This window comes from Syngnathus floridae, chromosome 14, assembly GCF_059516105.1.
Source record: "Syngnathus floridae isolate MCC-2025c chromosome 14, RoL_Sflo_1.0, whole genome shotgun sequence".
Taxonomy (NCBI): Eukaryota; Metazoa; Chordata; class Actinopteri; order Syngnathiformes; family Syngnathidae; genus Syngnathus; species Syngnathus floridae.
The window spans coordinates 1255907-1400085 of NC_142426.1; the positions used below are offsets into that span (position 1 = coordinate 1255907).

At 45.4% G+C, this 144179-nt stretch overlaps 1 protein-coding gene, 3 long non-coding RNA genes, 6 other non-coding genes and 2 pseudogenes across 20 annotated transcripts in view; 6 read left to right on the forward strand and 6 right to left on the reverse strand.

The window, feature by feature from the left end:
- The first annotated feature begins 575 nt into the window (after positions 1-575).
- On the forward strand, positions 576-56329 carry LOC148386900 (uncharacterized). The gene is made up of 3 exons (XR_015862585.1): positions 576-1961; positions 2685-2769; positions 55214-56329. It is a non-coding gene; the product is annotated as an uncharacterized LOC148386900 (long non-coding RNA).
- LOC148386901 (U2 spliceosomal RNA) lies at positions 16476-16631 on the forward strand (annotated as a pseudogene).
- trnam-cau (transfer RNA methionine (anticodon CAU)) lies at positions 19030-19102 on the reverse strand. Its single transcript has one exon. It is a non-coding gene; the product is annotated as a tRNA-Met (tRNA).
- trnat-agu (transfer RNA threonine (anticodon AGU)) lies at positions 19530-19602 on the reverse strand. The gene has a single exon. It is a non-coding gene; the product is annotated as a tRNA-Thr (tRNA).
- LOC148386904 (uncharacterized) lies at positions 33192-50635 on the forward strand. Its single transcript, XR_015862584.1, has 2 exons — positions 33192-33760; positions 38363-50635. It is a non-coding gene; the product is annotated as an uncharacterized LOC148386904 (long non-coding RNA).
- Positions 40393-40474, forward strand: trnas-aga (transfer RNA serine (anticodon AGA)). Its single transcript has one exon. It is a non-coding gene; the product is annotated as a tRNA-Ser (tRNA).
- Positions 56330-76067: 19738 nt separating the features above from the next.
- LOC148386906 (U5 spliceosomal RNA) lies at positions 76068-76179 on the reverse strand. The gene has a single exon (XR_015862886.1). It is a non-coding gene; the product is annotated as a U5 spliceosomal RNA (small nuclear RNA).
- Positions 76180-89901: 13722 nt separating this feature from the next.
- trnas-gcu (transfer RNA serine (anticodon GCU)) lies at positions 89902-89983 on the forward strand. Its single transcript has one exon. It is a non-coding gene; the product is annotated as a tRNA-Ser (tRNA).
- Positions 89984-116818: 26835 nt separating this feature from the next.
- On the forward strand, positions 116819-116890 carry trnai-uau (transfer RNA isoleucine (anticodon UAU)). Its single transcript has one exon. It is a non-coding gene; the product is annotated as a tRNA-Ile (tRNA).
- Positions 116891-116924: 34 nt separating this feature from the next.
- LOC148386909 (uncharacterized) lies at positions 116925-122364 on the reverse strand. The gene is made up of 3 exons (XR_015862547.1): positions 122108-122364; positions 119166-119251; positions 116925-119060 (listed from the first exon to the last, which is right to left on the reverse strand). It is a non-coding gene; the product is annotated as an uncharacterized LOC148386909 (long non-coding RNA).
- A 2750-nt stretch (positions 122365-125114) lies between these two features.
- On the reverse strand, positions 125115-126955 carry LOC148386910 (18S ribosomal RNA; annotated as a pseudogene).
- A 14914-nt stretch (positions 126956-141869) lies between these two features.
- Positions 141870-144179, reverse strand: part of LOC148386911 (uncharacterized) — a 7488-nt gene continuing 5178 nt past the window's right edge. For 5 of the 11 annotated variants that reach the window (XM_088396118.1, XM_088396126.1, XM_088396127.1 and 2 more), the window contains 2 exons: positions 143996-144064; positions 141870-143503 (listed from right to left, as the gene is read on the reverse strand). In XM_088396118.1, the coding sequence (XP_088252244.1) occupies positions 141925-143503; positions 143996-144064 (1648 nt within the window). In that variant the 3' untranslated portion in view covers positions 141870-141924. The remainder of the gene's footprint in view (positions 143504-143995; positions 144065-144179) is intronic. The other 6 variants (XM_088396122.1, XM_088396124.1, XM_088396123.1 and 3 more) reach the window with 3 other exon arrangements.

The following is a 144179-nucleotide window of genomic DNA, read 5'->3' on the forward strand; positions in this document are numbered from 1 at the left end:
GGCGGCGACTAGGGGAACCGAACCGCACTCGGGCGGCGACTTCGGGAACCGAACCGCACTCGGGCGGCGACTTGGGGAACTGAACCGCACTCGGGCGGCGACTTGGGGAACCGAACCGCACTCGGGCGGCGACTTGGGGAACCGAACCGCACTCGGGCGGCGACTTGGGGGACAGTACCGCACTCGGGCGGCGACTTGGGGGACAGAACCGCACTCGGGCGGCGACTTGGGAGACAGAACCGCACTCGGGCGGCGACTTGGGGTACCGAACCGTACTCGGGCGGCGACTTGGGGGACAGAACCGCACTCGGGCGGCGACTTGGGGAACCGAACCGCACTCGGGCGGCGACTTGGGGAACCGAACCGCACTCGGGCGGCGACTTGGGGAACCGAACCGCACTCGGGCGGCGACTAGGGGAACCGAACCGCGCTCGGGCGGCGACTTGGGGAACCGAACCGCGCTCGGGCGGCGACTTGGGGAACCGAACCGCGCTCGGGCGGCGACTTGGGGAACCGAACCGCGCTCAGGCGGCTACTTGGGGGACAGAACCGCACTCGGGCGGCGACTTGGGGAACCGAACCGCACTCGGGCGGCGACTTGGGGGAGAGAACCGCACTCGGGCGGCGACTTGGCGAACCGAACCGCACTCGGGCGGCGACTTGGGGAACCGAACCGCACTCGGGCGGCGACTTGGGGAACCGAACCGCACTCGGGCGGCAACTTTGGGGACAGAACCGCACTCGGGCGGTGACTTGGGAGACAGAACCGCACTCGGACGGCGACTTGGGGGACAGAACCGCACTCAGGCGGCAACTTGGGGGACAGAACCGCACTCGGGCGGCAACTTGGGGGACAGAACTGCACTCGGGCAGCGACTTGGGGGACAGAACTGCACTCGGGCGGCGACTTGGGGAACCGAACCGCACTCGGGCGGCGACTTGGGGAACCGAACCGCACTCGGGTGGCGACTTGGGAGACAGAACCGCACTCGGGCGGCAACTAGGGAGACAGAACCGCACTCGTGCGGCGACCCTAACCTGAACCGCACTCGGGCGTCAACCCTAACATGAACCGCAATCTGCGGCAACCCAAACATAAAATGCACTCGGATGGCGACTCTGGAAGTCCATACAGCAATTGGCGGCGACTCTGGAAGTCTGTGCCGCGATCGGCGGCAACTCTGAAAGTCCGTACCGTGATCGGCGGCATTTCAGAAGGCGTGGAGCCAGGTGCAGCTGGCTCAAAGTGCGGCGACAACCGCGGGTCCGGCGTTGCTGGCAAGAAGTCCGACGACGGCCGTGGGTCCAGTGACGCCGGGGTGAGGCACGATGGTGGCTGCGAGTCTCATGGCGGCCGCGGGTCCGGCGTTGCTGGCAAGAAGTCCGACGACGGCCGTGGGTCCAGTGACGCCGGGGTGAGGCCCGATGGTGGCCACGAGTCTCATGGCGGCTGCGGGTCCGGCGTCGCTGGAGCAAGTTAGACGGAACCTGCGCAGGCGTGGATCGTGCATCGCAGCGGGAGCTGGTGGTGGAGGGGGATCCAAGCGCTTGTCGTTTTGGTGGTCGGATCATTCTGTAACGGTCGGGTGGAGCATGGAGCAGGACGACCAAGTGCAGCTTGGACCAGGGTTTATTGGTGAACTCAAAAAAGGCAAACTAACAGACTCGGCAACTGACATGGAACCAAAAAGACATCATGACGTTGACACATAACAATGATCCGACAGGGAGTGAGGGGCAGACAGGACTTATATACATGACAGGTAACGAGAGGCAGGTGGGAATAATCACACTGATCATGCGCACACAGGAGGGGAGGGGCGAGCACACAGACAGAAACCAAGACAACAGACACATAGTGGAGCAGTTGGGGACGAGACGTGACATTAGTGCTGTGTTACTTCCGTGTTGCTGCGGAATTACTGCCGCGTCACAGGCAGTGTTTGGAAAGAAATGTTAAGGTATGTTATTACAACTTTAAAAAAGCTTTCTGTGTCCACTATTTCTTTGTTAATAACTCACGTGCACACTTCCGTGTTGCTGCGGTACTACTGCTGCGTCAAAGGCAATGTTTAGAAAGACATGTTAAAGCATGTTATTCAAACTTCAAAAAGGCTTTCTGTGTACTGTCTTTCTTCGGAAAAAACTCGTGTGCACGTGCAGCTTATAGTCCGGTGCGGCTTATGTAAGAAAAAAACGAAAATATCCCCGAATTTAAACGGGTGCGGCTTATACACCGGTGCGGCCTATACACCGGAAATTACGGTATTCAACATGGGCTCGGCAAATCGGGCTTCAATTCCCCGACGCGGAGTTTATTTCTTTTTATGAAAAAATAGCTTTTGCTGGCAAAGCAAATCAAAAAGTTCATAAGTGCCTGCTTTCTTCTTCACTCACTTCTGTTGAACTTTTGCGGGGCTTCTCAAAATGCTTTGGACGTCACAGCAGTTTCCATAGCGTAATGGTCATCGTGTTTTTCTAAGGTGCGAAACACCCCCTGTTTGAGACTGGGTGGAAACAACATTTTCTAAATATATTTGTCAGTGTTTGCTGCTTTGCAAAGTGTGCCAGCAACAGCCAGGTGTGCGACACTCCGCTACAATGCTCCCCTGACCACGTGTAGGACAAAACCAGCCTCTAATCTGTGTTTCCATTTTTATTTTTATTTTCCTTCAACTGTCAAGCCAACTCTTTACTTCTTAGCTTGGCCAGCTGATTGCAGACCCACTCCAGAGCTGCCTCCAGTTCATCCATCCAAGAAGACATTCGGTGAGTGCAACTTATCAGAGCCTCATGCAGTTCTTTAGCACAATCCTAGCTGCTCCCTGGAGCTCTTGCAAAAATGCATGAAAATGGAAAAAGATGTTTTTTTTGTTTTTTGTGTTTTTTAAATATGGTTTTTAGATGGTAATCATGACACAAACATTGTTATTCTGTAGAAAATGTATGTAGTTGTGAATATATTAAAAATACTGAATTTCAGAATGGCGCAGAATTGCGTCATAGCAAGCGACACAGCACAGACGAGTTGTCAACAAACAGGCGTTTGAGTGACGGGCCATGGATTCTAAAGGCAAAAAGAGAAAGATTGCTGATAAGAAGGGTTTAAGAAAGAATGGACTCAACCATTTGCTTTCATTGCCAATGCTGGATTGCCTGAATGTTTGATTTGCAATGAGAAGTTGTCAAATATAACAAAAAGAGCAATTTGGAGTGACATTTTCAGCTAAAGCATGCTAAATTTGCTGCCGATCACCCAGTTCGAGCTGAAAAGGAAAGGTGCAATTTGAGGAACGAAAAAACTGTTTCAAGAAGTGGATTGCATCTCCAAACTCTACTACTGCTGCAAGTTTTGTTGCAGCCCAGGAGATAATTAAGCGCGGAAAACCATTCACCGATGGCGAGTACATGAAGGATTCATTCGTTAAAATATCAGAGTGCCTTTTTTCGGACTTCAAAAACAAAACCGAAATCGTTCCGAAAATTAAAGACATGCCTCTCTCTGCAAAATCAGTGAATGAAATGGTAATTTGAATGGTAAACAATATTACCAATCAGCAAATCAAGATTCAAGATTCAAGAGTTTTTTATTCGCCATGTTTGAGCGTGCCAAACAAGGAATTTGACTTGGGTAAATCACAGCCTCTGTTCAACATTTAGGTGACTAACAACAACACTCAGGACATGTGAAGAACGAAAGATATTCTCAAACACCCCCTGATCTTAAACTGATCTTAAACTCCCAAGAGGGCAAGGAAAAACTCAAAACTCCAGCTAGGGGAAATGAGAAACCTTGAGAAGAGACCACAGATGGGAGGGTCCCTCTTCTAGGATGACCAGGCTGCAATGGATGCAGAGAGGACACATAGTACAAACAGTGTAGACAAAAAAGGTGTGGAAAGCAGGATGTTATTGCACAGTAATGACTCTGAGACTCTAAGAGTGGTGTGAGTTCATCAGAGCGACAGCCTGGGGGAAGAAGCTGTCTCTGTGTCTGCTGGTTTTAGTGTACAGAGCTCTATAACGGCGTCCGGAGGGGAGTAGTTCAAACAGGCTGCAACCTGGGTGCGAAGGGTCTGTTGAGATGTTACTTGCACGTTTCCTGGTCCTGGACAGGTACAAGTCTTGGATAGATGGGAGGTTGATTCCCATTATCTTTTCTGCAGTCCTTATTGTCCGTTGCAGTCTGTGCTTGTCTTGTTTGGAGGCCGATCCAAACAAGACAGTGATGGAGGTGCAGAGGACAGACTGGATGATGGCAGTGTAGAAGGTCTTCAGCAGCTCCTGCGGCAGGTTGAACTTCTTGAGCTGTCTCAGGAAGTACAGCCTCTGCTGGGCCTTCTTCCGGACAGAGTCTATGTGGCCGGTCCATTTCAGGTCCCGAGAGATTGTGGTTCCCAGGAACTTGAAGGTGTCTGATGAGAGAATAGTATTACTGCGGATAGTGAGGGGTGAAAGTGGTGAAGGGCCTCGCCTGAAGTCCACTGTCATCTCCACGGTCTTGAGCGGGTTCAGGTCCAGGTGGTTTTGGCTGCACCAGTGGACCAGCCGCTCCACCTCCTGTCTGTACGCAGTCTCATCACCGTTCTGGATCAGTCCGATGAGAGTGGTGTCGTCTGCATACTTCAGGAGCTTCACAGAAGAGTCACTTGTGGAGAAATCGTTGGTGTAGAGGGAGAAGAGCAGTGGGGAGAGGACGCACCCCTGAGGGGCTCCAGTGTTGGTGGTCAGGGTGTCAGATGTGATGCTCCCCAGCCTCACACGCTGTCTCCTGTTGGTCAGGAAGCTGGTGATCCACTGACAGGTGGAGGCAGGCACCGCGAGCTGGATGAGCTTCTGTTGGAGGATGTCAGGAGCGATGGTGTTGAACGCCGAGCTGAAGTCCACAAACAGGATCCTGGCGTACTTTCCTGGGGTGTCCAGGTGTTGCAGGATGTAGTGCAGTCCCATGTTGACCGCATCATCCACCGACCTGTTTGCCCGGTAGGCAAACTGGAGGGGGTCCAGCAGGGGGCCCGTGACATCCTTCAGGTGGTTCAGCACTAACCTCTCGAAAGATTTCATGACCACAGATGTCAGTGCAACAGGTCTATAGTCATTCAGACCCGTGATGGCGGGCTTCTTGGCCACTGGAACGATGGTGGAGCTCTTGAAGCACGCGGGCACCTCACACAGCTCCAGGGAACGATTGAAGATCCGTGCAAAGGTGGGCGCCAGCTGCTCAGCGCAGACTTTCAAGCAGGAAGGTGACACGCCGTCTGGGCCCGGTGCCTTCCTGATCTTTTGTCTCCGGAACATCTGGCGCACTTCCTCCTCGCGAATCTGGAGTGCGGGCGCGGCCTCTGCAAGAGAGAGAGTCGGTGACCACGGTGATGGAGGTGTGGACAGAGCAGTTGTGGGGGGAGGTTAGTATGTGGATTGTGCTGCAGGAAGTCCCGTTGTGTGGGAGGACCGATCAAACCTGCAGTAGAACCTGTTTAGCTGGTTAGCGAGCCTTGGGCTCTCCACAGGACGGGGGGTTCGTTTCTTGAAGCCCGTGATGCTCTGCAGGCCTTTCCACACTGTTGAGGGATCAGGATTGGCAGAGAGGTGTCTCTCCAGGCTCTCCCCGTAACACCTCCTGGCTTTCCTGACCTCTCGGTTCAGTGTGTTTCTGGTCTGCTTGAACAGGTCCCGGTCGCCGCTCCTGTAGGCCTCCTCCTTGACTTTGCGCAGCCTCCTAAGGTTCGGTGTAAACCAAGGTTTGTCGTTGTTGTACGTGCAGAAGGTCTTAGTCTGCACACACGGATCCTCACAAAAACCGATGTATGATGTGACAGTGTCAGTGAGTTCATGCAAGTCTGAATCTGCAGCTTCGAAAACTCTCCAATCGGTGCAGTCAAAGCAGGCTTGGAGGTTCTGCCTTGAATCCACTGTCCACTTCCTGACAGTCCTCACCACAGGCTTAGAAGTTTTTAGTTTCTGTCTGTAGGCAGGGATCAGATGAACTAGACAGTGGTCCGAGAGTCCTAAAGCTGCACGAGCCACAGAGTGGTATGCATCCTTAATTACGGTGTAGTAGTGGTCCAGCGTCTGTGCCCCTCTGGTGGGACACGTTATGTGCTGTCTGTATCTGGGGAGTTCGTGTGCGAGGTTCGCCCTGTTAAGATCACCCAGAACAATGATTAGTGAATTTGGTAGAAGTTTCTCCATGTCTGTCACCTGGTCAGCCAGCATCTGCCTGGCTTCACTCGCACGTGCGTGTGGTGGGATGTAAACAGCCGCCATGACGATCGAGGAGAACTCCCGTGGTGAATAGAACGGCCGGCAGTTTATGAAAAGTGTTTCTAGGAGAGGGCTGCAAAACTCTTTCAACACCATGACATCGGTACACCAACGTTCATTAATGTAGAAACAGAGACCACCTCCCTTTGATTTTCCGGAAAGCTCCGCGCTGCGATCTGCACGCGTTAGCCGAAACCCAGCTAACTCCATGGCGTGGTGGGGGGTTCGTTCGCTAAGCCACGTTTCAACAAAACACAGCGCGGCGGATCTGCTGAAGTCCGTGTTCCTTGAAGTGAGGAGCAGCAGTTCGTCCATCTTGTTCCCCAGGGAGCGGACATTCGCCAGATGAATTGACGATAGGGCAGAACAGAACCCTCTCTGCCTCAGCTTTACGAGTGCTCCGGCTCGTTTTCCGCGTCGCCGCCGTCGCGCTAGACAAACAGTCTGAATCAGAGAGAACAGGAGAGAAAATACCAGAAGAAGACTGACCGATGTTTAACAGTGCTTCTCTAGTAAAAGTGATCCGGGATGGACAGCAGAAGACACAGAAAACACACAAAATAAGACAAAGAAACAGAGAGCGACTCACCGTGGCAGCCATCCGCGGCGGCATCAGATATTCAGGCGATGTGTTGCTACCAAATTGTGCTCTCCACTCATCATTTCATATCACATCCTCGCCGGATTTTCAATATCTTCACATCAAAAGTATCTTGGCACAACATACATAATGTGATGTGTCAACACAAGTGGTCCAAGACGAGGCGGCTGAGAGTTTAAGGTGATGGTCCCCTTAACCCTTGTCGAAGGGTGGTTTTAAATCTGGAATCTGGCTTGTATTTGACTCTACATAGTAATATTTATACTCTTTGGCGGCTCGGTGGTACACTGGGTAGCACGTCCGCTTCACAGTCAGGAAAGTGCGGGTTCGATTCCGCCAACACCTGTTGCATGTTGTTGATGATGTCTGTTGTTGGGTCAGGAAAACTAAGAAGTGGAGTAATGGTTTGTTCTTTATTGGCAAGATCTTGGAATTGTTTAATGGCGGTCAATGCACACGGCACCTCAGCAGATGTAACAACACCCCCCATCTCCAGGTCAGAAGGTTTTATACTGTCCGGAAAAGGCGGGAAAGCGTCACCTGACTATTTGGTATCTATGTGTATTGGAGAGTCACTGCCCTGTGTGTGTGTGTGTGTGTGTGTGTGTGTGTGTGTGTGTGTGTGTGTGTGTGTGTGTGTGTGTGTGTGTGTGTGTGTGTGTGTGTGTGTGTGTGTGTGTGTGTGTGTGTGCGCGCGTGTGTGTGTGTGCGCGCGCGTGTGTGTGTGTGCGCGCGCGTGCGCGTGTGTGTGCGCGCGCGTGCGCGTGTGTGTAAGTGCGTGTGTGTAAGTGCGAGTACGTGTGTGTGTGTCTATTCCATGGTGTAATGGTTAGCACTCTGGACTCTGAATCCAGTGATCCGAGTTTTAAGTTTCAGTGGGACCTCAAATATTTGGTCAAATAGTATTTGATGAAGTAAGCACATGTTCTCCGAGTTACAATGTCAACTGGTGGAACTTACTTTAGATCTTGGATGGTTTGAAAGCAAATGCTCTTCTAGATTACCGTGTAATGTTGGCATGGTGTGATTGTGAGCACTCTGAATCTAGCAATACAAGCTCAGGTCTTGGTGGAACTTACAATTTGTAGTCATTTATCTGGAACAAAAATTTGAAAATTCCAATCCAGTACATAGTTCGATTCCACCTCCGGCCCTCCCTGTGTGGAGTTTGCATGTTCTCCACGGGCCCGCGTGGGTTTTCTCCGGGCATTCCGGTTTGTCTCTGTGTGCCCTGCGATTGGCTGGCAACCGGTTCTGGGTGTCCCCCGCCTACTGCCCCTTGACGGCTGGGATAGGCTCCAGCACGCCCGCGACCCCCGTGGGGATGAAGCGGTTCAGAAAATGGATGGATGGATAGTAAAATGAGCGAAAAATAATGCCCCTCCTTCTATCACTGCCAGGGTTCCATGGTGTAATGGTGAGTACTCTGGACACTGAATCCAGCAATCTGAGTTCAAGTCTTGGTGTGACCTCAAATATATTGTCATATAGCTGGGTAGAAATTGTGAAATGGTTCCTTGTGTGCTGCCCCATGAAAGCCTATGCTTCTATACACCTGAGGGTTTCTTGAACACTCCGGACTCAGAAACCAGTGATCCCAGCTCAAGTCTCGGTTGGACCTCAAACCTTTGGTCATATACGGTCATATGCAAAAATTTCATTCGTATGCAAAATCAATTTCAAGATTTTCCTTTATAAATCATTGGCTGTTCAGATCAGCAATATCAGTTAAATATATCAGTTAAATATATCATATAGCGGACAGAGACAATGATATTTAAAAAGTGAAATGAAGTTCATGGGATTTTCAGATTTGTCAAGAAGAATGGTGAAATATACCTTCAACCAGAATCCACACTCATTGGAAGCTATAGGAAGTATCTAGAGCAGTGGTTCAAAGAATAAAACCAACACAATGCATGAATTCACAACAAATGACATACCAGCAAATCAGTGTGACTTCTGCTTTTGCCTTTGCGAGACCAGTTCAGATACGTGGATATATAAATCAGGTGTGTTTGGACCTCTGCAGTGGAGGCTCTGCCGAACCCCTGAAACAGACTCACCGAACCCCCAGGGTTTGACCGAACCCAGGTTAAGAACCACTGGTCTATAGGCTGTTATTTCTGCAAAAGGAGGATCTACTAAATTTATGCACCTGCCTACTTTTGTTGAAATAATGATTGCACACTGTCTGCAAATCCAATAAACTTCTTTTCTCTTCTCAAATATCACTGTCGCCATCCACCGTGTATGGATTTGGGCTAGCGACCAAGATTAAATTGGGCTAGTTGATCAACAGCAATGTTTTAAAGAAGAGTTCGTCTGGGAGTTGAACCCAGGACCTCCCACACCCAAAGTGAGAATCATACCCCTAGACCAACGAGCCACAACGAGAACTTGCAGACCATGTTACATTCCGTGTAACGTTGGCCTGTCAAACGCTCCACATAATGATAGACAACAGTGTTTGCAAGAAGAGCTTGTCCGGGAGCTAAACCCAGGCAATCATGCACCCTAAGCAAGAATCATGCAAGAATCATTCCCCTGTACCAATGAGCCCCATAGTCGACCAGCTGACCCCGTTACATTCCGATTGGTAGCCCATGTGACATGGACCTGAAGACTGAATGTCAGTGATTAATGGAATAAATGGAATCTGGTTGGCCTAATGCTCCTAATTCCCTAACTTCAAGCCCTAATGCTAACCCTAAAACTTTAACAATTACCAAACCCTAATAATTTAACCTTAACCTGCTAACCCGCCTACCTACCTTCATGTGAGGTGAGTGTCACATGGGCTGTCAATTGAAACATAAGTTGTTTTAATTTACCTTGGGTCTCTTAAATCTGTTGTTTTGATTCTCATCACTTGCCGTCATGTGTCATCCGTTGCGCCACTCACCCTACAAGACTGTATCGACTGTAAACTTTTGTGGAAAACTGTCATTGTCCAAAGGAAGGCTGTTTAGCCCCAGTGACCAGCAGACAAATTCATCAAGGTAATTTGATTATACCATAACCCCGATTCGAATCGAACACCAGTAACCACTACATGATCATGACCTGTATGCAGTAGCGTTAAATAAGTTGCACATATTGGCCATAATCGTATAGTGGCTAGTACTCTGCGTGTTGGCAGCAGCAACCCCGATTTGAATCCGGGTCATGGCATACTCGAATTACTGTGGAATTTGTCCCTTGCTCACTATTGCTGAACAGCCATCTTTTGGACAATGACGATTTTCCACACGTTTGCGGTCGATAGCCTTAACTTGTAGGGCAAGTGGCGCAATGGATAAAGCATCATGGCATATTCAAATAATGTCACCCATTATTTTTTTTTTCATTTTTGTAAAAGTGTTACACACAAGCTTATAAGCCACATACTCCTGTGGGGCTCGTGGAGCAATGGATAACGCATCTGTCTACAGATCAGAAGATTCCAGGACTCCTGGCCAGCTCACATGCCATTTTGTGGTCAACATTAGCTATGTGTAATTTATGTGAACTTTTGGGCTGAAGTAACTCACAGACACTGTCGACAAATAGTCTTTCCAATTTTGTCTCATCTCAAGTCTGAGGGATCATCGGATCTGCGTAGTTATTGGATACTTCAACCAACATTTTAACATCAACATTCTTTCATGGTCTGCCTGGGTGTCGTGGCTGAAGATCCTAGAGAAAAGACCCTAAACATGCAACTGCATATTGGCGATAATATAGCAATAAGGCGGCTGCAACCCCAGTTTGAATCTGGTTAATAGCAGAATAAACTTGTTGCAGTTATTTTTTATTCACCCTAAACAGTCTTACGTTGGACCATGACAAATGTACATACACACAAGCTTACAGAAAATGACAACTTCGCGTGGGGCTAGTGGCTCGTTTCTTGCTCTGAACGGACAGCCAAAACGATTCCTAACACTTACTAATCAAGTCCTAACCAATTCCTGTGTGTGTATTGGGGGGGGCAAAGGAACCAATCAGATGGCCTGAATCCATGCATGGCGGATGATGGCAGTGATCAACACAGATATTTGAGAAGTGAAATTAAGTTTATAGGATTTGCAGACAGTGTGCAATCATTATTTAAACAAAAGTAGGCAGGTGCATACATTTGGAAACCCCAACAGAAAAATGACATCAATATTTAGTAGATCCTCCTTTTGCAGAAATAACAGCCTCTAAACCAGTGGTTCTTAACCTGGATTCGGTCAAACTCTAGGGGTTTGGTCAGTCGGTCTCAGGGGTTCAGCAGAGCCTCCACTGCAGAGGTCCGAACACACCTGATTTATAAATTCGTGATAACGCATATCTGAACTGGTCTCGCAAAGGCAACAGCAGAAGTCACACTGATTAGCTGGTACGTCATTTGTCGTGAATTCATGCATTGTGTTGGTTTTAATCTTCGAACAAGGTGGTGTTCATGCACGCCTCATGTGGTACGCCAGTAAAAAACATCTATGTCTTGAATTTAAAAAAAGAAAAAAACATTCAGTAAAGAGGGGTTTGGTTATTGGACATAAGAAACTGGTGGGATTCGGTACCTCCAACAAAGTTAAGAACCACTGCTCTAGACACTTCCTATAGCTTCCAATGGGAGTCTGGATTCTGGTTGAAGGTATATTTGACCATTCTTTCTGACAAATCTGTAAATCCTATAAACTTAATTTCACTTCTTAAATATCACTGTCTGTTTGCTATATGATATACGTATTTAACTGAAATTGCTGATGCGATCAGCCAATGATTTATAAATGAAAATCTTGAAAATGGTGAGGGGTGACCAAACTTTTGCATACGACTTGTCAAACGCACCTCTTTTATCAAGGTGCCCCCGGCTTCCCGGTAACGGGTTTGTCTTGGCCGGAGTTAGGGGATTCGTCCGTAATCTAACCACCCGAGTTAAATTAACTCTACCAGAATCAATCTAATTTCTTTACGACGCCAATCCCTCTCAAGTCACCCGAAGCTCAAGCCGAGTAACTCAATTCGAGGCAAGACTTCGAAATGACCGCGCCGTATTGATGGCCCCCCCTTTTTTGTTTTTGTTTGATGCTTTTGTTATGTTACGGATATTTTTAGATGTCTTTGTTAAGACCTCAGGGATTTTTTTGTATAGCGCACCCTACCCTACCTTTTGCCGAAGTAACTGTTGATATGGGTCTCGTTCTACTTGGTCGCTCAAGTAGCGAGCCTACTATTTTTTATTTGGAAGAGAATCGAATTAATAAAAGTGTGACAGTAGTAGTATTTGAGAAGAAAGTTAATGCTCTTTACATTATTAATTCTAACTTCTTATACGTATATCCAACACTTAACTGTCGGAGTGATTCAACCCACTCGATTGCTTCAAAAGAAATAATAACTCTCTTGAAACGAATCAAAATGTCCTACTATAATTAGATTTACCCTGTAATTAATTTTGAAGGCAAGTCTATCCTTCGATATTGTCCTATTTAACTTTTGACGCGGCCCGACAAAATTAGGAACGGGCCTGCGCCCGACGGACAATCAAAGTACTTCTATTCTTCATCAAACCAAATAATCTGATTTAACCACCTTCGTTATTTTATTCAGATGAAGTAAATTTTCAAACGGATTAACATTTAACGAAATTCACTTGTCCCTCAAATAATTACGAAGGCTATTTAATTCTCTAAAATTGTCCGATGTTGCTTTTGACGCGGCCCGACAGAAATGGGAACGGGCTTGCGCCCTCCAAAGAATTAAATTACTTTCAATTCTACACCAATACAATAATTTGATTTAAACACCTTCGTTACTTTTATTGAGATAAAGTAAATTTTCAAACGGATTAACATTTAATGAAATTCACTCGTCCCTCAAATAATTACGAAGGCTATTTAATTCTCTAAAATTGTCCGATGTTGCTTTTGACGCGGCCCGACAGAAATGGGAACGGGCCTGCGTCCTTCAAAGAATTAAATTACTTTCAATTCTACACCAATACAATAATTTGATTTAAACACCTTCGTTACTTTTATTTATTACAGTCCTATTTTATACCATAATAACCACCCGTCCATCAATCAAATTGTCAAATCAACCCCAAGCAATCGATTGCACATTCCGTACAGATTGGCGCACAACGAAGTAGATGAATATACAAGACACATTTAATGAAGAAACATGAAATAGAATTACAAATCGCAATTACTCCAAAAACTGAACAACTTCACTCACTGATACCTGTGCGAATGAAATCATTCAATCCCAGAGCAATTCGATTGCAAGACACAGATCATGAAAGAGGGAAAAGGTAGCTACCAGTCAGGTGCTATTTTTTGGTGGAAGCAAAGTCGAGTGATCAGTTCGATCTTACTTCTAAAATCCAAATTAGGGAAATAGGTTGGCCTCGAGAGGACCGACGACCCGATGACTGTTCCCCCCTCGCATGAATACAGAAAAGTCGTTCCCCTCACCTAGTTCCTCATGCAAAGTTGTCCAGTCCAATTCTTTTGAGTAAATCCAAGTTAATCCAAGCAAACGATCCTGCGTCTCACACAAAGATCCCGGGACTTGGAAAAATCTTGAAACTCCTTCGGGCTTCTTCACGTATGAGCGCTCTTTGGGGGAAAAAGCCCCCTAGCTGCCCCTGCAGGTCTTTTTATAGACTTCTCTGCCCCCCCCCCCCTTTCTTCTGGTACCAATACCCTGCTCATAGTGTAAGATTGCCCAGTTTCCCACGCTCGTACACCTGTTGCTCTACAGCAGCTGTTTCCGCCCTTATTATGTCCACGCATTACTTTCCACCAAATGTACAGCTAGCCCTTGGTAAAACCTTCCACTTCCTCTTTTCTTCACTTCCCTTTTCATGAAAATAACTCTTTAAAATTACACTTCAACTCACCCATGAAATTAAAAATCCACACCTTTGATCTATTTCTTTAAACAATTTATAACACGCCACTATTCTCACAGTAGCGGGCACCTTGATCGAATTGATTGATAATATTGCTTAAGGTGTTACAGAATACATTTTAGCCAAGCAAAGAAATCAAAATAAAAATCACATTTGTGCTTCCATGCGTGACATACAATCCGACCCCGTGTTCCTGTTTATCCCTATTTCTACTAGTTCAGCTCATTTTGGCCCTTTTTGGTCTCATGTATCGGTTTGGCGCCATCTCTTGGACAAATTTGGAATTTCAGCTCTGCCAATTTATTCAGTAATCCTTAATTAAAATTTTGTACCATCTGCTACTAAAATTTGGAATTTCAGCTCTGCCAATTTATTCCTGTGAGCAATCCATATTCACTATTTGCACCATCTCTTCTCCCCCTCCCCCATGTTACATGACAGACTGTATATGACCAAAGATTTGAGGTCCACCTGAGACTTGAACTGAGATCACTGGATTCAGAGCCCTAGCTGAGCTCGAGATAACTACTTCGAACCAGATCTGACAAATCCTGATGTTATGGATTAAAGCTGTCTTCACGTTAAGAAGAATTGAACGGATTTAAAGAATGACTACGATAGGGAAATAAAGAAAATTTAAAGTTCTAATTACTGCACATAAAACCATGCTCAACATAGTTAATAGGAAATAATCGATAACCGAATTAAGGATTAAGAAGACATTTGATGAATAGGCAAGAAAAAGAATTACAAGTCTCAATAGTTCGAACGACAACAATTCCATTCGCCAAACTCAGAGCAAAACAGGAGACAAAGGGTCTAAAATGCTATTTGGTTGGAGTGAGCATTTCTCCTTTGTTCCAAAATCCGAATTCTGTTTGAATAGATAGGCGGCCTTCTGGAGGAGGACCACGCCTTGAAAATGGCATACCCCTTTCCTGCTGGCCCAAAGTCCTCTCTGCTAGCCTATCTATCATCTTAAAATTTGACAAAGTCCAATTCGAAGACTGTAGAAATTCATTTTAGTAGATTTTCGTCCAATCTCAAAAAGAATGAAAAACCCATCTTCATTTTAAGGCGTTCTTGGCTCCGGGCACGCAGTGCCAGCGTACTGGCGAGGGAGAACACTTTCCCTGTCCTCATTGATATGGAATGCCTAGTATGTACTAATTTTCACAGTTAACACGGCGTTAACGTGATAATAAAGGAATTCAATTCAATCTCGACTGCGTAATTTGTGAGAGTGCGGAACTGCGTCCGTGCTCTCCCTGATTTGATTGAACTTCAGCTGTCGGAAAACTGCCTCGTCGGCTGGTGTCTCAACTGCTCTCCCTTGCCCTCACAAACCTGCTGTATGGCTGCAGACTGGTTGTTGACCTCTTTTCTGCTGGTCTCGAGAACTTCAGCTTTGTCAGGACTGGGTCGTGGCACCATCTGTAGCGTGCCTGTGTCAGTGCAGCCTGACAGTAGGTGCTGTAGGCTGGTGTAAGGTGCGCTGCACAGGGGTTCCCCTCTTTGTGGCCTTGGACCAGAATCATGGAGGCTCTTCCCAGCCAAGCCCTGCTCTCCCTTTTTTCACCTTGCCAATTATTTCCTGATGTTGAAGCCTGCCGATAGCGCCACAAGTGCATTTCTCACGGTAGGATCCAAGGATCCTTTTAGCTCAAGAACAAACCTGGCCTTCTCCTGCTCATAGTCCAAGGTATGGACTGGATTGGCAGTTGCAGCGCGGTTGCCCCAAACAAGCCTGTGTCAGAGAAACCTTTCAGTAGACCTAGCCATTTCCGAATGTAGGAGTTGGCTTCGTCTGTCCAGCCTGTTCGCTGTTGATGTTGCTCATCTTCAGTGGCCACATGGCCCTTTGGTACAATGTGAAGTTGTAGCACCACGATTTTTGCTTCACGGGTAGCTGGCTCTTGTCGATGACTTCCAGGCTTTCTGCGAGTTGTTTCTTCTTTGTTACATTATAAACAAGGCGGTGTCGGACAGCACTAACCTGGTTGCTGGTGGGGGACCCAGCTATCCTCCGATTCCAAAGTTTTAATATAATTGTCAAGAAAATTCGATATAGTAGCCCAGGAATTAGGTAGTGTGGCCGAGCTTTCTAAGCTGCTCAGCGCTAGCAATTCATCAAGTCCTCTAATCGGCTAACAAGCATTCGGTTCCAACTCGTAACTGGATTCTGACTGTCACTCATATTGTTCATTACATTATGAACAAAGCTCAGTCAGGCAGCACTAACCTGGATGCTGGTGGAGAAACCAACTTTTTATCCACTTTCACGTTTTAATAGAATTGTCAACAAAATTTGATGCTGAAACTGCAGTTGGTAGATATTGTGGCTGAGGCGCTGGATTTAGGCTCCCGTCTCAACTAAGGCGTGGGTTCAAATCCTGTGTCAGTTCTGCTCTATTCTTCTGGCCTGACTGGTTCCTGCTCTTATACTACTCTGGGCGGCCTTCCTGAGAGGAGGCGACTCTGCCGAGCCTGTGTGATAATGTGTGACCTTGTAGTCCTAACTGAGAGCGACTTCTACATATGTGCAAAGGGTGTCACAGAGAAGAGAAAGCTAATAAAGCAAGAGAAGGGTTACAGCGATATAACAGCATAGCTCAAACTACCTAGGTAATCACATGTGCCAAAGAGGCCTATTATAACAAACCGTTGGTGAGAATGGGTAGACGGGGAAGCCTGTAAGCGAGTCCGTCACTCGCATACTCCATTGCTTCTCGGCCTTTTGGCTAAGATCAACTGTAGTTTCTTGGGTTTGAGGGATTAAGAGAGCTGATCATATAAGATAGAATTTTAACCATAAAAGTGGTGATTTTACCCTTGCTTTTACTAATCTGTTTTCATCCCAACAAGTAAGGTGCTTTTAGAATTGGACCGAGACATTTTTTACTTCACCTGGAAATCCAAGTTGGAGAGACTGAAGAGGGACACCATGAAGAAAAAAAACGGAGGAAAAGGAGTGCCGGACTTAAAGCTCTTCCTCGGAAGCAGATATGTTGCCCTGCACCTGCGAAGCGCGCTCGTTACACAAAATGCACCGAAAAGCCAAGCAATGACACGATTCTGGACGGGCTCATACCTCCAGAAACTGAAGCTAATACCCACCGACCAAAGAATTCCTATGTCTTTTAACCCGCCACCTTCTTATTCCTTCACCAAGAAGTTTTTGAAGAACTTTAAATTAGAGCAACAAAATAGTGAAATTTTAACAAATCACAGATCTATGATCTCTGTCATACAGCGGGAAGTGGTTTGTCCAGTGCGCGGCCTTGCATTCAGCGAGCCCACAACAGTTTGGCACAACGTCAACCACCCCGCCCTCTCAAAACAAACTTCGGGACCTGTCATGGATGGTGGCCCATGATGGCCTCCCAGTCAGGTCCGTTATGCACTCCAGGGGCATGTCAGCGCTCTCAACGTGCCCCCGACCTGGCTGTGGTGCCCAGGAGTCAGTGTGGCACCTGCTCAGGTAGTGCAGGGCTGCCGTATACCTGTGGGCAACCTGCAGTTCCCGAAAAGGGAAGCGTTGAATGCCGACCTTGTACTCTATGGGGTGAGACCGTTGAAAATCAAGCAAGAAGACATTACAAAGCAGTGGCTCACATTTGCTGCCATCAAAGACGCCATGTGGACTTCCAGAAATTTGCTGGTAAGGAGGCACAGACAAGGAAATGATGGAATTGGGCTAAAATGGTGCACAAAAACGGTGTGTATTCACCTTTATATTTTGCTTCATGTAGCCTGATCAAAATGAATAAAATTTCTCTCTGTATGTGCATTCACGTGTAACATTGAAGGAGGTGGATATTGTGTTTCAATATTTAAATAAATACCATCATTGTCTATTAAGACACTAAAAGTTGATGGAACATTTTTTTTGTAGGGCTGCTGTGTTTTAACAAGGAACGACTGATGTGCTTATGGATGAAGATGACTTGTACTTGTGATTGTGCTTGTGAACAGTAAAGAGGAGTGCTTGTGCAATTGACAGGGGTGGTTATTGGTTTTTATTCAAAAACAATATTTTTTGCCAAATTACAATATACTGACGTGTCCATTCAAATGGATACCACCAGAAATTAAACTGCGCTGATAAACGAGGCCCCTTCATTTGTCGTCACCTTACCGTGGAGGAGGGGTTTGCACGCCCCAATGATCCTAGGAGCCATGTTGTCTGGGGCTTCATGCCCCTGGTAGGGTCATCCATGGCAAACGGATCCTAGGTGAAGGGCCAGACAAAGCAAGGCTCTCACAAGCCCCTTATGAAGAAAAACATAAATGGATTTCGTTTTCCCTCGCCCAGACGCGGGTCACCGGGTCCCCCCTCTGGAGCCAGGCGTGGAGGTGGGGCTCGAAGGCGAGCGTCTGGTGGCCAGGCACAGCTCGAAAAGGAAACATGGGTCCCCGTTCCGATGGGCTCACCACCTGTGGGAGGGGTCAAAGGGGCGGGTGCAGTGTAAGCTGGGCGGCGGCAAAAGGCAGGGACCTTGGCGGACCGATCCCTGGCTGCAGAAGCTGGCTTTTGGGACATGGAATATCACCTCTCTGACTGAAAAGGAGCCCGATCTGGTGTGCGAGGCAGAAAAGTTCTGACTAGACATAGTCGGACTTGCCTCCACACACAGTTTGGGTTCCGGTACAAGCCCTCTCGAGAGGGGGTGGACTCTCTTCCACTCCAAAAGAAAGAGGCAAATTTTTCATCTGATGTATAATTTTTAATTTGTTTCTCTTGACTCCAGTCGAGCAACCTGTGCTTGCTGATATTCACAATCCCTGCTTACTTTGCTGCCCTACCCCTTAAAAGAAGAAAAAGTTATTTTAGTTTGAGCAACCTGCTCCCTACTGAAAATAGGGTTTCCAACTAAGGTTTCCAACTAGGACGAGGGTTTCCAACTAGGGCTAGAGTTAGGGTTAGCGCTAGTTTGGACTAGGTATATAAAAAGTCTGCCCCACCTGAGGACCGAAATCTTGACCTTCAGATTGTGAGACTGACATGCTAGCACCTGCACTAATGAGGCTGTGCATTTGCGCTTTTACAATTCTTTTTTACTGTAAAATTGATCCAACCACCGGCCATTTCAATCAAACTGAACTTCACAGAAAGAAAAAGTGACTTTCAGTCTGAGCATTCTGAAACTAGGATTTCCAACTCGGTTTAGGGAAGCCAACTAAGGTTTCAAACTGTGTCCAGGGTTTCCAACTGGGGTTTCCAATGAGGATGAGGGTTTCCAACTAGGGCTAGAGTTAGGACTATATAAAAGTGCACCCCGTGTGAGGGTTGAACTCACGACCTTCAGATTATGAGACTGACACGCTACCACCTGCGCCAACGAGGCTATGCATTTGCAATTTGTGCAATTGTTTTTTACTGTAAAATTGATTCAACCACCGCCCATTTTGATCAAACTTAACTAGGCTAGGGTTAGGATTTCCAACGAGGACTAGGGTTTCCAGGTAGGGCTAGAGTAAGGGTTGGACTATATATAAATCATGCGGCGTGTGAGGATCAAACTCTCGACTTTCAGATTACGACACTGACGCGCTACCGCTTGCACCAACAAGACTTTGTGGCACCTGTCTTAAAATTCTATTTTACTGTAAAATTGATTCAACCACCGGCCATTTCCATCAAACTGAACTTCATCAAAAGAAAAAGTTACTTTTGTCTGAGCATTCTCAAAGTTGGGTTTCCAACTACGGTTTCCAACTTGGGCTAGGGTTTCCAACAAGGGCTCAACTTAGGGTTAGGACTAAATAAAACAGAGCCCTGTGTGAGGGTTGAACTCACAACCTTCAGTTTACTAGACTGACGCGCTAGCACCTGCGCTAACAAGGCCAAGTCTCGGTTTTACAAAGCTATTTTACTGAAAAATTGATTCAACCACCGGTCATTTCAAACTCAACTTCACAGAGAAAAACTTATTCTATTTATTATTTATTATTCTCTTCTATACTGTCAGAAAGGTTTTGGTTTCTGATTTCTTTTTTTGTTGTGCTGACTGTTAGGGTTTTCCAGGTTATCTTTATCATAGGATTGTGTTGGAATGCAACAGGTAATAAATACCCTACCTTGTCCTCCTTATCACAAGGTCGTAAAACATCCCCTGAGATGTTTAGACTAGAGGACAAGGGCTTTCTACTCAGCCTACTCATCCCCCCACTCTGTTTCTCTTAATAAATATCCTCTTGCAGGAAGGAGGGTTCAGACCTCCATTCGAACATCGCTGCACGCACAGCGACGAATGGACTCTCCACCTGCAGGTGTCTAAAAGGACTTACTTGTCTCCCGTGTGGTTCTTGCAAAATAAGTTGAAGTGAGCAAATCTCTAACACTGACTCCCCCCCAATCTGCGTTTTCAGTGCAACAAAGTGACAAAAACCAAAAGAAAAAATGCTTTTCTCTATTGCACACTCGGGCCAGCTTTTCCAACTAGGGCTAGGGTTTCCAACTAGGGTTCCAACTCCGGGTAGGGTTTCAAACTAGGAATTCTAACTGGGGCAAGGGTTTCCAATTAGGGTTTCCAACTCGGGCTGGGGTTTCCAACTAGAGACAACATTGGACAGCTGCCACTTGTTGGGAACCTTTAAATATTTAGTCTTATCAATGAATGTGTTTCAGAGGCCAGATTTAAAACGTGGCTTCTGGTTTTTGTGAACCAAACCCATTAAAAAAAAGTGAAAGAATGAAACAATTCTTAATAAGAGAAACCTGGTTAGCTCAGGTGGTAGAGCATGATAGTCTTGATCTCAGGGTCGTGGGTTCGATCCCCATATTGGGCAGCCCATACTTGTCGGTGACCCTTAGATTTTTTTAGTCTTATCAATAGATGTGTTTCAGAGGCCACACTTAAAACATTGCTCTATTTGCCTTAACCCATTAAAAAAACTGAAAAAATGAAACAATTCCAAGGTCAAAAAGCCTGGCTAGCTCAGTCGGTAGCGCATGAGATTCTTAATCTCAGGGTCGTGGGTTCAATTCCCACATTGGGCGTCCTTGTTTGTTTGGAACCGTTGAACAGTCTTATCAAGGCCACACTTAAAACATGGAGTCTTTCAAATGGCGATGTGGCTTAATGGATAAGGCGTCTGACTTCGGATCAGACGATTGAGCGTTCGAGTTCTTTCGTAGTCAATTTAATGTGTCATGCTTTGAAATGAAAAACTTTACTTCAGTCTGAACCAACTCTTGATTGATTGATTGAACTTTATTCATCCCACAGCGGGGAAATTCACTTGTCACAGCAGCGCATGAGTGCAATAATACCGTAATTTCCGGACTATAAGTCGCGTTTTTTTTCATAGTTTGGGTGGGGGGGGCGACTTATACTCAGGAGCGACTTATATATGTTTTTTTTCACAAATTTTTACTTGATCATTAAGACATCACTTACTTACAAGTATAGTTGACCACTTCCCATGTTATTTTTAGTATAGTTGATCACTTCACATGCTTTTATATCTTTATCTTGAACATATTCAAAACATAAAAAATAGAGAAAACATCAAATAAAGCAATTAACACTTTAAAGCACCATATCCAAGTCCACTGTCTGCTGTATGTACACTTGCTCCATTTTTGCTCCTCTTATATTTATTATTATTATTTATTATTATTTGTTTATTTATCATTTATTCAACACTCTTATTTATTGATTGTTTGTGCCTTCTTGGGTTTTTTGTGTTGCTTGTATGCATATGTGTACGATCTCGCCAAGGGATAGTGGGAACGTAATTTCAATCTCTTTGTGTGTCTTAGTATATGAAAAAAAATCGACGATAAAGCAGACTTTGACTTTGATAAAACAACCAAAAAAATTATATTTTCAGACGAAACTGGATGAGGGCGCTCTAAATTTCACCGTTGGCCGTGACTCATCAACTGGGTGGGCTTAAGAAAAATGGCACCAAAAAGAAACTCATAGGTTTGGAAACTTGCAGGTTACAAACTTCAAGTTGTAAAATATGCAGCTGAAAACAGTAATCGAGCAGAAGAAAGAAAGTTTGGAGAACCGTGATGTACCAATGGATTACTATTTCAAGTGACGTCAGTGGCACGGCACGGCGCGTAGCCACATAAGGACTACCGGCATCATTCGCGGTGATCATTTCTAAGTGACACGGAGGACAAAGAGTTTGAAGGAAATAAGGATTTGGAGTGACATAGAAGGTTTGAAAAACTATTATGGCTTTTACGCACGCCCGGTCTTACTCTACTGAGTCGGGGGCCGGCGCTCGGCCGAGTGGCTGTCCGCAAACGGTGCGTGGGGCTCGGACATGGCCAGTACGCACGCCCGGTCCTATGCCATGGAGCTCTCGTGTCTGGAAGTCCACGCCGCCACACGCTTGGAAGTTTGTTTTGTTTAATAAAGAGCCGTTTACCAAACCCACGTCTATCCTTGTACTTTGTTAACGCTACAATATAGTTATATAGTAGATCTGTGGAATAAAGACGAGGCTGACGTCAGGGCGCTCGCGCGGTGATGTTGACAAAGGACGAGGAATTTGATCGATGGATTTAATGGATTTAAAGTGCACGGGTGGTTTGATAATATGATTAGCTTGTATTATAGTTATTTGAAATATAGTTTATCTATCATTATATGAGCCTGTGGAATATTTTGAAGTGCAAGCGCCCTCAGCCGTGCGCACCCATTGTTGACAAAGAACGATCGATGGATTTAATGAATTGGAGTGACACCGATGGTTTTATAAACATGTTATTCATGTAATAGTTTCCTTAATCACGCTATATGTTACATCAGGCCCGTTCTCAGCTCTTTGTTTGTGTTTGTCACGTTAGCATACTTATCGTTTAGCCTGTTGTTGCTATCGTTTAGCCTGTTGATGCTCGTTCATAACTGTTTTTGGTGTGGGATTTTGTCGAATAAATTGCCCCCAAAATACGACTTATACTCCGGAGCGACTTATATATGTTTTTCTTCACTTTTTGGGGCGTTTTATGGCTGGTGCGACTTATACTCCGGAGCGACTTATAGTCCGGAAAATACAGGAATACGAGTGCAAGAATAAAACAAGTGCCAGAATTACTAAAAAGGGTAAATAACAGACAAGGATAAACACAAGTGCTGCTAGTAGAGACGAAACACATTCATTTTATCAGGTGGCATGCATGTTGTAAAGTCTGACAGCAGAGGGAATGAAGGACCTGCGGAACCGTTCCTTCCTACACCGAGGGTGCAAATGTCTGCCGCTAAAGGAGCTGCTCAGGAACCGCACAATCTCATGGAGGGGGTGAGAGGTGTTGTCCATGATGGATTTAACCTTAATCAACGTCCTCCTCTCACCCACAACCTCAATGGAGTCCAGGGGACAGCCCAGAACAGAGCTCACTCTTCTGACCATCTTATTCAGTCTCCCCCTGTCCCGGTCAGTACTGCCCCTACCCCAGCAGATCACAGCGTAGATGATGGCCGAGGCCACCACAGAGTCATAGAAGGTCCGGAGGAGAGCCCTGCACACACCGAAGGACCTCAGTCTCCTCAGAAGGTGGAGGCGACTCTGGCCCTTTTTGTACAGGATATGGGTGTGATCAGTCCAGTCCAGTCCAGTTTGTTGTTAAGGCGAACACCCAGGAATTTGTAGTTCTCCACTACCTCAATGTCCGATCCCTGGATGTTCATTGGAGTGAAGATGGATGCTGTCCTCCCGAAGTTCACAATCAACTCCTTCGTCTTGCTGGTGTTCAGCTCAAGCTGGTTGAGCTCACACCAGCTGACAAAGTCCTTGATGACCAACCTATATTCCAGATGGTTCCCATCCGCGACATTTCAAACAATGGCCATGTCGTCGGAGAACTTCTGGATGTGGCAGTGAGCGGTGTCGTGGGTAAAGACTGAAGTGAACAGGGTGAAAAGGAAAGGAGAGAGCACTGTACCCTGGGGGACACCAGTGCTGCAGCGCACCACGTCGGACTCACAGCGATGTAACCTCACCCAGTCAGGCGCTGGTCCACACCCGCCTTCTCCATCTTCACCCTAAGCAGTGACGGCTGGATGGTGTAAAAAGTGCTGGAGAAATCGAAGAACATGATCTTCCCAGTGCTCCTGTTGTCCTCCAGGTGAAGCAGTGTTCTGTGCAGTAAATAAATCATTGCATTGTCCACCCCAACACCAGGCCGGTAAGCAAACTGCAGGGGGTCCAGCTGCGCTCCCACTAGTGAACGCAGGTGACCCAGGATGATCCTCTTCATAGTCTTCATCAGGTGGGAAGTCAAGGCAATAGGCCTGAAGTGGTTAGGCTCCTTGGGGCACGGCAACTTTGGTACAGGGACCACGCAGGAGGTCTTCCACAGTACTGGGACCTTGTTCAGGCTCAGGCTCAGGTTGAACAGGTACCTGACCACACCACTCAGCTGGTCCACACAATCCCTGAGCAGTCTCGGCCAGATGCGGTCTGGGCCCGGGGTCTTCCCTGCTTTGATCTTTCTGAGGTGACTCCTCACCTGAAGATCTGTAAAGGAGAGGGGTTTTGTCGGAAGACCGGGGTGATGGAGTGGAGACAGAAGACAGAAGAGTGACTTCGGGGGAGGGGGTTGTGAGCTGGCGAGGGGGCTGGAGTGTCGAAGGTGGCAGAATGAGATGCGGAGCGAGGTGAAGGGGTGGGGGGGAGGCGGAATCAAATCTATTGAAGAACAGATTGAGTTCATGCACCCGGTCCTTGTCCTGATAAGCTGGTTTCCGATCAGCCCCTTTACGATGGCTTGAGATGGACTGCAGACCCCTCAAATGTCAGTTTACCGTTTAACAAAAACCAAAAGAAAAAATGCCAAGTTTTCTCTGATGCAGATGTTTTGGTGTGTTGATCACGAAAACAATGTTAAACTGAGGAGGCCTGAAAGCACTGCTTTAACAATTGAGGAATATAGGTACGTTTTGTGTGCCAAATCTTCATTACAGCCAATAGCAGAATCCTGATTAAAGGTACAAAAAGAAAAGCAATGACTATGTGTGTCCGCTGGTTCTTCTCTGCAACACAGGAAGTTTGCATTCGCACGGACACTTCAGTTGTGCCCATCAGCAAAAGGCAGCCCCCAACTACCACATGAGTAGCCGACGGGCCTGTTCTACAACAACTCACTGATGAGGACGTATTATTTTCAAGGAATGTTCTAGAAGTAATCGTTGTTAAAAAAAACAAAAAAAACATGATGGTGGTTCTTGGAGATCACTGTTTATATATACACACACAAATATATATGTTGGGTGTAGGGAGACAAATACATCGCAAACTGTGGGTAGGTGTCAGGTGATGAGCCACAGAAGAAATCACAGTTACCACAGAAAGATGACAAGCCTCATTTTGAAGCAGAGCTAAGCATCAGGGATGAGAACGGCAAATGAAAAAAAACACTGAAAAGTAGCCGGGGTATAGGGGCCGCATGCCCGACTTGCTGCAGGGGGCCAGGGCCGCAGGCCGAGGGCCACTTGCCCCAATTGGGGGCTGCAGGGGCCACAGGCCCCTATTGGGGGCCACAGGGCCCACAGGCCCCCATTGGGGGCCGCAGGGGGCCAGGGGCAACGCCCTAGAGGGGGCTCAGGGAGAAATGCTCCCTGGAAACTACTGCATTTTGGCAGTAGAGCAACCCCAAAACCATTAATTTCATCGCTCGATTTCAACAGTTTTGTTAAAAAAGTATTCCTCCTTGGTGGGCTACCAAGGTGAATATAGTACAGTCAAGCCTCGGTTTACGACCACAATCTGTTCCACAAGGCGGTTTGTAAAGCGAATCGGTCGAAATCTGACTCTATTTTTCCCATTACAAATAATGGAACATTTTTAATCCGTTCCAAGACTTTTTTTAAGCATTTTTTCATTCGCGCATTTTTGTCAGATTGCGCAACTGCAGCGCACCGCCGAACGCGCAACTGTAGCGCGTGCCGACCGCGCAACTGCACCGCGCTGGTTGCATTATTGTGACAGAACCGTCACTGAAATTTAGAAAATATTTTTAAACTCCTGATGTACTTTCCAATATTCAAGTGGACCTAAGTGCGCAGGGAGCTTAATATAGTCCGATTGCGCAACCGCAGCGCGCCGGGCGCTCACTGTCGCATTGCTTTAAGAGCGTCTTTGTGTTCTGAGTTGTAAAATGACATTGCTCTCGAGCCATGCCCATCTTAAGCAGTTCCTGATCCCGTTCGACTTGTCTATTTCCCTGGCACGATCCTTGTCTTTTTTTTCTAAAACCTTTGCCATGCTGGCTAAAACGTTTGCTAATCAGGCAAATGAGTAGGCAAATGATGTGACGAAAGTAGCGCCAAAATGCTGCCGAAAATAATTCAGTTGTTGTCGCAATACTGCTGCCAGCCCCACCCCGCCACCCCCATATAAAAATTCGCGGATCCGTGGAAGATTCTCATCCCTGCTGTGGTATTATCGTATGTTGAAACTATATTATATAGTGTGTCATTGGAGGTCTCGCATAACGTTGACAGTTGGGGGCGCTGTGGTGCGCCAGGGTATTGTACTGCTATGTGAGACACGAGTGGGGAGGGAATAAAAAGTTGCTGAATGAAGAAATTGCATTAGTGTTCATCTCTACTCCGTATAAACAGAACGTGGTGTCAGAAGTGCTGTGAAACAGTAACCCACATGGAGAAACGTCCACCGCGGAGGGAAAGGACGAGACGGGTGAGGAAGACAAATGAGTGACGGAGAAGACGAGCGGAGTGCGGAAGGGGCTAGCATGATGGCTAACACAGCCAGCGCTACGTTTTATATTCAACCACCGGCGGCCTTTGATTTTTCCAAGCCGCACGAGTGGACAAAATGGATAAAGAGATATGAGAGATTCCGTCAGGCAAGCAACTTAACAGCAAGCTCCGAAGAACATCAGGTGACTACCTTGATATACTGTATGGGAAACGAAGCAGATGGCGTTTTGAGAGGCTTGAAGGTCGTGGAAGCAGACCAGCGTGACTACATTAAAGTAAGAGATGGTTTCCACTCGTTCTTTATAGTGAAAAAGAACATAGTTTATGAACGAGCACGCTTTAATATGCGAAAACAGGAAACAAATGAGACTGTTGATGCATTTATCACCACTCTGTATGCATTAGCTGAACACTGTAATTATGGGACATTGCATGATGAGCTAATCAGGGACAGGATAGTGGTTGGACTGGCTGACACACGGCTCTCAGAACGCATGCAAATGGAGAAAGATTTGAATCTTGAAAAGGCTATTAACATGGCTAGACAATCTGAGGGGATTAAAAAGCAGCAAAACACACTGAGAAGTGACACCAGTGGTGTAAAGCAAATGGATGTTTGCTCTGTAGACAAAGTATGCAAAGGCCGAAAGCAAAAAGAAAAGCCAAGATTCAATCAGTTCAAAAGTAATGGAGCTAAGCCACTCAGCAACATAAACCAAAAAGGCTCCCAGTGCTACAAATGTGGTGGCGCACCTCACCCTAAGCACGAGTGCCCTGTCAACAATGCCAAGTGCCACACGTGTGGAAAAAAAAGGTCACTACCAGCGTGTGTGTGGTGCAGGTAAAGCTGTGCACGGTATAGAGGAAGAGGAGGAAAGCTTCTTTCTGGGCTCAGTGACATCAGATAGCCATACATGGACTGCTGATATAACCATATTAGATAAAAATGTCACCTTCAAACTCGATGGTGGTGCGGCTGTTACTGCTGTATCACAGACTGAGTTTAGAGACATATGTTCCAACACAAAGCAGCCTGTTCTCAAAAAGCCAGAAAAACCCTTGTTGGGTCCAGGACGGATTCCACTGGACGTGTCAGGGTTCACCCGACTGCAGCTGAGGAAATGAGCTAAGCAGACCATGGAGAAGGTTTATGTTGTTCAAAACCTGAGCACGCCATTTCTTGGGTTGCCAGCATTAAAGCCCTTGGCTTGCTTATCCGAGTCGACAGCATAGACATGGAGACCTTCAAGGCAAGTTACCCCAAGTTGCGCAGCGGTCTGGGTAAGCTACAACAACCATACACCATAAAGGTCAAGCCAGGTGCCGTGCCATATTCAGTAAAAAACCCCAGGAGGATTCCAGTACCTCTGGTGAGTGAAGTCAAGAGAGAGCTCCAGCGCATGGAAGCTCTGGGCGTCATCAGTCAGGTGAAGGGGCTAACTGATTGGTGTGCCGGCATGGTGGTCGTGCCCAAAAAGGACAAAAGACAGGTGCGATTGTGTGTGGATTTAACCGGCGTATATGTGCCGAGGAAAATACATTTTCCCATCTGTGGAACAAAGCCTGGGAACGCTTACTGGAGCAAAACTGTTCAGCAAGTTGGATGCCAACTTCGGCTTTTGGCAGATTCCATTAACGGAGGAGTAAGTACACTACATTCATAACGCCCTTCGGACGGTTCCACTTTAACCGCCTTCCATTTGGCATCGCTTCTGCGCCCAAACATTTCCAGTGCAGGATGGCGGCGATCACAGAGGGGCTCAACGGTGTGGTTTGTCACATCGATGATCTGTTGGTGTGGGGGCAGGACCAGGAAGAGCATGACACTCGATTTAATGCCGTGCTACAAAGACTGGAAAAAGCAGGCATCACACTGAATGTGGACAAGTGTGAAATCTCCAAGAGCGAAGTAGTCTTCCTGGGCCATATTATCACAGCCGCAGGCATCCGCCCTGACCCAAGAAAGACAGAGGCCATCACAGACATGACAGAGACCACAAATGTGAGTGAATTAATGAGTTTTCTCGGCGTGGTCAACCAGCTGGGAAGGTTTATTCCCCAGATAGCTGAAAAAGATTAACCGCTCCGTGACCTCCTCTCAAAGAAATACTGCTGGGTCTGGGACGCGGACCAGGCAGCAGCGTTTGAAGACCTAAAGAAAGCTCTGTCCTCTCCTCTGGTGCTGGCTATGTATGACACGGGCAGAGACACCAAAGTATCTGCTGATGCATCATTGTATGGGTTGGGGGGCGTAATTCTCCAGAAATGGGGGGAAGGATGTAAGCCTGTGGCTTACGCATCACGGTCACTCACTCCAACTGAGAAACGATACACACAGGTGGAGAAGGAGGCTCTGGGCCTCACATGGACCTCACGTGGGCCTCACATGGGCCTAACGGTTTCGGGATTTCCTCATCGGAAAGGAGTTTTGCCTGGAGACCGACCATAAACCCCTTGTCAGCCTGCTTGGAGCCCAAGCACTGGATCTTTTGCCATAGAGAATCCAGGGTTTCAGGATGAGGCTGATGCGCTACTCATACTCCATCGTGCACGTACCAGGAAAGTCGCTTTGGACAGCAGACACATTTTCACGTGCACCTATAAAATCACGCATGTCCACTGATGACCAGGAGCTGATGGAGAGCACAAACATATTTGTGGACTGTGTCACTGAGAGTCTACCTGTCAGCTCATCATATACAGAAAACCTGAAAGAGCAGTTGAAAGCCGACAGTGTCTGCTCACGTGTCATGACCATGTGCATGAAAGGATGGCCAGCACATGCAAAACAGGAACCAGCGCTGAACCAACTCACTGGCTGGAGCGAGCTGCATCAACAGTGAAAGACTGCTAAAAGACACACACCTGGTAATACCTTCCGCAATGAGGAACGACGTGCTATTCAAATTACACGAAGGAGACTTAGGTGTCATGAAATGTAAAGCACGTGCACGTCAATCTGTGTGGTTGCCGGGACTCAGCCAGCAAGTGAATGAAATGGTACTGAACCGCAGGACATGCAAGAGCGACACAACCCAAAAGAGGCACTCATGCCATCAGTTTCATGTGCGCATTCACCGAACCCCTCTATACAGGGGGATGACATACCAGCAAATCAGTGTGACTTGTGCTGTTGCCTTTGCAAGACCAGTTCAGATATGCGTTATCGCGAATTTACAATTTACAATGACATACCAGCTCTGCCGAACCCCTGAAGCCGACTCACCGAACCCCTAGGGTTCGATCGAACCCAGGTTAAAACCACTGCTCTAATGTCTGACGAGACAAAGGCAGTCTACCCTATGATCCCTGGAAAAAGGGAGATGTGGTATTATCATATGTTGAAACTATAATGTTATATAGTGTGTTATTAGAGGTCTCACTTAATGTTGACATTTGGGGGCTCTGTGGTGCACCAGGGGCATTGTACTGCTATGTAAGACATGAGTGGGGAGAAAATAAAAAGTTGCTGAATAAAGAAGTTGCATTAGCGCTCATCTCTACTCCGTATAAACACAACAGTGGTGGACTGCGTTCACGCTCTCCCCTGGTCTTTCTGATTAAAACAAAAATCACACGCAATAGTACGCACATGGAGTTTAGGTCTGCAGTGCTGTGACACACTGAACGCTTTTGAGCATGTTATTAACTGTACTCTGGAACTGTGCATTTGCTTGCTAAACTGTATTAACCAAATTAGTCAATGCAAAATAATATGTAATTACCACGTTCCTGACTCGTCATATGATATGAATCAATGGGATCCATTAAACACATCAGGTGTGTTTAACGAGGGAAACTTGGAAAACATGGAGGAATGCGGCCCTCGAGGACTGGACTTGGACACCCCTGCCCTAGAGTTTGATCGAATCCAGGTTAAGAACCACTGGTTTAGAGGCTGTTATTTCTGCAAAAGGAGGATCTACTAAATATTGATGTCATTTTTCTGTTGGGGTTTCCAAATGTATGCACCTGCCTACTTTTGTTTAAATAATGATTGCACACTGTCTGCAAATCCTATAAACTTAATTTCACTTCTCAAATATCTGTGTTGATCACTGCCATTATCCGCCATGCATGGATTCAGGCCATCTGATTGGTTCCTTTGCCCCCCCCCATACACACACAGGAATTGGTTAGGACTTGATTAGTAAGTGTTAGGAATCGTTTTGGCTGTCCGTTCAGAGCAAAAAAACTAGCCACTAGCCCCACAGGAAGTTGTCATTTTCTGTAAGCTTGTGTGTATGTACATTTGTCATGGTTCAACGTAAGACTGTTTAGGGTGAATAAAAAATAACTGCAACAAGTTTATTCTGCTGTTAACCAGATTCAAACTGGGGTTGCAGCCGCCTCATTGCTATATTATGGCCAATATGCAGTTGCGAGTTTAGGGTCTTTTCTCTAGGATCTTCAGCCACGACACCCAGGCAGACCCTGAAAGAATGTTGATGTCAAATTGTTGGTTGAACTATCCAATAACTACGCAGATCCAATGATCCCTAAGACTTGAGATGAGACAAAATTGGAAAGACTATTTGTTGCCCGTGTCTGTGAGTTACTTCAACCCAAAAGTTCACATAAATTACACATAGCTAGTGTTGACCACAAAATGGCATGTGAGCTGGCCAGGAGTCCTGGAATCTTCTGATCTGTAGACAGATGCGTTATCCATTGCTCCACGAGCCCAATATGTGGCTATATGTGGCTTATAAGTGTCAGGTAAATTCTCTGACTGAATATCTGTATAAAAGGAAAGGATCAGCAGACAAAACAAGTGAGGCAGAATATTGAGTTTTTTCTTGGGAGGAGTGCATTCAGATTTACAGCAATCTGACTACACTAAAAATCTGTTTGAACTCTTCGCTCTTTTTATTTGAAATGCCCTACCCACAATGTGAGACTAGCCCCTTAGAGGAGGGGAGAAGGCGTGGGCTTTGTCTCATAAGAAAAGAAACGAGATTGCAAGGACAAGATGTTATGTGAACCAAGAAGTCACAGACAAGATGTCATGAGAAACAAAAAGAATGCCAGGACAAAATGCTATGTGAAACAAGAAGTCACAGACAAGATGCCATCAGTAAAGAATGCAAGGACAAAATGCCATGTGCAGACATCAACAAAATAGTTTGAGCTATCAACAACTTTCTTGGATTCCCAGAGGTATAGAAGGTCAGGAAGTTCAAGACAGCATCGTTTGACGTGTTGTTTTTCACAATCCGTCTGGTGAACGTCTGCAAGGCGAAACAGCAAGCATTCTGTGCAATAATCTTATTAATAAGTACTCATTAGAGAACGGATGCTAACATATATATACAATTTATCTAACAATAAGCTTGTGTGTAACACTTTTGCAAAAATGAAAAAAAAAATGGGTGACATTATTTGAATATGCCATGATGCTTTATCCATTGCGCCACTCGCCCTACAAGTTAAGGCTATCGACCGCAAACGTGTGGAAAATCGTCATTGTCCAAAAGATGGCTGTTCAGCAATAGTGAACAAGGGACAAATTCCACACAGTAATTTGAGCATGCCATGACCCAGATTCGAACCAGGGTTGCTGCAGTCACAATGCAGAGTACCAACCACTATACGATCATGGCCAATACGTGCAACTTATTTAAAGCTACTGCATACAGGCCATGATCGTGTAGTGTTTAATGGTGTTCGATTCGAATCCGGGGGATGGTATAATCAAAGTAAAGTCAAGTCAAGTTTATTTGTATAGCCCTAAATCACAAACAGTCTCAAAGGGTTTCACATAGACACAAATTGACAATTATTCTCAAAGCATCCCCTGATCTTAAGCTCCCAAAAGGGCAAGGAAAAAATCAAAAATCCCTACCAGGGGAAAATGAGAAACCTTGAGAAGGGACCACAGATGGAAGGATCCCCCTTTCAGGATCACCAGGTATAATCAAATTACCTTGATGAATTTGTCTGCTGGTCACTGTTGCTAAACAGCCTTCCTTTGGACAATGACAGTTTTCCACACAAGTTTACAGTCAATACAGTCTTGTAGGGTGAGTGGCGCAATGGATGACACATGACGGCAAGTGATGAGAATCAAAACAACAGATTTAGGAGACCCAAGGTAAATTAACTCAACTTTCATTTCAATTGACAGCCCATGTGACACTCACCTCAGATGAAATGGGGCTAGTTGATCAACAGCAATGTTTTAACGAAGGGATCATCTGGGAGTTGAACCTCTCACACCCAAAGCAAGATTCATACCCCGAGACCAGCGATGTCAAACTCGGGGGCCAGTTATAGCCCACCGTATCATTTTCTATGGGCCGCAACGACAAATTGTGCATTAAATATATTAACGTACTAACATTGCAAATTGTCGGAACTTTTAAGAATCTTCTTAAAATTATTTTTGAAATATTTGAAAAGTTTCCACGAGTCTGATTTGAAAAAACAATTATTTGTCAGTTTGTTTTGTCGCTTATACTGTATATAATGTGAGGCATTTATTTATTTGGGTTGACAGTCATAACATTGCAAATTGTCGGAACTTTTAAGAATCTTCTTAAAATTATTTTTGAAATATTTGAAAAGTTTCCACGAGTCTGATTTGAAAAAACAATTATTTGTCAGTTTGTTTTGTCGCTTATACTGTATATAATATGAGGCATTTATTTATTTGGGTTGACAGTCATAATGGCCCGTCGAGGGAAACTTTGACTACAATGTGGCCCGCAACAAAAATGAGTTTGACACCCCTGCCCTAGACCAACGAGCCTCAAAGAAAACTTGAAGACCATGTTAAATTCTGTGTAACATTGGCCTGTCAAACACTCCACACAACAATAGACAACAGTGTTTCAAAGTATCTCCGCCTGTCACGTGGAAGACCTGGGTTTGATTCCCTGACGGGGAGTTTATTTCTTTGCGCGAACTAGAATTCAATAAGAATTTCGACCCATGTGCGTTAACCTGTGTTTGCAGCAGAGTTATTAGATAGCTGCATTGGTTGATATCATTACATCATAAGATGGCACCGCGGATGGCCACCTCGGTGACTCGCTCTCTCCTACTTTGTGTTATTTTCTATCTTTTTAACCTCACTTAGAATCATACTTCTAGTTTGCCACGTAGAGCGCCGCAGCGTCACTAGAGAGACGATCTACATTCCAACATTTCTATATGTTTTTCTAGTTCTTCCTTGCTTTTTACATTTTTTACTCCACTTTTGGGAGTTTACTATTGTTGAACGTCGCCGACCGTCAATCCCTGCCATTTCAACCACGTCACTGTTTGGCACTGAGCGGAGGCTTCATGGGTTTTTGTCTACCGTCGATCATCAGACACGTAAGTATGGCTGCGGATCAAGAGGTTTGTACGGCTTTGTGCACCAATTGCACCCTTCTCTTAGAGAGGTTGTCCCTGCTCGAGGGACAGATGCGGACTGTAGTCAGCCCGCTAGCCCCGTTAGCATTAGCCCCAAGCGGCTTGCTAACCGCGATGAGCCAGTCAAGACGCATAGCCGTCCCAAGCCATCTCGGTCTCCTGGCTCTCGCGCCTTGGTGATGCGGAAACTATTATACATGTGCTTATTATGTCGCGACTGGACTACTGTAACGCATTATCAAAGTCAAAGTCTGCTTTATTGTCAATTTCTTCACATGTCAAGACATACAAAGAGATCGAAATTGTGTTTCCTACTATCCCACGGTGGAGACATATTACACCCAATTGGTCCACAGACAAACAAAACATTCAAGTAAACAATACACAAAGTAAAAATAAGAAGGCATATACCATATTTTTCAGACTAAACATATCCGGAATATACGTCGCATCAGACATAAAATGCACAATAAAGTGAAAAAAATCCCTATATAGTAAGTCGCTCCGGAGTATTCGTTGTATTTTGGGGGAAATTTATTCAACAAAACCCAACACCAAGAACAGACATGAACGAGCAACAACAGGCTAAACAATACGGTATGCTAATGCGACATAAACACAAACGAGAAGCTGAGAACGGGCCTGATGTAACAATAACAGTTATTCAAATAACTATAACATAAATAACACCTTTATCAAACCATCTGTGTCACTCCAAATCATTAAACCCATCGATCGGGTTGGTTCTCCTTTATGTAAACAAGTCCGATGTCAGCGGCGCGATGCAGTTCAAATTTTGCTACAGACCCATATAACAATATATAAACTATGTATGAAATAACAATAACATAACAATTTTATTGAACCATCCGTGTCACTCCAAATCAAAAATCCATCAGAATCGTCGTCTTCCGTGTCAATTGAATAAAATAAATAAAAATAAAATAAAAAACAGCTGTTGATGCTGGAAAGACACTCCAAGAAACTAGAAGTTGGCTTTTGTCTGACATTTGAAAATCAGCCAAACAGGCCATGATAGCTTGAATGAAAATAGTTGGACTATCAGCAAATCCCTGTGGCAATCTGGTGTCCGTATAACTTTGTCCTTTAAAGGTAAACGCAAACCAAAACTGTGAGTCTGGGTGGATTGGCACTGAGAAAAATGCATTTCTAAGATCAATTACTGTGAAAAACCTCGGCTTTAGTTTCAAAGTGTTTAGAGGTGTGTGTGGGTCAGGCACAGTCTATTCTGCTTCATTTACTGCTCGTAAATCTTGTATCATTCGCCAATCAATTTTGTTGGCTTTTTGGACTGGAAAAATAGGAGTGTTGCAAGGAGAATCCGAACACTTCCTAATGATTCCTCTTGTCAAAAGATCATTTATAACAGGGGCAATCCCATTTATTGCCTCATGTCTTAAAGGATATTGGTTAACTCTTGGACACCACTCTGATCTTGGTTTGATCTGTACTGGGGGAATGGACGTTCAAAGTCCTACATCAGATGGGCCCTTTGTACAGAGATTTTCAGGAAGCTCAGCCAATTCCCTCTCCTCCATCTCAGTCAAACAAATGTTGATTAGCCAGGGAAGTGCATAAGTGCGTGCCCTTAACACCTACACCACTTTCTTATAGCTTATTTAGTCACTTTACAACCATCTTTCGATTGCTTCAAGCAAAAGTTTGAAAAGTTTGAGAAAATTTTAACGTAATGGTATGACGCATGTATTAGAGCAGGGGTCTCTAACTCCAGTCCTCGGGGGCCGCATTCCTACATGTTTTCCAAGTTTCCCTCGTTAAACACACCTGATTCAAATGATCAGTTTATCCTCACGTTCTGCAGGAGCCTGATAATTGAATCAGGTGTGTTTAACAAGGGAAACTTGGAAAACATGTAGGAATGCTACCCCCGAGGACTGGAGTTTGAGACCCCTGTATTAGAGAATCCATATGTCTTAAAGTGTTGTATTATCTATCTTTCACTATCTGTCCTACTCCCAGTTCACACATCTTCTGCATGTGTTACTGGTTCTCCAGTTCTAGTTAATTATCAATACAAAAGAAACTTTCTTTTGTTTTTTTAGCATTCAACTTACTCAAAATCACTCTTTCTTCAAAGTCGCACTACTAATTTTCCATAGTAGTCTCCAACAACTTCAACCATTCAACCTGTATTTTCCTTTCATTCAGACAATAATTCATCAATGCTCATTTGCATCTCACACACAGGCTCCAAAAAGGAGTCTTTCTATCACATTGGTCCCAATTTATCCAAGCTTTCCACACAAAATTCATATACCATTTTCAACTCAAGGTTCCTGATAGAACAATCCACCAATCCAAAAAAAAACTCAACATAAAAAACCTGCTGGCAAATTAATCAGAATTTTTTTCTTTGTTTTTAAATTTAAAGAACTCAATCCCTCAGATTTAGCTCACTTAAATTCACAATTTTGCTTTTTCCAATTCCTGAAAGCATGTTCTGTCGTTTTTTTCTCTCGAATTTTTCATGAGGGCTCGACACTAACATGCATTAGTGTGGATCAGTTTCTGCCCGGAAACAGATTTCTCTCTTTTCCGCTCATTTTTATTTTTCAAAATTGTTTCTGTTTTGCGGTGCAATTTGGATAGACATTTAGCAATTTCTTTACACTAAAGGTTTAGCCAATTTCATCATTTAACACATACCCACACACATGCACAGCCCTCGCGCGCGAAAGGTAGGTCCCAGCATCAATGATTCGTCACAGGCTGGCCATTTCCTCCAGTCAATCATGAGCTGGTCCCACCCATGCACGCGAGGACAGCACATTCTAATTTTGTGTTTATCTTTTCGAAGCAATTTGCATTTCTTTACCACTTGATTTGCAAATTTTAACTTTAGTTAAACTTTGATCTCTGGTCATTTGTCATTGGGCATACAAACAGCATTGTCATACTTCTTGTATGGACAGGAGCTCTCATAATCTAAAAAACATTCTAATAATCTGACAATGACATGTTTTGCTGTATGCACATCTATTATTTCTCTGTCTGTATGAGCATGAGCGGTCAAAGGAGAGGAAGCTTGTCATGCTGAAAATGTGACTGTTCCTCTGCCTCTTACTCCGCCCTTTGATGGGTTTTGTTTTTTATGACGATACTCTCTTGACCAGTGTCCATGTTTCCCACAGTTCCAACAGCTGTTTGAATCTGATGGGGGTTTTGATGTGAATGGTGGCTTGCAACCTTGTTGGTCTCTAACGCTTCCTCTGCCCCTTTGGGAAATTTGGAAGAAGACCGTTGTATCTTCATCTAGATCATTACCATCATCATCTAGATGAAATACATCAGAACTTTCGCTTTTTTTTTAATCACTTTGTCAGCGTCTCTGGCTCACTGCATGGTTGTTGTAACACAACCAGTGTCCGCTTCCACCAAGTGTTTCCTCACCCAGTTAACTAATTCAGGGGGGACACCAGTGAGGTGCACATTTTTAAGATGTTGCTGATAAGCACTCTCAGTTGCATCATTGAATGGGATGCCACTGTGCAACCTGAATTATTTTTCAAATCTTAATTGAATGGCGGCCTCATCACTTTTTATCTTTCTATTTTTTGTCTTTTAAATGTGTTCTCTTCTCTCTTGTGAAGCTTTCAACCACACTCTAGCACAATGCACTTCTCTCTCTTTTCTTTCCTTTCTCAATGTCTTTGGCTTCCTCTCCACACTCTCCTCCAAAAAGTCTACCACAACATTTCACATTTCAACTTTACACTTTCCTTGTACTCCATACTTGTTTCTTCCACTTCGGCATGTATTGCATACAATTCAGAAATCTACTCGCCATGCTCTTCTCATCTCCTTCAAGAGCTAGAGATTTACCGTTCTTATTTCCCATCTTAATTTGAGTAGTTTTAGGTTTTCCAATTCAATTTTTTTTTCTTTGAGGATCCTCAATGCAGGTTTAAGTTGACCTTTCAACAAATTCCCAACCTATGTTATTACCGTGGATTAATGCTAGAACTGATTTTAGTCAATTTATCCTACCAGTCACTCTCTCAACCACACAAGATTTTTATCCCTGCCTACGCGAAGTCCTCTTTTAAAAAAAGAGCTGCTTCATCCGGAGGGGGGACTCTACAACACGCCCTCCTTCCCTGGGAACTAAAGACAACAGTCCTGTTACCCAGCCCTGCCAACGCAAAGTAGTACTCTTTAGAACAGTGGTTGTCAAATGAGGGTACACCGAGGTACTCTACGTGAGATTTTACAAAAATATATAAAACAATTTGAGAACCACCACTCCATAAAAGCCACTTCATCCGGAGGGGGACTCTACAACACCCCCTCCTTCCACAAAACTTAAGATCTTCTGTCCTGCCTATTTACTTGTACTATTACCTGTGCACTTTTACTTGTACGCGTTTCACAACAGCACAATCACACAACTTTAGGGCTTTAACTTACTTGTCCCCTGGTTCGTTGCACTGCCGGACCCCGTCACTCCACCTCTGTCAGACGAAGGCAGACCTAAGATGTTGGCCCAGCGAAGAATTTTCTTCCGAGGTCTTTCTTTTCCAGGTCCTCCGAATTGACGCTGGCTTGTCGACAATGGAGCACGTCGTCCTCCGTCGGCCAGATGACGGGTATGACAGCATTCGGGTCACGGCACCAAAATGGGCACATGTCAGTCTATTGTAATTTGGCATATTGTTTTTGAATAAAAACCAATAACCACCCCCCCCCAATTGCACAAGCACTCCTGCTCCTCACTTCAAGGAACACGGACTTGGGCAGATCCGCCGCGCTGTGCTTTGTTGAAACGTGGCTTGACGGGCGCACCCCCACCACGCCGTGGAGTTAGCTGGGTTTCGGCTGATGCGTGCAGATCGCAGCGCGGAGCTCACCGGAAAATAAAATGGAGGTTGTTAAACAGGTGCTCACTCTAACTTATTTTTGCAACAACCACACGGGAGACAGTATGCCCTTTTTAAGCACTTGCAAGTGGAGAGTCATTCATCGCTGTGCATACAGCGATGATCGAATGAGGTCTGACTTTCTTGCAAGAGAGTATTTATTGAGAGAAAGCAGGGTGGGGGTGACATTGGACATGTTTGGTGGTCACCTCAGCAACTGGTTAATCAGTGCGGAGGGTCCCAGCTCATTGTTTTACAAGGTCGTGGAAACAGAAACTGGTGGAACATTTTAGATGAGCAAGAATGTTTCCACACCATTTGGAAAGTTTCAGCAACTGAATGGTTAAACTTTTCAGAGTCAAGGAAAGGTAGAAGGTTTAAACAAATTTAATAATTCTAGTCTACATTCCAACATAATCATACGATCAAAATAATCTGTAAACCCTAAAAAGGCTTTCCCACCAAACGGTTTGCAAATAGGTTCATTTCTCAAGGCTTCATGTGCACACAAACCCCCCTGCTGGTCAAAAGGAGTAATTTATTCCATTAATAAGAATTACATTCACCTTTATATTTTGCTTCATGTAGCCTGATCAAAATGAATAAAACTTCTCTCTGTATGTGCATTCACGTGTAACATTGAAGGAGGTGGATGTGTGCTTCAATCTGTAAATAAATACCATCATTGTCTGTTAAGAAACTAATAGTTGATGGAACACATTTAGTTTTAGTTGTGAACAGTAAAGATTCAAGAATTTGTATTCGCCATGTTTGAGTGTGCCAAACAAAGAATTTGACTTCGGTACATCACAGCCTCTGTTCAACATTTAGGTGACTAACAACAAACATGATAAATATTCTCCCAGGAGGGCAAGGAAGAACTCAAAACTTCAACTAGGGGAAATGAGAAACCTTGAGAAGAGACCACAGATGGGAGGGTTCCTCTTACAGGATGACCAGGCTGCAATGGATGCAGAAAGGACATATAGTACAAATAGTGTAGACCGTTCAAAAAAAGATGTAGAGAGCAGGATGTTGTTGCACAGCAATGACTCTGAGACTCTAAGAGTGGTGTGAGTTCATCAGAGAAACAGCCTGGTGGAAGAAGCTGTCTCTGTGTCTGCTGGTTTGGGCGTACAGAGCTCTATAACACCGTCCGGAGGGGAGTAGTTCAAACAGACTGCAACCTGGGTGAGAAGGGTCTGTAGAGATGTTACTTGCACGTTTCCCTGTCCTGGACAGGTACAAGTTTTGGATAGATGGGAGGTTGATTCCAATTATCTTTTCCGCAGTCCTGATTGTCCGTTGCAGTCTTGTCTTGTTTGGAAGCGGATCCGAACCAGACAGTGATGGAGGTGCAAAGGACAGACTGGATGATGGCAGTGTAGAAGGTCTTCAGCAGCTCCCACAGCAGGTTGAACTTCTTGAGCTGTCTCAGGAAGTACAGTCGCTGCTGGGCCTTCTTTCGGACAGAGTCTATGTGGCTGGTCCGGGAATATAATACAAAAGGTGTCATGATTCGAACCTGCAAGGGGAAATCACCATGGATTTCTAGTCCATCTCCTGGAGATGGACTAGAAATCCATTGGGGTCTCACCTCGGAGGTCCGGGTCCTGCTGACAACGATCCAAATGTATTACTCGTGGTGTAATATGAGATACTTACCACATTTGTACGGTGTGCATTACACAGTGTGTTGTTGTGGCCGAGTGGTTAAGGCGATGGACTAGAAATCCATTGGGGTCTCCCCTCGCAGGTTGGAATCCTGCTGACAACGATTCAGATCTTGAATTAGAATCTTGCTAGATCCTTGCAATACGCATTTTGACAAAGTGAAGCCTACCCCAGTGTGTGTTGTGGCCGAGTGGTTCAGGCGATGGACTTGAAATCAATTGGGGCCTCCCCTCGCAGAGTGGCCGAGTGGCTAAGGCAGACCTGGGCAAAATACGGCCCGCGGGCCACATCCGGCCCTTTGTGCTTCCCTGTCCGGCCCGCATGAGGCCACTCGTAAATTATATTTGATTACAACTTAATTTAAAAAAAAAAAATCTGTGTCGTGCGTGCAATACAACTGTTTTGCTTTTATTTTGAAAGGTGTCGCACTTCCGTGTAGCGTACGTGTATGTGAGCTGTGCGTGAAGGTGAACAATGCGAAGTAATGCTGCCCGAGAAATAAATGTGTGCTGACCCTCAGAAAAGAAAAGTGTGCCTGATTTGTGGTACACAGGTCGCTGTGTTTAAAGAATATAATTTGAGTCGCCACTACACGACCAAGCATGAGAAAAAAAACATCTGTCTGATAAACAGCGCGCATGCATTGCTAGCAAAACTGCAAGCCCAACAAGAACTTTTTATCAAACTTCACACCCAGAGATGCAGCGGCTTTGTCATTTGAGAAAAAGTTAAAGAAGTTAAGAATAAATTGTACTGATTAATGATTGTGCTTTTATTTGACCTATACACCACAATTTCACACATCTTAATATAAATATAAACAGAATAATTGTATTCTTGTAATTACCAGTACCAGCTATTTAAAATAAACAATTTAGTGCATTTTACAATGGAAGAAAATTGAGCAGGTTTAAGTTATCGTAGGTGAGGCCCTCTGAAACAACAAGGTTTTTCATGTGGCCCCTTGTAAAAATTAATTGCCCAGCCCTGCTCTACACAAACAATAATATGATAATCAGGGGGTTAAAAATAAATCAAAGTGTGGAAAAAAAGAGCAATTTTATAAATTTAATTTAAAGTTGATTGTTAAATGGTGACAAATTCAATATTTGTGTTTCGTACACAGTAATTTTACAATATAATTGATATGAATGTTTTTTATTTTCCCATTAGCCCTTTTTTAATGTTCAAACTATTCTATGGCACACACTAAGAATAAAATACATTTTAATTCCAACAAAAGGAGGAGGAAGACTCATGGATAAAACTGATTTTTTAGGGAGGACGCGATGAGTCAACGGTGGTTCGTAACTACAAACTGAGCGATCAAACAGGAAAACGAGAGGGAAGTCTGTCCACCGCCCATCTATCTCCTGCACATAGTATGAGATTTGAGACATGATGTGCCATTGACATTTTTTTCATGCGAGAAGTTCTATCAATCAATCAATCAATCAATCAATCAATCAATCAATCAATCAATCTGTTAGAGATTTGCTCACTCCAACTTATTTTGCAAGAACCACACGGGAGACAAGTAAGTCCTTTTAGACACCTGCAGGTGGAGAGTCCATTCGTCGCTGTGCGTGCAGCGATGTTTGAATGGAGGTCTGAACTCTCCACCCTGCAAGGGCATATTTATTAAGAGAAACAGAGTGGGGGTTGAGAGTTGACAGGTTTGGTGAACCCCCGGCCTCTGGTAAGATCAGAGCAGGGGGTGTTTTACGATGTTGTGGGAAACAGAACAACTTTGATTGCTTCCTCTGCAGCTGGTCAATCAAGCAGAGAATGCAACCACTTTATTTTACTGCGTTGTGAGAGCAAGACAAGATTGGTTAATCATTATAGTCTACATTCCAACATAATCCTATGATAAAGATAACCTGGAAAACCCTAACACAATCACTATGCCAGTGCCTCTTGAATTTCTTACAAGTCACGAAACATTCAGTATTATTCTAAGCCACATTGAACTTTGACACTAGGATGATAACGACAACTGAAAAAAATGTCAGAAAAAATGAACTGTTGAACCAATATGAGGCACATTCAAATTAAGCATATGTATCAGCATACAGTTACTTTCAATAGTTATTTATATCAAGCACATTCAATTGATCATTTAATATTAACAAAACAAATCTCATACTATATTTAACAAATCACCAGCAATATATATTGATAACATCACTAACGTGTGTTATACACGACTCCTTGGCATTACGATTGATGGATCATTGTCCTAGAAATCTCATATCATGACTATTTCCACAAAACATGGCCAAGAGCATTGGTATTGTACGTAAAACCCGTCATCTAATCAGCCCCGAGGTAGCCACTATGCTATACTATTCAATGATTTATCCGTATATTTACTATTGTAATATTGCTTGGGCTAGTACTCACCAGACCAAACTTGAGCCTATATATCGTCTGCAGAAACGAGCTCTATGAGTAATATGTTGTGTACATCCGAAATATTCATCTCAGCCTCTTTTTACTCGGCTAGGTATCCTCACTGTTTTTCAAGTCAATCATCTTCAAATTGGTGTCTTTTGTTCATGCCTCATTGGGGAGAACCCTTCCCCTATTTTTTCGAAAGGATCTGGACTCTCTTCCACTCTAGAGTTGCCCGCGGTGAGAGGTGTCGAGCAGGTGTGGGTATACTTATTGCCCCCCGGCTGGGCGCCTGCACATTGGGGTTCACCCCGGTGAACGAGAGGGTAGCCTCCCTCCGCCTTCGGGTGGGGGGACGGGTCCTGACTGTTGTTTGTGTCTATGCACCAAACGGCAGCTCAGAGTACCCACCCTTCTTGGGGTCCCTGGAGGAAGTGCTGGAGAGCGCTCCTTCCGGGGGCTCCATCGTTCTACTGGGTGACTTCAATGCTCACGTGGGCAATGACAGTGAGACCTGGAAGGGAGTGAGTGGGAGGAACGGCCCCCCTGATCTGAACCCGAGCGGTGTTCTATTGTTGGACTTCTGCGCTCGACACGGATTTTCTATAATCAAAGTCAAAGTCAAAGTCAGCTTTATTGTCAATTTCTCCACATGCCAAAGACACACAAAGAAACCGAAATTTCGTTCCCCGCTATCCCACGATGACAAGACACGGCTCACAATAGACAATCAAGTAACAAGTAAACAACAGCGTGCTGAATAAATACCGTATTTGCCGGTGTATTGGTCGACCTTATACACCGAGTCATAAAATTTAACTTCGTATTCATCGCTTCAAATGTGATGGTAACCAAGGCCGTTTCTAATGCAACTCATTGTGCGTGGGTGTGCGTCCGTCAGGCTCATCAAACAGCGAGAAACTGAATCATTATAAAGCGTTCGTCGCATTAACACGCATCCTCAGGAACAATTTCAAATATTCTCACCTCAATAACGGACATCGAAAGCCAGGCAGCGACGATGACTGCTAGGGGGAAGTACTGGGTATTGAGCGAATGTGCGAGTCATCGCGCGTCAAGCAACGACAATAACTACCGGTACGTAAACATTCAATCGCCATGTCTAAATGAATGTCGTTGGCACTTAGAAAATATTCGCCAAACTTGGCCAGACTTCCAGGGGAAGCGGCCGAATTTTCACTTGTTCTGGCCGACCGGAGGAACCAGCCGAGGCGGACACTTTACGGCGGTTGAGTCGTTGGCACTTAGAAAATATTCGCCAAACTTGGCCGGACTTCCAGGGGAAGAGGCCGAATTTTCACTTGTGGTGGCTGACACGGGGAACCAGCCGAGGCGGACACTTTACAGCGGTTGAGTCGTTGGCACTTAGAAAATATTCGCCAAACTTGGCCGGACTTCCAGGGGAAGAGGCCGAATTTTCTCTTGTTCTGGCCGACATGGGGAACCAGCCGAGGCGGACTCTTTATGGCGCAAGAGCCGTTGGCACTTAGAAAATTTGATCCGGGCGGCGTGCGCGAGTGCACGGCCCGCTGGAAGTCGAATGAGGCTCCGCAATTTCATCCGCGGTGCTTATAAAGTGCCGATCCGCTCGGCCGGAGCTATTTTCGGCCACTTGAAGCGTGTGCACGGCCTCCCGGATGTGCTGGGCGGCGTGCGCGAGCTCGCCGGCTGCTGGAAGTCGAATGAGGCTCTGCGATCTCCTCCGCGGTGCTTATAAAGAGCCGATCCGCTCGGCGGGAGCTATTTCCGGCCACTTGGCGCGTGTGCACTGCCTCCCGGTGGTGCCGGGCGGCGTGCGCGATTGCGCTGGCCGCTGGAAGTCGAATGAGGCTCCGCGATCTCCTCCGCGGTGCTTATAAAGTGCCGATCCGCTCGGCTTGGAGCTATTTCCGGCCTCCTGGTGGTGCCGGGCGGCGTGCGCGAGCTCGCCGGCCGCTGGAAGTCGAATGAGGCTCCGCGATCTCCTCCGCAGTGCTTATAAACAGCCGATCCACTCGGCTGGAGCTATTTCCGGCCACTGCCTCCCGGAATTTGAACACATTTCGTCAATAAATTTCGCATATTTCTGATTGAATTTTGAAGTTTAATATAATGCAACAATTGAGCTCGACTTATACAAAGGATATATCATAAAATCGTAAATTTCCGTCGAATTTTAGGGGGTCGACTTATACACCGGCAAATATGGTAATGAATAAATAACACAACAAATAAATAAATAAGAGGAGCAAAAAAGGAGCAAGTGAGCGTACAGCAGACATTCCAGAAAATAGCGCAACAGTGCCGCACGCTACACAGAAGGGGGTTGCGAGTTCAGGGTCCTAACAGCCTGGAGAAAGAAGCTGTTGGCGAGTCTGGTGGTGCGGGAGCACAGGCTCCTGTACTTCTTCCCAGAGGGCAGAAGGTCAAACAAAGAGTGAGCTGGGTGACTCACATCACTCGCAATCGTGGTTGCCTTGCGGGCGAGATGGGAGGTGTAAATGTCCTTCAGGGAGGGGAGCGAAGCACCGATAATCTTACCAGCCGTATTCACTATGCGCTGCAGGGCCTTCAAGTTCTGTTCAGTGCAGCTACCACCCCAGACAGTGATGCAACTGGTGAAGACGCGCTCAATGGTGCCATGGTAGAAGGTAGACAGGACTGCCTGAGGAGCACGTGCACGCCTGAGCTTCCGCAGGAAGTACAGGCGGCGCTGAGCTTTCTTTGACGCGGTGTTTGCGGACCAGGAGAGGTCCTCATTGATGTGCACCCCCAGGAACTTGGTGCAGCTCACCCTCTCTACCACAGCACCGTCGATGATCAGCGGCAGGTGTTTTGTGTGACCCTTCCGGAAATCAACAACGATTTCCTTTGTCTTGTCTACGTTCAGCAGGAGGTTGTTGTCCCTGCACCACGTGGTCAGAAGGTCAACTTCCGACCTGTACCGAGTCTCGTCGCCCTTCGTGATGAGACCCACCAGAGTCGTGTCGTCAGCAAACTTTACTATGCGGTTGTCGCTGTAGGTCACAATGCAGTCATGCGTCAGCAGGGTAAAGAGCAATGGACTGAGCACGCAGCCCTGGGGGGCCCCTGTGCTCAGCGTGATGCTAGCGGAGATTTTGTCGCCAACCCGCACCACCTGAGGCCTCTGACAGAGGAAGTCCAGTAGCATATAATGAACACCATGTTCAAACATAAGGGTGTCCATGTGTGCACATGGTCCAGGACACCCTAAGCCGCAGTTCGATGATTGACTTTGTAGTCGTGTCATTGAATTTGCGGCCGCATGTTTTGGATACTCGGGTGAAGAGAGGGGCGGAGCTTTAAACTGATCACTACCTGGTGGTGGGTTGGCTCCAATGGTGGGGGAAGATGGCTTTTTCAGCCTTTTGGGTTGCCGACCCCTGGCTTAACACGTGAAAGGTCCCCAGTTCGAGACTGAGTGGAAACAGCTTCTTCTACTATTTCTTGCCATTGCTGGTTCCTTTGCAAAGTCCATGACACGTTTAAACGATTTTGCGCTGCAATTATGTTGTGGTACCTGATTTGAGACTGGGTGAAAACTGGCTTCTTTCACTCACTTTAGATGGAACCATGCTGACTGTTAGATTCCATTTGGTAGTTCTTAGCTGTGTCTAAATTTGCGTCACGTGTCACACAAATGCAGCCTGTAAATGATGCGCATGTGACATCGGCCTGTCAAAAATGGCAGAGCACAGGAGACAGCTGTGTTTCAAAGTAGGCCTCATTCAATAGTTGAAACCGAGGCCTCTCGCGCCCTAAGCAAGAATTATGCCCCTCGACCAACGAGCCCCGTATCAAATTAGCTGACTTCGATACATTCCTATTGGTAGCAAATATGACATGGACCTGAGCACTGCATTTCGGTGATTAATGAATTTTGATAAATATCATGGCCAGTTTGCGCGTATCCTTTCAGGGTCATAATCGTATGTCTACCGCTGCCTTGTGGCAGCCAGGCCTAAAAAAAGATAGGAATGCCTGAGGGAGTTTCACCAAGATGAATTAGGAGAAACTTTATGAAATAAAGTTGATATTAAAACATAGGTGGCAACAGTGAACAATGGACAAATTCAGCAAGTTAATTTAATTAGCAGTGACCCAGATTTGTTCCGGCGATGCTGTGGCCACGCTATACGATCATACAATGAGTTTAGGGTCTTTTCTTTAGGATCTTCAACTAGGACACCCAGGCATACCATGCAAGATTGTTGATGTTAAAATGTTGGTGGAACTATCAGACTGCGCAGATCCAATGATCCCAAAGACTTGAGATGAGGCAACATTGGAAAAACTTTTTTGTTGATAGTGTCTGTAAGTCACCAACACAAAAGTTTGAAGTGCACATAGCTAATGTTGGCAGAAAAATGGCATATAAGCTAGCCAGGAATTGGAACTAGAATCTTCTGTTCCGTAGTCAGATGCATTTGTAAGGGATCAGCAGTATAGCCAAGTGCGTAGCGATAGAGACTTTATTGTGGGGGGGAAAGATGGGAATAGCTGGCGCTGGAGCGGCGATCTGGCTGGGGTGGACAAGAAATTCTGCGGGTTTTCCGAATTGTTAAGCGAGTCAGTTTCTCAGGGACTGATGAGCGAAGCAGCATCACGGGACAGACTGACACTCGGGTCTGTGCTGGCAGCGCTGATATAGCGCTGTCAACGAGCGCGTGGCAGGTGGCGGCGATTCCGCTGACAGGGGGGCGTGGTCGTGTCGCAGGTGGCGCCAGCACGTGACAGAACCCCCCCCCCACACACACACACACACACACAAGGAATGGCTCCCGACGTCACCAGGAACCAAAACAAAAAAAACAAAAAAAGGAAGGCAAACCCCCCGACGACCAGGTCAGCACTCCGCCGAAACGTCCGACTCTTCGCCGGAAGCAGGATCGACGTATCCGAGAGCAGAAGACCCCGGTGCCGGCGGACAAGGCCTCCCCGGACCCTCATCCCTGGTCCCCTCGTCCCTCCTCGGGCGCCCTCGCCGAGGACCCGGTTGGTCCGGATGACAGCGATGGAACTCCGTGATGAGCGAACAGTCGAGTATCCAACGGCTCGGAACCTAGGAGTGTTGCGCGACGTCATAACCCTCCCAATTCACGAGGTATTGGAGGCCACGACCGCGCCGCCGCGATCGGAGCAAGGAGCGGGCAGCATAAGCCGGACCCCCATCGACGAGCTGGGGCGGCAATGCGCTCTCAAATATGGGCCGCACACGGGACACGTGGAACATGGGGTGAACCTTCATGGACTCTGGAAGGACAAGACGGACGGCGGACGGGCCAATCACCTTTTGGATAGGGAACGGTCCAACAAAGCGGGGCGCCAGCTTGTGGGATCCCGCTCGCAGCGGCAAATCCCGCGTCGAGAGCCACACACGCTGCCCCACTCTGTACTCCGGAGCCGGCTTCCGGCGCTTGTTCGCTTGGCGGGCGTAGCCTGAAACAGAGCGGAGAAGAGTGATCCGGGCCCTCGCCCAGGCTCGATGACAACGGCGGACACAAGCCTGAGCTGACGGGCACGCCGCACCACGCTCCTGGTGGGCGAACAAGGGTGGCTGCTACCCGAAAACCCAGTGGAAAGCTGAAAGTCCCATGGCCGAGCTGGGGAGGGAATTGTGAGCATACTCTACCCAGGGAAGCTGTTGGACCCACCCGCGCTGGTCCCCGGCGGCTATACATCGGCGGGACCTGCCCAGTTCCTGGTTCAGGCGCTCCGTTTGACCATTGGACTGAGGGTGAAACCCCGAAAAGAGGCTGGCCGTAGCGCCAAGGAGTCGGCAGAACTCCACCCAGAAGGTGGAAGCGAATTGTGGACCTCAGTCTGATACAATGTCTTGTGGGAGACCGTGGTGACGAAACACAACAACATGATGGACGCAGTCTGCTTTGCAGATGGGAGCTTAGGCAGAGGGATGAAATGTGTCATCTTGCTGAAACGGTCCACCACCGTGGGGACCACCATGTTTCCTTCCGAGGGTGGAAGGCCCGTGACAAAGTCGATCGACAGGTGAGACCAGGGACGCCGGGGAAACAGCAAGGGTTGAAGCAGCCCGGCCGGAGGACGAGTAGACGTCTTACAGCGGTTACAAATCGAGCAGGCTCTGACGTAATCGCTGGTGTCCACTTGCCAGGTGGACCACCAGAAACGCTGTGCCACCACGTACCTCGTGCGTGCAGCTCTGGGATCACAGGCCAGGCGTGAGTCATGCGCCCATTGCAGGATGGACGACTGCAGGCCTTCAGGAACAAACAGGTGACCCTCCGAGCACAGGTGGAGACGATCGTCTTGGCGGCTACGTTGGGACAACACCGCCCCGACACCCACGTTCGAGGCGTCCACCTCGACCACGAACTTTGTCGGGATCGGGGACTCAGAGGATGGGAGCGGATGTGAACCTCCTCTTAAGCTCCTGAAATGCCTGTTCTGCCCCTTCCGTCCATTTGTACGGGGAGGCGGGGCTGGTAAGGGCGGTGAGGGGCGCGGCCACCGTGCTGTATCCACCGATAAAACGGCGATCAAAGTTCGCGAATCCTAAGAACTGTTGCCGCCGCCTGCGTGTTTCGGGAACAGGCCATGACGTGACCGCTTGCACCTTCCCAGGGTCCATTTCGATGGATCCCTCACGCACCATGTAGCCGAGGAATTTGACAGTGGGGGCGTGGAACTCGGACTTCTCTGCCTTCACGTAGAGCGAATTCTCCAGGAGGCGGCGCAGCACCGCCCGAACATGCCTGATGTGGTCAGGGGGCGAGCGGGAGAAGATGAGGATGTCGTCCAAATAAACGAACACGAATTTGTCCAGCATGTCTCGTAAAACGTCATTTATCAAGGACTGGAAAATCGCTGGGGCGTTGGTGAACCCAAACGGAACCACCAAGTACTCGTAGTGTCCGCTCGGGGTGTTGAAAGCCGTCTTCCACTCATCTCCCTCCCGGATGTGGATCAGGTGGTAGGCGTTGCGAAGATCCAGCTTTGTGAAGATGGTGGCACCCTGAAGGCTCTCGAAGGGGGAAGAAAGAACAAGCAGAGAGTATCGGTTCATTACAGTGATCTTGTTTATTCCCCGTTAGTCGACGCATGGGCGGAGCATGCCCTCCTTCTTCTTCACGAAGAAGAAACCCGCTCCAGTAGGTGAAGAGGACGGCCGTATGATACCAGCCGCCAGGGACTCCCGGATGTATTCCTCCATAGCCCAGTGCTCAGGAGCGGACAGGGAGTAGACGCGTCCCTTGGGAGGGAAGGTGCCGGGCAACAGATCGATGGCGCAATCGTAGGACCGGTGTGGGGGAAGAGAAGTGGCCTTGGCTTTACTAAAAACCTCTTTGAGTTCGTGATACAATGCTGGTACATTGGAGATGTCGGGACTGTGCCTGGGCGGGGCTCTCCCGAGTGGGCTGATGGCCGTGTTCAGGCACACCCGATGGCAGCGTTCACTCCACTGCCAAACAACCCCCACTTCCCAGTCCAGCACCAGGTTGTGCTGCCGCAACCAAGGGTGCCCCAGTATGATCCGCTGTCCTGGGAGGGAAAGAAGAAAAAACTGGATGGTTTTGTGGTGATTGCCGGAGAGCAATAACTTAACTGGTTCCGTCACGAAAGCCACTTTGCCGATCAGACGGCCATCAATGGCACGAGCGGGAATGGACAGGCTCAGAGGCAAGAAGTCGATACCCCACTGACATGCCAGGCTGCTGATGGCAGTCTCGGCTCGCTCCAGTCGGCTCAATGCCGTCTCGTCGTTCGCTGGCTGCATAGCGTGGTCAGTGTTAGGGTTTTCCAGGTGATCTTTATCATAGGATTATGTTGGAATGCAACAGGTAATAAATACCTTACCTTGTCCTCCTTATCACAAGGTCATAAAACATCCCCTGACATGTTTAGACTAGAGGACAAGGGCTTTAGCCAGTTTACCCAAACCCCCACTCTGTTTCTCTTAATAAATATCCCCTCGCAGGAACAAGGGTTCAGACTTCATTCTGGAGCGAGTGAACTCTCCACCTGCAGGTGTCCAAAAGGACTTACTTGTCTCCCGTGTGGTTCTTGCAAAATAAGTTGGAGTGAACAAATCTCTAACATTTTGGTGCCGAAACCCGGGATCCCTCATACCCGCTATCTGGCTGACGAAGGAGGACGTGCTGCATTGTCGACAAGCCAGCGTCCATTTGGAGGACCTGGAAAAGAAAGTCCTGGGAAGAGAATTCTTCGCTGGGCCAGCATCTTAGGTCTGCCTTCGTCTGACAGAGGTGGATTGACGGGACCCGGCAGTGCAACGAACCAAGGGGACAAGTAAGTTAAAGGCCTGAAGTTGTGTGATTGTGTTGTTGTTTGTGAAACGCGTAAAAAGGTAGAAGTGCACAGGAAAAAGTAAATTTTGTGGAAGGAGGGGGTGTTGTAGAGTCCCCCTCTGGATGAGATGTCTCTTTTGGAGCAGTGGTTCTCAAACTGTTTTAAAATCTCAGTCATTATTTGACGACCACTGTTCTAAAGAGTACAACCTCGCGTTGGCAGGGCTGGGGACAAGGACTTTTGTCTTTAGTTCCCAGGGAAGGTGGGGGGTGTTGTAGAGTCCCCTCACTGGATGAAGCAGCTCCTTTTTTTTAAAAAAAAAAAAAAAAAAAAAGGAGGACTTCGCGTTGGCAGGGCTGGGGACAAGGACTGTTGTCTTTAGTTCCCAGGGAAGGTGGGGGGTGTTGTAGAGTCCCCTCACTGGATGAAGCAGCTCCTTTTTTTTAAAAGGAGGACTTCGCGTAGGCAGGGATAACTTGTGTGATTGAGTGTGTGACTGGTAGGATAAATTGACTAAATAGCAGTTCTAGCATTGATCCACGGCATTAATACAGGCTAGTAATTTGTTGAAAGGTCAATTTAAACCTGCATTGAGGATCCTCAAAAAAAAAAAAAAATTGAAAAAAAAAAAAATTGTAAAACCTTAAACTACTAAAATTAAGATGGGAAATAAGAACAGTAAATCTCTTGCTCTGCTCTTCTTTGAGATGAGAAGTTCATGGCAAGTAGATTTCTTAATTGTATGCAATACATGCTGAAGTGGAAGAAAATGTATGGAGTACAAGAAAATTTGAAATGTGGAAGAAGTAGTAGAAGTGCTAGAGTGTGGTTGAAATCTTCACAAAGAGATGAGAACAAATTCAAGAGACAAAAGCTAGAAAGATGAAAACTGATGAGGTCATAAGTGTTCGTCAGACCAGGACACAATAAGGCCCCTGTGAGCGGGTGCAAGAGGAGTTTAATAATAATAACAATAATAATAAGGTGGCAAATTACAAATGACTAGAGATCAATTTGTGTTACACTAAAGTTAAAATATCCAAATCAAGTGGTAAAGAAATGCAACTTGCTTCTAGAAGATAAATAAATAAAATTAGAATGTGCTGTCCTCGTGTGCATGGGAGGGACCAGCTCATGATCGACCACAGGAAATGGCCAGCCTGTGACGAATCATTGTTGCTGAGACCTACCTTCCGCACGCGAGAGCTGTGCATGTGTGTGCGTATGTGTTAAAGTTAAAGTCCCAAATTGATGAAGATTGGCTACTTTTAATATAAAGAAATTTGCTAGACTGTTGTCTATTCAATTTACACCGCAGAACAGAAACAATTTTGACAGATAAAAATGAGAGGAAAAGAGAGAAATCTGTTTGCGAGCAGAAACTAATCCACACTAGTGCATGTTAAGTGTCGAGCTCACATGAGAAATTCGATGAAGAAAGAAAAAAAAAAAAAAAAACGACAGAACATGCTTTCAGGAATTGGAAGAAGCTAAATTGTGAATTTAAGATTTTGCAATGCTACATTTAATAGGAATAATTGATTGGTTGATTATACAAAATTCTAAATGCAAGCTAAATCTGAGAGATTGAGTTCTTCAAATTTAAAAACAAAGAAAAAAATTCAGATTAATTTGCCAGTTGTTTGTTTTAGTTAAGTTTTTTTTGGACTGGTGGATTGTTCTACCAGGAAACCTGAGTTGAAAATGATATATGAATGTTGTGTGGTGAGCTTGGATGAATTGGGACCAATGTGATAGTATGACTCCTTTTTGGAGACTGTGTGAGATGCATATGATGAGCATTGATGAATGATTGCCTGAATGAGAGGTTGAATGGTTGAAGTCGTTGGCGACTACTATAGAAAATTAGTAGAGCGACTTTGATGAAAGAGTGATTTTGAGCAGGTTGAACGTTAGAAAGAAACACGTAGCTTTTGGATTGATAATTAACTAGAGAAAAAACTGGAGAACCAGTAACACATGTTGAAGGTGTGAACTGAGAAATTGAGAAGCGTTTTGAAAAGGAAGTCAAATTAAATGATGATGGAATCGTATGTAGTACAGAACGCATTCTCCCAAAAAGTTTGTCAAGGTGTGAGGCATGGGCGTTGCCAAGCCTCAAAAGGAGGGAGTGAGTAGGACAGATAGTGGAAGATAGTAGTAATACAACACTTTATGACAATGAATTTTCGAATACATTTGGTGTTATACTGTGGTAAATTTTTTGTTCTGGTGTAGATAGGTTAGCAACACGAGAGATTTAGAGGTTCAAAAGAAAGACAGTTAAAAGAAAACATTTTTGATTTGGACAATTGCAGGCTAACAGGAACATGAGAACGATAAGAACTACGAGGTGGGATCCAATTTCATTGGGGAGATTGAGAATTCACAGCACCATACTCGAAGTCACATTTTTGAGCAAGCATGACAATAACATGTGAGAGGTCAAGACATACAGATCAGGGCTTGATGTGGAAAGCAGACCTCGATGAGTTGATTTTCAATAATGATACTGAAGACAACATACTGTCCGATTAAATTGGAACTATAGATAAAATGTAGCTCAAAAAATAGGATGAGTTGCAGGATTTACAATATAAAAACGAGACCGCTGTAATTTGAAGTTTGGTAAATAAATGTTACCAGCAAATTGATGGCAGCAGCTACATTTGGAGATATTCTTACAAGTTTGACGTCCCAGCCTGTCATTCTCAGTGTCAGGGTCCCTGAAACCCAATCCGAGTCTTCGCCTGCAGCCTTGAACAACTACAAAATGGTGCCTGGCTCTGAAGCACCTTTGACCTTTGGCGAAGGACAAGAAAAGACTGCTGTTGTGCTTGGAGGGCGACAAGTACACTCCGGAGGACAGACAACATCCTCGGGGACGGAAAAGACAGTGAAAAGCGGAGGAACTCACAATGATGAAAATTGACTCATTTGAACAATGGACTCATTCAAGAGTGATGGATGGGGTCGCTCTGAAGCAACAACAAAAGAACACCAACTTGAGAGGGTGACGTGCGGCAAAAAGATCTGGACTTGGAGTGTCCGACAACCAAATCGCACTCCTTGGTACGGCGTTACCAAATTTGGTGAAGCTTGGTTCAAAGTGGAAGGGAGATTCATTGTGCACTGAGTTTGACAGAACTGAGGAGATTTGATAAATAAATAAATAAAAATTTGACAAATACGTAGGGCTACAGAGAAAAGCATTATAATCAGAGATTGAACGGATTTGGATAAAACAAATAGGCTAAAACGGTAGGAAACAAGAGCAAGATCTGATATTTTGGCTCATCAAGCTTAAAACGTAGAGGTCGAGTTATATAAATTTTAGAACAGGACATTTGGCAGTCAGGAGGAAGCTAGGTTGCTCAATGTACCTACTCAATACAATAGTAAGGTTTTTTGTACCACAGTGGAGGTTGGATGGTCAGAAAGTTAGGTACGTTCAATTTTTGACATTCACACAATCATGCATAGGAGTCACAAGGCGACAGTTAACAAGTCGATGACTGCAATAGGGGCCACCTACGACTGCACCGACATGAAAAAGTAGAAGCGAGAGGGCAGAGTATGGGATTATATGCTAAAACGTCTGCTATACAGTTACCGATAGGAGATTCTATCAAAAGAAGCTACACGAGAGATGTGTGTGTGTGTGTGTGAGTGTGTGTGTGAGTGAGTGTGTGTGTGTGTGTGTGTGTGTGTGTGTGTGTGTGTGTGTGTGTGTGTGTGTGTGTGTGTGTGTGTGTGTGTGTGTGTGTGTGTGTGTGTGTGTGTGTGTGTGTGTGTGTGTGTGTGTGTGTGTGTGTGTGTGTGTGTGCGTGCGCACACCCTGTGTGGGTGCGAGCTTGTGAGGAGAAAGAAGGCATGGGTAAGACAATCTCTTTCAAACCAGGAGGCAATAAATGGGAACGCCCCTGTCATAAATAGTTTTTGGTTAAAGGGAATCATTAGGAGGTGTTCAAACTCTTCCCGCAAACACTCCTATTTACCAGTTAAATGGGCACTACAATTGACTACGAGAGTTGCAAGCAACAGATAAAGAGCAGTCCTTGGCAGATTATATGATCAGGACGCTCAAACTGTGTCAAAGACAAATTTACTGCCGCTTGATCTTTCCTCCTCACAGGTCGACAACCCCATCAATCCAGGAGACTGGGTCTACATCGAGGTCATCAAAAGAAGGAACTGGGCCAGCCACGACGGGAGGGACCATTCCAAGTCTTGCTGACTACACATGTTGCATCCAAGGTTGCAGCACCCACAAATGCATTAACGACGACTGCTCTCCAGGAGGAAACTGGATGGGAGCTTTGGACATCACCGCTGTGTGCCAGGATGGGAGAGCCGTTTTCAAGGTGTAAGGGCTCTACTACCAACATGGCTGCACCATCGGACGGGACCTACTTCATCCAGAAGTTCAGAGGCACTGCCTCACCTGCATCCTATGAGTGCACGTGCCTGTTCAGTACGGATCATGGTTTTGTGGTCACAAGAGTTGTCCGATGCTGCCTGCCAACTGGACACGAGTGTGTGCGCCAGTGTGTGTGACAGACCTCACCTACAGACTAGAACATCATCAGCTGACGCGAGCACATATACAACTTCTTAGACGTGACAGATGTGATGATGATAATGAGACGTGGATTGCGTAGATGCTGTTCTGTTGAGCATGTATTACGGAAACTTGTTGATTTGACCATCGAAAATGCTTCGCAAGTGATGGATACAATGATGTACTGTTTCTGTGTTTTTCTTTTTATTTTTTTTATTATTGATAGCATTCTGGTCGCCTGTGGCAAAGGGGCCGTGTAAGAATTTTCCTGCTAATGACATCTGGCCAGCAGGTTTTTCGCTTACACAATAAGTTTGATCTGGGGTGTTGAGGTAATGCCTCATCTTCATTGGAAAGTGTTGCTATCATTGTTTGTTGTTTTTTATTTTTCCTGTTCTTCTTTCTTCATTATGCATATATATGTGTTTTTTTTTCTTACTTGTCTTTGTTATTTGGGGTAGCATAATCATATGATAAAACAGGAGGGAGATGTTAGGGTTTTCCAGGTTATCTTTATCATAGGATTATGTTGGAATGCAACAGGTAATAAATACCTTACCTTGTCCTCCTTATCACAAGGTCATAAAACATCCCCTGACATGTTTAGACTAGAGGACAAGGGCTTTAGCCAGTTTACCCAAACCCCCACTCTGTTTCTCTTAATAAATATCCCCTCGCAGGAACAAGGGTTCAGACTTCATTCTGGAGCGAGTGAACTCTCCACCTGCAGGTGTCCAAAAGGACTTACTTGTCTCCCGTGTGGTTCTTGCAAAATAAGTTGGAGTGAACAAATCTCTAACAGTCAGCCTGTACTGTAAGGGATCAGACAGTACAGCCGAGTGCGTAGCGACAGAGACTTTATTGTGGGAGGCAAGATGGGAATAGCTGGCGCTGGAGCGGCAATCTGGCTGGGGTAGACAAGCAATTCTGCGGGTTTTCCGAATTGTTAGGCGAGTCAGTTTCTCGGACTGATGAGCGAAGCAGCATCATGGGACAGGTGTCTTGCCTGGAACAGGCATTGACGGCCATGGCCCTCCATTCTTCTCTGTCATCCGAAGCTTTCATGAACTGGTTGTTTGTTAGCTCTGTATGAGTTGCCCATTCATTGAGGCTGTCCACATACATTTGTCGTTTGCGTCCTCTGCTTCTCTTTCCCTCAATCTTTGCTGTTGCGCTGAGATGTTCTATTCCCTTTGTTCTGTAGGTGTGCCCAAAGAATTTCATCTGTCTTTTTCGTACTGTATTGAGGAGTGATCTTTTCATATTCATCTTTTCGAGGACCTCCTGATTTGTCTGTTTTTTTTCAGAATTCTTCTGAGGAACTACATATCTGTTGCCTCTAGTTTTTTCTTTATGCTGCTGTCGATTGTCCAGCATTCGCATCCATACAAGAGAACCGACCATACATATTCCTTTAGTATTCTGAATTTGGTTGTAGTTTTGGTGTTTCTGTTGGTCATGACTGGGGACAGCTGTTTAAATGTGACTTTCGCTATGGCAATGCGTTTTTGTACTTCTGATATGCATTTCCCATCTGATGTAATGGAATAGCCCAGATATTTGAACGTGTTGACTTGTTTTACCTGTGCGCCATCACTTTGTAGTTTGCATGTTGGTGCTATAGGCTGTTTTGAGATTGTCATGCTTTCCGTTTTTGATATATTTAGAACCAGTCCTTTGCTTTCACTTGCTTCCACAACAGTATTCAGTATCTCTTGGAGGGTCTGTTCTGACTCTGCCATTAGAACAATATCGCCAGCGTATCTTAGATTGTTGATATTGTGTCCGCCCAGACATATTCCTCTCATGTCTTCGATGTTCCTTAGAATCATTTCACTATATAAATTGAAGAGGTCTGGGGATAGGACACATCCCTGTCTCACTCCCCGCCTAATTGGAGTTTCTTCACTGTGCACGCCATCTATTCTCACTGTGGCTGTCTGTTTCCAGTAGAGGTTGCTCAATATTCTAAGGTCCTTACCATCAATTTTAAGTTTCAGTGGGACCTCAAATATTTAGTCAAATAGTATTTGATAAAGTAATCAATCACATGTTCTCCGAGTTACATATACGGTCATAGGCAAAAGTATCATTCGTATGCAAAATCAAATTCAAGATTTTCCTTTATAAATCATTGCCTGTTCAGATCAGCAATATCGGTAAAATATATCATATAGCGGACAGACACAATGATATTTGAGAAGTGAAATGAACTTTATGGGATTTTCAGATTTGTCAAGAAGAATAGTGAAATAGACCTTCAACCAGAATCAACACTCTCATTGGAAGCTATGGGAAGTGTCTAGAGCAGTGATCCTTAACCTTGTTGGAGGCACTGAACCCCACCAGTTTCATATGCGCATTCACCGAACCCCTCTTTTGTGAATTTTTATTTATTTTTTTCAAATTCAAGACAGAGATGTTTTTACCGGTGCACAAAATGAGCCGTGCATAAACATCACCTTGTTCAAAGAATAAAACCAACACAATGCATGAATTCACAACAAATGACATACGAGCAAATCAGTGTGACTTTTGCTGTTGCCTTTGCGAGACCAGCTCAGATATGCAAATTTATAAATCAGGTGTGTTTGGACCCCCGCAGTGGAGGCCCTGCCGAACCCCTGAAACCGACTCACCGAACCCCTAGGGTTCGACCAAACCCAGGTTAAGAACCACTGATCGAGAGGCTGTTATTTCTGCAAAAGGAGGATCTACTAGATATTGATATTGAAATATTGTCATTTTTCTCTTGGGCTACTTTTGTTGAAATAATGATTGCACACTGTCTGCAAACCCAATAAACTTCTTTTCACTTCTCAAATATCACTGCCGCCATCCACCGTGTATGGATTTGGGCTAGCGCCCAAGATTAAATTGGACTAGTTGATCAACAGCAACGTCTTAAAGAAGGGCTATTCTTGGAGTTGAACCCAGGACCTCCTACACCCAAAGCGAGAATCATACCCCGAGACCAACGAGCCACGGCGAAAACTTGCACACCATTTTACATTCCGTGTAACGTTGGCCTGTCAAACACCACAATGATAGACAACAGTGATTCTAAGAAGAGCTCGTCCGGGAGTTAAACCCGGAAAATCATGCAACCTAAGGTAGAATGAAACCCCTGCACCAATGAGCCCCATAGTAGACCAGCTGACCCCATTACATTCCGATTGGTAACCCATGTGACATGGACCTGAAGACTGTATGTCAGTGATTAATGGAATAAATGGAATCTGGTTGTCCTAAGGCTGCTAATTCCCTAACTTCAAGCTCTAACGGCAACTCTAAAACCCTAACAATAACCAAACCCTAATAATTAACCCCATCCATCCATCCATCTTCTTCCGCTTGTCCGGGGTTGAGTCGCGGGGGCAGCAGCTTCAGAAGGGACTCCCAGACTTCCCTCTCCCCAGCCACTTCATTCAGCTCATCCCGGGTTTCCCAAGGTTTTCCCAGGCCAGCTGAGAGACATATTCTCTCCAGCGCATCCTGGGTCGTCCCCAGGGTCTCCTACCGGTGGGACATGCCCGCAACACATCCCCAGGGAGGTGTCCAGGAGGCATCCTGATGAGATGCACGAGCCACCTCATCTGGCTCCTCTCAACGTGGAGGAGTAGCGACTATACTCCGAGTCTCTCTCGGATGACCGAGCTTCTCACCCTATCTCTAAGGGAGAGCCCGGACATCCTGCGGAGAAAACACATTTCGGCCGCTTGTATCCGGGATCTCATTCTTTCGATCACGACCCATAGCTCGTGACCATAGGTGAGGGTAGGAGCGTAAATCGACCGGTAAATCGAGAGCTTTGCCTTTTGGCTCAGCTTTTTCTTTACCACGACGGACCGGTACAGAGTCCGCATTACTGCTGATGCTGCACTGATCCGCCTGTCGATCTCGCGCTCTATCCTCCCCTCACGCGTGAACAAGACCCCAAGATACTTAAACTCCTCCACTTGGGGCAGGATCTCATCCCCGATCCGGAGAAGGTATGGCACCCTTTTCCGACCGAGGACCATGGACTCGGATTTGGAGGTGCTGACCCTCATCCCGTCCGCTTCACGCTCGGCTGCGAACCGCTCCAGTGAGAGCTGGAGATCACGGCCTGAAGAAGCCAACAGCACCACGTCGTCTGCAAAAAGCAGAGACGCAATGATGAGGTCCCCAAACCGGACCCCCTTAAGACCTCGGCTGCGCCTAGAAATTGTGTCCATAAAAATTATTAACAGAATCGGTGAAAAAGGGCAGCCTTGGTGGAGTCCAACCCTCACTGGGAATGAATCCGACTGACTGCCGGAAATGCGGACCAAACTCTGGCATCGGTGATACAGGGACCGAACCGCCCTTATCAGGTGTCTCGGCACCCCGTACTCCCAAAGCACCCTCCACAGAACCTCCCGAGGGACACGGTCGAACGCCTTCTCCAAGTCCACAAAACACATGTGGACTGGTTGGGTGAACTCCCATGCACCCTCGAGGATCCTGCTGAGGGTGTAGAGCTGGTCCACTGTTCCATGGCCAGGACGAAAGCCACACTGCTCCTCCTGAATCCGAAGTTCGACCTCCCGACGGACCCTCCTCTCCAGCACCCCTGAATAGACCTTACCAGGGAGGTTGAGGAGTGTGATTCCCCTGTAATTGGAACACACCAAGAACTCCGGGCGGATCTCATCCACTCCCGGGGCCTTGCCACCGAGGAGTTTTTTAACTACCTCAGTGACTATGACCCCAGAGATTGGAGAGTCCGCCTCAGAGTCCCCAGGCCCTGCTTCCACAATGGAAGGCATGTCAGTGGAATTGAGGTCTGGGTATTCTCCCCACTGACTCACGACGTCCCGAGTCGATGTCAGCAACACGCCATCCCCACTGTAAACAGAGTTGACGTTGCACAGCTTCCCCTCCTTATACGCCGGATGGTGGGCCAGATTTCCTCGAAGCCGTCCGGAAGTCATTCTCCGTGGCCTCGCCAAACTCCTCCCACGCCCGTGTTTTTGCCTCAGCAACCGTCGAAGCCACGTTCCGCTTGGCCATCTGGTACTTGTCAGCTGCCACTGAAGTCCCACAGTCCAAAACGGCCCGATAGGACTCCTTCTTCAGCTTGACGGCATCCCTTACTGCCGGTGTCCACCAGCGGGTTCGGGGATTGCCGCCACGACAGGCACCAACTACCTTACGGCCACAGCTCCGGTCGGCCGCCTCAACAATGGAGGCGCGGAACATGGTCCACTCGGACTCAATGTCCCCCGCCACCCCCGGGACGTGGGAAAAGCTCTGCTGGAGGTGGGAGTTGAAGTTCTTCCTGACAAGGGATTCTGCCAGACGTTCCCAGCAGACCCTCACAGAGCGTTTGGGTCTTCCAGGTCATTTTCCCCTACGATCAGAGCCAACCCACCACCAGGTGGTGATCAGTTGACAGCTCCGCCCCTCTCTTCGCCCGAGTGTCCAAAACATGTGGCCGCAAATCCGATGACACAACTACAAAGTCGATCATCAAACTGCGGCCTAGGGTGTCCTGGTGCCAAGTGTACACATGGTCACCCTTATGTTTGAACATGGTGTTCATTATAGAAAATCGGTGTTGAGCACAGAAGTCCAATAATAGAACACCGCTCGGGTTCAGGTCGGGGGGTCTGTTTCTCCCAATCACGCCCTTCCAGGTCTCACTGTCATTGCCCACGTGAGCATTGAAGTCACCCAGTAGAACGATGGAGTCCCCAGAAGGAGCGCTCTCCAGCACTTCCTCCAGGGACTCCAAGAAGGGTGGGTACTCTGAGCTGCCGTTTGGTGCATAGACAAACAACAGTCAGGACCCGTCCCCCCCACCCGAAGGCGGAGGGAGGCTACCCAATGTGCAGGCGCCCAGCCGGGGGGCAATAAGTATACCCACACCTGCTAGACGCCTCTCACTGTGGACAACTCCAGAGTGGAAGAGAGTCCAGCCCCTCTCGAGAGGGCTTGTACCGGAACCCAAACTGTACGTGGAGGCAAGTCCGACTATGTCTAGTTGGAACTTTTCTGCCTCGCACACCAGCTCGGGCTCCTTTCCAGCCAGAGAGGTGACATTCCATGTCCCAAGAGCCAGCTTCTGCAGTTCAGACCGCCAAGGTCCCTGCCTTTTGCCGCCGCCCAGTTTACACTGCACCCGACCCCTTTGGCCCCTCCAACAGGTGGTGAGCCCATGGGAAGGGGGACCAACGTTTCCTTTTCGGGCTGTGCCCGGCCGGGCCCCAAAGGTGAAGGCCCGGCCACCAAACGCTCGCCTTCGAGCCCCGCCTCCAGGCCTGGCTCCAGAGGGGAGCCCCGGTGACCCGCGTCCGGGCGAGGGAAAACGCAATCTATTTATGTTATTCGTCGTAAGGGAATTGTGAGCCGTGCTTTTTCTAGCCCCTCACCTAGGACCCGTTTGCCATGGGTGACCCTACCAGGGGCATGAAGCCCCAGACAACATGGCTCCTAGGATCATAGGGGCACGCAAACCCCTCCACCACGATAAGGTGACGACTCACGGAGGGGTAATGATTAACCCCTAACCTGCTAACTCGCTAACGGTAACCCCCTCAGCTTTAACCCTAACCTCTAATGCGCTCCCTCAAGGTAGTGCCCTCTAAACTTGAAGGCAGGCATATACGAACGGGACTAGCAGATTGCCCCATTTCACTACTGTTTTAATAACGTTTACAGATGGTTAAAATCCACATAATAGCTATAAGTGCATGTGTTCTGTGAGCGTTCCCCTTTCTGCCTCCTCCCTTTCCTTTCTCCCGCCAAGCAGTCCATCTTGCCCCAACACAGGGCATGTTCCTCGTTAGTATCATGGATAGTATCTCTGCTTGTCACGTGATTGACTGGGGTTTGGTTTTCAACCCAAGTGCGTTAACCTATGTTTGCAGCAGAGTTATTACATAGCTGCACTGGTTGTGCGTGCATCTGAACTTAAGTGAGTGACCTGTTAGTTTTTCAAAATGAACTCAAACTTTTATCTGTAGCCGCCTTCTACTAAATCAGTGGTCCCCAACCTTTTTTGCGCCACGGTTACGTGTCAGAAATATTTGTGTGGACCGGCCTTTATATAAATACGTAAATAATACATTTATATACTATGTGCCTTTTTATTTTTACTTTGTGTATTGTTTACTTGAATGTTTTGTTTGACTGTGGACCAATTGGGTGTAATATGTCTTGTCTCCACCGTGGGATAGTAGGAAACGCAGTTTCAATCTCTTTTTATGTCTTGACGTAAAGAAATTGACAATAAAGCAGACTTTGACTTTGATAATGCGTTACAGTGGTCCAGGCGCGACATAATAAACACATGTATAATAGTTCCCGCATCACCGGTCAAGAGAATCGGACTAATCTTACCAATATTACGGAGGTGAAAAAGCGCAATTTTAGTTATGTTCTTAATGTGCTTTTGAAAGGAGAGCGTTTGGTCAAATATTACCCTGAGATTAGTTACAGTATCGCTCTGAGTGATAGTACAGTTATCCATAGTTGGAGTGGTTTCCTTAAATAAGTGTTGATAACAAGCTGGACCAATTATCAACATCTCAGTTTTATCTGGGATAAGACAAAGGAAATTGAGAGACATCCATTGCTTGATCACCGCAAGGCACGCCTCAAGATTACAACAGTCCCGCGGATTTGTCATCAATAACGGCATATATAATTGAGTGTCATCCATGTAACATTGAAAACTAATGTTATATTTACGTATTATGTCCCCAAGCGGAATCATATACATATTAAATAGAACTGGTCCGAGTACCGATCCCTGCGGGACACCACAAGTAACGTTATAGAGCTCAGAGGTCGCATTACCATGGACTACTCGTTGTTTTGCTATGAATGAGAGATTTGAAACCAGCCTATAATTACTGAGACAGTCCGGGTCGAGATTTGGTCGCTTAAGCAGCAGTTTAATGATAGTTGTTTTAAAGGCTGTTGGCACTATACCAGACAGATTAATTATATTTAAGACGGACGGTCCTAAAATTTGAAATAATTCTTTAAATAGTTTTGCTGGAAGCGGGTCGAGTGAACATGTCGTTTGTTTAGCCGCACTAACCAATTGCGTAAGCCTTTCAAGGGACACACTTTTAAAATTTGATAGGATTATTGCATGTTCGTCAGCGCCGGTAATGGGCATTCTCGACTGAGCGATTGGAACTGTCATCTTGATCTCATCCCTAATGGATTCAATCTTTCAAGCGAAAAATGAACCCGTCAGCTGAGTGCAAGGAGCTATCGGAGGTCGGATGGCACCATGTCAGTTTTGCCACTGTATCAATTAAGTATTTAGGATTGTTTTAATTGAGATTAATAATTTGTGAGAAATAATTAGTTTTTGCTCAACTAAGTGCATCTTTGTATTTCAGGAGGCTGTCGCGCCCTGCCTGATTGAAAACCTCAAGTTTGGTTCATCGCCATTTTCGTTCATGCTTTTTAGATAATTGCTTAAGCGTCCCTGTTTCATCTGAGAACGGTGTAGTAGGCTTTCTACGGCGAGTTTTCAGACTTAGTGGCACTATCGAGTCGATGGCATTTAACAAAGTCGCATTTAATTCATTTGTAAGATTATCAGTAGAGCCGATATATGCTTGAAATATATCATTGGAGCCACCGTGTATCACTATATCTGAGTGGCTGGTGTTGTTGAACCCATGCTGTTGACGAGACCTATTGTGAGCTAGCGCCCTTAGATTAGCTTCTATGTCGGGTGCTCTGCCTCCATGGATACACATTACCGTGGCTGGATTTTTAAGTGTGATGTTTTTCGGGTAATGGAGTCACCTATGACCAAGGTGCGAGAGCCAGTAGGCCGAGCTGGCTTGGGACGGCTATGCGTCTTAACTGGCTCATCGCGGTTAGCAAGCCAATTGGGGCTAATGCTAACTGGGCTAGCGGGCTGACTACAGTCCGCATCTGTGTCTGCCACATCTACTGTTATCACACTATGCTGCTCTAGCTGGCGGACACGTCCCTCTAGCATGGACAACCTCTCTATGAGAAGGGTGCAGTTGGTGCACAAAGCCATACAAACCTCTTGATCTGCAGCCACACTTACGTGTCCGATGATCGACGGTAGACAAACAGCCACGACAAACAGCCTCCGCTGAGAGCCAAACGGTGACATTGTTGAAATGGCAGGGATTGACGGTCCATGACTTTCAACAATAGTAAACTGCCAAAAGTGGAGTAAAAAACATAAAAAGCAAGGAAAAACTAGAAAAGCATATAGAAATGTCGGAATGTAGATCGTCTCTCTAGTGACGCTACGGCGCTCTACGTGGCAAACCGGAAGTATGATACAAAATGAGGTTAAAAAGATGTAAAATAACACAAAGTAATAGAGAGCGAGTCACCGAGGTGGCCATCCGCGGCGCCAACTTACGATGTAATGATATCAACCAATGCAGCTATTTAATAACTCTGCTGCAAACACTGGTTAACGCACATGGGTCGAAAACCTGCTTAGATGCTATTTCCCACAAAGAAATAAACTCGCCGTCGGGGAATCAAACCTCGGTCTTCCGTGTGACAGGCGGAGATACTATCCACTATACTAACGAGGAATGTGCCCCATCAGGGGCAAATTGCTACTTGGCGGGAGAAAGGAAGGGGGGGGAGGCGAGAACGCTCACGGAACACATACGCGCATAACTGTTATGTGGATTTTAACCGTCTGTAAAGGTTGCTAAAACAGTTCTGAAATGGGGCAATCTGCTGGTCCGGTTCGCATTTGCCTGCCTTCAAGTTTAGAGAGCACTACCTTTAGGGGGAGCATTAGAGATTAAAGGTGAGGGGGTTACGGTAGGCGGGTGAGGGTTTACAGATTATTTTGATCGTATGATTATGTTGGAAAGTAGACTAGAATTATTAACTTTGCTTAAACATTTTACCTTTTGTTGGATTCTGTCCACAATTTAGGGAGCGCGTTATCTGCGCCTCACGGCAAAAGCCTTTGCCAATCACCTGTTATTCAATTTACTCACTGCGTGCTCGTTTGATTTCTTCAGATTTAGGAAAATGCAAAGACACTGAAGCAGAAATTAGACTTAGACAGCTTGGTTGAGTTCAATCACAATTCTTGTTCAAAAAGCTCTGTTTTCAGGAAAGTGCAATACAGCGCTGGGCCCTTCAAGAGCGGAAAGTCTCCATTCATAAAAGGCAAAGTCCAAGGTTGTTAGATCAGTTTTATATTCAGTAGCACATTGTGGGCTGGGATTGATGGGCGATGAGTCTTCGGGGTGGGGCAAGTTCGAAGGAGAGTCTGCTTCCATGGGAGTGGTGCTGGTTATGGGCGATTCGGTGTGTTGGTGGGGGGCTGTTGGTGTGTGTGTGTGGAGGGGGCTGTTGTCTTCCATCCCGTCTCTCGGCCTTGGCGACCATCTTTGGCCGAGTTCTCGGGTGGCTCCTTCTGGCACCCACTGGTTTTATCTCCACGTGACCTTCCTGTGAACATTCTTCTCCAATCTTGGACATACACTGTCGTACCGCATTCAACCGTATCTTTGCTTTGCGAGGCAAACTATTTCCCTCTGTGCAGAGCGTTCAGTAGTAATCAAAAACTGGCGTCTAGCATTAGTCAAAACATAAGATACAATCAAGTACTGAACGGTCAAGACGACTCTGGCCGTGTCCATGATTCAGAGAAAAAACATCAGGCATGCATTCCACAGTTCCTTAAGGGTCATTAAGGTATTTAGGCAATATATCAAAAGTCATTTGTTATTTCAAAGTCCTCAGAAATATATATATCAGATCATAAAGTTATAAAAACCTTTCTCATCACCACTTATCAAAAATGTCTAGTTATGTCTTCTTTATTGATTTGGTGTGTAGGTATAATTATATGCTTCAAATGTTTCTTTTATTTATTTAATATGTGAATATACTTGTCTGCTTATGTACTTTATTCAATGAGGTTTGAGCATATCTGTTTTTGTAGCGAGGCAGGACTTTTTGTATTTCGACCTCATTCCTTCACTTTCCTTGACTCTGAAAAGTTTAACCATTCAGTTGTTGAAACTTTCCAAATGAGTCTCCACTCCGGATGAAGCAGCTCTTTTTTTAAAGAGGACTTCACGTAGGGCAGGGACAAAAAACTTGGGTGGTTGAGAGTGTGACTGGTAGGATAAATTGACTAAAAACAGTTCTAGCATTAATCCACGGTAATAACATAGGTTGGAAATTTGTTGAAAGGTCAATTTAAGCCTGCATTGAGGATCCTCAAAGAAAAAAAAAATTGTTAAAACTAAAATACCAAATTAAGATGAAAAATAAAAACGGTAAATCTCTAGCTCTTGAAGGAGATGAGAAGTACATGGCGAGTAGATTTCTTAATTGTATGCAATACATGCCGAAGTGGAAGAAAAAGTATGGAATACAAGGAAAGTTGAAAGTTGAAATGTCGAACGTAGTGGTAGACATTTTGGAGGAGAGTGTGGAGAGGAAACCAAAGACATTGAGAAAGGAAAGAAAAGAGAGAGAAGTGCATTGTGCTAGAGTGTGGTTGAAAGCTTCACAAGAGAGAAGAGAACACATTTAAACGACAAAAATTAGAAAGATAAAAAGTGATGAGGCCGCCATTCAATTAAGATTTGAAAAATAATTCAGGTTGCACAGTGGCATCCCATTCAATGATGCAGCTGAGAGTGCTTATCAGCAACATCTTAAAAATGTGCACCTCACTGGTGTCCCCCCTGAATTAGGCAACTGGGTGAGGAAACACTTGGTGGAAGCGGACACTGGTTGTGTTACAACAACCATGCAGTGGGCCAGAGACGCTGACAAAGTGATTAAAAAAAAGCGAAAGTTCTGATGTATTTCATCTAGATGATGATGGTAATGATCTAGATGAAGATACAACGGTCTTCTTCCAAAGTTCCCAAAGGGGCAGAGGAAGCGTTAGAGACCAACAAGGTTGCAAGCCACCATTCACATCAAAACCCCCATCAGATTCAAACAGCTGTTGGAACTGTGGGAAACATGGACACTGGTCAAGAGAGTATCGTCATAAAAAACAAAACCCATCAAAGGGCGGAGTAAGAGGCAGAGGAACAGTCACATTTTCAGCATGACAAGCTTCCTCTCCTTTGACCGCTCATGCTCATACAGACAGAGAAATAATAGATGTGCATACAGCAAAACATGTCATTGTCAGATTATTAGAATGTTTTTTAGATTATTAGAGCTCCTGTTCATACAAGAAGTATGACAATGCTGTTTGTATGCCCAATGACAAATGACCAGAGATCAAAGTTTAACTAAAGTTAAAATTTGCAAATCAAGTGGTAAAGAAATGCAAATTGCTTCGAAAAGATAAACACAAAATTAGAATGTGCTGTCTTCGCGTGCATGGGTGGGACCAGCTCATGATTGACTGGAGGAAATGGCCAGCCTGTGACGAATCATTGATGCTGGGACCTACCTTTCGCGCGCGAGGGCTGTGCATGTGTGTGGGTATGTGTTAAATGATGAAATTGGCTAAACCTTTAGTGTAAAGAAATTGCTAAATGTCTATCCAAATTGCACCGCAAAACAGAAACAATTTTGAAAAATAAAAATGAGTGGAAAAGAGAGAAATCAGTTTGCGGGCAGAAACCGATCCACACTAGTGCATCACTTCACTTAATACCCACAGCAAACATCATCCCCAGAATCTATGGCACACCAAAAATCCATAAACCAGATACACCTCTCCGCCCCAGCGTAGACAGCATGGGGTCAGTCACATACAACCTTTCAAAGGCACTCACAGAAATAATAAAACCACTACTAGAACTCACGGATCGACACTGCAAAAACTCGAAACAACTCACCACAGAACTCACACACATAAAGGTACAGAAAGATGAAATGTTCATATCACACGACGTCATTTCACTCTTCACAAAAACTACCACACAGGCCACCATACACATGGTACATGACAGACTATCAGCAGACAGGACACTCAAGAAATGCACAAATCTAACAGCACAGGACATCACCCAACTACTCCATTTCATCGCCACCTCCACATACTTCCAATACAGAAACACAATCTACAGGCAAAAAGAGGGATCATGTGCAATTTTTTTATGGAAGGTCTAGAACAAAAGGCACTCTTAACAGCTCCGGACACATACAAACCCTCGCTATGGAGACGCTACGTCAATGAAATTCTAGAAAAAACAAAAACAGGACATACACAACACCTCACAGACCATTTCAACTCCATAGACACCACTGGTAACATCAAATTCACCCACAAAGAAGAAACAGATCGATCCATAGCCTTTCTAGACATCAACATACACCACACAGACAACGGAGACATAAAAATAAAAGTACACAGAAAACCCACACACACCGACCAATACCTCCTCTGGACATCAGAACATCCCACTACACATTAACTGTCAGTAGTCAGAACAGTATACGAACGCACAACAATAATCACGGATCCGGAGGACATAACACAGGAAGAACAATACATACAACACGCACTCAAAAAATGTCAGTATCCACAATGGGCAATAACCAAAGGTGCAGAACAGGTAAAAAACAAAGAATACAAAACACGGGGGGAAAGAAAGAAACAAACACGGAAACAAGAACCCAGCGGAATGGTGACGTTGCCGTATGTGAGAGGAATTATGGAACCCATCAAAAGAGCCATGAAAAAATACAACATAAACACACCTATCACACCACATACAACACTCCGTCAAATACTGGTCCACCCAAAAGACAAAGTTAACCCGGAAAATTAATGCAATTCTATATACTATATACATGCAAATCATGCAATAAATCGTACATCGGAGAGACAGGGAGGAACTTCATCACAAGAAAAATAGAACACATGAAGGAGTGTGAGAAGGAGACAGCAACAAGACAAACAAGCAATAAACCTACGAGTAGAACAGAAACACTACAAGTCAGCCATTACCGATCCGATCACTGTAAAAGAGAAAACCACATCATGGACTGGGAAAAGGCCAGAGTCATCCGCACTGAAGAAAACAAACATCAGCGTTGGATCAGGGAGGCCAATGAGATCCGCAAGCGGGGCCCGAGGACCATCAACAGGGATGAGGGAGCCTACATGCTCTCTACAACCTGGAACAGCATTCTGGAGAAGTGAATGGACAGCAGAGGACGTGACTCACCTGTCAAATCTGACAGGTGAGCCACGCCTTCATCCATCAGCTGATAATGACCGGAGGATGGACGAACTGCTGCTCCTCACTTCAAGGAACACGGACTTCAGCAGATCCGCCGCGCTGTGTTTTGTTGAAACGTGGCTTAGCGAACGAACCCCCCACCACGCCATGGAGTTAGCTGGGTTTCCGCTAACGCGTGCAGATCGCAGCGCGGAGCTCTCCGGAAAATCAAAGGGAGGTGGTCTCTGTTTCTACATTAATGAACGTTGGTGTACTGATGTCATGGTGTTGAAAGAGTTTTGCAGCCTTCTCCTAGAAACACTTTTCATAAACTGCCGGTCGTTCTATTCACCACGGGAGTTCTCCTCGATCGTCATGGCGGCTGTTTACATCCCACCACACGCACGTGCGAGTGAAGCCACGCAGATGCTGGCTGACCAGGTGACAGACATGGAGAAACTTCTACCAAATTCACTAATCATTGTTCTGGGTGATCTTAACAGGGCGAACCTCGCACACGAACTCCCCAGATACAGACAGCACATAACGTGTCCCACCAGAGGGGCACAGACACTGGACCACTGCTACACCGTAATTAAGGATGCATACCACTCTGTGGCTCGTGCAGCTTTAGGACTCTCGGACCACTGTCTAGTTCATCTGATCCCTGCCTACAGACAGAAACTAAAAACTTCTAAGCCTGTGGTGAGGACTGTCAGGAAGTGGACAGTGGAGTCAAGGCAGAACCTCCAAGCCTGCTTTGACTGCACCGATTGGAGAGTTTTCGAAGCTGCAGATTCAGACTTGCATGAACTCACTGACACTGTCACATCATACATCAGTTTTTGTGAGGATCTGTGTGTGCAGACTAAGACCTTCTGCACGTACAACAACGACAAACCTTGGTTTACACCGAACCTTAGGAGGCTGCGCAAAGTCAAGGAGGAGGCCTACAGGAGCGGCGACCGGGACCTGTTCAAGCAGACCAGAAACACACTGAACCGAGAGGTCAGGAAAGCCAGGAGGTGTTACGGGGAGAGCCTGGAGAGACACCTCTCTGCCAATCCTGATCCCTCAACAGTGTGAAAAGGCCTGCAGAGCATCACGGGCTTCAAGAAACGAACCCCCCGTCCTGTGGAGAGCCCAAGGCTCGCTAACCAGCTAAACAGGTTCTACTGCAGGTTTGATCGGTCCTCCCACACAACGGGACTTCCTGCAGCACAATCCACATACTCACCAACCCCCACAACTGCTCTGTCCACACCTCCATCACTGTGGTCACCGACTCTCTCTCTTGCAGAGGCCGCGCCCGCACTCCAGATTCGCGAGGAGGAAGTGCGCCAGATGTTCCGAAGACAAAAGATCAGGAAGGCACCGGGCCCAGACAGCGTGTCACTTTCCTGCTTGAAAGTTTGCGCTGAGCAGCTGGCGCCCACCTTTGCACGGATCTTCAATCGTTCCCTGGAGCTGTGTGAGGTGCCCGCGTGCTTCAAGAGCTCCACCATCGTTCCAGTGGCCAAGAAGCCCGCCATCACAGGTCTAAATGACTATAGACCTGTTGCACTGACATCTGTGGTCATGAAATCTTTCGAGAGGTTAGTGCTGAACCACCTGAAGGATGTCACGGGCCCCCTGCTGGACCCCCTCCAGTTTGCCTACCGGGCAAACAGGTCGGTGGATGATGCGGTCAACATGGGACTGCACTACATCCTGCAACACCTGGACACCCCAGGAAAGTACGCCAGGATCCTGTTTGTGGACTTCAGCTCGGCGTTCAACGCCATCGCTCCTGACATCCTCCAACAGAAGCTCATCCAGCTCGCGGTGCCTGCCTCCACCTGTCAGTGGATCACCAGCTTCCTGACCAACAGGAGACAGCGTGTGAGGCTGGGGAGCATCACATCTGACACTCTGACTACCAACACTGGAGCCCCTCAGGGGTGCGTCCTCTCCCCACTGCTCTTCTCCCTCTACACCAACGATTTCTCCGCAAGTGACTCTTCTGTGAAGCTCCTGAAGTATGCAGACGACACCACTCTCATTGGACTGATCCAGAACGGTGATGAGACTGCGTACAGACAGGAGGTGGAGCGGCTGGTCCACTGGTGCAGCCAAAACCACCTGGACCTGAACCCGCTCAAGACCGTGGAGATGACAGTGGACTTCAGGCGAGGCCCTTCACCACTTTCACCCCTCACTATCCGCAGTAATACTATTCTCTCATCAGACACCTTCAAGTTCCTGGGAACCACAATCTCTCGGGACCTGAAATGGACCGGCCACATAGACTCTGTCCGGAAGAAGGCCCAGCAGAGGCTGTACTTCCTGAGACAGCTCAAGAAGTTCAACCTGCCGCGGGAGCTGCTGAAGACCTTCTACACTGCCATCATCCAGTCTGTCCTCTGCACCTCCATCACTGTCTGGTTTGGATCGGCCTCCAAACAAGACAAGCACAGACTGCAACGGACAATAAGGACTGCAGAAAAGATAATTGGAATCAACCTCCCATCTATTCAAGACTTGTACCTGACCAGGACCAGGAAACGTGCAAGTAACATCTCAACAGACCCTTCGCACCCAGGTTGCAGCCTGTTTGAACTACTCCCCTCCGGACGCCGTTATAGAGCTCTGTACACTAAAACCAGCAGACACAGAGACAGCTTCTTCCCCCAGGCTGTCGCTCTGATGAACTCACACCACTCTTAGAGTCTCAGAGTCATTACTGTGCAATAACATCCTGCTTTCCACACCTTTTTTGTTTACACTGTTTGTACTATGTGTCCTCTCTGCATCCATTGCAGCCTGGTCATCCTAGAAGAGGGACCCTCCCATCTGTGGACTTTTCTCAAGGTTTCTCATTTCCCATAACTCCTCTTGGGAGTTTAAGATCTGGGGATGTTTGAGAATATCTTTCGTTCTTCACATGTGCTGAGTGTTGTTGTTAGTCACCTAAATGTTGAACAGAGGCTGTGATTTACCGAAGTCAAATTCCTTGTTTGGCACGCTCAAACATGGCGAATAAAAAACTCTTGAATCTTGAATCTTGAATCTTGAATAGCCTGATCAGAGCACTCAAACTGAAAGATGTGTCAAATGCAAATTTACTGCCGCCTGACCTTTCTTTCCCACAGGTCAACAACCGCTCCAAGCCAGGAGACTGCGACAACATAAAGGTCGTCAAAAAGGACAAACTGGGTGGGACCATTCCAAGTCTTGCTGACTACCCCCACCGCAGTAAAGATTGCTGAACGACCCAGCTGGATTCACCTCAACCACTGGACGTTACAGAGAGTTCTGTACCCCATTTATGGAGTGGGGGGAAGTCTGACTACAAAGGGGCCTTGTCGTTTAGAGCGGGGCGTCTCAATGTTGGTGAAGAATGGAATCCATAAGATCCCCACTCTGACTAGGCAATGGGAAATATTGGTGTCTCTGCCAGCCTAGTAGCAACGGGGCTCCGCATGCCACGTGGATCCTCTGCTGCGTTGTGGTTGGAGCGTGCTATGATCTATGGGCTTGTTTGAATAGACCAAGTGACAATGTCAACTGAGGAAAAAGATGATGAGAACATGATGAGAACTTTGAGGACTTGTCATGGGACCCCAGAAACCCACACGAAACCAACACTTGATACTGGTGTGTGACGTTCACTGTGCGATCCCACACACAGGAGGGATGCTGTGTGTTCCAACCCCCCCCCCCCCCCCCCCCTTCCTCCATGCAAGTTCACCTGGAGCCCAGAACAATGACTGTCACCGAAGCGAAATGCGCGACCTCTATAGGTGGAGTTGGATTTCAACACTGTGCTGTCACAGTCAGTGACGCTACCCCTACTGCCCTGGACTCGCAGAAAAGAACCTGTGATCGAATTCTTTTGGATTAGTCCCAATGTGACTGTTGAAGGACGATAGATGCCACAAGTGGCCTAAATAAAAAGGCTACCTGGAATGGACTACACATGTTTCATCCAAGAAAATGAAACCCACGAATGCATTAACGGCTGCTCTACAGGAGGAAACTGGATGGGAGCTTTGGACATCACCGCTGAGTGTCAGGATGGGAGAGCCATTTCAAGGCGTCAGGGCTCTCCTACCAACACGGCTGCACCATCGGACGGGACCTGCTTCATAAAGAATGGCTCATGGCTTTGTGGTCACAAGAGTTGTTCGATGCTGCCCACCAACTGGACATGAGTCGAGTTGCACGAGTGTGGGTGACCGACCACATCTACAGGATACAACATCATCAGCTGACGACAGCACACAACTCTTTTGGACGTCGACGCAGGGCTGTTGCAGCCTTTGAACCACATTACCCCGTCTGGGGTGCGAATGTCCCTGACAGCCACAAAGTGTGGTCCGTCGAAGACAAAGTCACTTTTTCCTTGGATCGGAGTAGGAAAACAATCACTCTTCATCAAGACACTGAACTATCGGTTTCAATCCTTTGTGAATCTCTCACGGCAAGTCAACGATGGACAAAACAGAGAGATCCAGGCTATTGGACTAATGGTCTTGCAAAACAAGATGGTTCTGGACTTGATGACTGCAGAGCAAGGTGGCGTGTGCCACATCATTGGGACTTCCTGTTGCACATACATTCCAGGAGTTAATGACACTCACATCAACGACGCCGTTAACTCACTGAAGAATTTACAGCAGGCCATGTCAAAAGACAAAGTCCCATATCAATGGGATTTCTTTTCATGGCTATTCTCTGGCAACTGGTGGCAACTGCTGTTGAAATTTGTGACTCCTGTGCTTGCTGTGCTGGTGTTATTGTGCTTATTTTCAACCTGTGTTGTCCCGTGTTTGAAGTCTGTTGTATCAAGATCTTTATCTTCTACCATAGCACAGTTGCAAATACAAGATATCAGACATGTCAAACGTGATGACTATGACGCGCTGCAGAAAGATGATTGCAATGATGCTGTTTAGCCGTTCATGTTTTACAGAAACTTGATGATTTGACCATCGAAAATGCCTCGCAAGTGATGGATACAATGATGTACTGTTTCTGTGTTTTTCTTTTTCTTTTTAATTTTTTATTGATAGCATTCTGGTCGCCTAAGGTAGAGGGAACGTGTGAGACCTTTCCTGCATTAAAACATCTTGCCGCAGGTTTTTCACTCACACACTAAAATTGGACTGGAGTATTGAGGAAAAACCTCACCTTCACTGGAAATTATTGCTGTCATTGTTTGTTGTTTTTATCATGTATCACCCTTCACCATCCCCAACCCGTCGCCTGTCATCTGTTTTTTATTGATCTTTTTTATTGCTGTTTTTACTATTCTTCTTTCTTCATTATATTTTCTTACTTATGTTTGATTGATTGGGGTTGGCATGATCATATTTTAAACAGGAGGGATATGTTAGGGTTTACAGATTATCTTGAACGTATGATTATGTTGGAATGTAGACTAGAATTATTAACTTTGTTTAAACTGTTTACCTTTCCTTGATTCTGAAAAATTTAACCATTCAGTTGTTGAAACTTTCCAAATGGTGTGGAAACATTCTTGCTTAGTTAGTCATCTAAAATGCTCCACTAGTTTCTGTTTCCACGACCTTGTAAAGCAATGAGCTGGGACCCTCTGCACTGATTAACCAGTTGCTGAGGTGACCACCAAACATGTCCAATGTCACCCCACCCTGCTTTCTCTCAATAAATACTCTCTTGCAAGAATCCAAAGTCAGACTTCATTCGATCATCGCTGTACGCACCGCGACAAATGACTCTCCACTTGTAAGTGCTTAAAAAGGGCATACTGTCTCCCGTGTGGTTCTTACAAAAATAAGTTAGAGTGAGCACCTGTTTAACAACCTCCATTGTATTTTCCGGTGAGCTCCGCGCTGCGATCTGCACGCATCAGCCGAAACCCAGCTAACTCCACGGCGTGGTGGGGGTGCGCCCGTCAAGCCACGTTTCAACAAAGCACAGCGCGGCGGATCTGCCCAAGTCCGTGTTCCTTGAAGTGAGGAGCAGGAGTGCTTGTGCAATTGGGGGGGGTGGTTATTGGTTTTTATTCAAAAACAATATGCCAAATTACAATAGACTGACATGTGCCCATTCAAATGGGTACCACCAGAAATTAAACTGCATTGTTAAACTAGGTCTTAAATGTGATTGTCTGTCTGCACTCGACATAATTTCTCTGTTTATGTGAACATGTTCACATATGTGTCGATATGAATTATGTGAACGTATGACTGTTGAGTATGATATAGGCGGCTATCCGTTGCAATATTGAAATTTTAACAGAGAAAGAACGCTCTGCTTTCGCAGAGCATCAACAAATTGAGATATACTCTTATTGTTCCTCTCCACGGAAATCTTTAGTAAAAGGCGAAAGATTTATTCCATCTGAAGAGAAACGAGTGATCTGAAAATCTGAGTCAAAACGGGCCACCCCACTGCTGGTCTCACCAAATTCACAGGCGGTCTCACACTCAAATTGCAGCAACCATTCCTTCTAATACAAACAATAGAAGTTGATGGATTTGCTATACTTGCAAGGTGTTAGGGTTGATAGATTAGTTTGATCCTATGCTTATGTTGGAATGTAACCTGTAATAATTAAACTCGCTTGTCCTGTCTTCACAAAAGTAGTAGAACAAAGTGCTAAGATCTTTTGAACTGATGCAGAGGAAGCAATCAAAGTTGTTTTGTTTACATAACATCGTGAAAGACCCCCTGCTGTGCTTTGATCAGCAGGCAAGGGGCTTTCGCCCCATCCTGTCTACTCTCACCCCCACTCTCAACCCCCACTCTGTTTCTCTCAATAAAATGCTCCTGCTAGAGGCCTGAGTCAGACTTCATTCGATCATCCCTGTCCACACAGCGACAAATGGACTCTCCACCTGCAGGTGCTTAAAAGGACTTACTTGTCTCTTGTTTGATTCTTGCAAAATAAGTTGGAGTGTGCACAACTCTAACACAAGGACTCAACCAAAATAGAATGTTTAAAGGAGTATTTTGTGTTCATTAATGTCTCACTTACTTTAAACATAGTAGTTGGCGCACAGGATTGTAGGTGTCTGATCGAACACTGACGGCGCTCGTTCTTTGAAACAGCGTCACCTATCGATTGGGCGTCTATTTTGAGTATTGAAGGTAAAAACAGTTGTATGTCTTGGTACGTGTACTTTTGGTATAAAAGAATGGGAAATGATCCCATCTCTGTGTTTTATTTGAAAACGTGTGATTTCATAACTTTATTCAACACATAAAAGGAAACAAAATACGATCATTGGCTCCCGGTCCATTTAAGATGTGACTTCAAGGTTCTTCTACTAACCTATAAATCACTGCATGGCTTAGCGCCTTCATATCTTGTCGACCTAGTCGTTCCTTATGTTCCGTCTCGTAACCTTCGTTCGCAAAACGCTAGTCTTTTAGTTACACCGAGGGCCAAGAAAATGTCTGCAGGTTCTAGAGCATTCTCTATTCGGGCTCCAGAGCTTTGGAATGCCCTACCAATGGATATTAGAACTACTACCTCAGTAGAAACATTTAAGACACGTTTAAAGACACATTTCTATGAGATGGCCTTTAACTAATTTGTAGTGGCCGATTTGGCCGGAGTTTGTTTTGTTCTCTCTGCCCACCCCATCCCTGGCTGGGGAGGGTAACTGCAGCTCAACCTCCTTGAAGACACTGCCAGGACAATCGAGGGCACCTCCGACATCCATTTTTTCATTGATTTTCATATTAGGTATTACTTGTGCCCTCTCTGCATCCATTACAACCTGGTGATCCTGAAAGGGGGATCCTTCCATCTGTGGTCCCTCCTCAAGGTTTCTCATTTTCCCCTGGCAGGGTTTTTTTGAGTTTTTCCTTGCCCTTTTGGGAGCTTAAGATCAGGGGATGCTTTGAGAATAATTGTCAATTTTGGCTATGTGAAGCCCTTTGAGACTGTTTGTGATTTAGGGCTATACAAATAAACTTGACTTGACTTGACTTGACTTGACTTGACTTGACTTGACTTGACTTGACTTGACTTGATCGTAATTTCTCAAATGATTTCTCAAATTTCAGAAGTGCTCTATATCTCTCGTGTCACAAATAATTGAGGCTTTTGTCGTTGCTGGTATGGTTTGGCGTGTAATTCACCTCCACTGCGATGGTGGCATTCGATATTTGACATTTGAATATAAATCTGTCATTTTACTTTAGGAAGTAAAAGTTGTTTTCTAGAAATCCATACTTGTGATGTATGAGGAACAAAAATTAAGCGCATTCTTCAAAAAGACAGACCAACAGCCGACAAAAAGGTTTTGATACGTTCAGGTCATGTAACGAGTCAGGAACGTGGTAATTACATATTATTTTGCATTGACTAATTTGGTTAATACAGTTTAGCAAGCAAATGCACAGTTCTAGAGTACAGTTAATAACATGCTCAAAAGCGTTCAGTGTGTCACAGCATCGCACACCTAAACTCCATGTGCGTACGACTGCGCGTGATTTTTGTTTTAATCAGAAAGACCAGGGGAGAGCGCGAACGCAGTCCACCACTGTTGTGTTTTTACGGAGTAGAGATGAACGTTAATGCAACTTCTTTATTCAGCAACTTGTTATTTTTCCCCACTTGTGTCTCACATAGCAGTACAATGCCCCTGGCGCACCACAGATCCCCCAACTGTCAACAATATGCGAGACCTTCAATAACACACTATATATATACTATTATAGTTTCAATATATGATAATACCACATCTCCCTTTTTCCAGAGATCATAGGGTAAACTGCCTTTGTCTTGTCAGACCTTAGAGGATTATTCTGCCTCTTGTGTAGAAAGGTCTGTTCCTAACTTTTGCCAAGGTTTTTCAGGGCACCCTGATGGCATGAGTGCCTCTTTTGGGTTGTGTTGCTCTTGTATGCATGTCCTGCATTTCAGTACCAGTTCGTTCACTTGCTGGCTGAGTCCCGGCCACCACACAGATTGACGTGCACGTGCTTTACATTTCACGACACCTAAGTCTTCTTTGTGTAATTTGAATAGCACGTCGTTCCTCATTGCGGAAGGTATTACCAGGTGTGTGTCTTCTAGCAGTTTTTCACTGTTGATGCAGCTCGCTCCGGCCAGTGAGTTGGTTCAGCGCTGGTTCCTGTTTTGCATGTGCTGGCCATCCTTCCATGCACATGGTCGTGACACGCGAGCAGACACTGTCGGCTTTCAACTGCTCATTCAGGTTTTCTGTATATGATGAGCTGACAGGTAGACTCTCAGTGACACAGTCCACAAATATGTTTGTGCTCTCCATCAGCTTCTGGTCATCAGTGGACATGCGTGATTTTACAGGTGCACGTGAAAGTGTGTCTGCTGTCCAAAGCGACTTTCCTGGTACGTGCACGATGGAGTATGAGTAGCGCATCAGCCTCATCCTGAAACACTGGATTCTCTGTGGCAAAAGATCCAGTGCTTGGGCTACAAGCAGGCTGACAAGGGGTTTATGGTCTGTCTCCAGGCAAAACTTCTTTCGATGAGGAATTCCCAAAACCGTTCACAGGCCCATTTGAGACCAGAGCCTCCTTCTCCACCTGTGCGTATCATTGCTAAGTTGGAGTGAGTGACCATGATGCGTAAGCCAAAGGCTTTCATCCTTCCCCCCATTTCTGGAGAATTATGCCCCCCAACCCATACGATGATGCATCAGCATATACTTTAGTGTCTCTGCCCGTGTCATACATAGCCAGCACCAGAGGAGAGGACAGAGCTTTCTTTAGGTCTTCCAACGCTGCTGCCTGGTCCGCGTCCCAGACCCAGCAGTTTTTCTTTTTTTTTTAGGGGATTCGTCCGTAATCTAACCACCCGAGTTAAATTGACTCTACCAGAATCAATCTAATTTCTTTACGACGGCAATCCCTCTCAAGTCACCCGAAGCTCGAGCCGAGTAGCTCAATTTGAGGCAAGACTTCGAAGTGACCGCATCGTATTGATGGCTCCCCTTTTTTCTGTTTGAAGCTGTTGTTATGTTACGGATATTTTTAGATGTCTTTGTTAAGACCTCAAGGATTCGTTAATTTACTAGAGCGCCCTCGCCCTAGCTGAGCTCAAGATAACTACTTCGAACCAGATATGACAATTCCTGATGTTAAGGATTAAAGCTGTCTTCACTTTAAAAAGAATTGAACGGCTTTAAAGAATGACTACGATAGGGGAATAAAGACATTTTAAAGTTGTAATTACTGCATATAAAACCATGCTCAACATAGTTACTACGAAATAATCGATAACCGAATTAAGGCTTAAGAAGAGATTTAATGAATAAGCAAGCAAAAGAATTACAAGTTGAAAAAACAAAGAAAACAAGACTCGCCCACTCAAAGCAGAAGAGGAGACTAAAGGTCTAAAAACCTATTTGGTTGAACAAGTCGAGTGATCAGCTCTCCTTTGTTCCAAAATCCGAATTATGTTTAAAAAATAGGAAAGGTTCCGGCCGTGAGGAGCATAGCCTAAAAAGTAAAATTGGCGACTTCCCCTTTCTGCCCGGAGCGGCTGTCTCCTCTGCCCTTCCTCGAAGCTTAAAATTTGACCAAGTCCAATTTGAAGACTCTGGAAATTCATCTTTTTTAACAAAACTGTTGAAATCGAGCGATGAAATTAATGGTTTTGGAGTTGCTCTGCTGCCAAAATGCAGTAGTTTCCAGGGAGCATTTCTCCCTGAGCCCCCTCTAGGGCGTTGCCCCTGGCCCCCTGCGGCCCCCAATGGGGGCCTGTGGGCCCTGTGGCCCCCAATAGGGGCCTGTGGCCCCTGCAGCCCCCAATTGGGGCAAGTGGCCCTCGGCCTGCGGCCCTGGCCCCCTGCAGCAAGTCGGGCATGCGGCCCCTATACCCCGGCTACTTTTCAGTGTTTTTTTTTTTCATTTTCCGTTCTCATCCCTGATGTTTAGCTCTGCTTCAAAATGAGGCTCGTTATCTATCTGTGGTAACTGTGATTTCTTCTGTGGCTCATCACCTGACACCTACCCACAATTTGCGGTGTATTTGTCTCCCTAGACTCAATATATATATATATGTGTGTGTGTATATAAACAGTGATCTCCAAGAACCACCATCATGTTTTTTTTTTAACAACGATTACTTCTCGAACATTCCTTGAAAATAATACGTCCTCATCAGTGAGCTGTTTTAGAACAGGCCTGTTGGCTACTCATGTGGTAGTTGGGGGCTGCCTTTTGCCGATGGGCACAACTGTAGTGTCCCTGCGAATGCAAACTTCCTGTGTTGCAGAGAAGAACCAGCGGAAACACATAGTCATTTGCTTTTCTTTTTGTACCTTTAATCAGGATTCTGCTATTGGCTGTAATGAAGATTTGGCACACAAAACGTACGTATATTCCTCAATTGTTAAAGCAGTGCTTTCAGGCCTCCTCAGTTTAACATTGTTTTCGTGATCAACACACCAAAACATCTGCAACAGCGAAAACTTGGCATTTTTTCTTTTGGTTTTTGTTGAACTGTAAACTGACATTGGAGGGGTCTGCAGTCCATCTCCAGCCATCGTAAAGGGGCTGATCAGAAACCAGCTTATGGGGACAAGGACCGGGTGCATGAACTCAATCTATTCTTCAACAGATTTGATTCCGCCTCCCCCCTACCCATTCACCTCGCTCCGCATCTCATTCTGCCACCTTCGACACGCCAGCCCCCCCCCCCCCCCCGCCAGCTCACCAACCCCCTCTCACCCCCCCCCCGAGTCACTCTTCTGTCTCCACTCCATCACCCCTGTCTTCCGACATCCCCCTCTCCTTTACAGATCTTCAGGTGAGGAGTCACCTCAGAACGATCAAAGCAGGGAAGACCCCGGGCCCAGAAGGCATCTGGCCGAGACTGCTCAGGGATATTGCGGACCAGCTGAGTGGTGTGGTCAGGTACCTGTTCAACCTGAGCCTGAGCCTGAACAAGGTCCCAGTACTGTGGAAGACCTCCTGCGTGGTCCCTGTACCAAAGGTGCCGTGCCCCAAGGTGCCTAACCATTTCAGGCCTATTGCCTTTACTTCCCACCTGATGAAGACTATGAAGAGGATCATCCTGGGTCACCTGCGCTCACTAGTGGGAGCAGTGGACCCCCTGCAGTTTGCTTACCGGCCTGGTGTTGGGGTGGACAATGCAGTGATTTATTTACCGCATAGAACACTGCTTCACCTGGAGGACAACAGGAGCACTGGGAGGATCATGTTCTTCGATTTCTCCAGCGCTTTTAACACCTTCCAGCCACCACTGCTTAGGGTGAAGATGGAGAAGGCGGGTGTGGACCAGCGCCTGGCTGCATGGACAAGAGACTTCCTCACCGACCAGCCGCAGTATGTGAGGTTACATCGCTGTGAGTCCGACGTGGTGCGCTGCAGCACTGGTGTCCCTCAGGGTACGGTGCTCTCTCCTTTCCTTTTCACCCTGTTCACTTCAGACTTTACCCACGACACCGCTCACTGCCACATCCAGAAGTTCTCCGACGACACGGCCATTGTTGGAAATGTCTCGGAGGGGAATGATCTGGAATATAGGTTGGTCATCAAGGACTTTGTCAGCTGGTGTGAGCTCAACCAGCTTCAGCTGAACACCAGCAAGACGAAGGGGTTGATTGTGAGCTTTGGGAGGACAGCACCCATCTTCACTCCGGTGAACATCCAGGGATCGGAAATTGAGGTAGTGGAGAACTACTAATTCCCGGGTGTTCGCCTTAACAACAAACTGGACTGGACTGATCACACCCACGCCCTGTACTAAAAGAGCCAGAGTCGCCTCCGCCTGCTGAGGAGACTGAGGTCCGTCGGTGTGTGCAGGGCTCTCCTCCGGACGTTCTATGACTCGGCCATCATCTACGCTGTGGTCTGCTGGGGTGGGGGCAGTACTGACCGGGACAGGGGGAGACTGAATAAGATGGTCAGAAGAGCGAGCTCTGTTCTGGGCTGTCCACTGGACTCCATTGAGGTTGTGGGTGAGAGAAGGACGTTGATTAAGCTAAAATCCATCATGGACAACACCTCTCACCCCCTCCATGAGATTGTGCGGTCCCTGAGCAGCTCCTTTAGCAGCAGACTTTTGCACCCTCAGTGTAGGAAGGAACGGTTCTGCAGGTCCTTCATTCCCTCTGCTGTCAGACTTTACAACATGCATGCCACCTGATAAAATGAATGTGTTTCGTCTCTACTAGCAGCATTTGTGTTTATCCTTGTCTGTTATTTACCCGTTTTTGTAATTCTAACACTTGTTTTATTCTTGCACTCGTATAATTCTTGCAGTCATATGCGTTGCTGTGACAAGTGAATTTCCCCGCTGTGGGATGAATAAAGTTCAATCAATCAATCAAGAGTTGGTTCAGACTGAAGTAAAGTTTTTGATTTCTAAAGCATGACACATGTTAGGCTACGGATTTTAGTTATTGATCTGACTCCAAATTGCGATCAACACTTAACACATGAGTTGCTATGTCCCAATCCACACACTGGCGCACCTAACAATTTTGCGAGTTCGTTCTGTCAAAGAGAAGACCAGTAGATAAATCAGACCAAATTTACCAATTGTTTATTCCTGACAAAGCGCACTAATACAGGCCTGGGTCCCGGGTCCCTCACACTAAAACTCGTGCGTTTTTGTGACCACCAAAAGACGACAAATTCTTCCGGGTTGCCCAGTTTTGAAGAAACACAATATAAATATTAAAGCATGCAAAACATTGTGTGATGATTGGTCGATGGCCATCTCCTCCCTGTCTAGGTGTTATTGCTGAGGTCAGGCGGGTTTTTTTAATGGGTTAGGGCAGGGGTGGGCAAACTTTTTGACTTGCGGGCCGAAGTGGGTTCTAAATTTGGACCGGAGGGCCGAACCAGGAGTAGATGGATTTAGTGTTTGTGTGAAGTAATATAAACGACCTGTAAAGGTCATTGCAAAAAAGGTTTTGGCCTTTAGTAGGTAGTAAAGCATGGATATTCAAAAAAGGTTCTTTGAAAACAAATGCATTTATTAACAGCATTAAAAAAAAGAAAATTCACGAAAAAACTGCTATCAGTGATTCTCATAAAATACGACACTGTTATTATGAATAATCCATCACTTCAGTGCCTGCAGGTCAGATTAATGAAAGATGTTTATCTTATGAGATCACATCAAACGGCAAACATTACGACCAAATATATCATCTTGAAGAATCGGTGAAAGCATACATCCAAATAAAGTAATCAAAACGGCAACATGGTGAGGGGTATCTGAAAATCAGACCAGAATTTTAACTCACAAACACCTGGTAACAGAGGTGATGAAATGGGAAACACTTCCTCAAAGTAAGCCTTAAGAATTTAAGATTAATCGCAAACAGGTGGTGCATCAATGTCCTTGAGCATCCTGCATTGTTTGAAAATGAGAATGGTCACTAGTTTCAATCCCTGCTATTTGTACAAATCATATTCAAAATGCATTTTTTTACAACAAACTTGAGAGCCTCCCCTTCATTTTCAGTGGGAACAGTGTTGTTGGTCTCCGTTTTTTTGCTAGTGCGTCATAGTCTGGAGTAAAATTTGTTGTGGCAATTCTTAGGAGATATCCGAGGTGTTGGTCCATTTACCTAGATCTGTGACGGGTTGATGTTGATGTTCATGTGGCTGAACGTCACGTCGCATACGTCAAGCCAAATTGTCCACTCTTTTTTAAACACTCGGCACTCAGTGTCCACCTTGCTTTTCCTTGGGCGATTCATTTTAATGGAAGGATTCCAGGGGAAGGTTTGTGGGTGGCTTTAGCGTAAAACTGTATCTGAAAGCTCAGTGCGCGAATTACAAGAATGCTGTCGTCACAGCCCACGCTCTAAATTCGGCACTGATACAAATAGAGCGCGAGTGCGCCGTGTTCGTACTACTGAGTACGTACACGCACTTGTGAGTGTGCACCGAGCTTTCTGACACAGCTTCCGGTAGTAAATGCGTAGGCGAGCGGTTCCCCATCTACTGGGGAAACGCAGTCATTGCAGGCAAAACGACCCAAAAAAATGTTTAATAATACAATTTATTCTGGGTTGGCGGGCTGTAGTTTGCCCATACCTGGGTTAGGGCAAACAGGAATGTTTTAAGTGTGGCCTGTGAAACGCATCTATTGATAAGACTAAAGAATTAAAGGTTCCCTACAAGTGTGGCCTGCCCAATCTGGGGATCAAACCCATGACCTTCAGATTAAGACGCTCATGCTTTACCACCTGAGCTAACCAGGATTCTCCTATTAAGAATTGTTTCCTTCTTTCACTTTTTATTAATGGGTTTGGTTCACGAAAACCAGCAGCCATGTTTTAAATCTGGCCTCTGAAACACATTTGTTGATAAGTCTAAACATTTAAAGGTTCCCAACAAGTGGCAGCTGTCCAATGTTGTCTCTAGTTGGAAACCCCAGCCCAAATTGGAAACCCTAATTGGAAACCTTTGCCCCAGTAGGAATTCCTAGTTTGAAACCCCACCCGGAGTTGGAACCCTAGTTGGAAACCCTAGCCCTAGTTGGAAACGCTGGCCCTAGTGTGCAATAGAGAAAGCATTTTTTCTTTTGTTTTTTGTCGCTTTGTTGCACTGAAAACGGAGATGGGGGGGAGTCAGCACAACAAAAAAGTAATCAGAACCCAAAAAGCATTCCTATAAAATTTCCATTGCATGAAACACTAAACTGACGACGAAGGGACTCGAACCATTAATCTTCTGATCCGAAGTCAGACACCTGATTAGTGATGTACATTCCAGTTCTTTTAGGTGAACTGAATCTTTAGAATTAGTTCACTCAAAAGATTCGTTCAAACGAATCATTCAATGAATACCCCCCCACACACACACACACGTGCACACACACACACTGATACGGCTTTTTTTATAACATCCAGTGGCAACAACCAACACACATCAAACAATACAACTGCACAACCCCCCCCCCCCCCGCCCCAAATTATTATATATAATAATTAGCTCAGGTAATTGACACATTTCTTTCTATAATACAACACCTACACACTCTCACCCGGTCGTGAGCGAGATGTTGCGTCACTGATTCGTTCGTGAACGGGAAATTACGTCACTGACTCGTAAAGTCCCTCCTCCATCTAACACTCGCTGGCGCTGCTGATTGGTCGTTCGCAAAGATTCACGAGTGAGTGACAGACAGCATTGCCGCTGTGCCATTGCCAGCCGACACACTTTATGCTGACATTGACGTTTTAATTTTGTATTTCTTGACTTGTAGTCGTGCGGTTCACTGGAGCGGTTCGCAGCCGAGTGTGAAGCGGTCGGGATGAGGGTCAGCACCTCCAAATCCGAGTCAATGGTCCTCGATCGGAAAAGGGTGGAATGCTCTCTCCGGATCGGGGATGAGATCCTGCCCCAAGTGGAGGAGTTCAAGTATCTTAGAGTCTTGTTCACGAGTGAAGGGAGGATGGAGCGCGAGATCGACAGGCGGATCGGTGCAGCGTCGGCAGTAATGCGGACCCTGTACCGGTCCGTTGTGGTGAAGAGACAGCTGAGCCAAAAGGCAAAGACCTCAATTTACCGGTCGATTTACGCTCCTACCCTCACCTATGGTCACGAGCTATGGGTCGTGACTGAAAGAACGAGATCCCGGATACAAGCGGCCGAAATGAGTTTTCTCCGCAGGATGTCCGGGCTCTCCCTTAGAGATAGGGTGAGAAGCTCGGTCATCCAGGAGAGACTCGGAGTAGAGTCGCTACTCCTCCACGTTGAGAGGAGCCAGATGAGGTGGCTCGGGCATCTCATCAGGATGCCTCCTGGACGCCTCCCTGGGGAGGTATTCCGCGCATGTCCCACCGGTAGGAGACCCCGGGACGACCCAGGACGCGCTGGAGAGACTCTGTCTCTCAGCTGGCCTGGGAATGCCTTGGGATCCCCCGGGATGAGCTGGATGAAGTGGCTGGGGAGAGGGAAGTCTGGGAGTTCCTCCTAAAGCTGCTGCCCCCGCGACCTGACCCCGGATAAGCGGAAGAAGATCGATGGATAGGTTAGGGTTAGGGTTGAAAACTGAACCCCGGTCTTTCACGCGACAAGCAGTGATACTATCCACGATACCAGCTCAGTGGCCTAGTAGTAGAGTGTCCGCCCTGAGACTGGAAGGTTGTGGGTTCAAACCCCGGCCGGGTCATACCAAAGACTATAAAAATGGGACCCATTGCCTCCCTGCTTGGCACTCAGCATTTAAGGGTCGGAACTGGGGGGTTAGATCACCAAATGATTCCCGAGCGCGGCACCGCTGCTGCTCACTGCTCCCCTCTCCCCCAGGGGATGGATCAAAATCACATGGGGATGGGTTAAATGCAGAGGACAAATTTCACCACACCCAGATGTGTGTGTGACGATGATCATTGGGACTTTGACTTTGATACTAAAGAGGAACATGCCCTGTGTTGGGGCAAGATGGACTGCTTGGCGGGAGAAAGGAAAGGAAGGGGGCAAAAAGGGGAACGTTCACGGAACACATGTGCATATAACTATTATGTGGATTTTAACCATCTGAAAAGGTTTCTAAAACAGTACTGAAAGGGGGCAATCTGCTGGTCTGGTTCGTATATGCCTGCCTTCAAGTTTAGAGGGCACTACCTTTAAGGGGAGCATTAGCGGTTAGGGTTAAACATGAGGGGGTTACCGTTAGCGAGTTAGCAGGTTAGGGCTTAATTATAAGGGTTTGGTTATTGTTAGTGTTTTAGAATTGCCGTTAGAGCTTGAAGTTAGGGACTTAGGAGCCTTAGGCCAACTAAATTCCATTTATTCCATTAATCACTGTCATTGAGTTTTCAGGTCCCAGTCACATGGACTACCAATCGGAATGTAACGGGGTCAGCTGGTCTACTATGGGGCTCATTGGTGCAGGGGAATGATTCTCGCTTAGGGTGCATGATTACCTGGGCTTAACTCCCGGACGAGCTCTACTTGGAAACACTGTTGTCTATCATTGTGGAGCGTTTGACAGACCAACGTTACACGGAATGTAACATGGTCTACAAGCTTTTGTCGTGGGTTGTTGGTCTAGTGGTATGATTCTTGCTTTGGGTGTGGGAGGTCCTGGGTTCAACTCCCAGAGAAGCCCTTCTTTAAAACATTGCTGTTGATCAACTAGCCCAATTTAATCCTGGGCGCTAGCCCGAATCCATACATACTGAAATTCAGGCCCGAGCAGAATCCATACCACAGTGCGGGTATACAAAAGACAAACAGATGGCATGAGCGCAACTCAATAGGCTGCCACACAACGGCGCCACAAAGAAAGCCAGTAAGTGTGAAAGATAAAAGACATCAAACCAAAGCAAAGCAAAACGACAAAGGGAAAAAAGTAACTGCGGCCAACCAGCACCCCTCAATATCAGAGAGTTTGGTTTAGGAGGGTGGTAAATAAGTAAAACTGTGATAGGATATGGAGGTTTACATTTGAATGCAAGTGATTTGAATGAGGAGTGATCAGGTAGAGGGAGGGGCAACAGCTCTAGATCAAGACGGTGGAGTACAGCCAGGCCACTGCCACGGCCATTGCTGCGAGATTTAGTTATGTATTTATAACCAGAGGGACAGGCTTCATTGAGGGATTGATAGACATCCGGTGGTTGCCAGGTCTCAGTCAGGCACATTATGTCTAAGCCTTTGTCCAGGATGAGATTGTGAATAAATGATGATTTACGGATGAGTGCTTGGATGTTGAGGAGATCCATTTTGATTGTGGCTGTGGGGCTGTGTTTAGGTAGGGGGCAAAGTAGAGAGAAATCCACTCCACGTTTTCTGTGCCACATGAAGTGCGGTCCACTCTGTGTTGGGGTGAAATCCAATTCATTTTGTCCTGGCCACCCGGGGGCCGCTCCGTGTTGGTCTCCGTTCCGTGCTGGAGAAATATCCACTCCGTGTTTTCCCAGCAACCCGGTCGGTGTCCGTCTTGTGTCGGAGTCTGCTCCGTGTAGGAGTGAAGTCCACACCATGTTTTCCAAGCCACCTGGAGTACTGCAGCCCCGCATGGTTGCTACAATAAGATCCAAGTGCGCCAGGTCTCTGATGACGTGTTGGACATGCGACAGGGTGTCGGGCGGCGGAGGAGCAGATGGATGGTACAGTGTTATGGACGGGTTGGGAGAAAACAAAGTTACGACGGGTGCTTCTGTGGCTGTAACGTGGTCTGCGTAGAAGTCCGAGTTGTTTGATGACTGAGACACACCCTGGAATGGATTACTCAGCTCCAGCAAGCGGGGGAAGGAGTAAATTAACAAAGTGCCAGTTGGAGAACACTGAACTTGAGTTAGGCTAGGCTAGCCAGGATGCCTTGGCGGAGGGTGGGTGGGGTGCGCCGTAGTAGGCAGCCGGGTGATTGTGGAGGTTTGTTGCGGTCCAGGCGACTGTGGGCCGATCGCGCCACACCGTCCTCTTGTTCCTTGCCAGCTCCGCCCGACAGGGCCTCTCCGCTCAACTTGCGGCCCGTTGCGGTCCTGGTAACTGCGGCCCGACCGCTTTAGCTTGCACACTAAAACTAGATGCCAAAAACTAAGCTTTAATAATGGCTAAAAAATGAATAAATAAAAACACTAAAACTAAACTAATTCTGGTGGAGAAGCCGCGAACAATCAACGTAATTTAATTACGCCATGACCCAAATTCGTTCCAGGGATGCTACGGCCACAACGGTAAACGATCATGACAAATATGCAATCGCATACAATAAGTTTAGGGTCTTTTCTTTAAGATCTTCAGCCAGGACACCCAGGCAAACCATGAAATAATGTTGATGTTATAATGTTGGTGGAACTATCCAACTGCGCAGATCCGATGATCCCAAAGATTCGGGGTGAGACAACATTGAAAAGAATGTTTTTCTTTGTCGACAGTGTCGCTTCTTTTGTGGCTTAGCTCTTCGTTTCACATCTAAAGTATCATATAATTTTACCTTGCGGCTTTAAACTACACCGTGCATACCATATCATCTCGCCCATACAACTCATGCATGAGATGCGATTGCTGAGATATTTAGGCGATGGGTTGCTACTCCATTGCACTCCACTCATCATTTCATATCACATCTTCGTCGGATTTTCACGAGCTTCACATCCAAAGTGTCTTGGCAAAACATACATAACATGACCGTCAACACAAAACGGTGTGGCCGAGAGGTTAAGGCGATGGATTGCTAATCCGTTGTGCTCTGTACGCATGGGTTCAAATCCCATCCTCGTCGAAGGGTTGTTTTATATTGTTGTACAGTGGAGCCTTGTTTTTTTTAATATCCCGGTTCTCAAACAAATCAGTATTTGAACAAAAAATTGGAGATTTTTTTGCTTCGGATGTCGGACGAAATTCGGTTGTCGAACCTCGCGAGATGAACCGAGAGGTCCCGCATGCCAACTGACTCCGTTCGTTGTTACATTCTCGTTACTCTGAGGATTGTATCAACTTTAATCATGCCTTCAAAGGAAGCAAGTGGGAGCAGTAAAAACATCCTAAAACACAAAGACGCTCCTAAACCAATGCGACAGTGAGTGCCCTGTGTGCTGCGGTTGCGCGATCGGACCAAATTAAGCTCCCTGCGCACTGAGGTCCACTTAAATTTTGGAAAGTACATCGGGACTTCTAAATTTTAGCGACCTCTCTGTCACAACAATGCGACCAGCGTGCTACAGTTGCGCGATCGGACAAAAATGCTAAAAAAAAAGGCGTTTTTTTTTTTTGGGCTTGGAACAAATTATTTTTTCCCATTATTTGTAATGGGAAAACATGATTGGTAATTTGAACAATTCACTTCTCGAACAGCTTTCTGGAACAGATTGTGGTCGAAAACCGAGGCTCCACTGTATCTGTAATCTGTGTTGTATTTGACTCAATACAGTAATATTTATACTCTTTGGCGGCTCGGTGGAAAACTGGATAGCATATCTGCTTCACAGTTAAGAAAGTGCGGGTTCCACAAACGGCTGTTGCGTGTTGTTGATGATGTCCGTTGTTGGGTCAGGAAAACTAAGATGTGTGGTGACGGTTGGTTCTTTATTGGCAAGATCTTGGGTTGTTTAATGGCGGTACACATGGCACTTCAGCAGATGTAACAACACCCCCATCTCCAGGTCAGAAAGTTTTATACTGTCCGGAAAAGGCGCAAAAGCGTCACCTGATCATGTGGTATTGATGTGTATTGGAGAGTCACTGCTGTGTATGTGTGTGTGCGTGTGCGTGTGTGTGTGTGTGTGTGTATGTGTGTGTGTGTGTGCGTGCGTGTGCGTGTGTGTGTGTGTGCGCGTGTATATGTGCGTGTGTGGGTGTGTTTGTGGGTGTTGTTGTGAGGCGGACGTAGTTGAGAGCGCCATGAGAACGTTAAATGGGCAAGTGTGGGCGTGGATTGTATATATAAAGCCTGCGCCTTATGATGCGGTGTGCCCTATGTGTGTTAAACACAGTCATGGCACACATAACTGAGACTGCGCCTTTTATTACTGTGCACGTTTTAATCGTGAAAATAACTCGTCAGCGTTGGTCTACTGCAATTTGACGACAAACCGCAAAACTATTGGGCATGGAAAGTATCATTTATTGGCGTGACTAAAGACTTAAATTTATCAGAAAGAGAGGATTCCGACCTACTAACAAGGTGGCTAGGTCCAAGATCTGCAGAACAGGTGAAAAGGGTTCATGCAGTACCCGCTGATGACGTATCAAAAGATGATTTGGGAACGGGTTGAAGAGTGTCACCGTTCCTCAGAAGCAATTGAGGACACATGGCTAAACAGGATAAAGGAGTTTCTAAGGCTAACAAACAAAGATACGAGCCAGCTAAGAGAGCCGGGAGACATCTTGTAGGAGCTATTGTGGGAGCTAAATCAGATGATTGATTGATTGATTGATTCATAGATTGATTGATTGGTTGATTGATTCATTCATTGATTGAAACTTTATAGATCCCGGGGGTGGGGAAATTCAGGCCCCAGCAATATTCATACCACAGAGCGGGTATATAAAAGACACTCAGATGACATGAGCGCAACTCAATAGGCTCCTATAAGGCTGCCACACAACAGCGCCACAAAGAAAGCCAGTAATTGTGAAAGTCAAAACCCATCAAAGCAAAGAAAGAAGACAAAGGAAAAAAGTAACAGCGGCCACCCAGCCCCCTCCAATTCCAAAGAACACCCCAAAACACGCAAAATAGCCTCCACAGGGTCCATAAATAGGTGGAAGGGCAGTCAAGTTCAACGGCGCCCAGTGGACCGTGGCTGTAAATCGGTAAAACATCACAAAACAGGCAAACGTGTGAGCAGCGTCCTGGGCACCCAGGCGGGGCATGTGCAGATGGTCACCATGGGGCTGGTACGGCGAAGGTCATTGGTTTCAACAAGCACAAGGGAGCGGACCTCCCACACGGGTCGCGGCTACGAGGCCAAGGCGAGGGATCCGGTCAGCACCAGCCGGATGAGCAGGATGGCCGTTGTAGAGTCACGCCGGTCCCGACCAATGTGTGCAGCCATCCCAGCTCCCAGGGAAAAGAAATATCCGATCCGAAACAATCTGCACACGCCGAAGTGCGATAGAAGGCACCAGCATTGCCGAATGGACAAATAGAAAGAAAGAAAAAGGAAAAAAGAAGGAAATAAAGTGGAAAAGAGAGAACACTGCTGGGAGGCTGCCACTCACAGAATCTTTGGCCACAAAGTGAGTAGGTGACAGGTTTTTCACCTGTGTGTGTTCTTGCATGTGATTTTAAGTTTACCTTCTGAGAGAATATTTGGCCACAAACTAAACAGGAAAAAAGGTTCTCACCTGTGTGTGTTCTTGTATGTGTTTTGAACTGTGCCTTCTCTGAGAATCTTTGACCAGGAAAAAGGTTTTTCTCACCAGTGTGGGTTCTTGTGTGTCTTAAAGTTTCCCTTCTCTGAGAAACTTTGGCCACAAACTGAGTAAGAAAAACGGTTTTCACCTGTGTGTATTCTTGCGTGTGTTTATAAATTTACCTTCTGACAGAATCTTTGGCCACAAACTGAGCAGGAAAAAGGGTTCTCACCAGTGTGGGTTCTTGTGTGTCCTTTCAAGCTTCCTTTCTCTGAGAATCTTTGGCAGCAAGCTGAGTAGGAAAAATGTTTTTCACCTGTGTGTGTTCTTCCATGTGTTTTTAAGTTTACCTTCTGGGAGAATATTTGTGTTAGAGGTTACAGATTATCTTGATCGTATGATTATGTTGGAATGTAGACTCGAATTATTAACTTTGTTTAAACCTTTTACCTTTCCTTGACTCTGAAAAGTTTAACCATTCAGTTGTTGAAACTTTCCAAATCGTGTGGAAAGATTCTTACTTAGTTAGTCATCTAAAATGCTCCACTAGTTTCTGTTTCCACGACCTTGTCAAACAATGAGCTGGGACCCTCCGCAATGATTAACCAGTTGCTAAGGTGACCACCAAACATGTCCAATGTCACCCCCACCCTGCTTGTTCTCAATAAATATGCTCTTGCGAGACGCCTGAGCCAGACCTCATTCGATCATCGCTGTACGCACAGCAACGAATGGTTCTCCATTTGCAAATGCTTAAAAAGGGCATACTGTCTCCCGTGTGGTTCTTGCAAAAATAAGTTAGAGTGAGCACCACTCCAACACTTTGGCCACAAACTGAGCAGGAAAACGGTTCCTCACCTGTGTGTGCTCTTGCATGTGTTTTTAAGTGTCCCGTCTGAGAGAATCTTTGGCCACAAACTGAGCAGGAAAGAGGTTTTTCATCGGTGGGGGTATTTGTGTGTGTTTTTAAGTCACCCTTCTGAGAGAATATTTGGCGAGGAACTGGGCAGGAAAAAGGTTTTTCAACAGTGTGTGTTCTTAACTCATGTGTTCCATAATCCATAATCCATTTGATTATTTTTAGGTGACTGTTCTGAGAGAATCTTTGGCTACAAACTGAGCAGGAAAAATATTTTTCACCCGAGTGTGTTCTTGCATGTATTTTTAAGTTTACAAGTCAAGTCAAGTCAAGTCAAGTTTATTTGTATAGCCCTAAATCACAAAGAGTCTCAAAGGGCTTCACATAGCCGAAAATTGACAATTATTCTCAAAGCATCCCCTGATCATAAGCTCCCAAAAGGGCAAGGAAAAACTCAAAAAAACCCTGCCAGGGGAAAATGAGAAACCTTGAGAAGGGACCACAGATGGAAGGATCCCCCTTTCAGGATCACCAGGTTGTAATCGATGCAGAGAGGGCACAAGTAATACATAATATGAAAATCAATGAAAAAATGGATGTCGGAGGTGCCCTCGATTGTCCTGGCAGTGTCTTCAAGGAGGTTGAGCAGTAGTTTCTTCATCTTGAATTGGTCCCCGAGAATCCAGCTAGCCGCTATCAGTTTTTGCGCCACCTAACCCCCTCCCCAGCCAGGGAGGGGGTGGGCAGAGAGAACAACACAAACTCCGGCCAAATCGGCCACTCCAAGTTAGTTAAAGGCCATCTCATTGAAATGTGTCTTTAAACGTGTCTTAAATGTTTCTACTGAGGTAGTAGTTCTAATATCCATTGGTAGGGCATTCCAAAACTCTGGAGCCCGAATAGAGAATGCTCTAGAACCTGCAGACATTTTCTTGGCCCTCGGTGTAACTAAAAGACTAGAGTTTTGCGAACGAAGGTTACGAGACGGAACATAAGGAACGACTAGGTCGACGAGATATGAAGGCACTAAGCCATGCAGTGATTTATAGGTTAGTAGAAGAACCTTGAAGTCACATCTCAAATGGACCGGGAGCCAATGTAATTTGGCTAATATTGGGGTAATGTGATCAAATTTTCTTGACCGTGAGAGCAGCCTCGCAGCGGCATTTTGCACTAACTGTAGACTTTTGATACTGGACTTAGGAAGACCAAAGAATAATACATTACAGTAGTCCAGGCGCGACGTGTCGAACGCATGTATAATAGTTTCCGCATCCCCGGTCGAGAGGATCGGACGAATCTTAGCAATATTACGAAGGTGAAAAAACGCAATCCTGGTTATATTCTTAATGTGTTTTTGAAAGGAGAGCGTTTGGTCAAATATTACCCCGAGATTAGTTACAGTATCACTCTGAGTGATAGTACAGTTATCTATAGTTATAGTGGTTTCCTTAAATAAGTGTTGATAACGAGTAGGACCAATTATCAACATCTCAGTTTTATCTGGGTTAAGACGAAGGAAGTTGAGAGACATCCATTGCTTGATCCCCGCAAGGCACGCCTCGAGATTACAGCAGTCCCGCGGATCTGTCATCGATAACGGCATATATAACTGGGTGTCGTCCGCGTAGCATTGAAAACTAATATTATATCTACGCATTATGTCCCCAAGCGGAATCATATAAATATTAAATAAAATCGGTCCGAGTAACGATCCCTGTGGGACACCACACGTAACATTATAGAGCTTAGAGGACGTATTGCCATGGACCACACGGTGCGTCCTGTCTGATAGATAGGAATTGAACCAGCTGAGTGCTGACCCTGAGATACCAACACAACTTTTAAGACGCCCTAATAAAATATCGAAGTCTACAGTGTCAAAGGCAGCACTAAGATCGAGTAGTAACAATACAGACGACGTATTTGAATCCATAGCTATGAGGAGATCATTAGTCACTTTAGCAAGTGCTGTCTCTGTGGAATGATTAGCTCTAAAACCAGACTGAAAAGCGTCATATCGATTATTAGCAATCATGTAATCAATAAGCTGCTGCGCTACTACTTTTTCAAGAAGTTTTGCTATGAATGGGAGGTTTGATACTGGCCTATAATTACTGAGACAGTCCGGGTCAAGATTTGCTCGCTTAAGTAACGGTTTAATAATGGCGGTTTTAAAGGCTGTTGGCACTATCCCAGAGGAAAGAGACAGATTGATTATATTTAAGACGGACGGTCCTAAAATTGGAAATAATTCTTTAAGTAGTTTGGCTGGAAGCGGGTCGAGTAAACATGTTGTTTGTTTAGCCGCACTAACCAATTTTGTAAGCATTTCAAGGGACACGCTTTTAAAATTTGAGAGGGTTATTGCATGATCCCCAGCGCTAGTAACCGGCGGAGCGATTGGAATGGTATTCTTGATCTCGTCCCTAATGGACTCAATCTTTTGAGCAAAAAATTTCATAAACTCGTCAGCTGAGTGGAAGGAGCTATCGGGGGTCGGCCGGCGCAGAGTTAGCTTTGCCACTGTATCAAATAGGTATCTAGGATTGTTTTTATTGAGATTAATGACTTGCGAAAAATAACAAGTTTTTGCTAAGATAAGCGCATCTTTATATTTCAGGAGGCTGTCCTTCCATGCCTGATTGAAAACCTCAAGTTTGGTTAAACGCCATCTGCGCTCATGCTTTGTACATAATTGTTTAAGCGTACGTGTTTCATCTGTGAACCACGGAGTTGGCCATCTACGGTGAGTTTTCGGACGTAGTGGCGCCACAGAGTCAATGGCTTTTAATAATGTCGCATTGAATTCATGCGTAAGATTATCAATATAGCCGCTGTATGTGGGAAACATGGCGCTTGCCGGCGACAGTAACTCAGATAGTGCAGTTGCAGTCATGGAGTTAAAATTACGGCTGCTATAATTCTGATTGCTCTCTTGTCTTTGACAAGGAACTAAAATTTCAAATTTTATTAAGAAATGATCAGACAGAACAGTAGTGTATGGCAGTATATTTGAGGTTGCAGATCTAAGGTATTTCCATTCTTATGCGTTGCTGCCTGTACGGCTTGCGTAAAACCAAACGTATCGATTAAAGTCTGAAATGCTGAAGTCAGTGGTTCTGACGGTGAATTCATGTGGATGTTGAAATCACCCATGATAACTATATTATCTGCATTTGTCACTAGATCAGCCACAAATTCTGAAAATTCATCCAGGAAGCCAGAGTAAGCCCCGGGTGGACGATAAATAACAGCAAGATAGAATGACGGTAAAGCAGTGGATCGCACAATGAGAACTTCAAATGTTTTAAATACATGAATTGAGCGAAGCCTAAATCTAAGCTCAGAATTTGAGATGAGGGCGACACCCCCACCCTTTTTTCGAGGACGCGCCACATGCGAGCTCAAATAATTTGGTGGCGAGGCCTCGTTAAGTGGCAGCAGTTCATTAGGTTTTAACCAGGTCTCGCAAAGACCAAAAACGTTTAGATTATGTTCCATGATAAGGTCATTAACGAGAACTGCTTTCGTATGAAGCGATCTAATATTCATAAAACCGAGTTTAAGTGTAATCGGTCGATCAGGGTGCGTATCTATCGAAGGATTTTTAAACGGGATGCGAGTAAAATTGTGCCTAACATCACCTCTCAAAAGTTTATTAGCGTGGTGGGATCAAACGACCGTGGGAATTTGATGATGAACACATGTGAAGTTATCTAAAACAGGCACAGTTTCATCAGCAAGACCGGTCGGGACGGAGTGATTGGATTTGTCTACTACCCCAGTAGAAAGTGTGTTTATGTGTACTGCAGCACTATTTAAACTGTCGCGCTCTAGTCTACACGAGGAGCTATGTGTATGCTGAAAGTCTAGCCTAGCGCTAGTTAACTTTAACTTAACAGACTCCAAACCCATCCTCACAGGTGGTCTAATCACCTGTGCCCTGGCCTGCTCTAAAGTGACCTGTCATGAGTGGCTCAAACAGTAATCTATATTCCTAGAAAGAGTGAAGGCGCCTTCACGGTTAGGGTGAAGGCCGTCCTTCCTCAGCAGGTCGGGCGGCCCCAGAAGGAGGACCAGTTATCTATAAAATACAGTCCCTGCTTTTTACAGAACCCAGCCGTCCATCGATTAAGGGAGACTAATCTACTAAACCTCTCATCCGTGCCTCTCCCAGGCAGGGGGCCAGAGACAAATACTCGATGCCGACTCATCTTTCTGGCAAGATCACAAGTCCTCGCTATGTTTTTCTTTGTGATCTCTGATTGTCTCATCCTAACATAATTGGAGCCGACGTGTATCACTATGTAGCTAGCGTTGGTGGAACTACGCTGTTGACTAGGCCTATTGCGAGTCAGCTCCCTAAGATTAGCTTCTATGTCGGGCGCTCTGCCCCCAGGAATAAACATTACCGTGGCTGGATTTTTAAGCGTAATGTTTCGGGTAATGGAGTCACCTATGACCAAAGTGCGAGGGCCAGTAGACCGAGATGACTTTGGACGGCTATGCGTCTTACCTGGCTCATCGCGATTAGCAGGCCGCTTGGGGCTAATGCTAACCGGGCTAGCGGGCTGACTACAGCCCGCGTCTATGTCCGCCGCAACTACTGTTATCGCACTATTCTGCTCTAACTGGCGGACACGTCCCTCTAGCAGAGACAACCTCTCTAAGAGAAGGGTGCAGTTGGTGCACGAAGCCGTACAAACCTCTTGGTCCGCTGCCATACTTTGTGTCCGAAGAGCGACGATCGATCGAGTGGCGTGAGTGCGCCGGCCGCCGGAAGTTTACCTTCTGAGAGAATCTTTGGCCACAAAGTGATCTGGAAAAAGATATCTCACTGGTGTGCGTTCTTGTGTGTGTTTGCAGGTCACCCTTCTGAAATAATTTTTGGCCACAAAGTGAGCAGGAAAAACGTTTCTCCCCAGTGTGGGTTCTCATGTGACTTGTTAAGTGCCTCTTCTGAGAGAATCTTTGGAAAAATGTTTCCCTTCTGTGTGTATTCTTAGGTGTAGTTTCAAACTCCTCTTATGAGCAAACATTTTCCAACATTGAGAACATTTCCAGTGTTTGGTATAAAATATCAATTTCTGACTCATCATCTGCAGCGTCAGAAGCATGTGACAACATGTCATCACAATCTGATGTTTGCGATCCTCCACGGTGGGCTCCATTATCTTGTTATTGTGTGTTGACGAGAGCTGCTTCTTGCAGGCTCCGCCCCTTTGCTCACCTCATGTTGACCCTCATCTATACTTTTCAATGACAAGTTGAGGCCATACTGTAGATATCCTCTTCTTCCTTCTCTTTCCCCTCCTCTTTTATCCAAGTTGCTCTGGCTCTGCCTCCTCTTTTTTGATAAAAGAACGCACCTTGTCCTGTTGCTCATTAATCATGGCTGTTCCTGGCTGTTGTCACATTCAAACTTGTACATAAAGACCAGCGCTTCAAGCACCAGCTTCAACCACCAGCTTCAACCAGAGGTTCGAGCACGCTAACTGGTTCTCAAACTTGTGTTGGATTTTGTCCACAATTTAGGGAGCGCGCTATCTGCGCCTCATGGCAAAAGCCCTTGCCAATCACCTGTTTTCCAATTTACTCACTGCATGCTCGTTTGATTTCTTCAGATTTAGGAAAATGCTAAGACACTGAAGCAAAAATTAGACTTACACAGGTTGGTTGAGTTCAATCACAATTCTTGTTAAGAAAGCTCTGTTTTCAGGAAAGTACAATACAGCGCTGGGCCTTTCAAGAGCAGAAAGTCTCCATTCAGAAAAGGCAATGTTCAAGGTTCTTTGATGAGCTTATATTCAGTTGCACATTGTGGGCCGAGATTGATGGGTGATGAGTCTTTGGGGTGGGGCAAGTTCGCCATGGGAGTGGGTGCTGGTTATGGGCGATTCGGTGTGTGTGAGGGCTGTTGTCTTCCATCCCGTCTTTCGGCCTTGGCGATCATCTTTGGCCGAGTCCTTGGCTGGCTCCCTCTGGCACATGCTGGTTTTATATCCACGTGACCTTCCTGTGAACATTCTTCTCCAATCTTGGACATACACTGTCGTACCTCATTCTTTCAATTTTGTCATTTTGTACGAAATTATGTTAGCTTTTGGCTGTGACATCGTTAGTCTATTGCTGTTCCCTGACGATGTAAAGTTTGTTCTTTTGATACTTCATGTCTTTGCTTACGTCATTATATTCTTAGTTTAATCATGCTTCCAACCATATCTTTTCTTTGTTAGGCAAAATATTTCCCTCTGTGCAGAGCGTTCAGTAGTAATCAAAAACTGGCGTCTAGCATTAGTCAAAACATAAGATACAATCAAGTACTGAACGGTCAAGACGACTCTGGCCATGTCCATGATTTAGAGAAAAACATCAGTCATGCATTACACAGTTCCTTAAGGCTCATTAAGCTATTTAGGCAATATATCAAAAGACTTTTGTTATTTCAAAGTGCTCAAAAATATATATCAGATCATAAAGTTTATCAATACCACTTTCATTACCACTTATCAAAAATGTCTAGTTATGTCTTCTTTATTGATTTGGTGTGTAGGTATAATTATATGCTTAAAATGTTTCTTTTATTGATTTAATATGTGAATATACTTGTCTGCTTATGTACTTTATTCAATGAGGTTTGAGCACATCTGTTTTTGTAGCTAGGCAGGACTTTTTGTATTTTGACCCCATTCCTTCACTTGGCCAAGCTATCTAGCGTGACGCGACTTCCGGTGCGACGCAAACGCACGTCACGTGACACATGAATTCAGCCTTGAAACTGGCATTCGTTAAATGGCGACAGATGCTGAGCGGAGACTACATATATTTTAAAGTCATTTCCCATATTACTCTTTCAAACATCTATTCAGAAACTCTTAACATATAAGGACATATTTATGTATTGAGAGAAAACAGGATGGGGGGGCGGGGCTAGGACGTGGACCGGTTTTGTGAACCCCCGACATATGGTCAAATCAGAGTAGAGAGTGTTTTATGATGTTGGGGGAAACAGGGGAAAACTTGATTGCTTCCTCTGCAGCTGGTCAACCAGTGCAGAGGTCTTAGCACTATGTTTACGATGTTGTGGGAACAAACAGAAGAAGTTTGTTCCCCTCAGCAACTGGTTAGTCAATATAGTCCACATTCCAACATAATCATACGATCAAGATACAGTGAAGCATCGGTTTTCGACAACAATCCGTTCCTGAAGACTGTTTGAAAAGTGAATAGTTTGAATTCCGAATCGTGTTTTCCCATTACAAATAATGGAAACAAATTTCATCCGTTCCAAACAAAAAAAAGCCTTTTATAAGCATTTTTTTCATTTGTGCATTTTTGTCCGATCGCACAATTGCAGCTCACCGCCTAACGCCCAACCGTAGCGCGTCGCCGACCGCACAACTGCACCGCGCTGGTCGCATTATTGTGACAGAGCCGTCGCTGAAATTTAGAAAATACTTTTAAAGTCCTGATGTACTTTCCAAAATTTAAGTGGACATCAGTGCGCAGCAGGCACGTGCACTCATCAGAGGCAGGTGAGGCAGTGCCTCACCTTGCCACCAGGGGCGGTAAAGGGCTCAACATGGTTTCCTCAGCTGTCACCATAAGTTGTTTAAAAATGAATATTATAATAAAACATAATATAATATCTGTCATGTGGTCTATGCTTTTAATGCAATTTCGTGTGTTTCCTACACATTTGGATAATTTTCATAGTCAAAATAGCTGTATTTCTTGTTCAAATAACAATGGGAGACGAGAATCATGGAGGCTGAGGCAGTGACAGGTAGTGCCTCTCAGGGCGTGCGTGTGAGAGTGTGCACCACTCACACACTGTACTGAGCGCGTGCAAACGGCGCGTACTTGCAGTCAGCGGGAAAATACGGGCCTTGAGGCAGCCAGTACTTTTGCCTCAAAGATGGGGCGATAGTGAGCCTGCGGCTGATAGTTCACGACACGAGTAAATGCGAGAGTAAATTAAGAAGAAAAAAAAGAAAAGAAAAACAACCAACAACATTCGGTGCTAACACGTTGCTATTTGGCTTTACTTTCCCTGAAAATGGAGGATATAATCTCGAAGATAAGAAATGTTTCAAAACTTGACTTTCAGTCAAAGCAAGAAATCATAAATAAGGGAAGACCAATGCCAGATTTGCAAGGATTAATTCAAACTACGGCCCTCCCGGGACAGACTACAACACGTTCGTTTCAAAAGGATTGGTGCTCTAGAACAGACTTCATTTACAAGTAAAGATAAGAATACTGCAGTGGTGTGTTTAAATGTACAGTGGTGTGTTTAAAATGTTATCAAATTTAATCAAGAATCTGGGGTGGTAGCTGCACTGAACAGAACTTGAAGGCCTTGCAGCGCATAGTGAATACGGCTGGTAAGATTATTGGTGCTTCGCTCCCCTCCCTAAAGGACATTTACACCTCCCATCTCGCCCGCAAGGCAACCACGATTGCGAGTGATGTGAGTCACACAAGCTCACTCTTTGTTTGACCTTCTGCCCTCTGGGAAGAGGTACAGGAGCCTGCGGTCCCGAACCACCAGAATCGCCAACAGCACTTTCTCCAGGCTGTTAGGACCCTAAACTCGCTACCCCCTTCTGCGTAGCGTGCGGCACTGTTGCGCTATTTTCTTGAATGTCTGCTGTACACTCACTTGCTCCTTTTTTGCTCCTCTCATTTATTTATTTGTTGTGTTATTTATTCATTATTTATTCAGCACGCTGTTGTTTACTTGTTTACTTGATTGTCTATTGTGGGCCATGTCTTGTCACCGTGGGATAGCGGGGAACGAAATTTCGGTTTCTTTGTGTGTCTTTGGCATGTGGAGAAATTGACAATAAAGCTGACTTTGACTCTGACTTTGATAACAACCACGTAGGCTTGTAAATCTGACTTGTGAGTCAGACCTTAGCGTCATACAGTACGTTTGTAAATCTGACTCTGAGTCAGTGCCTCACCAACCCCAACCCTCACCGCACGTCACTGGTGCGCAGGGAGCTTAATTTTGTCCTATCGCGCAACTGCAGCGCACCGCGGAACGCGCAACAGTAGCACGCCGCCGACCGTGCAACTGCACCGCGCTGGTCGAATTATTGTGACAGAGCGGTCGCTAAAATTTAGAAAGATTTTAAAATTTAAAAGATTTTTAAAGTCCTATTGGACTTTCCAAAATTTAAGTCGACCTCAGTCCACAGGGAGCTTAATTTGGTCCAATCACGCAACCGCAGCGCGCCGGACGCTCACTGTCGCATTGCTTTAGGAGCGTCTTTGTGTTTTGGGATGGCTTTACTGCTCCCACTGGCATGATTAGAGTTGATGCAATCCTCAGAGTAACGAGAACGTAATAACGAACGGAGTCAGTTGGCAGGCGGGTCCTCTCGGCTCATCTCGCGAGGTTCGACAACCGAATTTCGTCCAACATCCGAAGCAAAAAAATCTCGAATTTTTTGTTCGAATACCGATTTGTTCGAGAACCGGGACGTTTGAAAACCGAGGGTCCACTGTAATTTATCAACCCTAACAATCTTGGGCCAGGAACTGAGAAGGAAAAGTTTCTCACCTGTGTGTGTTCTTGTGTTTATTTTTAAGTGACTGTTCTGAGAGAATCTTTGGCCACAAAACTGAGCAGGAAAAACATTTCTCACCTGTGTGTGTTATTGCATGTGTTTTTAAATGTCCTTTCTGAGAGACTCTTTGGCCACGTTTTTTGATGAAAGGACACATCTTGTCCTTTGGCTCGTTAGGCATGGCTGTTGCCGGCTGTTGTCACATTCAAACTTGTACATATAGGAGAATCAAAATCAGGACTCAATCCTGCTTTCCAAGACCAGTTTTTCAACCAGCTATGAGGTTCGAGCACACTAGTTATCTTGCTTTGCTTGCTCGCAAAATAGTAGCATGGTAGTTAAACGTGGCTGTTGATTTGACACATCCTGATTAAATTTCGCAATATTATACATTAATAGTTTATAGTTTATTAGTAACAGCCATAGAACAGGCCTTGTAGCTCAGTAGTTAGGGTACTGGTCTAGTAAACAAGTGGTTCTGAGTTCAAGCCTCACTGAACCCTGATGACGTACTTAACGTTTGCTGTGCAAGCTGAATTTATAATAGCTGAGGGTGTAATTCCACGTATCTTGTCCATGGTACTGATGACTAGCAGTTGTGTGATGAGTTGTTGTTGTTTTTGGGGACATGAAGGGAAATTTTATAGTTTTTCATGGCACACAAATGTGTGCACACTGGTTGAAAATCACTGGCCTAGAGTTCTGGTTAGACTACATTTTCAAGAGTTTCTTTTGGTTCATCTTCTAAAAGGTTGACACAGTTTTGCCAAGCAAGGCGACGTAGCTTAGTGATAAGAGCACTAGAATTATAAATCAGAGGGTGTGAGTTAAATCAGAGATGGGACCAAGTCACACATGTGCAAGTCTCAAGTAAGTCTCAAGTCTTAACCTTCAAGTCTCAAGTAAGTCCCAAGTCATTTTTTTCTTGGGCAAGTCAAGTCAAGTCCTTAAAGAGGTCAAGTTAAGTCCAAGTTAAGTCCAAGTCAAGTCCTTAAATAGGTCAAGTCAAGTCCAAGTCAAGTTAACTGTAGTTTTTATTTATTAACTTGCTCCATATTAAATAATATTTACTTAATTCAGTTTCATCATCATATTCATTGCATTAAAGCTATATATATACACCTATTTAGATAAATGAAAAGCACTTACAGGGCAGAATGGCTCTTCAAATGACGGACAAAGTTTGAAGTTGTCATCTGGCTGTCCGGCATGTTTTTGTTGCATATCTCGCACTGTGCTGTCTGTCTTTTGCCATCATAAAAGTAATTGAGATAGCCAAAGGTGGTGACTCGCGGTTTGCGCATGTCTGATATATAGGGGCGTGATTCTCGTAGGTAGAGAGGGCACGACTGATTGATTGACAGGGTAGTGATCCAATCATGACAACACCATTCTCAGCCTGCGCTCCCACCGTGTTACCGATATTATTTTTTTAAATGTATTATTAATTTTATTTTCAAACTGAAAACATAAACTAAATAACACTGAAGTCATTCAAGTCATCATGTCTCAAGTCAAGTCAAATCCCGAGTCTTTAACTTCCAAGTCCAAGTCGAGTCTCAAGTTTTTTCATTTTTTGTCAAGTCAAGTCATAAGTCATCAAAACAGCGACTCCAGTCGACTCGAGTCCAAGTCACAGTGACTCAAGTCCTCATCTCTGAGTTAAATTCCCACGAGGGTCTGACAGACAGCTAAATCTGCTATCCTTGCTTGATAGTAAGTAGTGTGTTTGATTTTTGATTAGCGGTAGGTGTTGAAGCCTCATTGCTAGCAAGAGAATTGATCTTGCAAAAAAGACGTCACTAGCTGTGACCAAATTCAATGGTTTTTGGGCCAGTTATCAGGCTGGATGACGTCACTTCCGGCGCGACGCAAACGCATGTGGCACAGAGGATGAAGATTTCAATGAATTTAATAATTTGTAGTGACACGGATGGTCCGATAAATTTGGTATTTATGTTAGTTATTTGGTATGTAGTTATTTATTTGATTGATTGATTGATTGATTGATTGATTGATTGATTGATTGATTGATTGATTGATTGATTGATTGATTGATTGATTGAAACTTTATTGATCCCAAGGGTGGGGAAATTCAGGCCCCAGCAGTATTCATACCATATAAAAGATATATAAAAGACACACACGACACAAAAGCAACTCAATAGGCTCCTATAAGGCTGCCACACAATGGCGCCACAAAAAAAGCTTTTATTCTGTCCTCACGCTGGCGTGACGTCTGCCAAGGCTAGACAGATAGCGAACAACTGAAGAAAAAGGACGCTGCGGCCGCGTAGTTTGTAGCTGCTTTACTTGGCACACAGGCAGTTATTTCTTGTACAGGTATTTGTAAAACTGTAATTCACACAACAACCGTGCATCAGTAGAATGTACATCAAAATCACAGAAGATGTAGAAATGAAAACATATCAACTTAAATGGAGACGATTAGCCTACCTAACCGTCACATGCGTAAACCTACCATAGCATTGTAGCCAAAGGTAGCGCTAAACAATCACATTTGCAATACTAGCGTAGCATTCACAGGCAAATGGAGCTTAGGATGTTAGCGTACATTTTATAAACACACATATACAGAAAGTCAACTAGAATGTATAACTTACAGACTAAGATACCCCAAGGCTGAGCCACGAACCCGCTGCCACGATGTGCACTGTCTGGTAGCTGCGTACGAACTGCGTAGTGGCTGAGTGGGGGTCGAGTAACCGAAAATGAATGAACGAATGAAACCTAACTTAAATTCGGTCACTAGGGGGCAGTGTTAGAGCGTTTAACGAAAGAATAAACGGGATAACAGTACAGCTTTTAAGTGTGAAAGTTAAAAGCAATCAAAGCAAAGCAACAAGAAAAAGGAAAAAAGGAAAAGAGGACCTAAAAACACCCCAAAACACACAAAATAGCCTCCACGGCTGGGGTCACCAACACGGTGCCCACGGGCACCAGGTCGACCGTGAGGACCGCATGAGTCGCCCGCAGGGCTGTTCTGAAATTAGCTCAAACCGCGGCACTTGTCAGTGAGCTGCATCTATTGATTTTACAGTCAAACCTCGGTTTCCGAACATCCTGGTTCTCGAACAAATCGGATTTTGAACAAATAAGATTTTTTGCTTCGGTTGTCGAACAAAATTCGGAGGTCGAACCTTGCAAGATGAGCCGGGAGGACCCAAGAAAACCCGACCGTGCGGCCCGGATGCCGACTGACTCCCTTGTTATTGTATTTTTGTTACTTTGAGGATTGTATCCTATTGTATTAATCATGCCTCCAAAGAAAGCAAGTGGGAGCAGCAAAGCCATCCTGAAACACAAAAACGCTCTTAAAGCAATGCGACAGTGAGCTCTTGGCGCGCTGCGGTTGCACGATCGGACCAAATTAAGCTCCCTGCGCACTGAGGACCACTTGAATTTTGGAAAGTACGTCAGGACTTTAAAAATATTTTCTAAATATCAGCGACGGCTCTGTCACAAGAATGCGACCAGTACGGTGCAGTTGTGCGGTGGGTGACGTGCTACGGTTGCGCGTTCGGCGGTGTGCTGCAGTTGCGCAATCGGACAAATATGCGCAAATGAAAAAATGCTTAAAAAAAATTGTTTTTTTTGTCTTGAAACGGATCAAAAAAATTTCCATTATTTGTAATGGGAAAAATAGATTCAGAATTCGACCGTTTCGCTTCGAACCGCCTTCTGGAATGGATTGTGGTCAAAAACCAAGGTTTGACTGTATTTTTGCTATTCTTGTTAAAATCACACTTACATGTGAACTGGAAATGACAATAATAACACATAGTGAAAGCCAAATTGAGCAAATTGGCTATTTCAGAAGTGTGTGTCAAACTGGTAGCCCTTTGCCTTAATCAGTACCCAAGAAGTAGCTCTCAGTTTAAGAAAGTTTGGTGACCCCATATCTAAAGAAACACGACGTTACAGACAGACAAAAAAACACAAGATATTACATACACCATCTTAACTACGGAAATTAATTAATATAGCCACAGTGTTTGAAAACTTAAACAGCAACATGAAGACAGAGAGCAGTTCAGTCTAACTGCATAGCCTGTCAACATAGTGTGATTACGCAATCCTCAGAGGAGGCTAGACAGGACGCTGGGTCCTCTGAGCGCATCGTCTTCGGTTGTAAAATAACTACAAAAATTCAGCGATTTTGGTTCAAAATGATACAGATTTATTGAAATTAAAAGGAAAATGACTTTACAATAAGAGCAATTGAATTTGTTTTTCCCCTTTTCATGATGGCAGGGGAGGTGTAGCCTCACTTGCCTCCTCTGACCGCACGTCCCTGACCATAACTATGATCATGGGTTCTCCTCGTTAGCAGATTAAAATACTCAAACTGTTTCAAAGTATATTATATCAAAACAAAATCATATAAAATAATCCCAAATTGTGTTTTGCTGTGTCACTCAGATCATGTTTTTTTAGTCAGTAACTCTTAAAACTATTATTTTACTATGTCTGGTAAATCTGACTTTGGCACTATCGTTTGGTGAAATTTTGGAACTGCAATAGAGATCAACCAGTCACCCCCTTTACCAGTTTAACAAAAGTTAATTTTTGTGGAACTAACTTCTAGGTAACCTTTACTACGCCCAAAAACATGTAGCCCCTATGTCAATCTTTGTGTCAAGTTTAAGTACCATCAGACATTATTTTACACACTATAACAAAGAGGAGAAGACAACCAGGATTGGATACTCGCAAGGAGAACAATGTAGAAAGGAAGTTCAGTTACAATCTCCATCAATTCTGAGCAATAAAATGTCAGGTTTAAGTACCATCAGACATTATTTTACACACTATAACAAAGAGGAGAAGACAACCAGGATCGGTTTACTCACGAGGAGAACAATGGAGAAAGGAAGCTCAGTTACAATCTCCATCAATTCTGAATCCTTTCTCTGCATACTTCTCTTTTTAATGTTTTGGTTGCCCTGGTTACAGAGGCTTTGTGACACTAAAGGAAGGGGAGATTGTGGCTGTAGCAACGCTGATTAGCTAAGGAATGTTATGTGGTGTGAGGCCTTGGCTGATTCGTGACTCCAGCAGTTAGGTTGCAGTCTATCCTGCTCCTCCTCAGCCGGTTGGCTGCTGGTTGGCTGATTCATCCTTGAGATATCTCAAAGCGTGTTGAGTGCCATTTTCCTGTGGAACAATGCGACTAGAGTTTCTTGCTAAGTTTCACATAATACTAATATTGAGTAAATATGGGATAACTTACATGCAACTACTTCAACAGATATGTCTTTTCTGTAACACTTAACGACAAACAGTCTCAACAATCCATAGATAAAAGCTACAGAGTTGACTTAAAGAAGTTCTTATGAACTAAACAGAAAGCTAGTGTGATTAGAAAGGAAGGAAGTTAAAGGAATCATCTGGAGCTAGACAGAAAGCTTTGTTGAAGCAAGGGACTCCCAACTCGTAAATCATGAGGCCTTTGGTCAGGCCGACCATCTAATAATTGCAACACTTTGGCACCATCTCCTGGTGACATTTGGAATTACTACATGTCTTCGGATAGCCAATATGAAAGTAACTCTTACTTAGGCCCCCTTAGGTCCCTCAGTCAAGCTTTGGCACCATCTCCTGGTGACATTTCGAATTATTACGTTTTAGGATTATCCTTATAGATGACGGGCCGAAGGCGATTAAAGTGAACTTGATTGATCTGCATCGAGGGAGTACACGATTCTTTGTGTGTGATATCTAGTTATCATATTAAGTCAAAAACAATTTGTTGGGAGCTAATTTTTGGTCATCATTTTTCACAATCTTACATTGTAATGAAAATGTTCTCATGCATATCGTTGGACACCGCTATCTGATAAGCCAATGACAATTCGCATACGGGGATTAAGGACCCCCCCCCCCCAAACGTAAACAAGATGGAACTGCATGCTGTCTACATTGCATCGGAAGAAAGTAACTACAATTCTAATAAAACTTTCAAGACTATGATCCAACTTGTGTCGTGTTTTCATTAAACTTTACTAAGATAGTTGAGCCCTGACATATTTCCTCTTGTATTTCGCAAACTGTATTCAGCCATACTGATGTTACCGAGCTTGCTTGGAATTAACCTCGATGGCTAATGTTAACGTGATATTAACGTTGGTGCTTGTAACGTTACTAGGTATTTATTTATTTATTTATTTGTTTGTTTGTTTATTTAGGTATTTACAGTCGGAAATATTGAAGATGGGGTGCTGCATGCATGCTTGCCATTCATGTAAAGAGCCCACTAAAATAATTCCATTTTCAGAGACAAGTCGGGTCAAATGTATTAAGTGTACATTGCAGTGGGCTAATTTAGATGTCCCAGAGAGTGCAGTAGCACAATTTTCTGTTAAAACATTCAGTTTAACAGTTATCAGCCCGATTCCAGATGTGAAAGCTAATGCAGGTTACCACAGAGAATGCTACGTGCAATTTGCAAACACACGGAACATAGAGGCTGCCCGCAAGAGGAAAGAAAAAATGCCAAAGACCGCAAAAGGTTCGTACCAAATTAGATTAGATTCAAATTTATTGTCAATGTACAGCACAAGTACAGTGCAGCGAAAAGAACTTTGACATTCAACCAGAAGTGCAAAAAGCAGTAAAGTGCAGAGTAAAAAGTAATACTAAGCAGTAGGTACAGTGCAATCAGGTAAATATGAGGTGAGTTATACTATGCGGGATAATACACATGAGGGACGAGTACGGATATGACTAGCTAAGTATTTACAATAAGGTGCAGTAGAACAAATATTTGCAGGCGGTACTAGAATGCTAATTAAAAATATTGGGTTATAAATATACAACATAGTGTCAGTATAACCAGATATGAACAGATATGTACAAGCGAAGTAAGAGTGATGAATAAATATATAGGATAGGAATGCAGCAATTATATGCAGATATGGACAGTATATGCAGGTAATACAAGTGTTGTTGTGGTGGGGTTGTTGTGCTACAGTGTTCAGAATGATAAGAGTTCAGGGGGACGACAGGGGTGTTGTGCTGCGGAGTTCAGGGCGATGATGGCAGACGGGAAAAAGCTTTTCCTCAGTCTACTCGTGTTGACCCGAAGAGTCCGGTATCACTTCCTAGAAGGAAGAAGAGTAAACAGTCTGTGGTTGGGATGATAGGAGTCTTTGATGTTGCACTTTACTTTAAACATATGACACATGATTACTGTATTTTATTTTACTAGACTGGCAGTGAAAGTTGCCCTGGTTTTTCTCTTAAGGAGAACGCTATGAATATGGGTGTGAGAGATGTGCATTAATCCTTTAACATGGACACAGCATCTTAATCCTGTAACATGGGCACAGCATGTATGAGTCAAGGTCAGATCTAGTCTGGAATAGACAGGAATCAACAGAATGTTAATTTTGTGATGTGTAACTACAGTGCAGGGGTGTCCAGTTCAATCTTTGATTTTGCAAGATTACGATAGACCCCTCAGGCTAGGTTAGATTAGATTAGGCCTAGAAGATATCTATAGTGCTGTAGTGTCGTCCAAGGTTGAGCATCTGGGGAAACAGAAAAAAAACCCAATACATTTTGAAGCATTTGTACGACAATACATAAAGTTAGTCATCACATTATCTCTCTATCGAACCACACTTTGTTTCCCTTTCAAATGTAGAAGATGCAGACGCCCACGTAACAGAGAGAAAAATGACGAAGACAAGAGCACAGGGAACATGCAGTATCAAAGAGGATACAAGCACTTCTGTGAAACACCTACCTTGTACAGACGTGTGTGTTTTTGGACTGTCTGAACACTGTTAATTACAAATGGTAATGTTGTTATTGTGTTACCAATATAAATGTTCTCCACCACTATGATCCTCTCTTTGGTCTTGTTTAATGGAATTCCACTACACAAAACATGCGAGTGTAACACCCAACAAGAATGTGAAACAACTATTATAAGCATTGGGTTAGGGTTGTTTGACTAAGGTTTATGTTAGATTACTATCAGAGAAAGACGGTAAGGCAAAACCAGGAGTTACTGTAGCTACTCTCTGTAACGTAAGTAAGCCATGTGTAATCTGAAGCCAAAATTGACTGCATATAAACTGCTGATGACTCCTAACATCCTATCACATTTTAGGGCTTTTCACACTGCACGTTCTTAGCCCCAGGGCTATCCTTAGCCATTTTCAATATGAATTTATATTAAATAAGAACTTACCAAGTGCGAACAAAATCCATTGTTGTCGGTAGAGAGGAGTCAATATTTACTTCTTAGTTCCTGAGTTGGAGGAATGCCATTGGGAGACATCAAGTTACGTGACGTTACGAATCTGCAGCAAGGACCCCTTTGCAGCAGTGCCTGTTCCGTTTCGCACTCAAACATTGATTTTCATAGAACGATGACCAAGAAACAGCTCCAAACAATCAGAAATGTGTTAATATAAAATCTCTGTAGGTCATATTAAAAGATCACATCCTCCCTACAACCAGATCAATCATTTAACTAACAAAAGCCTCGAGCGAGCTTCGGCCTGCCGCCGATGAGTGGAACTGAGGCTCCGGAGAAAGACAGCAGGCGTGCGTAAAAGGCTCGCCCGGAGAAGAGGCAGCATCCTTGGACGGACGGCAGGAGGAGGCAGCTTCCCCTGAGCCAAATTTAGGCTCCGGAGAATGAAAGCAGCGTGCGTAAAAGGCTCGTCCGGGGATGAGGCAGCATCCTCGGACGGCCGGCGGTAGGCGGCGGCCGTCACGGGAGGAACTTAGCCTCCCATTAGTGAAACTGAGGCTCCAGGGAAAGACAGCGGGCGTGCGTAGAAGGCTCGTCCGGGTAAGAGGCAGCATCCTCGGACGGCCGGCGGGGGGAGGCAGCCTCCCCTGAGCCATACTTAGGCTCCGGAGAATGCCAGCGGGCGTGCGTAAAAGGCTCGTCCAATGATGAGGCAGCATCTTCGGACGGCCGCCGCCCCCCGCCGGCCGTCACTGTAGGAACTTAGCCTCCCCTTAGTGGAACTGAGGCTCCGGAGAAAGACAGCGGGCGTGCGTAAAAGGCTCGTCCGGGGAAGAGGCAGCATCCTCGGATGGCCGGCGGGAGGCGGCGGCCGTCACAATAATGAGTCCACAAGTCTCGTGCACACAGAGTTCCAATCAAATTTTGAAAAATTTTCTAAGTGTCTGCGACGGCGCTGTCACAATAATTCGTACGGCGTGCTGCGGTTGCGCGGTGGGACAGAAATGACGAAAAATCAGCCTCTCCAGCCTGGAGATCAACTCAAATTTCTAATTATTTCTACAAGTGTCTGCAACGTCGCCATGACAAAAATGAGTCCGGCGCGTTACAGTTGCGTGGTCGGACCGCGTGGTCAGATCGGGACGGCCGCGCTCAACGACCGCACGCAATGGCATTGCAACGGCTGCATGCAATGGCCGATCCGAACGGCCATGTAGAACGACCTTGCATAATGGCCGATAAGAACGGCCGCGCGCAATGGCAGATCGCAACGGCCGCGTGTAACGACCGCGCTAAATGGCCTATTGCTACGGCCGCACGCAATGGCCAATCGGAACGGCCGCACGCAACGACCGCGCGGAATGGCCGATCGGAACGGCCGCGCGCAATGGCCAATCGTAACGGCCGTGTGCAGCAGCCGCTCCAAAACCGTACACTTGCTCTCGGTTGAAACCGCAACGGCTGATCGGAATTGACGCGCGCAACGACCACGTGCGATCGCCGATTGGAACTGCGGCGTGCAATAGCGGATCGCAACGGCTGCGCGCAACGGCTGCGCGCAACGGACGCTCAAAAGCTGCACACTTCCTCTCGGTTGAAATTGCACAAAGTGCGAAGGCCCATTCATTGACTTTTGGGCATTGGCCGGAGGGCGAGATTCCCGCAGCGGCGCTCCAACAGGAGTGCAATAACCGCTTGCAATGGTTGATCGGAACGACCGAGCACAACCACGTTGTCCACCACTGCGTGAGAAAATAGTCGAACAGTTTAAGAACAACATTTCTCAAAGCAAAATTGCAAGGAATTTAGGATTTTCAACATCTACGATCTATAATATCATCAAAAGTTTCAGAGAATCTGGTGAAATCACTGCACGTAAGTGCCACGGCCAGAAACCAAGACTGAATGACCGTGACCTTCGGTCCCTCAGACGGCACTACCTTAAAAACTGACATGAGTGTGTAAAGGATATCACCAAATGGGCTCAGGAAAACTTCAGAAAACCACTGTCAGTAAATACAGTTCATCACATCAGTAAGTGCGGGGTAAAACTACCATGCAAAGCAAAAGCCATTTATGAACAACATCCCAAAACACCGCCGGGTTCTCTGGGCCTGAGCTCATGTAAAATGGACTGATGCACAATGAAAAAGTGTTTTGTGGTCTGATGGGTCCACTTTTCAAATTGTTTTTGGAAACACTGGATGTTGTGTCCTCCGGACCAAAGAGGAAGCGGACCATCTGGACTGTTATCAACGCAAAGTTCAAAAGCCAACATCTGTGATGGTATGGGGGTGCATTAGTTCCCATGGCATGGGTGACTTACATTTCTGTGAAGGCAACACAATTGCTGAAAAGTACATACAGATCTTGGAGCAACATATGCTAAGCGATGTCTTTTTCATGGATGCTGCTGCTTATTTAATGCCAAGCCACATTCTCCACGTGTTACAACAGCGCTGCTTCGAAGTAAAAGAGTCTAGGTTCTTCCCTGGCCCGCTTGCAGTCCAGACCTGTCTCCTATTGAATATGTGTGGCGCATTATGAAGCATAAATTACGACAGGGAAGACCCCGGACTGTTGAACAACTGATGCGGTTCATCAAGCAAGAATGGGAAAGAATTCCACATGAGAAGCAAAGAGAATTAGTCTCCTCTCTTCCAAAAATATTTATTGAGTGTTATCAAAAGGAAAGGTGATGTAACGTAGTGGTAAACATGCTCTTTCCTAACTTCTACTGCACGTGTTGCAGCCATGGAATTCTAAGTTAATTATTATTTGAAAAATAAAATAAAGTTTATGAGTTTAAGCATTAAATATGTTGTCTTTGTAGTGTATTCAATTAAATATAGGTTGAAAAGGATTTTCAAATTGTATTTTGGTTTTATTTACATTTTACACAATTTCCCAACTTCAACCGAATCCGGTTTGTAGAATAAAACAAAAAGCTGTCAAGACTGGGCTCGCTTTCCAAAGGGCGATGAGGACAAGACAACACAACATGAGTAAAAACAAAACAATGAACGAGAGCAATAATTGACTTTGGACCTTTCATTCCAGCTTCAAAACTATTCTTGTCTCACGTTGTTACGATTGGGCTCTTTGAAAGCACTGGAATTTCTGTACAATGTGTTTTGTTCTTTGAGTCAGTAACTTTACAAAAAGGCAGTCAAAGTTGTCAAGCGCGCAAAAAAACAGAAAAGGACAAACCAAGTAGAGTCGAGTCTTAGTGAACATAGCACGCTTGTTCACATTGCATCTGGACACGACATCTAGTTGGCTAATAACAACTAAGCTAAATGCCAAAAACACTTATGATGAGATAAGTTCGCTCTCCTGGCCTTCTCGCAGCAGCTGTACAGCTATGTTGTCGATCTTAGTCAGTGACATTTTTTTTGTTTTCGTGTTTTTTTGGGGGGAAAATGGTGATACGATTTATTTTGGGCTGAGTAGGAAGGGCATTACATTTTCGTCTTCGATGTCTTGCTTGCATTGTCAATTTGCTCTGTTAGAGTTGTGCACACTCCAACTTATTTTGCAAAAACCAAACAGGAGACAAGTAAGTTTTTTTAAGCACCTTCAGGTGGAGAGTCCATTCGTCGCTGTGTGGGCAGCGATGATCGAATGAAGTCTGACTCAGGCCTCTCGCAGGAGCATTTTTATTGAGCGAAACAGAGCGGGGGTGAGAGTGGGGGTCAGAGTAGACAGGATGGGGCCGAAGTCCCTGGCCTGCTAATCAAAGCGCATCTTTCACGATGTTGTGTGAACAAAACAACTTTGATTGCTTCCTCTACTACTAGTCAATCAGTTCAGAAGATCACTGGCCTAGTAGTAGAGTGTCCGCCCTGAGACTGAGAAGGTTGTGGGTTCAAACCGCGGCTGGGTCATACCAAAGACTATAAAAATGGGACCCATTGCCTCCCTGCTTGGCACTCAGCATTAAGGGTTGGACTTGGGGGGTTAGATCACTAAATGATTCCCGAGCGCGGCACCGCTGCTGCTCACTGCCCCCCTCTCCCCCAGGGGATGGATCAAAATCACATGGGGATGGGTTAAATGCAGAGGACAAATTTCACCACACCCAGATGTGTGTGTGACGATGATCATTGGGACTTTGACTTTAACTTAGCACTTTGTTCTACTACTTTTGTTAAGACAGGACAAGCGAGTTTAATTATTACAGGTTACATTCCAACATAAGCATAGGATCAAACTAATCTATCAACCCTAACATATCCCTCCTGATTATCATATGATTATGTCAAAAACAATTAAGAAAACACACATGACAGCAATAATTTCTAGTGAAGATGAGTTTTTTTTTTTGTTCCTCAATACTCCAGTCCAAAGTTATTGTATGAGTTAAAAACCTGCGGCCAGATAATTGCAGGAAAAGCCTCACACGGTCCCTCTGCCTTCGGCGACCAGAATGTTATCAATAAAAAAAATAATAAAAAGAAAAACACAGAAACAATATATCATTGTACCCATCACTTGCAAGGCATTTTCGATGGTCAAATCATCAAGTTTCCGTAAAATAATGCTAAGCTAAACAGCATCTATGCAATCCATGTTTCGCAGCACATTATAGTCATCAGATCCGTCATGTCCTAGAAGTACATGCACTTGTGCCATGGTAGAAGATACAACCCTTGTCACAGCAGACTTCAAACACGGGATAACACAGGACGTAAAGAAGCACAACAATACCAACACAGCAAGCACAGGAGTCACAAGTTTCCACAGCAACTGCTACCAAGCACCAGAGAATAGCCATGAAAAGAAATCCCATTGATCGTGGATTTTATCCTCCGCCATGGCCTGCTGTAAATTCTTCAATGAGTCCATGGCATCTTTGATGTGCGTGTCGTTATCTCCTGGAATGTAGGCTCACGGTCAGAATCTGTTCAGTGTCCGACTGGACTTCTCTATATCTGTTCGTTGGCCGAGTCTCTATCCCATCTGTGTCTTCGTTTTCCCCACCTACCTCCCTTCCAACTCCCTTTCCCTTAAATAAACCATGGTTCAAGCTGCATTTGGTCGCCCGGCTCCAATCATTCCTGACAGCATGTAGTCGTTCACGAGGCATATGTACGTGTCTCCTTTCTGCAGTCTCTATCCAAATACACAGTGCAGGTATTAAATGGGTAGTCCCGGTGAACATTAAAGGCAAAGATTGATATTTTGCAAAGAACTTTCCAGGGTCATCGTTTGTACTGAACGGCTGCGCTGGAAAGAGTTGGGCCAGAAGAATAAAACAAACCCGATCCAGAAGTGGGATTTGAACACATGCCTCAGGAGAGACTGGAGCCTAAATCCAACTAGACCGCACGGCCACACGACCAACCACCTGTAACTTCTACATTGTATTTGGTTGACAATTCTATTAAAACGTGAATTTGGAGGATAAAAAGTTGGTTTCTCCACCAGCATCCAGGTTAGTGCTGCCCAACTGAGTTTTGCTCATAATGTAATGAAGCCTGTACACAACAGAGTCGAAACAATATGAATGACAATCAGAATCCAGTTGCGTTGGATCCGAATGCTTGTTTGCTGATTAGAGGACATCATGAAGGACTAGCACTGAGTAGCAGAGTGGCGCAGCGGGAGCGTGCTGGGCCTATAACCCAGAGGCCGATGGATCGAAACCATCCTCTGCTATTTGGAATGTGTGTCATTTGGACTTTCTTTCAAGTCATGATTTTGAGAAGAAATGTGTGTATATTATTTTCCACACGTTGGTTGTGCTGCGTGGAACTCCACCCATACGCAATGCAAACAGTTTATTAGGCATATATGTGCTTTCTTTCACCATTCTCAGTCCAAATACACCAGACATGGGCAAATGACAGCCCGCGGAAGAAAGGTGGACACTGAGTGCCGAGCGTTTAAAAAAAGGAGTGGACAATTTGGCTCGACATACGTGTGTGAGCAGACGTTCAGCTGCATGAAGGTCAACAAAGCCCGTCACAGATCTAGGTTAGAGGACCAACACCTCGGCTCTATCCTAAGAATTACCACAACAAATTTTACTCCAAACCATGATGCACTAGCAAAAAAGGGAGACCAACAATACTATTGATTTCTTTATTACTTTATGTAGATGTATTATTTCACTGATTCTTCAAGAGGATGTATTTGGTCAGAATGTCTGCCGTTTGATGTGATTTTGCCTCATTAGATAAACGTCTTTCATAAATTTGGCCTGCAGGCGCTGAAGTGATGGAAATTTTATTCGTAATAACAGTGCCGTATTTAATGAGAATCATTGATAGTAGCGCTGTTCATAAATGCATTTGTTTTCAAATAGTTTATTTTGATTACCCATGCTTTACTACCTACTAAAAATAAAAACTTTTTATGCAATGAGCTTTACATGTCATTTCTATTACTTCACACAAACACTACATACATCTGCTCCTGGTTTGGTCCCCGGTCAAAATTTAGAACCCAATTCGACCCGCAAGTAGAAAAGTTTGCCCACCCCTGAATTAGACAAACACAATTACCTTGATTGTCAGTGAAGAAGTATTGGGATTCCCATTTCTCTTGAAAGCGACAGCCCTCAACATCAACTTTCCTTGTGTTCTTTCCAGTCGCCATGGCAGAAATGAGTGGTGGTGCTGCCCCCTTTTGGTTATAGGAGGAATTATAGTTTCAAGTTTCCGGGTTTTTTTATTCAATTTGACAGTGCAGGCGGGCCATAAATAATACATTATAAGACCGAAGGTGCGGGCTGTATGCAATCTGACCGGGGGCCGGATTTGGACTGGAATTTAGACATGGATGATGTACAGTGAATAAAGAGCATGGCTCCCTGTGAACTCAAAGCAGCAGTTTTACTTGGAAACGAATCCAAGTTGCGCTTCCATGTAGTGTTTTCTTCACCTTTTTAATGACGTTTATTTTGATACATCAAAATGCAGGTCACAACGGCAAATTCGTGCTACCACATAAAAATCTGTCAATAACTTTTCATGATCGACATGTTTCCATGAAGTTTTGGAAGAAAGCATGTTTCGGACCTGGTTGTAAAAAAGGGAAGGGAGACAGTCAGGGAATACCTGGTGCTGAAAGCCTTTTTTTCCCACGTCAATTGTGAAAGGAAACTTTTACAACAGCCAACCGCCACTGCTTAGCAGGGTTTCAGGGGCGATTGTATCTATAAAATGAAAAATTTTGATTTCTCTCACTGCTTACGGCCATACTACCCTTAAAATGCCCGATCTCGTCCGATCTCTGAAGTATTTAACAGTATAACAAAATATCAAACGGCTATATAAATATTTTAAGGTAAGTTAACCGTATTACAAAATATCAAACAGCTGTATACATATTTTAAGATGAATTTCTAAACACAGCAAACCTAAAACAGCAACACAATAAAACGTGACTAAACATAACCATGCCTACTCGGACTCACTTTCACTCTCTGTTTCAGAGTCAGATATACTAGATGTGGATGTAGTTGATCCAGAGCCTATCTCTGAGTCAATGTCTTTCTCTCCACCCTTGGACGCCTTCCAATTCAACAGCTCTTTCCATTTTGGCAACTTGCCTGAATGGCCAAGTCTGACATCTGGCTCGCCCAGTTCCTCCTATTCCAGCCTTGATGCATTTTCCCGGCTGTACGTAGCGGACTCCTTCCAGTGCAACCACTTGGCTGAAGGGCCATGTTTGACATCCAGCTCGCCCATGTCGTCCTCCTGGATTAGCAGTGCCAATATTCCTACTTCTTCATTCTGGAGTCGAGATACGTTCTCCCGACAGTCCTTAGCTTCTTCCTTTTCAGATGAGCTTTCCTGGCTGTTCTGCTCCATCTGTTCCACTTCTGATGATTTTGGAAGGAACAAGATAGGTTGGTTTAGTGTTGACCGAGAAAACAAGAAGATGCAATGAAGTTAAAGCATATGCTAAAGCAATCTCAAGTACTTACCTCGTACTCTCGCAGCCATGCTTATCTCGCATGTGGCGGGACAGGATGGCGTAATCTTTTCCGCACTCTGGGCAATGTTTCTTTGTCTATGGTGAGTCAGAACATGACAATATTATATATTTGATTACTTTCGTGATAGCCAAGTCATCAATGAATAAATGCAAGTGAATTTAACATTCATTCTTTAAAATGTCTATTTCCTGGAAGTTTACGTCTACTTTCAGGATAGTGATGTACAGTAATCCCTCATTACATCGCGGTTCATTTGTTGTGGCTTTAATACATCTCGGATTCTTTTTTTTCAAATTAAAAACAAAAGTAAAATATTCAAAATAAACCTTCTAAATTGAGGCATTATGGCATGAAAGTTGCTCACACACCAGCTTATGGCAAGGAGTGCCCACACTATTGCAGTACATACACTTGTACCGATTTATAAAAAAAAAAGGTTGTGATAATAATAAGAGTTCTATAAACATATTTATAGTATTGTACCTTGTTATAAAAATTGTTATAATAATAAAATAGTTCTAAAAACATATTTACAGTACGTACACTTATACATTGTTATAAAAAAGTTGTTATAATAATAAAAGAGTTCTAAAACTCGTTTACAGTATGTATACTTTAGCTACATCTACATATGTTACGCACAAACACACACACACAGGGCTCTCCAATACACATCGAAACCAAATGGTCAGCTGACGCTTTCCCGCCTTTTCCGGAGAGTATAAAACCTTCATTCCTGGAGATGGGGGGATGCTGTTACATCTGCTATGGTGCCATGTGTACTGGCCGCCATTAAACAACCAATAAAGAACTAACTGTTACTCCTCATCTGAGTTTTCTTGACCCAACAGACATCATCAACAACACGCAACAGCCTTAACCTCTCTGCCACCTTGTCTTGTGTTGAAATGTCCTGTTATGTATGTTGTGCCAAGATACTTTGGATGTGAAGATAATGAAAATTCGACGAGGTTGTGATATATAATGATGAGTAGCAACCCATTGTCTGAATATATCAGCCACCGCATCTCATGCAGGAGTTGTTGGGGCGACATGATATGGTATGTACGGCGTGGTATAAGCCGCAAGACACACAATAATAGAATGCACTAGGCCTTGATGTCTATTCATATGCAAATGAGGTAGGGGTCATAAAATTGTATGACCTTTTTATGATTTGTTATGGTATCATAAATCACCCCCTTTTGGACTGGGGAGGGGTATATGCTCCAGTCTGGCGGGCGTCAAGATGGCGGCAGTCGTGACGGCGCCATCTTTGGCTGTCCCCATTTTGGTTTGCTGGCGCCATTTTTGGATGTGGACATGTATGGGCATGTATTTTTGTGAATCAAAACAGGTGCAGCACTTGAGCCAGTGCGTGTGGGGTAAAGGGGGGCGTTTTGTTGTGAAAAAGAAGGGGAAGGGTGTTTGTGTCAGTATGGGGGGTGATTTGTTGAGAAAAACGCATCAAAAATCAAGGTGTTGTTGCATGTAATTTGACAAACAATAGAGTCAACGTTATTGGTGCCAAAGTTATCTGAAAGAGAAAAAAATCAGGGTGTTTGACATCTAATAGTTTAGAGGATCAAGGGGGAGTTTTGTTGAGAAAAAGACATCTAAAGGAGAAGAAATCCTCTGAAAGAGACTGGAGGAGATAGTCAAATGTGATCGAGTCATTGAAGTGTCGTCAGCATGCTGCCAAAGTTATTTGATTTCTCGCGACACATGATCCCATAGGCAAGGTCTTATCCCCGCCGAATTTGAAATTGGTTTAGTGTGAATGAGCAACGCTCATTTTGAGAAGACAAGCCATCGCTCTGAGCAACGGAGTCGAAGCGCGTCAAAAGCTGTTTCGAGATGGTTAAAGTTAAGTCATGTTACTACTTTGCCGCCGTAATAATAATAATGATAATAATAGTAAATAGTAATAATAATAATACACTGCGGTTATTTATAAAACAAGATGTAATGTTTATAGACATCATCGTTCATTCCGATGTCCACGCATCTTTTGACGACGACTTTAGCGACGTTTACCTTACACAATCAGACTACGGTGAGTCAATCGTTCATCTAAGGTAGTTCATATAAATGCTATTAGGTGGTGATTTTATTTTATGGATGTAACAGATCTCGTGGCCACGGCTACTAGGAAAAACAATCAGCCGACACAAGCTGCCTTCGAACGCCATTTTGAAGCAGTGGAGCCAGCGAGACCAAGCGCATCAGAGTCACGTGCTACCGTTGGAACCAATCCAATTGCATCCCACACCGACCGACTGGAAACATCGACGGACACAGTTAGCTGAAGCTCTATCTACATACGAGGGCTTGACCCATCATCAAGAGTCGACAAACAAAGTTGGAGGTATTCCTTCTATTTTTTCTCTCTTTGTATGCTATCATCAGACATACTATTTTTTGCTATTTCTGATATTATGACGGATTAACTTTTATATCTACTTCCAGGTGAGTGTTGTGACACGGAGGTACAGAGAGGAAAGAGGAGGAGGGGGCAGCTCTTCTACAACACGCGCCACTCAGCCAGCGGGGGGCCTGTAAAGTGCCGTGGTAATTGTATTTACAAAAGACGGTTACAAGAACGTTTTAAGCTAATACGTATTCTGACAGATTTGGCCGAATCAAAATAGATCTGTGTTGTTTCTGTTGTGTTTTGTAAAAGGAAATATAATGGATCATTCAAACATCACGTCAGCAGAGTCAAATTTCTTAGCAAACATCGATGAAATAGATTTGCTACCATCTAGCGAAACATACCATAGAAGTGACACACCAGAGCTAGATTTGTCAAGCGCCAACAATGATTTGCTATCAAACAATACGTCTACGAGTCAAATAACAGATTTGCTCAATAATGTGAGCACTGCTTTGTTAGAGGGGGAAAGACCAGTCAGTCCTGCTATTCTTACCCATTTACAAGCTGCCATAGATGAACTGAACGATCAAAGTGTGAATGAAGGTAGACAGAGTCCTACACAAATCCCGTCACAATTGCTAAACATGATGGCAGAATTAAACAACCAAGCTAATGACAGCAACGGGCGTATCAGTCCTGATATTCCTGTCCAGTTGCTAAACATTAACCAAAATCTAAATACGCAGCCTCTGGTTGACCCGTTAACCGCTAACCCTGTCGATTCATCGCCGGCTGTTATTGACGACGTTCCACCGGCATTTCAGCCTAACAACTGCTCTCTTATAATTGATCACGAAATAGATGTTATTGATGCCAGCACACCAGCATTTCAATACATGCCCCAGCAATCTAACAGCAGTTCTGTATTAACTGATCAGTGCGGCGGTTCTGTTGTAGTCAATAGACCGCATTTCAATAATGTAGAGGTAAGGTGACAGTTAAATATCCCATCTCAACTGAACATCAATGATTTTGCAACCTTTTACCTCCAGATTGAAGATAAAATAGATGATGTTATGCAAGAGGTGGTTAGTCGAGCACAACCAGGTGATGTGATTCAGGCTGAGTTAGTGGGTGGTAACGATAGAGCTCACATCTACCAGCAAACAAGTGACAAACTATCAGAGATAGTGTAACAGACATGCTTGAGCGTTTAGCCCAATCAAATACCAAGCTTCTGGCTGATGAGAGCTTAGAGCTTATTGGACAAATAGTCACCCCGTTGGGTGGTGGAACGCGTCGTAGGTTGCTGGACAGTATTAACAGAGAAAATTTGAGGTTGAAAAAACGACACTTACACATACCTCGTAATAAAGACAACAATCTATGCTTTGCTCTCTCACTAACCTATCTGCTAAATGACACACTCGCATCAAAACAAGCCACAAGACAGACACGGCTCTTACACGAGAGTGTGGGATTGGATTGTCAAACACCTGTGAGTCTGGGTGATGTCCATAAATTTGAGAAAGTCCTCAAACGGAAAATAACTGTAATGTATCGAAAAGAGGACTGCCGCCCCATGACTATTTTCGACACACATTATCCCAAAACAGACAACGACACTTTATTTGTCTTACACCTCGAGGGTCATTACTACGGCGTGAAAGCGATAGAGGCATTCGTTGGTCATGCATTCTTTTGTAGAATATACTGCAAAGGGCACGAGAATTGGCAACAGCACCAGTGTGAAGGATACTGTAACATTTGTCTCGATCCGTATTGTAAACAACGGCACATTAAACGTGTTATCTGCTCCGGCTAATGAAACTTGTCGTAATGAGGAATGCTTTGCCAAACATAAAGAGTTTCGAGCGACGAATCGTGTGAGCAACTGCAGTTCATGCAAAAAATGCTTGCAGTGTGGTCTCCAGTATTATGTGAAAGCTGATGGTACCGGTGCTAAACATCGTTGCCCTGTTTAAAAAATTACAGTGTGTGATGAGATCTTAAATCAAGATGATGCCTTGCTGACCCCCCACATGTGCTACATTCAGCCCATCAAGCCTCAACCACCATGCAAAAATGTAGTACACTATGATTTCGAAACCTATATAGACGTAGATGGTTTACACAAACCTTTTCTCATCTGTTGCAAATCGAATAGACTGACGAAGCAGTGGTTTGGCACAGATTGTGTTGACGAATTTCTCAGATTTTTTCGAAACCCTCGGTTTAAACAAACTACGTTTGTTGCACATAACGCGAGAGGTTTTGATTCATACATACTGATGAGGAGAATGCTTGAATTAGGTCTCATACTTGACATTCTGATGAGTAAAGTTCTATCATTTGACGATTTAGACACAAAATCTTGATTCATAGACTCTCTCTCATTCTTGATGATGCCTCTAAGTGCGATGCCTAAGGCCCTGGAGTTTGAAGACAAATCAAAGGGTTACTTCCCACACAAATTCAGCTCTTTAGAGCATCTTAACTACGTAGGGTCTCACCCTGACCCCACGTACTACGATATCAAGCGAATGTCACCCTCTCAACGAGCAAAGTTTGACGAATGGTATGCCAAAGAAGCTAAAAATGTGTTTGAGTTTGCTAAACAGGCGATAGCCTACTGCGAAAATGATGTTGACCTGTTAATGCAGGGGTGAGAGAAATTCAGGAGCGAGTTTTTTGAGGTTACAGGAATAGACCCGTTCAACGCTGTGACAATAGCCTCTGCGTGCATGAACGTTTTTCGTATTGATTTTCTAACCCCTTAAACACTAGCCATTACACCTTCAGACAACTATATGCGCAGCACAAAGCTTTTTGAATGACTCTATTCAGTACATGCAATGGATCATGCACAGCCAGAATATCCGAATTAGACATGCATTGAACGGAGGTGAAGTTAGGATAGATAACTACACCGTAGACGGCTACTCTGAAATTGGGGGCGTAAAAATAGTGTTTTGAGTATTTTGGTTATCACCACAGTGCGGAGAATGCTTCGACCTCTCTAAAATATGCCCGACAACAAAACACCCTTTTCAGGAGAGGTTTGATAACACACAAAAGAAAATTCAGTACCTACATCTTAGAAAGGATTTGCCGACCGCATTGGCCGTCCGTCCGGAGCCGTACCGGGTGGTCTTAGTGGGGGGCCGGCGAGCGCGCCTGAGCCGCGGTGAAGTCCTTTCCTCAGTCATCCTCCGTTCATCGCTTCGGGCTAAGGGTCCTCGGTCCCCCGCGCGCCCGCACCGACCGCCCGCCCGCCCCCCGGTTTAAGGTGGGGCGAGCGCGTTCGTGAGTCGCGGGAAATTATCCTTCCCCCAGAGTCCTCGGCGGCGCTCCGGGCTAGGGCGGACGAGGTCATCGTGTACTGCGTACCTGCGGGCCGCAGCGCGCCAGATCGGCCCCGCTCTTTCTTGCGGTGTGACCGTCCGAAGCAAGCATCACCGCGTCAGCCGCAGCCCCGAGCCTTCCCCACCACGAGCCTTTCGCCCTCGGCTCATGTTCGTTCGAAAGCGCGGGCCGCTGATCCCGCTCGATCGCTCCGGTAATGATCCTTCCGCAGGTTCACCTACGGAAACCTTGTTACGACTTTTAATTCCTCTAGATAGTCAAGTTTGATCATCTTCTCGACGTGACCGGCCCTGGCGGTGCCCATCCGAGGACCTCACTAAGTCATCCAATCGGTAGTAGTGACGGGCGGTGTGTACAAAGGGCAGGGACTTAATCAATGCGGGCTCATGATCCGTGCTTACTGGGAATTCCTCGTTGGTGGGAAATAATTGCAGTCCCCAGTCCCTATCACGAGCGGGGTTCATATGGTTACCCGCGCTTCTCGTCGCAGGGGATGTGGCACACACTGGTCCGCTCAGTGTGGCGCGCGTGCAGTCCCGGACATCTAAGGGCATCACAGAGCTGTTATTGCTCAATCTCGTGTGGCTGAACGCCACTTGTCCCTCTAAGAAGGGGGCCGCGTAACTATTTAGCATGTCAGAGTCTCGTTCATTATCGGAATTAACCAGACAAATCGCTCCACCAACTAAGAACGGCCATGGTCAATCTGTCAATCCTGTCCGTGTCCGGGCCGGGTGAGGTTTCCCGTGTTTAGTCATATAAAGCCGCATGCTCCACTCCTGGTGGTGCCCTTCCGTCAATTCCTTTAAGTTTCAGCTTTGCAACCATACTCCCCCCGGAACCCAAAGACTTGGTGGTTTCCCGGGCGCTGCCGGGCGGGTCATGGGAATAACGCCGCCTGATCGCGGGTCGGTATCGTTTATGGTCGGAACTGCGACAGTATCTGATCGTCTTCGAACCTCCGACTTTTGTTTTTGATTAATGAAAACATTCTTGGCAAATGCTTTCGCCCTGGCCCGTCTTGCGCCGGTCCAAGAATTTCACCTCTAGCGGCGCAATACGAATGCCCCTGGCCGTCCCTCTCAATCATGGCCCCAGTTCAGGAGGGAAAACCCACAAAATAGAACCGGGGTCCTATTCCATCATTCCTAGCTGCGGTGTGCAAGGCGGCACTGACCTGCTTAGAACACTGAGTTTTTCAAAGTAAAGGCTTTGGGCCCCGGGCGGGACACCCAGTTAAGGGCATCCCGGGGGCTGACCGAGAGGCAGGGGCTGGGACAGACGGATGCACGCCTTGCGGCGGACCGTCAGCTCATGTCCTGAGGTCCAACTACGAGCTTTTTAACTGCAACAAATTTAAGATACGCTATTGGAGCTGGAATTACCGCGGCTGCTGGCACCAGACTTGCCCTCCAATGGGGACTTGCCCTCCAATGGGTTCTCGCCCAAGGGTTTGGACTGTGCTCATTCCAATTACAGGGCCTCAAAAGAGTCCTGTATTATTATTTTTTGTCACTACCTCCCCGTGTCGGGAGTGGGTAATTTGAGCGCCTGCTGCCTTCCTTGGATGTGGTAGCCGTTTCTCAGGCTCCCTCTCCGGAATCGAACCCTTATTCCCCGTTACCCATTGTCACCATGGTAGGCGCAGAGAGTACCATCGAAAGTTGATAGGGCAGACATTCGAATGAGACGTCGCCGCCGCGGAGGGCCGGCGATCGGCTGGAAGTTATCTAGGGTCATCAAGGAAGGCCGGGCCAGACGCGCAAGGGCCGCGGCGCATGGGTAGCGCCGCGACCCTTTGACCCTCGCGCGGGATTTGGGTCTGATAAATGCGCACGTCCCCGGAGGTCGGCGCTTGTTTGCATGTATTAGCTCTAGAATTGCCACAGTTATCCAAGTAACAGTGGAGCAATCAAAGGAACCATAACTGATTTAATGAGCCATTTGCAGTTTCGCTGTACGGGCCATGTGCACTTAGACTTGCATGGCTTAATCTTTGAGACAAGCATATGCTACTGGCAGGATCAACCAGGTAGGGGGTCGCTCACACAGGAGATGTGTGGGATTTTGCTCGGCCGAGCAGGGTCTGTCACGTTCACCGGGCGCCTAACCGCGACAGCGGGGGCTGAGCATTAAAAGTCTTCGTGGACCTAGCGGGCGGGAAGCCCTCCGGCCGGCACGGGTCCAAACGGCCTCTGCCTATACCTTCGCCGTAACGAGAGGAGCCGGGCCACGCTCCGTAAGCTCTGCGCGGGGAGCAGGTCCGGACCCGTCGCTGCCGCCGAGCGCTGACCACGTCCGCGCGACGCCGCTGTGTATGCCGAGCGCTCGTACTGTGGCCAGATCAGACCCGTAGAACGCTGACTCGCCGGCGCTGGGCAGAGCGGATCGCCGTGGGGCGGGATGGGCTCGGGCGGTATTGTCGGGAGAACAAGCTTGGGAAGAGCGAACTCGGCAACGGGGGTGGCACATCGGTTGGGCTCCGGCAGGCGGCTTAGGATAAACTGCGAGGGAATGGCGGGGTACGGGGATGGGCGTCGGCCCCCTCGACTCAAGGTGCGGTAACCGAGACGGGAAGCTGCGCTCCGTCCGAGTCAGACTCGGTCGTCGCGGCCCGGCTGTGGCTCGCTTCGTTTCCGAAAGTACGGGGGTCGGGGGGCGCGGTGCTGTGCTGGCGACTTAACCCGCGCGAGGCACGTTTTGCAGAGGCCCAAGGCGGGAAGCTTCGCCCCGTCTGAGTCAGACTCGGTCGTTGCGGCCCGCCCGGTCTCGCGCTGCGGCCAGGATGCGGACTTGGATCGGCACTGTGGGGATCCGGAAGGATGAAGGGGCGACGGCTAACAGTCACAGCTCGGCGCCGCTGTCACCCAGATGGGACTCTGCGCGCCGGCCGAGTCAGACTCGGTCGGTGCGGCCCGCTGCGGCCGGCTGGCAAAGTGAGCTGTATGCCTGTACCGTGCTCCCGACGAACCATTCCGGGGGGCTGGTGAAAATCGTGCGTTAGGCGCTTGATGCTGCCGCAAGTCGGATCGCGCGCTCGGCCTCCGTGGATCGCCTCTGGGTGAGTTTTGAGCCGGGGCGTCTCGGTTTTGTTGCCGTACGGTTCGCGCTAGGCCTGCGGGGGCGGCGCGTGGCGCGCACTCACGCGGCGGCCGTAGCGCTAGAGTGCGACCCGCAAGTGGGAAGGAACCGTCCACCCAACACCGGCGGTAGTCAGGGCCGGTGGGGGCCCTACCAAAGCGGGTCATGAGCGCGTCGGTCAGGTTAAGGGGGTGTAGGGGTACTCGGAGAAACGCCGGGAGCAGGCGAGGGTTCAGTTTCCACATGGAAAATTTTCGAGCGTTCTGCTCTGAAAATATTTCCGACTCATAGTGTGCATAGGCTGACAGCCTGTATTTAACGAGGCGGCAGTCCCCTCTCTTCTTGGATGGTAAACATCCGCACATTTTACCGGCCTGTGTTTAAGGAGGGGGCCGGTACCTCCTCTGCCTTGGATGGACCACATCCGCAGATTTTCGTCCGGCCTGTGCTTAAGGAGACGGCCGTTGCCTCCCTTCCTTGGATGGACAACATTCGCATTTTTTCGCCCGGCCTGTGTTTTAGGAGGCGGTCGGTAACTCCCTTCCTTGGATGGCCCCATTCATTTGCATATTTTCGCCCGGCCTGTGTTTAAGGAGGCGGCCAGTAACTCCCTTCCTTGGATGGCCCCAAACATTCGCATATTTTCGCCCGGCCTGTGTTTAAGGAGGCGGCCGATCCTCCGTTGTGCTGTTCTTTGATGTATTAACATTATCAGATTTTCCTTCCAGCCTGCGTTTGAGGAGGCGGCAGGTCCTCCGCAGTCGTTGCCAAGGACCGAGACCCGCAAGTGAGGAGGAACCGTCCACCCAACGCCGGCGAGCCAGGGTGGGTGGGGGCCCTACCAAGGCGGGTCCAACTTAAGGCGGTAAAGGAGGGGGTAAAGACGGTTGCCGGGAGCAGACAGCCGTCCCCGGGAGGGAGGTATAGTCCCTTCATGGCAGCCGCCGGGAGCAGACGGCCGTCCGTGCATTCTGCCATGTGCCTGTAGGACTTTGAATATTTCACAGCTGTGCTCGCACTTTGAAAATTTTCGAGCGCTGTGGCACTTAGAAATTTTTCGAGAGTTGTTGCACTTAGAAAACTTTCTCTCTCTTTGTATTGCACTTCCAGAGTGCTTTGCCATGCTTTCCCAGTTCTGCTATCCGAGCGGGGGGAACTTCTGGCGGCCTATACCAGCGCTCAGATGCGGGCCAATTATTTTGTGGGTCAAACAATTGAGCCCCCCATGCTCGTTCTGACTATATTTTGCGAAAAGGGAGTAAAGGTAATGAGTACACTAACTGGGGGGACCAACTCATTGTACCCTAGCGCACCTAAAGACCAAAGTTGGTACTGCACCCCTGGTACCCAAAACCCCTGGTACCCAAACCCCTGGTACCTAAAGGCAATTAGAAAAATTTCGCCTAAATTTTGAGGTTGCTTCAGAGGGAGAGGCCAAATTTTTGCTTTTTGTGGCCGACCGCGGGAACCAGCCGAGGCGGACACTTTGCGGTGCAAGAGCCGTTGGCACTTAAACAAAATTCGCAGAAGTTGGCAGGACTTCAAGGGCAAGAGGCCGAATTTTCAGTTTTTGTGGCCGACCGTGGGAACCAGCCGAGGTGGACACCTTGCGGCGCAAGAGCCGTTGGCACTTAGAAAAAATTCGCAGAAGTTGGCAGGATTTCCAGGGCAAGAGGCCGAATTTTCACTTTTTGTTGCCGACCGCGGGAACCAGCCGAGGCGGACACTTTATGGCGCAAGAGCCATTGGGACTTAGAAATATTTCTCAGGAGTCTGCAGGACTTCCAGGGCCAGAGGCCGATTTTCCACATTTTGTGGCCAACCGGAGGAACCAGCCAAGGCAGACACTTTACGGCGCAAGAGCCGTTGGCACTCTGAAATTATTCTCAGAAGTTGGCAGGACTTCCAGGGCCAGAGGCCGAATTTCCACATTTCGTGGCCGACCGGAGGAACCAGCCGAGGCGGACACTTTACGGCGCAAGAGCCGTTGGCACTTTGAAAACATTTGCCAAAGTTGGCCAGACTTCCAGGGTAAGAGGCCGAATTTTCGCTTGCTCTGGCCGACCGGAGGAACCAGCCGAGTTGGGCACACCAGCCGAGGCGGGCACTTTACGGCGGAAGAGCCGTTGGCACTTAGAAAATATTATTTTGTTTTAATATTACCTGATGAAGACTGATTAAGGTCGAAACGTTGTATTTGTTTCAGTTCATTAAAAAAGAAATTTGTTTGTTGTTTTTGGCACAATACACTGGGTTTGGGTTATTAGGGAATTTATTGATTTGGGGGTTTCAATTAATACGTGAATAAATAAAGGGATTGAATTGGATTTCATTGGCGAATTAGTAGATTGAATGCTTTGGTAAATAAATAGATTTAAAAATACATTAACATTTCATAACTAAATAAGTTAAAAGACAACAAAGACAGAGCGGATGGTGGTTAGTCGTGGTCGGAGGGGACCCATCAACCGCCCATTTTTTTGAACAGCGAGAACAGGGAGGTCCGTGCACCTCCTCGCTCCTTTTGGAGTGGGTCTCTGTACTCAAAACCTAACCTGAACCCTAAAAAGAACCCGAACCCTGAGCACATTGGGCCCTGAGCACATTGGGCCCTGAGCACGTTGGGCCCTGAGCACGTTGGGCCCTGAGCACGTTGGGCCCTGAGCACGTTGGGCCCTGAGCACGTTGGGCCCTGAGCACGTTGGGCCCTGAGCACGTTGGGCCCTGAGCACGTTAGACCGTGAGCACGTTAGACCGTGAGCACGTTAGACCGCGAGCACGTCAGACCGCGAGCACGTCAGACCGCGAGCACGTCAGACCGTGAGCACGTTAGACCGTTCGACCGTGAGCACGTTAGACCGTTCGACCGCGAGCACGTTAGACCGTTCGCCCGTGAGCACGTTAGACCGTTCGCCCGTGAGCACGTTCGACCGTGAGCCCGTTCGACCGTGAGCCCGTTCGACCGTGAGCCCGTTCGACCGTGAGCCCGTTCGACCGTGAGCCCGTTCGACCGTGAGCCCGTTCGACCGTGAGCCCGTTCGACCGTTAGCCCGTTCGACCGTTAGCCCGTTCGACCGTTAGCCCGTTCGACCGTTAGCCCGTTCGACCGTTAGCCCGTTCGACCGTTAGCCCGTTCGACCGTTAGCCCGTTCGACCGTTAGCCCGTTCGACCGTTAGCCCATTCGACCGTTAGCCCATTCGACCGTTAGCCCATTCGACCGTTAGCCCATTCGACCGTTAGCCCATTCGACCGTTAGCCCATTCGACCGTTTGCCCATTCGACCGTTTGCGCATAGCACATTAGACCAAACCTGGGCAAATTACGGCCCGCGGGACACATCCGGCCCTTTGTGCGTCCCTGTCCGGCCAGCATGAGGCCAATCGTAATTTAAAAAAAAAAAAAAAAAAAATTGTGGCGTGCGTACAATACAACTGTTTCGCTTTTATTTTGAAAGGCGTCGCACTTCCGTGTAGCGTACGTGTATGTGAGCTGTGCGTGAAGGTGAACAGTGCGAAGTAATGCTGCCCGAGAAACGTGTGCTGACCCTCAGAAAAGAAAAGTTGACAAGGAGCGCCGTGTTTTCAACAAGACATGGACTGCCAAGTATTTCTTTACAGAAATGAAAGGTAAAGCCATGTGCCTGATTTGTGGTACACAGCTCGCTGTGTTTAAAGAATATAATTTGAGTCGCCACTACACGACCAAGCATGAGAAAAAATACATCTGTCTGATAAACAGGGCGCATCAGAGGCTGATGCATTGCTAGCAAAACTGCAAGCCCAACAAGGACTTTTTATCAAACTTCACACCCAGAGACGCAGCGGCTTTGTCATTTGAGGAAAAGTTAAAGAAGTTAAGAATAAATTGTACTGATTAATGATTGTTTTTTTATTTGACCTTTACACAACAATTTCACATAGCTTAATATAAACATAAACAGAATATATGTATTCTTCTAATTACCAGTACCAACTATTTAAAATAAATAATTTAGTGCATTTTACAATGGAAGAAAATTGAACAGGTTTAAGTTATCGTAGGTGTGGCCCTCTGACACAACTCAGGTATTTCATGTGGCCCCTTGTAAAAATTATTTGCCCAACCCTGCATTAGACCATTAGCACATAGCACATTAGACCATGAGCACATAGCACATTAAACCATGAGCACATTAGACCATGAGCACATAGCACATTAGACCATGAGCACATAGCACATTAGACCATGAGCACATTAGACCATGAGCACATTAGACCATGAGCACATTAGACCATGAGCACATTGGACCATGAGCACATTGGACCATGAGCACATTGGACCATGAGCACATTGGACCATGAGCACATTAGACCATTGGACCATTAACACATTAGACCATTAGCACATTAGACTATTGGACCATTAACACATTAGACCATTAGCACATTAGACCATTAACACATTAGCCCATGAGCACATAGCACATTAGCCCATGAGCACATAGCACATTAGCCCATGAGCACATAGCACATTAGCCCATGAGCACATAGCACATTAGCCCATGAGCACATAGCACATTAAACCATTAACACATAGCACATTAAACCATTAACACATAGCACATTAAACCATGAGCACATAGCACATTAGACCATGAGCACATAGCACATTAGACCATGAGCACATAGAACATTAGACCATGAGCACATAGCACATTAGACCATGAGCACATAGCACATTAGACCATGAGCACATAGCACATTAGACCATGAGCACATAGCACATTAGACCATGAGCACATTAGACCATGAGCACATTAGACCATGAGCACATAGCACATTAGACCATTAGCACATTAGATCATTAGCACATAGCACATTAGACCATTAGCACATTAGACCATTAGCACATAGCACATTAGACCATTAGCACAAAGCACATTAGCACATTAGACCTTAAGCACCTAGCACAATTACACCTTAAGCACCTAGCACAATTAGACCTTAAGCACCTAGCACAATAAGACCTTAAGCACCTAGCACAGTTAGACCTTAAGCACCTAGCACAATTAGACCTTAAGCACCTAGTACAATTAGACCTTAAGCACCTAGCACAATTAGACCTTAAGCACCTAGCACAATTAGACCTTAAGCACCTAGCACAATTAGACCTTAAAGGCCCAGAAACACCGGTATATGTATAAATCGGTTTTCGTTAGCTTATGGGCTTGTAAATATAAATTGACGATGGAAACAATGAAAAGAACGCTGTTGCTCTGAAAAATATAATTTAAATTTGCCGCACAGACGAGTTTGACTGCACCGAGCCGCCAGCCGGAAGTGACATCTCATGACGTCTCAAGTTGTACGTGTTTAGCTTCAGTGAATGTAAACAAATAGAGATGAGGGGCCAGCGCGGAGACGTCGGGCCAGGCTTGCAGCCAACCCAGCTCGCCCAGCCGTGCCTTCCATTCTCCTGGCGTACGTTCGTTCGCGGGACTACAAGATGGGTTGCATTCGCCTGATAGGATCCACAAACCGGACAGTGCGTGCCTGCTGTGTGCTCGTGTTCACAGTGGCCTGGTTGACTGTCATCTTTCCGGACTCTGCTGTGCATCGGGAGCGGCTAGCGTGCTATCACTCTTATTGCTCATTGATGAGAACTTCTTGTTTTATTTTTCCTGTGTTGTTTACTTGTATGTGCGTTGTGAACTCTGTATTGTCACCCTGGGATAGTGAGAAACGTAATTTCGATCTCTTTGTGTGTCTTGACATAAGGAGGAATTGACAATAAAGGAGACTTTGACTTTGAAAAGTATGTCGAAGCGTGACGGGAGGGGCACAATTCAGAAAACGTGCTCAGCTTGTCGAAAAAATGCGATTTAAGCAATAAAATTAAAAATGCGCCTAAAACCTAAACCAAACGCTGCAGATGTTCATTTCTTCATGCGCAGTGGTCAACTCGGCACTCTAAAGCCCCCTGAGAACTTTTTACGATGCCAACCTAAGCACAGTGACGGGAGAGGCACAATTCAGAAAACGTGCTCAGCTCGTCGAGAAAATGCGATAAGTAAGAAGTATTTATTTAATGGGAAAAATGGATTTTCTGGAATTCCAAATTTCCAAAATGAAGTCATTTCATTTATGATTTGGGATAAATACTAGGTATGAACACAAACACTACTGCACAAAACGGCCAGTTTACTTGTTTAAAAAGGACTGGGAAGAAAAGACTTATTTCATTTATTTAAATGGGAAGAAGTAAGACTTATTTAGTTTGTTTAATGTATTTTTGTTCCCAGGCAAAATTGGATTTGCTGCAATTGCAAATTTCGACAAATCACGGTGCCAAATATTGACTTGAGACCTGATGGGACGTATTAAACGCTTAGTTTAATTGATAGAAGTTGGTCATATGAGCGAGTGGAGTAACATGAGATCTATTCTCAATTACACATAGCACACACAACTTTGGATCTTCTGAATGAATGAGTGAGTGAGTGAGTGAGTGAGTGAGTGAGTGAGTGAGTGAGTGAGTGAGTGAGTGAGTGAGTGAGTGAGTGAGTGAGTGAGTGAGTGAGTGAGTGAGTGAGTGAGTGAGTGAGTGAGTGAGTGAGTGAGTGAGTGAGTGAGTGAGTGAGTGAGTGAGTGAATGAATCTTATTTGTTCATTTAAAATATGACTGTATAAATACTAGGTATAAACAGAAAATCTTCTGCACAAAATGGCCAGTTTACTTGTTTGAAATGGTGTGGGAAGAAGTAATCTATCCAATTTAAGACAAATGTAGTTACCTCTAACAATGTGTTACTTTATCTATTGTTGTCTGTGACTTTCCCATGAATAAAAAGGAAGGAAGGACTCACCGGAGACGTCTTCGCCAACATCCAACTGTTGTACTTTTATCCTTCTTACAATGGAAAACATACAGCCAACCAACACCTTGGAACCTAAAGGAATGAAAGAAAACTTTAACATTTGGCCTCAACCAACATTCGCAGATACAACACAATGTGACGTGCGGGGTTAGGGCTCGTTAGGGTTAAAGGGTGAGGGAGGGGCCCTCGTTTTAAACTACTTTTTTGAAAAGGAGTGGGAACAAGCAAGACTTTTTTTTTTTTTTAATGGTAACAAGTAAGACTATTTTTGTTCCCTGGCAAAATTGGATTTGCTGCAAATGCAAATTTCAACAAAGTTTGGTGCCAAATCTTGACTTGATACCTGATAGGATGTAAATGCTTAGTTAAATCGATAGACGTTGGTAATAAGAGCGAGTGGAGTAATGGTGGTTGAATGGATGAATGAATGTTGAAAGTAATTTAAATTATGACTTTGTATAAATACTAGGTATTAACAGAACATCTACTGCTCAAAATGGGCAGAGTTTGCTTGTTTGAGAAGGAGTGGCAAGAAGACCTATTGAATCTGTTTGTTCCAAGGCAAAATTGGATGCGGTGCAATTCCAAATTTCACCACATGATGGTGCCAAATTTTGACTTGAGCCCTGATATGACATATTAAACACTGGATTACTACTTTGGATCTTTTCTTATATTACTTTGCAACAACATACTCTAACAGATTAGGCAATATAATCACATATGTTAACTTAAGAGTGCCCACACTAATTTTACTTATGGTTATGTGCTAAATCAATTATTGTTAGGCATCATTTGAGCAGTCTGATAATCTACCAAATCGAATTGAAGAATTTATGATTTAAGAAGTAGCTTGTTCTTATGTTCAGGGTAATCAGATTTGGATATAATTCTATTGGCCGTCTTTTGAAAACTATTCTGAATTACAACTTTGGATCATTTCTTATATTACTTTGCAACAATTTACTCATTGGCAGATTAGGCAGTATATTACATATTAAACATACATATTAAATTGAGAGTGTCCACACACAATTTACTTATGGTTATGTGTTAAATCAATTACTGTTAGACATGAAATAGGAGGTGTTTAACATAAATGGAGGAAAGGGAAATGTGCTTTCGGGAGTTTGCAAACATATTTTTTAAGGTTGTGTTAAACTTATAATCATATTAATATCTCGTATTGGAGTGCTCGTGTGGATTGGTGGGTGGCGAAGAATGTGCAGGCAAACTGCATGAACTTGTTTTCTTCGAAGTGTTGTGGAATAGGCCCAGATAGGGAGTACCGGACGAGAACACCTCAAGGTCGGTGAGAAACGAGAACAACAGCACGTCTATGTGGCCGGGCTTCGCGGGGAAAACCCAACCGCCTGACCTCAGCAACACCTGGACGGGGAGGAGATGGCCATCGACCAATCATCTCACAATGTTTTGCATGCTTTAATATTCATATTGTGTTTCTTCAAAACTGGGCAACCCGGAAGAATGTGTCGTCTTTTGGTGGTCAAAAAAACGCACGAGCTTTAGTGTGAGGGACCCGGGACCCAGGCCTGTATTAGTGCGCTTTGTCAGGAATAAACAATTGGTAAATTTGGTCTGATTGATCTACTGGTCTTCTCTTTGACAGAACGAACTCGCAAAATTGTTAGGTGCGCCAGTGTGTGGATTAGGACATAGCAATTTATGTGTTAAGTGTTGATCGCAATTTGGAGTCAGATCAATAACTAAAATCCGTAACCTAACAGGAGGAAGAAAGGGGTACTCACCATTGTAGCTCCTGGTCAATGATGCGAGCCTCCAACTGATTTGAATATTCATTCTTCTTACGGTGGAAAACATACAGCCAACAAACACCGTGGAACCTAAAGGAATGAAAGAAAACTTTAACATTTGGCCTCAAGCAACATTCACAGATACAACACAATATGACGTGCAGGGTTAGGCCTCGTTAGGGTTAACGAGGGGCCCTCGTTTTAAACTACATTTTTGAAAAGGAGTGGGAACAAGCAAGACTTATTTTTTTTAATGGGAACAAGTAAGACTATTATGTAGAAAGCATGAGCGCAGATGGCGTTTAACCAAACTTGAGGTTTTCCATCAGGCATGGAAGGACAGCCTCCTGAAATATAAAGATGCGCTAATTTTAGCAAAAACTCGTTATTTTTCGCAAGTCATTAATCTTAATAAAAACAATCCTAAATACCTATTTGATACAGTGGCAAAGCTAACTCTGCGCCAGCCGACCCCCGATAGCTCCTTCCACTCAGCTGACGAGTTTATGAAATTTTTTGCTCAAAAGATTGCGTCCATTAGGGACGAGATCAAGAATACCATGCAAATCGCTCCGCCGGTTACTAGCGCTGGGGATCATGCAATAACCCTCTCAAATTTTGAAAGCGTGTCCCTTGAAATGCTTACAAAATTGGTTAGTACGGCTAAACAAACAACATGTTTACTCGACCCGCTTCCAGCCAAACTACTTAAAGAATTATTTCCAATTTTAGGACCGTCCGTCTTAAATATAATCAATCTGTCTGTTTCCTCTGGGATAGTGCCAATAGCCTTTAAAACCGCTATTATTAAACCACTACTTAAGCGAGCAAATCTTGACCCGGACTGTCTCAGTAATTATAGGCCAGTTTCAAACCTCCCATTCATAGCAAAACTTCTCGAAAAAGTAGTAGCGCAGCAGCTTATTGATTACATGGTCGCTAATAATCGATATGACTCCTTTCAGTCTGGTTTTAGAGCTAATCATTCTACAGAGACAGCACTTGCTAAAGTGACTAATGATCTCCTCATAGCTATGGATTCAAATACGTCGTCTGTATTGTTACTACTCGATCTTAGTGCTGCCTTTGACACTGTAGACTTTGATATTTTATTAGGGCGTCTTAAAAGTTGTGTTGGTATCTCAGGGTCAGCACTCAGCTGGTTCAATTCCTATCTATCAGGCAGGACGCACCGAGTGGTCCATGGTAATACGTCCTCTGAGCTTTATAATGTTACGTGTGGTGTTCCACAGGGATCGGTACTCGGACTGATTTTATTTAATATTTATATGATTCCGCTTGGGGACATAATACGTAAATATAATATTAGCTTTCAATGCTACGCGGATGACACCCAATTATATATGCCGTTATCGATGACAGATCCACGGGACTGTTGTAATCTCGAGGCGTGCCTTGCGGAGATCAAGCAATGGATGTCTCTCAACTTCCTTCGTCTTAACCCAGATAAAACTGAGATGTTGATAATTGGTCCTACTCGTTATCAACACTTATTTAAGGAAACCACTATAACTATAGATAACCGGACTATCACTCAGAGTGATACGGTAACTAATCTCGGGGTAATATTTGACCAAACGCTCTCCTTTCAAAAACACATTAAGAATATAACCAGGATTGCGTTTTTTCACCTTCGTAATATTGCTAAGATTCGTCCTATCCTCTCGACCGGGGATGCGGAAACCATTATACATGCGTTCGTTACGTCGCGCCTGGACTACTGTAATGTATTATTCTCTGGTCTTCCTAAGTCCAGTATCAAAAGTCTACAGTTAGTGCAAAATGCCGCTGCGAGGATGCTCTCACGGTCAAGAAAATTTGATCATATTACCCCAATATTAGCCAAATTACATTTGGCTCCCGGTCCATTTAAGATGTGACTTCAAGGTTCTTCTACTAACCTATAAATCACTGCATGGCTTAGCGCCTTCATATCTCGTCGACCTAGTCGTTCCTTATGTTCCGTCTCGTAACCTTCGTTCGCAAAACGCTAGTCTTTTAGTTATACCGAGGGCCAAGAAAATGTCTGCAGGGTCTAGAGCATTCTCTATTCGGGCTCCAGAGCTTTGGAATGCCCTACCAATGGATATTACCTCAGTAGAAACATTTAAGACACGTTTAAAGACACATTTCTATGAGATGGCCTTTAACTAACTTGTGATGGCCGATTTGGCCGGAGTTTGTTTTGTTCTCTCTGCCCACCCTCTCCCCGGTTAGGTGGCTCAAAAGCTGATCGCGGCTAGCTGGATTCTCAGGGACCAATTCAAGATGAAGGAACTGCAGCTCAACCCCCTTGAAGACACGGCCAGGACAACCGAGGGCACCTCCGACATCCATTTTTTCATTGATTTTCATATTATGTATTACTTGTGCACTCTCTGCATCCATTACAACCTGGTGATCCTGAAAGGGGGATCCTTCCATCTGTGGTCCCTTCTCAAGGTTTCTCATTTTCCCCTGGCAGGGTTTTTTTGAGTTTTTCCTTGCCCTTTTGGGAGCTTATGATCAGGGGATGCTTTGAGAATAATTGTCAATTTTTGGCTATGTGAAGCCCTTTGAGACTGTTTGTGATTTAGGGCTATACAAATAAACTTGACTTGACTTGACTTGACTTGACTTTTGTTCCCTGGCAAAATTGGATTTGCTGCAATTGCAAATTTCAACAAAGTATGGTGCCAAATCTTGACTTGAGACCTGATAGGACGTATTTAACGCTTAGTTAAATCGATAGAAGTTGGTAGTAAGAGCAGGTGGAGTAACAGTGGTTGAATGGATGAGTGAATGTTGAAAGTAATTTAAATTATGACTTTGTATAAATACTAGGTATTAACAGAACATCTACTGCGCTAAATGGGCAGAGTTTACTTGTTTGAGAAGGAGTGGCAAGAAGTAAGACTTATTTAACCCAGGCAAAATTGGATGTGCTGCAATTCCAAATTTTACCACATGATGGTGCCAGATTTTGACTTGAGACCTGATAGGACATATTAAACACTTGGTTGAGTTGATAGAAGTTGGTAATAAGACTAAGTGGAGTAACATGAATGTTCTGAATTAGACAAAGTTTGAATATACTTTTGAATATTTTTTAGGTAAAGTTTTGCTTCATTTTGAGCAGTCTGATAATCTACCAAATCTTTGAATTGAAGAATTTGTAATTTAAGAAATAGCTTGTTATTATGTTCAGGGTAATCAGATTTGTGTATAATTCCACTAGCCTTCTTTTGAAAACTATTCTGAATTACAACTTTGGATCTTTTCTTATATTACTTTGCAACAATATACTCGGTGACAGATTAGGCAGTATATCACATATGTTAACTTGAGAGTATCCACACGCAATTTACTTATGGTTAGGTGTTAAATAAATTACTGGTAGACATGAAATAGGAAGTGTTTAACATAAATGGAGGAAGAAAAGGGTACTCACCATTATAGCTCCTGGTCAATGATGCGAGCCTCCAACTGATGTGTATATTCATTCTTCTTCCAGTGGAAAACATACAGCCAACAAACAAACTAAAGGAATGAAATTAAACATTAACATTTAGCCTCAACAGACATTCACAGATACAACGCAACGCGACTACGTTTCAGCTAGGGTTAGCTACTCAGCTACACATTGCTATTGCACAGTGAACGATAGCTACATCGACAACTTTAGTCAAACTACACAAAAGTAAATCTCTTTAAACACAATGAGTTGTATTTACCGTGTACGCTCTAGACGGTCCAGCTGCAAGCAGAAAATAAAGATATTTCTGTTGTAATCGTCCTGTTTGTATCCGCTGTCGCGCTAACGGCAAATCGCGCCCACGGATTTGAATCTTGGCGGGAGTTCCGCCTATTGACGTCATTTCCACGGCACATGACTGCAACGTCATACCCTCTTATCTAAAACGGCAAAGTTAAAATTAGAGTTAAATAAAGTTTTTCTTTATTAATCAACGCAATCATTTACAACCGTTGACCAGGAAGAATCGTCGAAAATCGGCGTCTTTGGCTGGCAGCAGACGCCGAGTTCGCAGAAGACGTCATATAGCAACCGCTGTTTTGTTTGGTAGACTTACAGTTGTTATGCGTTGAGATAATGGCGCACTCTCAAAATAAATTTAAATAAATTAAATAAGTCTTCTGCCCACTCCCTTTTAAACACGTTAACGCTGCCCACGGATTTGAATTTCGGCGGAAGTTCCGCCTAATCAACGTCACGTCCGCGTCACAGTAGACGCATATAGCAACCGCTGTTTTGTTTAGTAGACTTACAGTTGTTATGCGTTGACATAATGGCGGACTGGTTAGCATGTCCACCTTTTAAACATGATGTTGCGGTTACGACACACGTCTCAACACTTTTTCTTTTCTCCCTTGTCTTTATGTATATACCAGGTTGGTCTGGAATTAAAGTGCTGTTTTATTTTATAAACTTGCTACGTTGTCCGTAGACAAAGTGGCACACTATTAGCACATCCGCCTCTCGTGCGGTACGAAGCGAGTTTGACATCTTCCTATTACTATTTTTTTCTCTCCCATGTCTGTATGTATATACCTCAATAGTATTTTTATTCTTATACTGTTAAGGCTATCTAATCTCCGGGTTTATTCAGACCAGAAGTCTTTTAGTCAGGTTGGTCTGGAACAAAAGCGCTGTTTTATTTTGTAAACCTGCAACATTACCCGTTGATATAGTGACACATGGTCAGCACATCCGCCTCTCATGCGGTATGTAGCGAGTTTGACACCCTCCTGTTACTTTTTTTTTCTCCCTTGTCTGTATGTAAGTTGAGTCTAAGTCTAAGTCTAAGTCTATGTATATACGTCTTAATATTTTTATTGTTATCCTATTAGGGATATCTTATCTCAGGGTTTATTCAGACCAGAAAAGTCTTTTAGTCCACTTGTTTGGTCCGGACCAAAAGCGGAGTTTATTGTTTTCGTTTGATGCGGTTCCTTTTCAGACCGTACATTTTGCAAGTAAAGTCTACACTTCCACGCTTGCAAAATGCAAATAATGTGGCTGAAATTAATGTTGACATTAATGTTGGCTTAACTAGGGTTGAGAAACGCAGGTCAAGTATACTGTGCAGTACATGCTGATGGATGATTAACATGTTCCTTTTGGTGATGACGTCACAATGAGAAGGGGGCTGAACCTTTGAATTTTTCTAAAAATAAATAAATGAATAAATGCTTCATCCACTCCCACACACTGATAATCAGTCACTTTGTTTATTTGCAGAATTGACTGAAGGTCCAAACACATCTGCAATCTACGGCATGTGAGTCTTGTCTATTGTCACATTGCTGCATTGAGAATGGTCACTTTTCCAAATGTGCTCTTGAACACTGCCACTGTGCTCCAGAAACTCAACTTTGACAGTCAGCGGAGAGCATTTGTCCACTTTGCATTTGATGACCAGTGAGTCACTCGACTTGCGAAGAGTACAGCTGCTCAGGTCAGTCATCTCATCTTTGGGCAAACGACACAGAAGCTCATCCCTGCCGATGGATGCCACCGGTCGCCTCCGCAGGAAGTCGGGACTCTCGCACAGCATTCTGTCCAGCATCTCAAAGTCCTGGTTGCTATTCAGCACTAAATAATGCAGATACCACATGTGGCAGTCACATTTCCAAGGGTTCCCATGCAGTCGCAACATGTGCGGGAGCGTAAAGTGGTCCAGGAGGCCCAGAGGGAGATTTTGCAGTTGGTTGTCCGACAGGTAGAGTTGCTGAATGAACTCCTGGTCCTGAAACAATTTGGAATCCAATCTAATCAGCTGGTTTTTATGAAGGTGGATCATTTTGATGCTTTTGAGCTCAGCAAAGATCCTCTCTGGTAATGATGTGAGACGGTTTTCGGAGAGATCCACATTCTCCAGTGAGGTGACATTGGTAAAAATGTCTTTGGGGAGGCTTGAAAGCTGATTGGCTGACAAGAGAAGGTCAGTCAGGGATAGCAACGTGCTGAAAGAGGAGACTTCTGTCAGCCTGTTTCCTCTCAGGTCCAGAAGTGTCAGATTTAAAGCCTCACCTCCAAATAATACTCTGTCGTTGAAAGTTGTGAGGCGGTTTCCACGGAGGTTGAGCACCTTCAGTTTGGTCAATTCGGAAAAGATCTCATCAGCGAGTTCTGCTATTCGGTTCCCATCCAAGTGAAGCTCCATCAGCTGGCCAACGTGAAGGAAAGTGTCTGATGAAATATTGCTCACATGGTTATTGCTCATTTTAAGAATCTCTAACCGTGTCAAACCGGAAAAAGTCTCTCTTTCCACCTTCTGGATTTTGTTAAGAGATAAATCCAACACGAGTAGATTTGGAAGCTTCACAAACAACAAGGTGGGTAAATTTGATATGACGTTGGCCTTCAGCTGCAGGGTCTCTAAGTTTTCAAGAGCATGAAACATACCAGGAAGAACAGTCTGGAATCTGTTATAGTTGAGTTGCAACTTGGTCAGGTTTCCCTGCTTGGAGAAAGTCCCCAGAAACAAATGCTGCAGCCAGGGGTTACCGCTGATCTCCAGTTCCTGAAGCTCAGGCAGTTTCTGAAAAGCCTGAGAGTGAATACTTTGCAGCGGATTGTTGAAGAAGATAAGCTTGTTGAGTTGGGGACTCTCATCAAAGGAGGTGGGGAACAAGTACTGCATGGCTGATGTCATGATGATGACTTCCTTGGCCTCCCGGGATATGTTCCCGGGCACGGATGTCATGTGTTCATCGGCACACAAGACTTGGGCTGGTGTGAAACATTGGCATCGGTGTGGACAGTTGAACTGGGACAAGATGGCGGCTTTGGAACACAGAAGCAATAGCAGGAACAAAGTTGGCCGCAGTCCTCTGTCCATTTTCCCCCTATAGCGAGCGACGTATAGAAACAAGGCTCTTAAACAAGTGGCAACGGTAATTGCAGAAATGTAGCCATTTGTGGAAAGTAATACTCTGGTAAGTAGAAGAAGCCATTCAAATTCTTTGTCGAAGTCAACTTCAGTGTCAATAAAGTCCAGTGATATGGAAAGGAAATCCCCAAATAAAAGTTTGTTGTTTTTAATCCGGTACAGTGCAGTTGTCGAATAATTATATTTTTATATTTATATAAAAAGTTATATTTAACGACATTATATTTACTCCAGTTGTACAATGCAATTGCAATTAACCATAAACTAGCTTATTTTGGCAGAGCAAGGTGTAGAAAATACAGTACATAGTAGTGATGGTATAGTAGTGTGTTTTTTTTCCAAGTAAAGCACAGATATCTGTCTATTTAGTGTACTAAGAAAGCATTTGTGTTACTTCCCACTGCTGGGTTTGTAACGTTTGTAAAAATGATGGCGCTATTCAACTCACCTCTGCTGCTGCTGCTGAAATCTTGGAGCATAGGAATGAAATCCCCCCCTGGATTCAGCGGCCAGCTGACTGAAAGGCAAATAGTACAAGCCGGAATTAGGCAAGAGCAAACCTTTGGTCGGTGGCCAGGCTGTCAGTTTCTTTTGCTCTCAACAAGAAATCACTTTGTCACCTCAATAAATCC